The sequence below is a fragment of the Microtus oregoni genome, unplaced genomic scaffold (assembly GCF_018167655.1).
Source record: "Microtus oregoni isolate MIOR12 unplaced genomic scaffold, Mior012 000025F_ref0000491, whole genome shotgun sequence".
NCBI classification, from domain to species: Eukaryota; Metazoa; Chordata; class Mammalia; order Rodentia; family Cricetidae; genus Microtus; species Microtus oregoni.
Genome location: NW_024543084.1, coordinates 20,496,064 through 20,639,889, shown reverse-complemented (window position 1 = coordinate 20,639,889; position 143,826 = coordinate 20,496,064). Strand labels below are relative to the sequence as shown.

The window sequence follows — 143,826 nt, the reverse complement described above, 5'->3', positions numbered from 1 at the left end:
TCATAAGTCAGCATGGGTCCCAGACTCCCTGGAGAGGTCTTAATAACAATGGCATCTCCGGGGTGCCTACCTTTCACCTTCTCCTTTCTCCTGCTGCCCTCAAATTCACCAAGTCTCCTACCCAGTCTCCTCTCACATTCTGTCTCTACCCAAGTCCACCTTTTCCCAACTGATTCTTCACGCCCTCTGAGCTCTGCCCATTCAAGCCTGTATGTTCCTCTTTCACTCTCTAGCCATAGAAGACCATGCCTGCTTGGGCTTCTGACATACAGTGTGTTCTTGGCATTGTTGTTTAAATTTCATGGGTCTTAGTTTCTCTAAAAGATGGAAAGATTTAATGTCACAGTAGGTGTTAAAATACTAAGCACAAAGTAGGTGCTCAATTAGTACTACATCTTCCCTAAGGGCTAAGACGTTGAGAGATTTTCTGACCTTTGCTTTCTCTCTTCAGCCTTCAAAAGAACCAGCCGATGGCACCTGAAGTCCCAGAATTTGTCAGGCAGAGACAGGTCAACCAGAGCTATACCCTACCACAAAAAAAAAAAAGGAAGGAAGGAAGGAAGGAAAGAAAGAAAGAAAGAAAGAAAGAAAGAAAGAAAGACACATAAGCAAAAAATCCTCCTACAGGGATTTATCCAAACAGAATTCCCACAGGAGGGGAGAGTGTCTTAGATCTCCTATCAGATGCAGCGGTCTTAGCTGAGAGGTGCCTAAACTACCCCCAGGGAGAGGGAAGATTGTTCAGTTGCTAGGAGAACTCTGCTTTTCTAGAGGGCTAACCTTTGGTTTGAAACCCATGTCAGGTGGTTCCCAACCACCTGTAATTCAAGCTCCTGGGAATCTGATGCTCTCTTTTGGCCTCCACAGGCACCTGTATGCATGTACACAAACATACACGCATAAATAAATAAAAATATATCTTTTAGGGGCTGGAGAGATGGCTCAGAGGTTAAGAGCACTGGCTGCTCTTCCAGAGGTCCTGAGTTCAATTCCCAGCAACCACATGATGGCTGACAACCATCTGTAATGAGATCTGGTGCCCTCTTCTGGCATGGAGGTGTACATGCAGGAGGCACATTGTATATGTAATAAATAAATCTTTATAAAAATATATATATATCTTTTAAAAATCACCTGTGCATTTGCATTTTGTTACACATTCACACATACAATGCAGGCATTCATAAGATCCCTATTCCCCACTTCCTATACTAAGACATAAACAACAGCTGTGAGCTTCATTGCCAGTAGAAGTGTTGAGTGATTAAAAACTGGAGAAACACTGAGATGGATCACATACAAGCCAAAGCCTCTAGATTCACAGCTTGGCTTCAGTCTCCGTCGGGGACATCCCTGCTTAGGCACCCTCTCTGTCACTGTACTCCTTCATGGCCTACAATCACCTGGATCCAGGTCCCTCCTTACTCTTTTAACTTTCTTTTCAATCCAAGCCAATCTCATTTAACTCATTTCAGCCCATCTCAGCCTCCTGTTATGATTTATGGCGTGGGTGACCCTGTCAGGTCCCATGGCGGGTGGGAGACAGAAAGATATGCCATGCAGAGAGAGCTTGGGTATGAAAAGTTTATTTTGTGGGTATTGGGAGGGTATAGAAGGGTAGGAGGTATGGGGGAGGAGAGAGAGAGAGAGAGAGAAAGAAAGAGGGGCAGAGAGAGAGAGAGAGAGAGAGAAGAGAAGAGGAAGGAAGGAGGAGGCAGAGGCTGCCTCTTGAGAAGAAGCAAGGAAGAGAGAATGCAGATCAGCTTGCCTCTGCAGAGCAGGGAGAGTGGGAGTTGGCAGAATCTGTCTCTTAAAGGGACAGGTTACCCAGGCGATAGTGCAGGCCAGCACAGTTATAACACTAACTCCATCTCAAGTCCATCTGTTCAAGTTTATTTCCACCTAATCACTGTAGTTGGATGTTCTTTTGAGACCACCGGCTGCCAAATAATGACACAGAAACTTCTTATTAATTATTAAATCTTGGCCTTTAGCTTAGGCTAGAAGTGTGCATGAGCTAATAAGACAAGCAGTGTTTTAATTGATATAGTTTCTGTGTGGTTACTTTGGGTCTGCGAGGCTGGGAAACGAACAAGTGGCTTCTGCCTGTAGGGGAATATGGTACAGTAATGGTGTTGGGATATCCGGACTGATGGGAAGCCAGGATATACTTAGAGCGCAATAGGACAGCTGGGGGCTGGGGGTAGAGCCACAATAGGACGGCTCTGGGGCTGGAGCTGGGAGGGGAGCCAGGCTACCTGAGGCTGGGGTGCAGTGGGGGTTGGTGTCCCTGCAAGATATAGGGATCCTGCTCCCCTCCTGGAGAGCCGCTACAGCTGAATTCTGCTCTGTTCCCAACGTCCTAGCGGAGCTATCTGCTTCTTCTCCAGCCCAAGATGTTTCTTTTGCTAACACTCTGCTAGGGGAAGCCCCTGCAGAGATGTAACAATCTCCTCTGAAGGGGTGGAGAGGCTTATATAGGGCTTCCTAGGGGTGGAGTTTTCCCAGGGAGAAGGGGGATTGGTTAGTTTTTGCCTGCTCAGGAATTGATCAGTTTAGCTGGTCAGGTGCAGAGATGACTCTGACCTCATGGTCAAATTGTGTGTCTTTTACTGGTTCTTTTTAGCTTTTAGACTCTAATCTCAGGATCAGGGCACATTTCTTCCACTGATTCTGATTCTAGGGGCAAAGTGTGTTTCTTTGACGCTAGTTTCGGAGCCAGGGCACACGTCTTTAGTCATGAGTTCAGGGATAAAGATGTTTCTTTCCTGACCCAGGTCTCAAATACAGGGTGTGTTTCTTTCACTGGCTCTGGGTTCAGAGACAGGGTGCTCAGTGATTGTTGGTTTTCTGCTCCAGTTGTCCCTTTTACCCTACACTGCCAACATTTATGTATATGTGAATAGGTGGATATGAATGGATGTATGAATCTATATATGCCCATGTGTTTGCATATGTGGCTGTTTCTGTGTACACATGTGTATGTGAATGTGCACTTTTATGTGTATGCAAGTATATACACAAGCTTTTGAAGGTACATATGTGAATAGGCCCATGCACAAAACATGTGTGTATGTGGGGGGGTTTGCATATATACGTATATGTGTGATTATATATACATGTGTGTATGAGTATTTGTGCATATATGTATATGCTTGCCTATATGCATGTTACTGTGTGAATTTATTCTTGTGTATATGTACCCAATTATGTGTACATACATTTGTGGTTTTTGCACATGTGTAGGTGAATGTATACACATGTACACAAATATATATTCATATCTTTGTGTGTGATCTGTGTGTGCATATGTATGTTTATGTCTGTACAAGGTGTTGTGTGTATGTTTCAGGTTTGTGTGTGGACATGCATAAGTGTGTCCAAACATGTGCAGATCCATACATGTTTATGTACGTATCTGCTTACATGTGTGTGTTCATGTGTATTTGTATGTTCTCTGTGTATATGTGCTGGGTATGTGCTCATGTCTATTTACATTTAGTATGTCCCCATGTGTATGTAGGTGAGCATGTATTCACAAATGTGTGCACATGCCAATTTGCACACACCCACAAGTGTGTGAGCCTATATGTGTGCTTATGCATTTGCATTTGTAAGCACACATGAATTTATCTGTGTGCCTATGTGTATGTGTGTATTTATATATGTGTCTATGTGACTTTACCTGTGTGCACATGTGTTATTCTATCTGTGTGCATGTGCATGTGTGATGTGGGACTCCCCTCTGTATGCTGTGAATATCATTGGTTAATGAATAAAGCTACATTGGGCCTATTGCAGCCGTAAGGCAAGGCAGGAATTCCAAGCAGATAGAGAAGAGAGTAGATGGAGCCAGAGAGAAGCCATGTAGCCGCAGCAGGAGATAGATGCTGAACTCTGGACAGAACCTTACCAGTAGCCCACAACCGTGTGGCAATACACAGATTAATAGAAATGGATTAATTTAAGATCTAAGAGCTAGTTAGCAACACGCTTAAGCGATTGGTCAAACAGTATTGCCAATAATATAGTTTCTGTGTAATTATTTCGGATCTGTGTGGCCGGAAACGAAAGAGCAGCCTCCACCAACACCTGTGTGTGCAAACATGTGTCCCCATGTGTACACATGTGAGTATGTGCATGTGTATATGTGAGCTGCACAAATACTGGCAGGAGTGTTTTCAGTTCTTCCCATAGTATGGCATATGCCACCTAAGAATTCAGGTCTGGAATCTTCACTGCTCCATCGAGGAATTGTATTGGGGCAAATCACTGGCTAGGGAGAGTTTGATTTTTTAAGCGGAATGAAGGGAGAGTGACAGCAAAGGACAGAAAAGATGGGGTCATTCCTCCCCAAGGAGGCCTCCTGGAGAGCAGAGGGAAACAGCCCAGTCCTGGAACCTTGCAGGGCATAGTCTGCCTCCAGCCGCCCGAGTCACCTGCTCTGTCCCTGTCTTGTTGGCCACGCGCACGCACGCACCTTGTTCCCCATCCCGTCCCTCTTCCCCCTTTTCTTGCCATTCTCTCCACTCTGTGCTCTCCCTCTCTCCCTCCCTCACTCTACCTGCGGGTAGGCCTACCTCTGCACCTCTGCCCTGGACCCTTCCTCCTTGCTGTCTCTGTGTTCTCTCGTGTTTCGTGTCTTCTGCTCCTGCCTGTGTCTGTCTGTTTATGGCAGGAGTTGTTCCATGTTGCCCACTTCCCTGGGAAGTATTCTGAGCAGAGAATACTTCAACCCCCTCCCCGCTCCACCTCGCCACCTCCTCCCCTTCAGCATTCCCCTGCCAGGGAACCAGTCTGAGAAGTCCCTAGAGGCTGCTGCCCTACGCATGAAGTGTACTGAACCCTGGAGCTAAAGCTTCACCCCTGGCCAGGTGACCAGCACACACAGCGCTGGGAGAGACTAGGAGGGGCTGCCCGCTGCCATCCGCAGTCAGTGCAATGAGAAGGAAGAAGCATGGTGTTGCCCAGACCTGAGGAAGGAGACGTGGGAGCAGGAAACTATGAGAAGAAGCATAGTGCTCACCCCAAAAGCCACGGCAGAGCATACAGAGATTGTGAGTCCCGCTGTGGCTTTCAGAGCGATTCCGCTCTACTCTCTCTAATGCCTTCCCTGGACAGTGGGAGGTGAGGACACAGGAAAGAAGACCTGTACCCTGAGGTAGAGAAGAAAGTCAAGCTGAGGACTTTCCCCAGGCTAGGGCAGAGTTTAGCGTGGTGAATTTCAGAGTCCTTAGTCAAGGCTCCCGTCCAGTCCAGCCAGGTACAAGGCCGTTCCAGGCAAAGCAAGCTTCTGGCTGAGGGCCAGAGCTGCATTCCCTCTGCCCCACCCACCGCCAGCCTCTCATGCCAGCCAGGTTCCAACAAGAAACTTTATTCCCCAGGACAAGGACAAGGATGGGGCCAGGACAGGGAAATGACCCTTTGTGCTTCCCCCTCCAGAGGCGTTTGGGCCTAGCCTCCCTGTTGTCTTCCTGAGCCCAGGCCACTCCGCACATGGCACCACACCACTGCTCTGGAGAAGCCTCCACGGCAACTGAGTTCTGGGTTCCCCCGCCAGCCTGTGCCTTCCTCAGAACTCTAGGATATCTGAAAATAGAAAAGGAGAAGACAAAGATATGGTCTGTGAAGAGAAGTTGGGAGGGGGTGGGGTGAGCAAGGCCCAAGTCTGTGGACAGAGGCTGGAGGGACCCATTCAATTTGACCTCCAGGCTCTTCCCCACCTGCTCTGCACCCCCTGAGTGTGCAGAAACGGCCTCCAGTTACCCACCTACACTTCTAGTCAACGTATTAGGAGACTGAGAGTGTGCAAGCATGCATGCACACACACACACACACACACACACACACACACACACACACACACGAGGAGTTAGCCCAGACACATTGCAGAGCTAAGCCCAGAATTTCTAGTCCCCAGAACTTTTCCTGCAGGCTCTCAGAATGGAGTCTGTTTGAGGCCTTGATTTCTGCTCCACCTGTCCTGGGGACCAAATTCAGGGCCCACTCCCGACCCTGGAGAGCCTTTTATCTCAGAGCCAGAGATCAGCCTGTGCCTGGTAACCCTGAGCCATGGCTCCTTCCCAGGGGCTCTCTCACTCCTCCCTCTGCTCTCAAGATGACCTCTACCCAGGGTGATCTTCCTTCCCCTTTTCCAAGCCCTCTCTTCCCACGCAACGCTGGGTCCCAGCTCCAGCCTCCCTAACTGCAATGCCTGAACCTCAAAATACCCTAGGTCCCTACCCTGGGCAGATGGGTGGGGTTACTCTGTGGTAACCCCTCAGCACAAGCGTCTATCTTAGGAAGGCCGTGGGTTACATGAAACTAGAGTCTAATTTTCTAATCTTCAGAACCCACGGACCATCACTTCCTCTGCCCCACAGCCCGTTAGAGACAGGCAGGCTGCCACCAAGTTCCTTTCAAGAGGCCATAAGTCGGGTGTGGTGGTACAAGTCTTTAACCCCAGTACAAGAGAGGCAGAAGGACCTCTGTGAGTTCAAGGCCAGCCTAGTCTACAAAGCAAATTCTGGTACAGCCAGGGCTAAACAGAGAAACCACTCTCAAAAAACAAACAAATAAAAAAGACCTTGACGGACTCTAACCAGAACTCCGGCTCCTCCTGTCCTTGGGGAAACTCACACCCAGGCAGGCACACAAGAATTTAAATGAGAATCAAGCTGGTACTGGTGGCCTTGACACGCCCCCACACACACCCTGCACTCAGCTACTCGCTGAGTTTCTGTACTTTTATAAGTAACAGGCTCTGTATTAGACTCATGCCTCCTGCATTCAGATCCTTTCTCGAGGTCTAATTTGATTTTTAAGAATGGTGGAGAATTTAAAAATTAATGTAATAACTGGCTGCCTAACGCTTACTCTGTGCAGAGTACCTGGGATAGGAAAGACCAGGACAAATGCCCTCTTGCCCCAGGGGAGATGGGCACAGACAACTGACTAGACCATAGCAATGGCACAAGAAGCAAAAACGAAACAAAAACATATACACCAAGGGCACCTACCTCAACCCTAATGCTGTTTCCTGAGAGACTAGCACATACATAGGCCCAGAGGCAGGGGGACCTATGAGAAGCAGAGGGTAACTGCAACAATGGGAAAGCAGACACACCTGTGTACTTGAAGCTGACCTCACCCTGGGGCAAACTGGATATTCTCACAGGTATGCTGTAGGGTGGGATGACCATACTTGCATTGTCTTGGGGTGGGGCTGGCCATGAAACCAGACAGACTGAATGAGGGCCAGCTGTGCCATATTATGTCAGCTTGAACATGGAGGCACAACTGAACTTGACGTCCTGGCCACACTCCGTTAACAATGCCAAAGCCATGCTGAGGAATACCACATCCAGACAGACGGCTCCCCTCCCCGAGCTCCGTCTTTTCCTATGGCCAACTTCACATGCATACTCCCTGGAGCCAACCAAAACCTGAGTACATCAGCTCCAAGGGGAGTTCTGTGAGTCTTTCTAGAAAAGTCTCAAACCTGAGAATGGCTGGAGGAGCCCCCCCAGCTTACAGCTGGGGTGTCATGTGAAGTTGGTCTTGCCTAGCACAGTGCCTCCAATCTTGTAGACGGCCCCAACTCAGCACAACTTCTTATATAGCATCTTTAATTTTTTTATATGGCACCCTAAAAATAGCTGCCTGAAGAAGGCACGATTTTCATTTCCAGCTTGCTTTCCAGTTTGGGACACTGTCAAGCAACCTGACTGAGGTCACAAGGGTGTCCAAAGACTAAAGTAAGCTCTGAAAGTGGGAACCAAGCAGTGGAATACAGCATGAGCCATTGTGGGGCGCTGCCCGGCCAGGGCTGGCTGCAAGGAGCAGGGAGAAGTGGGGATGGAACTGAGCTGGCCTTGAGATGGACTGCAAGGGACACATTCTGTATCTGTCTAATGGGTCTGGGGTACCAAGAAAACAGCCACACAGTCCAGAGTAAGCAAGTTCGACTCTGCAGAGGGTACACAGCCTTATCTAACCGACTCTGCAGAGACTGCGCAGCCTCATCTAACCAAGCGGAGACCACCTGTTATGTGGTTTGGGCTGGGTTTTCATTCCCAGTACAAAGGGTGGAGAATATGTGACTGGCTAATCTAAAGTGCCACCGTTAATAATCAGAAAGCAACTGTGAGCATCTAGTACACATTTTTTTTTTTAATTTCAGAAAGTGCTGGCCCTGGGGCTGTAGAGAAAGCTTCGTGGTTAAGAGCACCGGTGCACTTTGATAGGACCCAGATTTGACTTCCAGAACCCACATAGTGAGGCACAACCACCTCCAATTCTAAGGAATCCGACGCCCTCTTTTGGCCTCACACACACACTCACTAACAAACAAAAATTCAAATCGAGAAAAGAAATGCTGACCTTGAAGGAATTTGAGTTTCTGCCTAGCAGCTTCTTTACATTTTTTTAAAATGAAATTTGTCTTGTTTAACCCTTGGATAGAAAAGATACTGTGTTTCTTTTACATTTCCCACGGGGACAGCCTGGATTTGCGATGCAGAGAGAGGGAGGAATCAAGAATGAACTCTATGCTGCTGCATAGACAGTCAGGGTGCCCTGTACCCAGGCTTAGGAAATGCAGAAAGCAAACCACGTGACAGGATCCTTCCGCAGTAAAGGTCTCCAGAGTCGCTAAGGGCAGGACTGCGCAAAATCCCCTGCACAGAACATTGCTCAGGAGTGACCACCAGGTGGCAGCATAGGCCACCTTTTTTAGGTATGCTCGCTCAAGGCAAGCTGGAGAAGGTCTTTGGGCGGTCTGTCTGCTCCGACCACAGAGGAACTAGGATGGGACCTCCACCAACCCCCCTCGGGAGGCACAGGGTCCAAAGGACCCGGTGGAGAAGGCAGGCGACTTAGGGGCTCCTTACTGCCTAGCCACAGTAGGTGTTCTACTCTGTGAAGCTCCTTAGGGAATTTACGTGTTCATCTCCAAGAGCTGTGGCCTCGAAACAGATTTTGAGGCAAAGTTTTTGTTTTAAACAAAGTAGCCAATACCCCAACTCGAGCCACAGTGTAAAGCTGAGACCAGATTTACGCTGATCTACTATTGTTGGAACGGAATCCTCTTGAGAAGCTTGAAAACCCCTCACCTGCCATTGAGACCTCTCACGGGTAGCTCGGGCCCACTCACTCCATCACCACGGGGTCATCTGTGTACAGCCTTAATGTTACCGTGGGAAACCCCACCAGCAGCAGCAGCTTCCTCGGGAAGGCTTCCCCCAATGCCTCTGAGGAAAGTGGCACCCCTTCCCACATTGTCTGTCACTCACACCTTGGCCCTCCAACAGATGCCAAGCACTTGGAGCAAGCAGATCCCGAGCGTGTCTAGGGTGAGGGATTATGCTTGCCTGCCTGGTAGCAACATGCCAGGCCTCCCCCACGAGGAAGGTAGCAGGGCGCTCACAGAGACCTGAGCAAACGGAATGTACGCTTTCTGTGCAGGGATCGCTGTCAGTGCTGATGTGGTGGCTGAGGACTGTTAAACTCATCACAGATCAGATGCAGGAAACTGCCCTGACTGTCACTGAGCAGTTACTAGCCACAGGACACAGTTCCAGGGCCTGGGATCAGCAGTGAGGAAGACGTGGGGGTGGGGGCCAAATTCCAGACAACACGCATCCAGGAACAAGGCTTTAGCGGCCAGAAAGACGTCCCTTTTTCAGTGGAGGACCCTTTCTCTTCACAGGAGCCGCAGCGAGGCAGAGCTCTGTGCTCTCACAGGGGGACACAGGCACATGAAGTGCTCCGCTGCCAGGCACCCTGCCTGTACCCCTGCAGCTGTGCCAGGCTGCTAGCAGATGGAGAGGAGAAGCTAGAGGCCAGGGATTAGCACCAAGACCAGTCCACACACTCAGAAAAGGCCTTGCAGCAACATTACCCAAAACAAGAGTGAGAAAGACTAGGGCTGGTGAGGTGGATCGGCCGGTAGAGGTGTTTGCTGCCAAGCCTGACACTTGAGTTCAATCCTCCAGACCCACATAGTGGAGGGAGAAAAGCTACTCCTGCAAACTGTTCTCTCTCTCTCTCTCTCTCTCTCTCTCTCACACACACACACACACACACACACACACACACGGGTGGGGGTAAATTATTTTGAAAAAAAAAACAAGGAATTGGGTTTTCAAGCTATGTCCTTCAAAGCTAGGGATCTGCAGGGGTGTCCTGGGGGCAGCAGGAGGGGACAAGGCAGGTGACAATCATACACATGACTGGGAGCCTGGAGCTCCCCAGTGGGACCAGCGAAAGTGGACAGCTGGTAGAGCAGGAAGCCACAGAGACTGGAGTTTAGAACCAAAAAAGGGTGGAGTTGTGCTGAGCTGGGGTCCGGAGGCCAGAAATGGAGCTTCAAGGTCATGTTTGTCTATCAGAGGTCAGAGTCACTCGTGCAGAGGCCCCATCATTTAGTTGGTGTTTGCTGGGCACCCACTATGTGTGGGCACAGCACTAGGACCCCTGATTGTGAGCAAAGCAAAGCTCCTGCCCACCCTTAAGGTAAACACAGCCCGCATAGTTGAATAAAGGACTGCCCGTAGGTGGGCTGGTTCCTAGGGGGTGGTCAGGGAGGGCCTCCCTGTGGAGGTGACATTTGAGCCTGTCTGACTGAACTTGGGCCAGCTGCTCAGCTCCTACCCCAGAGCTTGCAGATCCACTCTGGAAAGAGAGGCTGCCAGAGGGCAGGAAGTCTGGCCCCCTGTAACAGTATCCCCAGGAAGCAGGAAGCCTGGACGGCGCTTTCAGCAACCCTATTCATCAGGGCCCAGCTCTAACCCCAGGCAGTACCCGAGGCTCCGCCTGGGGAGGGGAGGGGGGGTAGAAAGAGGGAGGGAGGGGGAGGGCAGCAGGGAGAGAGACCTGGATTCCCTTGCAGACAATAAATGCTTCCAGGTTCCCGGGAGCATTCCTCGGGTCACAACCACATCTGATCTCAATTACCCCCGGTGTAGGGTTGCCGGGTGGGGGCAGGGGTGGAAAGGAGGCAGTTCCTCCATAATCAGAATCTCTAGGCCCAGCCAGCCAAGGAGCTTCAGGGCAGGTCCCCAACATCTCAATAGGCAGGAGGAAGGATGTACCCAGAAAGGACGTCCAGGTACAAAGGCGCGAGTGGAGGTCAGGGCCTTACTTCACAACCTTTTGGCTGTGATTCACTTGACCTCTCTGGGCCTCAGACTCTCCGGGCCTCACAGCGGAAGGTATTCAGGCAGTTGCGGTGTGCAGCGGGCTCACACTCACGGGGCTAGTGTTAATTCGATCCACTACAACCTGCAACGACAAAGGTGCCTGTCCAGGGCACACATACCAAGAGAGAAGGTCCCTAGGGTTGTCAAACTTTTCAGCTAGCAAGACTTTGTGGTAGGCGACTTAAAGCCAGCATTGTCTTCCCCAGGCCTCAGTTTCCCCATCCACCACAGTGCTCACAAGCAAAATCCTGCCCAGACGACGGTCTTTTAGGCTCCAGTGTGAGAAGCCTCTTTTGCACTAAGAGACCTCAATAGATCTGTGTTACTGCTAGTTTCTCTCCGACTGCTAAAATTCCACTTAGCGAGTGGGCTGAGGAACAAGTGGGCTGGAGGAAGCTTGCAACCGGCCGCTGGAGTTAAGGGCATCTCAGGGGAAATTAAGGGAGACTTCAGACAGGGATTCGAACCTAGACCCCCGGGTTTCGGGGCAGAAAGTAAGCCAGGGTCAGCGGGATGCAGGTCGCAGCGGGCACAGCTTTCACCCCTTCTGTGTGCGGCCGGGAACTCCCCTCTGGCCTCGGCCAGGGAACAATGCACCGCTTCCTGCCAGCCCCGCGGCCGCCGGGAAACGCGCAGGCCCCGGGTCCCCCGCGCTGGTACACGAGGTCGCGTCCTTGGAGACCGCGCGGAGGAGGCTCCACTGACCGCCAGGCAGCGCGCAGGAGTGACCCCCCTCCCCCGCTGCTACGCTGCGCCTGTCACGTGAGCTTGCCGCACCCGCCCTAAGCCTGGCGCGGGAAGAGGTCTGCTGTGCAGCACCCGAAGCCCCGGCTGCTGCTTCAGCAAACACAGTTCGGGCCTCTGCAGCAAGCCCAGGCCCTTTGCACTGGGAACCGAGGCTAGTGAGGAAGAAAGTAAGCCGCTGTGCAATAATCTCCAGCACCTACATAGTGTTATCTAGGTGCCTGGGCCTCTGGAACTTGTGTTGGAAAACAGAGACAGGCAGCTCCTAGAAGTTCACCAAACGTGTTCCCCTCTGACCTCTACACAACTGCGTGGTCACACACCACTGCACCATAAAAACATATACAATACACTCAGAATGAATGATGCCTCACATTAAATTATGTTATATTTTATAGAACCCAATAAGGAGGGGATTGGCATGGAGATGGGGCTGTCTTAGATACAGAGGTTGTTAACAATTTACCTTCGAGGTGACATGTGGCTATGAAGAACAGAGCATGAATCACTAATAAACAGATGCATCTCAAAAGTAGATACAACATGCCAACATATCCAGACACTGTGCCATTGTATGTATGCATACAGCCACATACATGTAAGCACTACACATGTACATGTGTGCCAACTCTGACTACAGCAGCCAGGACCATGCCTGCTCCTTGGGTGACCTGCGAAGGTTCATCTGTGTCATAGATGTTGAATATGTGTTTGTCCATGACAGACATCTCGGGACATCATTCTACATGAATTTGCACATCTTGTAATCTTCCTGTGAAATGTATGTGCATATATTATGGATCATAAGCGCTTTAAAAACATAATCGACACACATTTCTGTGTTGAGCATAGATGAGCTTTCTGCCTGTTTTTCACACATTCTCAAAGCTGTTTGGTCCACCCATGTGCACATATCACATGCCCATGACTTTTACTGGGTTCTGGCTGTGTAGTGAACTGGGAACTTAGGATGCATCTGCATCGTAGGTGCAACATGGAGCCTGGCGGTGCAACACTGAGCTGCCTAAAGTCGGACCGCTGGGTTTGCCTGCTTCACTGTTACCTAGGCAGTCCAGGGCTTCTGTCTCCCCCCCGTGACATGTAATGAGCACACGGTACAGCACCAGACATCTATGTGTTCAACGCGTAACTGAGAGATTCTAGCTTGGAGTGGTGGAGTGGCACACCTACCCTGCTGGCTGATGTTGATTTGATGCTGTCTAGAATTACCATGGAGACCAGTCTCTGGGCTTGTCTGTGAGGAGCTGGTGGATGGGGTTAACTGAGGTGGGTTAGTTGGGAAGGACTGTGGAAAAGCAGCAACGGCATCACTCCCTGCTTCCTGACTGGAGACCACGCCTGTTGACCATGGTTGACTGTTCCTCCAAACTGTGAGATAAAATAATATAAAACAATACCAAGAAAAAGAAGAGGAAAGGGGTATTTTTACATTTATCTGTATATATGATGGGGAGCATGCAATGTGTCCATGGGGATCAGAGGCCAGCCCATGGGCTCTGCTCTATCTACCTATCTATCTATCTATCTATCTATCTCTCTATCTATCTACCTACCATGCTGGTTCCAGGGATCAGATCCGAGTCAACATGGAGCCACCTCACTGGTCGCAACCCTTCTGCTAAGTTACTTCTATCAAGTGTCTTAGTCAGAAACAGTGAAAGTAAAAAATACACCAGTGCTCCACAACCAGTCAGTGGTGATCCCAAATCTGCGTCACAGGACAGGGCAGGCTTCTGAAGTACTCCAGGTACTGATGCACAGTTCATGATCCTGGTGACCCAGTAGGAGAACACACACTCACACCACCACACTCATACATGCACACATTCTCTCTCTCTCTCTCTCTCTCTCTCTCTCTCTCTCTCTCTCTCTCACACACACACACACACACACACACACACACACTCCAGGAAGTCTATGCTCACAGCTTTGACATGCACCACAGAGCTCTCAGGTGCCTTTTATATAAACTCATCCAGCAGCTATAGCTTCCACCTCCAGGCACCCCACTGGAGCAGAGGTATTTGACCCATGTTTCACTGCATTTAAAGCCCAGCACATTGCACTGTGAACACACACCTAATATAACCTATGTACACAAGGCTCATATATGTACTATATCTGATATCCAGACAACATGAATATTGTGCACAAGTTTGTGACCCCCTCCGCATGGGCCAAATGGAGGATTAGCTACACACAGTTCACCAGAAAACGTCTGTGTCACTTAAAGCTATCTCACACCTGCGTTCCATGTGCCCCACATAAAGTGTGCATACACAGGCCCTCCACTGTGCCATCGTGGACACAGTCCTAGCAATCTATAAACCAAGGGCTGACAACACACATAGCCGGCACGGGTGATTTGTGTGCCAGTTTCCCTGTCCTTATTGATGTTCAGACCGGTTCTTCTGGGTGGGTCTGGCATGGAAATGGGGCTCAGCAAAGCAGACCCCCATTGCAGGAGAAAGAAGGTGGCCACTGGCTTCACGCCTGATGACCAGGAAATTATAGTCGACACAAAACCAAAGCAGCGTCTTCTCAGTCCAGGTAATCAGGCCTCTCCCAGATTCGGCCTGACAGTTTAAATGTTCTAATTCCGCTGCCAGGACGGACTCCCCCCTCCAGTCTCAGCCTGGCCCTGGCCTGCTGATGTAATTAGACCCACGTTTTCATTACACTGAGATTAGGCAGGTCCCCTCCGGCTGGCCAGAGGACGCCCACAGCTGCAGGGGAACCATCCTTTGCATGCATGCATTTACCTGATTATGGAGTTTACTTTATAGCAATTGCCCCAGAGCCCTGAGGCCTCCTCTGCCCCACTGCAGCCCCCCAGGCCCTAGAGGCCTCAACCAAACCTGGACTAGTGGATTCTGCTTGACATACTGATACTATAGCACCAATCCTGCAGGCTCTGTGCAGACATGGTCTCCTTTATAAAATGCACTTAAAGAATTCCGGGAGGGAAAAAAAGCATGTCAGGAATCTCGGGGTACACAGGGGGTCTCTAAAGGGGATCCTCCTCCCAAAGCTGTGTTTCAGTTATTCATTCAAGAAACACATACTCAGTTCCTGCATTGAAATATCGTTGCTAGATGAGGGAATCTGTCCCTTGCACACCAGCTGCGTGTCAGGAGAGACTACACACGGGACCACTGCCCTTTGGGAGACCCATCTGAAGGGGAGACTTCCGGGCTTTCACGGCCCTTGCTATGTGTTAGGGTAGAGCAATTCAACCTACAGGGTCACATAGAGTTAGGAGGGATGGGGTGGGGAGGTCCACTCCAGATGGAAGACAACCATTGTAGCAGTCTGCAGAAAAAAGACCCCATGTGTAGGAGGAACAGTAAGATGATTGAAGATAGAGTTAGGGGTGCCAGGACAAAGTGACACCTAAGACAGGGCCCAGGCCCTGGCAGTGCTTTATCCTGAGGTCACTGGAGCCACCGGAGAGTCTTGAACAAGCAAAGGACTCACCCACTGTGTGCCAGGCCTGGGTCCAAACACCCTGCTAGAGTGACTCAGCTGTCCCTCACATCAGCCCCACAAGCCCATCTTCTCCACAGTGTTGACACTCAGAAGCCTCAGTGGTCTTCATACATCTGTTAAAACTGACCCAGCGTGAGGGGGCTGTTTGAATATTTTCTCTCGCGACCTGGTGCACGTGTTTGTGTTTAGTGTGAGCTTGCTCAGAGAGGGTTTGGGAGCTGGTCTATTTGACTGAAAACTAGGATCTCAGGTAGCACAGGCTGGCCCTGAACTTGCTGTGTAGCCAGGAATGACCTTGGACCTCTGGTTTTCTCCTTCCACCTCCCAAGTGCTGGAGATTACGGATGTGAGCCACTGTGCCCAGTTTTATTAGTGCTGGGAATCAAACCCAGGGCCTCATATGTGCTGTGTAAGCACTCTCCCAAGTGAGCCATTCCCAGGCCTCTCCTAGACTACCTGATAAAGGATTCAAAGCTTCTCTGATTAGGGAGGCATTGTAAATGGGCAATCCTAGTCTAGAGCTGAGGAGCCATCACAGGGGACACGGGAACAGAGACAGCAGTTTTTCCTTTCAATATTCTGATATGGACTCTGGGCCTGGTCCAGGGGTGCAGCTCCTCTGCCCAGTGCCTGCTCTGTGCCCCACCTCACAGCGGAAGCACACAGGGGTCAGAACATGCTACAATCTACTTGGTCAACGTCCTACAGCAAAGGGCAGAAGCACTGAGGTAGGCAGTGTGATGTCACTGGGACTCTTCTGGGGGACCAAGATAGAGGCATTAACTACACCAAATGGGGAGGGAAAATGGACCTCCTTAAACACAGGTCAGGGTCAGAAGCCCACTCTCCTCAGGCTCCCTCCGGTCTATTCATCCAGAGCTTCCGGTGAGGCCCTCTTTACTCCCCTCACTCCGTGCCTACAGCTTCTCCTCCCCAGAGATGCAGGGCCCTATCTTCGGAGGACAGTGTCATAAGAGCACCCAGTTCTGAAGCCAGCTAAACTAGGGTTTGGATCCCAGATACGACACTGCCCAGCTGTGTGGCCCATGACAGGTCCTCCCTTTCTGGGCCTCAGTTCGCCCTTCTGAAAGCAGAGCTAATGGGCCAGTGTGAGCGACAGGTAAGGCCTCTACCTGGGGCAGCTGGTCTGCTGTGGGCACTGCTTGGAGTACTATTGACACCCAGTAAGGTCCTCGGTCATTCCTTTCCCTGACACAGAGTGCCCAACTTAAAACAAGCCCAGCCCTCCAGCCTGCTACCCATACTGCAAGATGCAGCCAGTGCCATCTGCTATCTGACTTCCTTGGGATCCCTGGCTGCAGCTGCACTGGGCATTTATGCCCCTGTTTCAGGGCTTCCTTCGTCCACACACTGTCTCTCATGCCACTCCTGACGTTCACCCCTCTCCATGCCCAAGTCCACATGCTTAGGTTCCACAACTCACTACTGAGTGGGCCACTTATTCCTAGCAAGTGCTTTATTGAATGTCTACTCTGTGCTCAGGTCGGGACCACGTACCGTCACAGCTAATCAGATGACAACCGCAAGGAAGAACTGCTACCTGCATCTTACTGAGGAAGAGATGGGCTCAGAGAAGTTGCTGGCCTGTGGTAGACCGCTAGCTGTACTGGACAGAGTCCTTCCTTGTCAGGCTGTCACAGGGTTAGTTGTAAAGGTACTCACATATACCACAGTTCAAGGGGTGGGGGGAGAGTGCAGCGCAGTAGCACAGTTCAAGATGGGGGTGTGTGCAGAGTTCAAGGTGGGGGAGTGTGCAGCGGGTGGGGGGGGAGGGAGGAGGGTGCAGCGCAGCACAGTTCAAGGTGGGGAGGAGGGAGGAGGTGCAGCGCAGCACAGTTCAAGGTGGGGGAAGGGAGGAGGTGCAGCGCAGCACAGTTCAAGGTGGGGGAAGGGAGGAGGTGCAGCGCAGCACAGTTCAAGGTGGGGGGGAGGGAGGAGGTGCAGGGCAGCACAGTTCAAGGTGGGGGGGAGGGTGCAGTGGGTGGGAGGGAGGGAGGAGGTGCAGCGCAGTACAGTTCAAGGTGGGGGGAGGGTGCAGCGCAGCACAGTTCAAGGTGAGGGGGAGTGTGAAGCGGGTGGGGGGGAGGGAGGAGGGTGCAGGGCAGTACAGTTCAAGGTGGGGAGGAGGGTGCAGCGCAGTACAGTTCAAGGTGGGGGGAGGGAGGAGGTGCAGCACAGTTCAAGGTGGGGGGAGGGTGCAGCGCAGCACAGTTCAAGATGGGGGGAGGGAGGAGGTGCAGCTCAGTACAGTTCAAGGTGGGGGGAGGGTGCGGTCCCTCTGCGCTGGAGTTGGAGTGCGTGTGTCTCAGAAGTTGACAAAGCTGCTCAGACCTGAAGGTGGAGAGACACCATCACCCTAATCCGAGTGCTGAGTGGTGGGGACCTTGAGCTCTCCTAGCCCCACCCTTCGGACAAGAGAGCAGTCAGCCATGGTTCTGGCCTCTTTATATGCCCCAGCGGGTTCCTTCGTGATCATGTCGCCGATGAATACAGGACAGCTTGAATGTCCACATGGCTCTTTTTGGGTCTCAGACTCTTCCTCCATCACAAAAGGACTGAAGAAATCCAGAAAGAGTCGCTGAGAACAACTATGAGACAGCTTCCAAACTCTGCCTATGCCTTAGGCTGGCTTTTTCCATTTGCTGATTGCTTTCAGAAGCACAGCATAAGCTGCCCACAGAAATGATGCTATAATAACAACAGCACCGTGGGCTCTTATCTGGTCAGAGCCACCATGTAGCAGGAATGTACCGGGCAACCCATCAGCTAGTTAGGACACTAAAACACGTGTTGTTAAAGAGCCTCCACCGAGTCACCTCTAGCATCGCGCCTCGAGCCCAGGTGCGGAGGTCAAGTGCTCCACTGTCCATTTTGGGCCCAGGCAGAGAATCTCCACTCTGAGCATGCCTGTGCCTCAGGTCACTTGGAGAACTTCGTGCAGACTGGGAGTCCTGTACCAGCGTAAGGCTAGCTACAAGCCTCCCTCCACCCTCCTGCTCCTCGAAACCCCTTCCCCTAAGCCTGAGCAATCAAGACTGCTGCCTTGCGGGCTAGAGCTAGTGCCCGCCTCCTCTCAGCCCCTCCCCTCGGCTGCAAATCCCAGCTCATTTGCATGTGGATCGCGCCTGCCACCATGGGTGCTGGGGTCAATTGAAACTCAAGAAAAGAGAAGAAATTTATGCAAAACTGTTGATTGCATTTGTATGTAATGAAATCATCCAATATTCATCTGACTATAGAATCTAATCTGAGAAGAGAACTGAAGGACATGAGTGTCACTGCAAAAGCGTAATGAGCCACTGTAGTGATTAAAAAAGCTCTTGAGCCTTCTGAAAAATCCAGGCAGAAATAGCGTCTAATCAACTCTGAATATAGGAGGCGAGATTGGGCTGGCGCGCTGCGCACGGCCCGCCCCGGTGCTGGGGGTGCGTGGTAAACCCTGGCGGTCGTGGTCTGTGGGTGCCAAGCGCCGGCCACAATCAGCTGAGGCCTCGGTGCACAAAGCAACCGACTCTCGCCACGCAGAAAGAACCCAATCACAGCTGTTGCGAAGAGCAGCTTGAGCTGCACCCACGGCACAGAGGCCCCCTCCTGAGTCTTTGCTCCAGCGGGAAGGGCTGGAGAATCTGGGTCTGCTACACCTGGCTGCCCCTTGGTCCAGCCATCCCCGAGCAGGGGAGAGCGGTGTCTCTCAGAAGCCCGGACTCATCCCACTGAGACGCCACCTCAGATGTTCCCTGACAAAAATCTCTTTATTTTCCAGCTCCAGGCTTTGTCTTCCTGTCCTTGTTATTGTCTTATGACTACTTAGTGAATGTCGGTCTCCTCCATCAGACCGTGAGGTCAGCAACCTTGTTCACCTCTGGAACCTGTGGAAGCCGCCTCCGAAGATCCTCACCAAGCACGGACAAGACGCTGAAGAGTCTGCTGAATGGATAAGCTGATCCCATTCAGCAGCCAAATGTGTTAAATCCGTTTGTTCATTTATTGATCCTTGACGAATGGACAGTGTGCATGAGGCTTAGTTCCTGGCACAGTGCAGGCTGGGCAGGTTAAAAAGGTTCCTGCCCTCTCAGCGCTCAAAGTCGGAGCAGAAGGGTTAAAGACTACACACAATCAGATCAGTCATGGGGGTTGGGGAGCAGTAGAACAGAGCTGTCAATGGGCACTGAGGTGTAGATGAGGCACCGGGGTTCCCAGGTTCGGAGCCTCCTTACAATGAACTGTAAAGGAGACACACGGATGACAGGAGCGGAAATGGAGGGGATGGGGATCAGAGGGGAGACTCGGAGGGAGTTGTCGCTGGACCTTTCCTCCCCGGTGGTCTGACTCCAAGGAGGCAAGAAAGGAGAGCAGTGAAGCAGGTCCTCAGATATGAGTCATTCACGTAGGACCCGCCTCTTCCGATCAGGCGACCTGGGCTTTCCAGGGTCTGCTCTGGGCTGATGGTGCTCAGGGAACTTCCGGCTCCCAGTCGACCCCGCGCGCCTTTGTGTGCCCATCTCTGGAATTTTCTCCTTTATTCTCTATCTTCCTGCCCCACTAACTCTTCTAGGGGAATCACTGATGGTTACTCCAAGCAGACGTGGTCGCTTAAGTCTGCCGCTTTCTGGGCAGAAGGAAGAGAATGTGCAGTCTCTGTATGGCGGGGAGGGCAGAGCAAGGGGGGGGGGGAACCCAGCTGGAAGGAGGAGAGCCCAGTTTACCTGTCCTTCCTGCTCAGTCCCTGGGGCCAAATTTCTTATTCTCGGGGAGTCGTAGAATCTCTGCCAGGGAGGACATGGTTTGCATTTTGAAGAATTGGTCAAATAGAGAAAGACCAACTAGGAGTGCTTAGGTTCTGCTGGAATGGAGATGGGCCCAGTCACTGGAGACTTTGAAGAGGGCCACCCCACCTCAAAGGCTATCCGAGGAGGGTTGACCAGATGGTAAGGGAGTGGAAGGAAAGAAAGCAGGTCAGGGGCAGGGCCACTGCAGCCACCCACAGTTCAGTATTGCATCCCCGTGGGAAGCTGCCCTTTTTCTCACACTAACGTATGCCCAAGACACCAAGTTGCTTGTTATAAGTTGGAATCTATTGGTTCTGAGAATCCAAGAGAAATTATGATGAAACTACCTTTTTTTTTATTAACCCCAAGCAGGGAACCCCAATTTTTTATTAACCCCAAGCAGGGAACCCCAAATCAAAGGGTCTTTGTGAGTCACTTGCATATTTCAAGCCTTAAATTCACTAAAAACAGGGAGTCTAAGGATGACTTTGGGAACATTCCGTTTCCCATCCCCTGTGATTTTAATGCCTGATGAAGACATAAGGGACATCTCTGAACTCAGGGCCTTAAAAGTCCCCATGTGGCATCTGACAGACTGAGGATGAGACTACCAGGGTGTGGGGACAGGGAGCAGTCTCAAAATGTGGGCTCACGTCTCAGTTCTGCCACTCACTTTTGCTTTTGATGGGCAACTCACCCATGTGTACATACACACACACACACACACACACACACACACGCACGTGCGCACACACACACACACACGCACGTGCGCACACACACACACACCTATGCCTCACCATCACCTTCGGTACACCAGGGGAGGTCCTAGAAGTGGTGAGAGGTAAGTGCTCAGTTCCCAAACCTACCCTCACACAAGTCCCATGAGTTACTGTCAGCTATGGCTTTATATGAGGCAGCCAGCCAGCCTTTCTGTCTCACCTGGCTAGCTTTTGGCCAGCATGCTCCGGCTGAGGTGGGGGAGGGGAGGGGAGGGGAGGCAGAACTCATTTCTTCTCCCCCCACTTCCACAGATGCCTCAGTCAGCAGCTGTGATTCTCTGGGAGCTGGTAGAGTCTGGAGGTTGAAGACCGCAGATCTTTGGTTGTGTGGTTTGGTTTGGTTTGGCTTTTTTCAAGACAAGGTTTCTCTGTGTAGCCCTGGCTGTCCTGGAACTCACTCTATAGACCAGGCTGTCCTTGAACTCATAGAGATTTGCCTGCTTCTGCCTCTAAGTGCTGGGATTAAAGGCGTGTGTCACCACCAGCTGACAAGACTGAAGGTCTTAAGAAACATTTCAAGTGTGTGTGTACATGTGTGAATGCATGCACAGCACAGCACATGCAGTGCACAGCATAGCACATGCAGAGATCAGTTCTCTCCTTCCACCATATGGATTCAGGGGGTAGAACTCAGTCTCCAGGCCTGGTGGTACATGCTTTTACTCACTAAGCTCTTTCAATATGCCCCAAAGCTGTAGGTCTTGTTAGCAATATTGCTACAACCAACAAGCTAAAATACAATGGTACAGTACCCTGGACATTGTGTCCAGTACTTTCTCATTCCAACATCGTTACAGCAGCTGCCTCTGACCCCACTCCCATTCTAGAAACGCTGTTTGGGACTTTAGGAGTCTACACCCCCACCTCCCCACCCCCAGCTGATTGTGTGTTGGACCTGAGATATGATGAGAGCTTTGCTGGTAATGTCACAGGAGGAAGAGGCTGCCTTAGGGGGAGACACAGGGGGAAAGTTCTTAAAGCCCTCAGAGCTGCAAAGGGGAGACCACCGGGAATCATGGGAATGAGGATTTCCTGTATGTGGAGCCATTTAGGTTGGACCTAAAGGAGAGTGAGGTGAACTCTCTCTCTCTCTCTCTCTCTCTCTCTCTCCTTTCCTCCCTCCTTTTTCTTTTCTGAGAAAAAAATTTCGAAGTCTAGCTTGACAGAAAGAGCGATGGCTCAGCACATGACTGTTGCCAAGCCTGACACCCTGAGCTCACTGCCCAAGACCCACGTGGGGGGAGGAGAGAATGAACCTGCAGAGCTTCCACACATGCACAAGACATGTGCACACATGCACACAATAAACAAATGAACAAATAAACAAAACATTAAAGAAGATAGATGGGACAAAAATAAAACTGGAACTGATGCTGCCTGGACTACAGAGGGGGTCTATCTCAAAACAAACAAAATTCCTTGGGACCAGGCATGGTGGCATACACCTCTTATCACACCACTCAGGAAGCAAAGGTAGACAGATCTCTGTGAGTTCAAGGTCAACATGTCTACATAGTGAGTCCCAGGGTAGCCAGGATTACACAGAAAAACCCTGTCTCGAAAAATAAGTGAGACCCTGACTCAAAAATAAGACAAGAAAAAAAAATAAGACAAGAAAAGCCAGAACTGCAGCTGAGGAGAGACATGGCTCATCCATTAAGAGTACTGGGTGCTCTGCCTGGAGACCTAGGTTCGATTCCCAGCACCTACAAGGAGGCTTTTGCCCTCTGTAAATCTAGTCCAAGGGGATCTGATGCCCTCTGCTGGCCTCCATGGACACTGCTCATACATGATACACCAGCATATATGCAGCCAAAATGCCCACTAAACAATAAATAGATAAACAAATAAGTAAAGTAACACGAGAAAACAAAGCCCAGGATATATAGTAACAACCATTCCTGTTTTTGCAGCATGTATATGCACACACAAATGTTGACAGAGGTTTCTGTCCCACCCTGTCCTTCAGTGGTTCAGTCCCAAAGGAATCACACAGAGGTCTACATTAGTTATAAGCTGATTGGCCTAGTATCTCAGGATTCTTATTAATTAATTCTTACATCTTAAATTGGTCCATTATTCTTGTCTATGTTAGCCACGTGGCCAACATAGACAAGAATTATGGGCTAATATAAGTTTAAAGAATTAGTTAATAAGAAGAGCCTGAGGTACTGGGCCAATCGGTTTAGTTCTTTGGGACTGAATGACTGTAGGACCGGGCAGGACAGAAACCTCAGACAACACACAACTATGTACACATGAATATGCGATGTCAGGGTGCCACTACCTCAGTGAAATCACCATTATAATTTAGTAAGTATCCTTCACAACCCACTCTCCTTTTAAATTTTCTAATGTAAAAAAAAAATCAGGAGGAGTTGCTATGTGAGACTGGTTTGTGTGTGATGCTGTGTTTATGACAAGGGCTTGCTTTCTCTACTGCCTCTCCTGCTTAGAAGCTCCACTGTAGCTAAAACCCACCACCCTGGCTACCTACAAATACACCATATTTATTCATTCCTACAAAGGGTAATCACTACCGACCTTCTGGGTAGAGGGAGGACCACAGAAAAACTGGGGGACTTGAACCCCAGACCAGGAACATTCCTGTGGTACATTGGGCCGGTGGGAGTGTGGGGACAGGCCCTCAATAATCCCTCTTGTTTGCTCTCCCTGGGGACGCCTCTGCTGCTCTTTGTATTCATTGTCTCTTTAATGACCTGCTGAAGTCAAGTACCCATTGTTCTCTGGACAGGGGCAGCTTCCCAGGCTTTCCTTCCCTGCCTTCCTTTGGCAGGCAGCCTTATCTAGTCCTGCAGCCTGCTAGCCCCAGCTGAGGCAGCTTCCTCCACCCACATCCCTCCTGAGGTGGCTGCTGCACAAGGTCCCAAGGCCTCCACCCACCCTCTCCCCCACTTTTCTATTTAAGAAGCTGACTCCTCCTCTCTGTCTTCGGGCTTCTGTCACCTCTCGCTCTATCTCCACGTGTCTCCGTCTGTGGCTATGTAAGTGCCTCCCATGGTAACACACGGTGTCTCTGTCTCAATGTCACACTCTGCACGTCCTCCATCTTGCTGCCTGTCTCTACCTGGAAACATCTGAGCTGGCATGTGTGCAAGCCTGTGCCTGCACATCTCCATGACTGCCTCTGCCCCCTTCCTGTGTGCAGCACTCCTTTCTATCCCCGCTCCTGACTCACCTCCCTCACCCCCCCTCCTCCTGTTCCTCGCTTGCCCCAGCTAAACCTCCTGATTGACTATTATCCTGTTCCCAACCCCAGCCTCACTACTGCTGCGCATTCACCCACGGGGTCCCTGACACACCACATGGGTCAGCCCGCCTCCATCTGCGCCTTTTCTCCCTAGTTACAGCTCCAGCGCCCCTTGGATGTCAGCCTCAGAGACATTAGCACCAGGAGTGGGTGTGAGGTCCTATAGTGCCCAGACTCTGAGATTCGGGCATCTGCAGAGTTAAAAATAGACAAACAAATGGGAACCAGCAAAAGTTAAAAAGAAATAAATAAAGGCCAGAGAGATGGCTCAGCAGGCAAAGGCACCCACAGCCTGGTGGGTTCAGTCCCCAGATCCCACAAAGCAGAGGAGAGATGGACTCCTGAAAGTTGTCCTCCAACCTTCACATGTGTGCCATGCATGCACACATAAAACAATGCAATTTAACATAAATAATAAGAAAGCATCAACTTAGTGCACAATAGAATGCTTACTATCAAAAACAAGAAAAGGAGAAGAATCAGGAATATGCAACCATCATTAATTAAATTTTTAAACTAAATTTAGACCAAGTCCATGAATGTAATTTTATGGGATTGTTTGCTGGATTGCCTTTATTTTACTTATTTTACCTTAGTCAGGATCCCTGACACCCACAAAAAAGCAGTGATCTTTACTAATAGTAGAAAGTGCAAACTGGACCAGGTCCTAGAAGCTCTTGTTGGCCACTCAGCACCTCACAGGACCATTTCCAGTTGCACTGGTCTCTCAATTAACTGGGGGGGGGGGGGGGGGGCGGTGCCTAGCTAAGAGTCAGGCACCAGACTGCCTGGGGTCCTTGTGCCCTGTATCCTCGGCCCTGTGCATTGTGCTGGAATGAGCTTCTAGCCTCGTTCACATACTAACCTAGCCTCCAGGTTGCCAGGTTATCTGCCACTCTTATCTGGAAGGAAGGAGAGGTGGGGAGCTATTTTCATTAAGACCAGAGCCTGGAAAGAAGACATCCGTGACCAGCACTGCCCGTGGGCAATCAGGGAGCCCCACAACAGAGAATGAGTCAGTTTGGAGAGGTGCTAGTATACTGGAAAACTTAGACAGGGGCTTGGGATCCCACCCAGGATGCCTTGAAATGCAGAGGTCAAGAGGCAGGCACAGGATTAGGGCAAAAATATCTCTAGCACATTGTACCCCAAGCCTAGGAACTAGTACTCTTGTCAGGGACGAGGGCACTCCCAGGGGGAGCAAAGTGAAGCCTGCCAATGGGCATTGCAGCGACAGTGGCCAGACACTGGAGCCGGCCCAGGGAGCACTGTGGTAGATGGCAGCATTGGGATCCACACAGTGGTTCACCACACAGTGCCTTTCAGAGTAGCTTAGAAACCCTTGTGGCAGGCTTAGCCAAGGAGACCAAAGGCCTTGGATGAACAAGTTCAAAGGCTTATTAGAGACTAGGTGATTGAAGGAAATGGGACTTATTTGTCTCCAAGGCCTAGCAGATTCTTGGAAGCAGACAGATGTTTCCTCCAGACCTGCTCTGCACCAAACACAGTACTGGGCAGCTATGCAAACCCTAAAAGAAACACAGGGATTTCTTGTAAGACACTTGGATGAGGCTTCCTCAGGGTTAGGCACAACTGCCTCACAGGTGGAGCCAAGAGCTCAGAGTCCCTGTGGAGGCCTGCTTGGGACTTCTGACAGACCTTGCCCTGGTAAGAACCTCCCAAGGATGTGCCCTGAATGGAGAATCACTTTGAAGAGAGAAGCGACAGGAGGTGACTTACTGGATAGAGAATAGAGGGTGTTAAAAATGGTTCGAAATGGAGGGTTTGGCACCTGGGTGAGGGTGGTGCCTGTCGTTAGGTGAGGATACATAGAAGGTGGGGTCTGCTGAGTGTGAGGTATAAGATGCTAAAGAGGCAGCTCCAAGTCCGGAAAGCAGAGGAACAAGATGAATGAATGGACGCACTGTGCTGGAAGGAATGTGGGCCAAAGAGGGTCACGAGGTCTAGGTAAGGCTTGCCCGTTAGCTGGGGCAGGTATTAAGGTAGCTAGGCAGAGAAAATGAGCAGCTGAAGGCCAGGCTGACAAGGTCACGTGAGCAGCGGTTGTACCAGAGTGGTTGTGAGAGTCCCACCCTAGAGAGATCCACAGCCAGAAGCCAATAGGCACAAGGCAGAAGATTGTAGAACTTGCTGGGTGGTGGGGTGGGGACATTAAAAGGGTCTGGGGAAATTTGGGCCCTTTCCTCGGTTTGATTTTACTTAACAGCACAGGAGGACCTAAGTGGCCCAGAGACAATGGCCATGACTTTTTGCTCAGTCAGTCAGCGCTCACCTTTTTCGGAGCAGAAGACTTAACACTCAGTGTTAATATTACAGAGCAAACGGGTTCTCTGAACACATCAGGGTTACCAACCAAAGCAAAATAATTGTAAAGAGTCTTGTAAATACCGGAGTATAACTTATAAATGGAAGAAATGGAAGAATACTTTTTTAGTTTGTTTTTTGAGACAGGATTTCTCTGTGTAACAGCCCTAGCTGTCCTGGAACTAGCTCTTGTAGACCAGGCTGGCCTAGAACTCACAAGTGCCTCTGCTTCCCAAGTGCTGGGATTAGAGGTGTGTACCACTACTGCCCTGCAGAAGAATATTCTTTATTCTTGAAAATGAAAAATTCTGACACATGATGTAATATGGATATTAAGGACCCTAACCCAAGTGAAGTAAACCAGTCACAGACAGGTTCTGTGTCAGTCTCTGTAGGAGGAGCCCAGAGAGCTCCAACTCAGAAAAGGGACAGTAGTGGCCCCAGGGGCTGGGAAGGGGGACCGGGAGTGTTTATTTGGTGGGTGTAGGGTTTTGGTTTTTTGAGGTGAGGAGTCCCAGAGATCAGTTAGAAAATAATGCAAAATATACTCAACACCACTGTGCACTTAGAAATAGCTGAGAGGCTAACACTGTGAGCTTCTCGTCACAATTCAAGAGAAAGGGGAAGGTGCGAGTTTCAGGATGGCTCAGGATAAGGAAAGAGCGGCGCTAAAAGGAAGCTCATTGCAAACTGGGACTCTGAAATGCTTTCTAAACATGGAAAAACAGAGAGTGAGAACACCACAAAGTACAGCAAAAGAAAGAAACCAACCAAAGCACATACTCCACGGGGGTGACCCAAAACATGAAGTGATCTTGGCCTGGACGCCAGCTCAGCCTCAGCACCAGACAGAGCAGCTGCATGGAGACCAAGAAATGCTGTTAACAAGGCCGACAGACCACTCTGGTCTAAGACTCACTAAAAGGCCAAAAATTCAGACTCCAGAAATAAACACCATTTCTTCTTCTCTTTTCACCAAGATAGTTTCTCTGTGTAGTCTGCTCTGCAGACCAGGCTGGTCTCAAACTCAGAGAGATCCGCCTGCCTTTGCCTCCTGAGTGATGGGATTAAAGGCGTGTGCCACCACACTCAGCTTAAAAAACACCATTTCTAAACTCCATTTCCTGCGTGTAAATCAATGTTGTCTTCAATGTGGAGTCTGCTCCTAAGCTGTGCACCATGGAAGCTAAGCTCCAATAGAGCAGAGAGAGCATTAGATGGGGCTTCAGGAGCATTAGCCTTCATGGCAAGTCTCTTTCCTAAGAGCAGAGCAGGGCTTCATGGCTCGCAGAGGGTAAAGATGCAACACAGATACACTCTGCAAAACAAATGGCTCCCTGCGAGCCTGGCACCTGCTGCCGCCACTACTACTATACTGCTATTGACTGTGTGGTTGTCATCTTGCTCGCCCCAGGTTCTCCAAATGTTCTAGAGAAGATGCCAACATATGGGGTGTAGATTTGAGATCCTACCATTTTCTTGGGTGTTGCCTACAGATGCTATCTTAGATGGTCTTTCATCAGGGTTGACTAGCTGCTTTATTCAGCAAGGTGCTTCTTCCCATCAGTCTATGCCAATGGTAGCACCACACACATTGGGAATAATTGTCCATGAGGCACATGGATTAAAGACCTGCTTCGGAGTTTTATCTGGGACTGACACTTCACTCCAGCCCTTGCTGGGCTGTATGACTGTGGGCGGTCTCTCTCTCTCTCTCTCTCTCTCTCTCTCTCTCTCTCTCTCTCTCACGCACACACACACACACACACACACACACACACACACACAACAGCAGAGCCTACATCAACAAGGGTCAGTGGAGTGATGCAGGCTAAGGTCTATCATGTTGCCTAGTTCACAGTGGACATTCAACAAACATATCAGTAGCTACAAGATGAGGAGCAAAATGTACCAGATCATCTGAGGATATGGGTCCTTTTTTAAAACAAAAGTTTAATACTTCTTTACTGTGTGCATCAAGGCATACATAGGGAGGTCAGAGGACAAGCTGAGGGAGTCCGTTCTCTGCTTCCACTGTGTAGGTCCCTAGGATCAAACTCAGGGCTTTTACTTGCTGAGTCATTGCACCCACTCTTTCTAAAAGAAGGGACTGTAGACCAGGCTGGCCTGAAATTCAAGGTGATCTTCTTGTCTCAGCCTCTCAAGAGTCAGGTTACACTCATAAGCCTTCAAATCTGGTGAATAGTGATCTTTAATCAACAAAAAGGAAAAAAAAACTTTAAGTAAAAACCTCCAATGTACTGGATAATTAAAAAAATATATCATGGGTTAATAGCCAAATAAATAACAGTAGTGCAGGGGGGAAGGGGCTGTCGGTATGCCCACACTGACAGATGCCTGCGGCAGTTTTAGGGTTAAGAAAAGTGAACTGCAGAAAATGAACACAACAGCTCTTTTCACACTTCCCTTCAAGTGGAGCTAAGACCGGAGAGTTGTGAGGAATTATTTTTAAAATTTCTGTATGTGGTGGTGGTGGGTGCACGCAGACAAGTGTGCACACGCACAAGGCAGAACAGGGTGTCCAGAGTCACCCCATCTCTTGTCTGATTCTCCCGGGACAGGTTGTCTCACTATTTTGACTTTAGTGGGGCTGGAGTGAGAGCCTGGAGCCACCTATCTCTCTGGGGTCCACCTGCCTGTCCACCCAATGCACAGACTTCCATAACTGGCTTTTTCTGTGGGTGCTGAGGAGTCAGAGCAAAGCTCTCTTACCGCCAAACCATCTCCCCAGTCCTGAGAAATGCCATTTTCAAATTTTTATGCTTCTTTTATGAGATCTGCACACTTGTGTGCACACACATACACCAAATGGGAGATTTTTTTAAAAAAAATATTTGTTTATTATGTATACAGTATTCTTCCTGCAGGCCTCATTACAGATGGTTGTGAGCCACCATGTGGTTGCTGGGAATTGAACTCAGGACCTTTGGAAGAGCAGGCAATGCTCTTAACCGCTGAGCCATCTCTTCAGCCCCCAAATGGGAGATTTTTAAGCAGATTAAAACCAAGCCTTTCATGGGACTTTGGGAGTCACCAAACTGAACATAGAAGGTGGTTAATTCTGCTAGCATGAGAATTTCCATGCCCAGTTGGCTCTTGAGGTAGACTGTCACAGGAGAAGGGGACAAGTTACCAGCTCCTATATGCTGGTATCTCAGCATACCCAATCAGGTCCTTGCCACCAACACATCCCTAACACACAGGACAGCAGAGCTTCTTTGATAAATGTCAACTGAAATAGAGCAATCAGCTGAAAACCATTTGCTGAGCTGTCTCACCGCCCTGGGCTCAGGCTTTCCTTTATTCATTTATCATGATATATGGCTTTGGCCAACATACACACAGGAGAGAAATTGTTGACATGTGGAACCCAAGTACTGAAAATCTTTCATCCCCCCCTACCCCCGTCTGTTCACCAAATAAGTTTTGTTTATTTAAAGACTACAGAGGATTTGGCTGTTAAGAACCAAATGCCTTTGGAGTGGAGTTACAACATAATTTATCATTTCCTCTGTTTATTAAAAAATCCTGCATCTTTGAGCAGCACATTTGCAGTGAGAACTCTGCCATTCACGGAGCTAGAGCTCTGCAAGCTGCAGCCTCTGCATGGCCTGACCTGCTCCCCTGGCTAACTTCCCACTCATCTCTGGCTTTGAGTAGGGAGGCCAGGTAGGAGGCCACGTTAGCTCCTTCCATCCTTGGCCCAATCCTAACCTTAAATTCTCACCGGCTGTTTCACAGCAGGTCCCACCAATGTGGGCAGAGGCAGCAGCAGGAAGCTCATTACTAGCACAGGCTGCTATGATTTTTGCTGCAGGTCTCGAGCAGTGGGTCCCGAAAGCTGCCAGCCCTGGGGAGGGCCCAGCCATGCTGCGGAGGGCTGGTCCCACTGAGCCCAGCCATGTGAGCAGGCAGTGGGTAGGAGGCACGGACACACTATACAGAATAGAATTGGATATTTATTAGTTGAGTTATGGAATGGGAAGGAAAAAGGGGAGAAGGCGGGGGAAGAGAGGAGAGAGAAAGGGAAGACAGAAAAGAGGACAGAGAGAGGGGGAAGAAGAAGAGGGCAGAGAGACAGAGAAGGGGGGAGCAGAGAAGTGGGGAGAGAGGCAGAAGCAAAGCTGCCTCTCCTAGAGGAAGATGGAAAAGACAGCAAGCTCAGGCTGGAAGCTGAAGATCAGCCTGCCTCAGCGGATGGGGGAGGGAGTGGGTGAGGCTTGTCTCCCAAAGTGACAAACAATCATAACACAGGCCAGTCTGGCCAGGTCACAATCACCTAGAACTGAAACAAACCTTCCAGCTCAGCACAGCTGCACCCAGCAAACTGCTGGTGCCCACTAGACCCTTACAAGACGGCCGGTGGCAGTGGAGTCACACTTGGCAGCATCTTGCCCCATCCTCCTCACCTGGACCCTTCATAGCATGCTTTCAAAGACAGTAAACCACAACATCCTGGCTCACTACCCAGATCACAGAAGGGGCTGGGAGCCCAACTTGTGACTATCATCAGGAATGGGGCTTTTTCTGGGCTGAGTGCAGAACCTATCTACAGTAGTCACATCTCAGAACTGAGTCAGTACAAGACACCTGGTTGGTATGTGGGGAAAGCTGCACACGTGTTACAGGAGCGTTCATGACGAGCATATGAGGACAGCAGGAAAATGGTAAGGTTTTACCTGACATCACTGGTGGGAATAGACTTTGGAATCAGAGAAGAAACTTTTTATCCGTGCTTTGTTGCTTGCTAGCTGTGTGACACTGCTTGAGAAACTTTACAACTTGTGGAATGAGGCTGATAATGAAAATGAAAAAGCTCCTTAGCCAAATGTAGAGGCCCGTGTCTTTAATCCAAGCACTTGGGAGGCAAAGGCAGGAGGATATCTGTGAGTTGGGAATAAAAAGGAGAGGAGGGGAAGGGAGGGAGGAAAGGGAGGAGAGGGGAGGGGAGAGGAGAGAAAAGGAAAAAAGCCCCACTACTTCCTACGCCACTGTCTGGGGGGATTCCTTACCTTAACATAGGCATGTTTGCTTCTCTATCTGTAAGTGTAGGTGGTACATATATGTTTCATTTCCTTGGAAGAATGCTTTAAAATAGCTTAGCTCATGGTGGCCTTATTATAACTGAATAAATAAAAACTGATTGTAGGCGGGGAAAAAGAGACTAACTTGACTCTCAAAGCCATGCTAAGGGGAGCTAGTTAGCAGAAAAGTCATCTGGTGCCAAGCCTGAGAGTCTGAGTTCTAGTCTTAGGTCCCACAAGGTGAAAGGAGAACTGACTCATGGGAGTTGTCTGACCTCTACATGAGCACTATGGCATGTGCCTTTATGTGTGCACATGTGTGCACGTATGCATGTGTATGTGTACAGAAACACAAAAAAGAGGTGGGTCACAGCAAAGCACCTGTCTATCAGGAAGACAGGCCCCGGCCAAATGGAGCTCATTACCAAAGAAATGTTGACAGAGGGAGTGGAATGACAGAAAGCAAAGCATTAGGTGGGCAGCTACCAATTTACTCAACATAAATACACGGACAACTTCAAGCGTTATTCTGTGTCATTCTCTTCAGTAAATTTGTCATTACAGATGGTTTATATGTGAGGAGCCCGTGAGCTCAAAATGGGGTCGAGAGCAGGGGCAGGGAGACTGCCCAAGGGTGGGACCGATGCTACACTGAACTCAGTCCTCGTGGAGCGGCAGTGGGACGACAACCCAGAGGCAAACACACTGCTCTTTCCTCTGTGGCTGTTATTTTCCCAATTTATTTAGTTTTGCTCATTAGCAGTCAGAGTGAGGCCCACATAGTCCAAAGGAGTTGGAAATGAGGGCAGGGTCTGATTCCTGTCTGGAAGGAAATGGTCCTGTGGTGACCTCAGAGCCAAGGTCATTGCCACACCAGATTCTAAGGAAACAAGAGATTCGGTGAGTCTGAGCCCCCGTGGTGGAACAGCAGTGACAGCCTCCTATGGATGAGCAGGAGAGTGGCAGACATCAGCTTGTCACCTAAGGGGTGACCAGATTCATCCAAGGAGTTCTTTGGTCTTTGCTGCCAGGTGCCTGTCCAGCTCTGCGACTGTGTCGTCGGCCATCTGGCTGATCTGCGAGAACAAAAGCAAAGTCTGGTGACTGAAACATGCAAACTTCACTGAGAAATAATGATGGACACAAAGTTCCTATGAACTGAGTGCCACCCGGGCACTAAGAAATGTGTTCTCAACAACAGTCAGGCAAGGGAGATGAGACTATTCCCTTTTCAGATAAAAACAAGGCACACCATTTATTCAGGGTGCACAGTCAGAAAGCCGTAATATCAAACTTTAATACATAGTAACCTGATTCTAAGCCAACATTTAGAACTGTTATACAATACAGAAAAGTCAGCCAAGCTGTGGCCTAATAAACCCCTAGGGCAGTGGTTCTGACACTTCCCAGCGCTGCTCCTCATGTGACTGTGACCCCCAACCATAAAGTTATTTCGTTGCTAAGTCGTAACTGTAACTTTGCTATGGTAGGAGTTGTGATGTAAGTATCTGCTATGTGACCCCGTGAGAGAGTTGCTGAAGTCCCTGTGTACCACAGCCCAAAGGTTGAGAACCTCTGCTCTAGAATGCCTTACACTTCAGCTACTCCATTTCAGAAAGTCTTAGATGAACTGATAGAAAGAATGTAAGACCCAGAGCTAGAAAATCCAATAGACACAAAAATGCAAATTACAAGCTACACCTTCAGCTGTCATTGTTAACAAAACTTGCTGCTCTAGCTGCTAATTACAACATTCAGAAACTGCATGCCACAGTGAATGAATGAGCTCCCATATCACAGGTAGAATTCAAATTGATACAAATGCTCATACTATGTAACCCCCAAATATCTCAACTGGGAAAATACCCAGCAAACATGACCCGAACATAAAATTCTTCTCTTATTCTAATTATTTATGTATGGGTGCTCTGGCTATGTGTACGTTTGTGCACCATGTGTGTAACTGGTGCCTGAGAGGCCAGAAGAGCGTGTAAAATCCTCTAAACTGGAGTTACAGACGGCTGTGGCCCACCATGTGAGAGCTGGGAATCTAACCTGGGTCCTCTGCAAGAACACTCAATACTCTTAACCACATAGCCATTTCTTTAGCCCCAAGTTGTTGTTTTTTAAGTTTTTATTTTATTTATATGAATGTCTGTCTACATGTATGTGCCTGATACCTGGGTGTCAGATTCCCTGAAACTAGAGTAGGAACCGCCATGAACATGAACCACCATGTGGGAGCTAGGAACCAGACCTGGGGAGGACAATGAGTGCTCTTCATCAATGGACAACTTTTCAGCTCCTAGCCTCCAAGTTCTTAAGTTCTAGGTATAAAGATGTCTATATGGGCTTAAACATTTTTTTTATAATTTATGTGTATATGTGTGTGCCTGCATGAGTTTATGTGCACTGCATCGTAGGTGATAAAGCTGGTCAGATTGTTAGGAACTGGAGTTACAGGGGTGACGAGCTGCCTGAAGTGGGTGATGGGAACTGAACCTGGGTCCTCTGTAAGAGCAGAAAGCACTCTGAATTGTGGGACGAACTCTCCAGGGCCCCCTCCATGCCAACTTAATTTTGAATAATGAAAACAAGTAGAAAATCTAAAGTTTCAGTATGGGGGAGCAAATGAACACATACAGGCATCACAATGGTTGTGTCAAATTCTAGGAAGAGAAAACACATTTGATTAAGACCCTAGCATGGGTTACATTTGTAATAATAAAAAGCATGTTTTTTTGTTTTGTTTTTTGTTTTTTTTTTGTTTGTTTGTTTTGGATTTTCGAGACAGGGTTTCTCTGTGGTTTTGGAGCCTGTCCTGGAACTAGCTCTTGTAGACCAGGCTGGCCTCAAACTCACAGAGATCCACCTGCCTCTGCCTCCCGAGTGCTGGGATTAAAGGCGTGCGCTACCACCGCCTGGCTAAAAAGCATGTTTGAATAATGCTTCAAGATATTCTTACATCTTGGAGACATGTTCATGCTATCTTTCAATTAAAAAAATAATTCAATATAGAAACTTCATATATATATATATATTCAACATATATATATATATATATATGAACTAATCTATAAAACATCTAAACAAAAATTACAGACTTTAAAAAACTAAGCTGGGCATGGTGGCACACGCCTTTAATCTCATCACTTGGGAGCCAGAGGCAGGTGGATCTCTGTGAGTTCAACACCAGCCTGGTCTATCTACAAAGAGAGTTCCAGGACAGCCAGGGATATACAGAGAAATCCTGTCTCAAAACAAAACAAGCAAACAAAAACACCACTACCAAGAAACTAAGACACTTGCCATTTTATTAACTTTTATTAAACATTTTTCATATCTTCCTTCCCCTACCCACCAAACTTCATGTTCTTTCTCTCTCCCTTTACCACTCTCTCAAAAAGGAAAAAACAAAAAATCAAAACAAACTAAAAAAAGACAGAGAAGAATAAAAAGAAAACCAATAAGACAAAAAACAAAAAGAAAAAGTGCACCCCTCCACTCCAATTTAGTGCTGCCTGGCCAATCACTCCTGGACATGGGGCATCCCCTACAGTGTGGCTGATATACCCAGTGATACTCCATTGGAGAAAACAATTTTCCCTTTTCCAGAAGTATCAACTGCTTCTTGGTTGGGGGGGGGGGGGGGAAGCTCTGTGCTCACTCCCTCTTCTTGGCACTGGACTGTGTGGTTTGGCCCTGTGCAGGTCTCATGCATGCTGTCAGTCTCTGTGACTCACATGCCTGCTGTGCTCCTTGGAGTTACTCACCACCTCTGTCTCTTAGTCTTTCTGCCCTCCTCGTCTGATAAAGACAACCCTCCAAGGACTGAGCGCCCCACTCTCTGCACTAACCAGTGTGGCTCTCTGCAGTAACTATCATCTACTGCAAGACACTTCTTAGATGGGGGCTGAGCAATGCTCTGTTCTGTGGGTATTGCAAGCAAATATGTCAGTAGGCGCAATTTTACTGCTAGGATCCTTTAGCAGAATAGTAACAGTAGGTTTCACCCTAGGCCCATGGCCTACCTAGTCTTAGCAGAATAGTAACAGTAGGTTTCACCCTAGGCCCATGGCCTACCTAGTCTTAGCAGAATAGTAACAGTAGGTTTCACCCAGGCCCATGGTCTATCTAGTCTCAGTTTCTCGGCCACTTTATCAGTGTCACGGATGGGTTTTCAGCACATGAAATGGGTCTTGAATCAAAAGCAAACAAAAACAAAACAAGGGGAATAGTTTAGTTACTCCTACAGTGTGGTCACTACGGCATGAGTAATTCTTGCAGGCAGCCTCTGCTGTAGGTCACAGGGTTTGTAGTTGGATGAAAGTGATAATTTTTCTCTTCAGGGACAATCCAAGTACTTTCCTGCACCATGAAGACTAGTGGCAGGGGTGAAGCTTCTAGCTGGGCACCACCTCAATTTACACGTTTGATGACATAAGTTGTCTTCAGCAATAGGGCCCTACCATCAGGGTATACAGAGTAATCAACAGTCTGAACAATAACCTGTGAATTTTTTTGGGGGGGTGGGGATGGGGGACTGGTCTATGCAACCTTTTTGGCCAATGACTCAACAAGATGTAACCCACTCCTGACTGGCATAAAATGTCTTTTACTTGGTGGCATATGATGTCTAGTTGGAGCACTGTCTCCCTCATTATACGGTGATTTCATTTAAATTTCTTTCATATATATATTTCATATATATCATGCCAAAAATCTTAACATTCTTTTAGTGATGGGAAGATAAAAGGTTATTTAGGTTTGTACTGGTCATATCCCACCTAAGACGCGTATCAAGTTGTCAGGAAGTATTTATTAACAGAAAAATTATTAAAGGTCTTTGAATTTTTCTGTAACAAGTATGCATGCCTTCCTAAGAATAAAAAGATGATTTAGTAGGTCTAAATGGGGTTGAGATGAAGGCAGGCAGCACTGGCAGGAAGCTCTGAGGGCGAGCAGTGTGCAGATCTGTGTGCTCAGCAGCATGGCAGCTGCTGGACATCTTTATTCACCGACCACAGGCCTTAGCCAGGAATTAGGAACTAAATACATGGCTTGAAAGAGCAGGAACTAAACAGGGCTTGCAGCAATTGGTCCCAGGCAGGAAAGCTCTCACCATAGCAAAAACTACACATTTTTTAAGCTGGAAAAGCACAACTCCTGGGACAGCTGGATATTCTAGAAGAATGGCAGTTGCTCCCTCTTCTGTAGTCAGTCACAAATGTCTGAGATGCTTCTGGTCCCTGGAGCTGCCCTTCATAGGCCAGGAGTAGTGGTCAGCAAACACCACACAGCCAAGGGTGAAGGTTATCAGGGTAGAAGGATTGAGAAATGGAGGGGAATACCCAGGCTCACAATCTGATAACACGGGAGAATATGAGCCAGGGGCATTTCATCTCTAAGTCTCTTTCCTCACCCATCAAGATGCTAGAGAGGTGCTGGTCCCTTCCTCGGCTAACAGTTAAGTAAAAACAGGGCTATACAAGCTTGCCATAAGCATATTATTTTATGCAAATGCTGGCTATGTTACTGTGGCTTTTATCACCACTTTCTGACTTCAAGCTAATCCATCAACAAAAGTATTTACTAGCGTTCTAGCAGCTGGTGAGTATAAAAGGTCCCGGCACAGGTCACCTACAGGCTCACCATTTTCATCTTTATCAGGCTCTAGAACACTGATGATTAATGGTACCACCACCAGCAGCAGCAACTCCTGCTGCTGAGTACTCACCACATACAGACACTGGTTAACGATCCACATGGCACATGAAATGCTGCTGACTCCTTTAGCATGTTTTCACCTAGCAGCTACACAGGAGTTTCTACTGTATAAAATCTTTCTGTTTCTGTTAACTCATTATTGAAATTCGACCATCCCACAGAACCCCTATAAAGTGGACAGTTATTGTACCCATTCTACAGAAAACTAAACCAAGGTAATCTTGGGCAAGATTTCTCAGCCCAGTCTGCTCTGCCCACTAACTTACTAACTTCTTATGTGATGTGGTCTCCTGGCTGAGAGTCCTACTCCACAGCACCTGGCCTATTCCTCCCTCACCCTAGCCATGTTGTGCTAGGGTCACTGAGAGGGTTAATTCCATTTCCTTTACAATCACAAGGCCAGGCACCACAGAGCACAGAGTGAAGGTTATCAAGGACCATCAACATTGTTCACATTTAAGCACATGTGTCTTCTGATCCTCCGATCACTCTTGTGAGATGGGCACGGACCATTCCACTTCACAGATGAGCAAAGAGACTCACAGGCGGGTGAAGCCTGTGCTCACTTTCACAGCTGTGTGGGAATGCCTGACTCCAAAGCAAGAAGCATTTCCACTCTCACACCGCACCTTATAAAATTATACACTATCACCAACAACACCAGGACCTCTGCCACCACTGTGTTTCCTGGTTACCAGTTAAAGAGCATGGAAGACTTGAAGGATGCAGCATGGGGTGACAGGAGCACGCCTGCACACAAGTCATCCTTCATGAAGACCAACTCAGCCAGTGTAGCCCCCAGCCTGCCGCCTGCCTGAAGGAGCCCTCCCCTCCCTGAGCTCCACTCATTCCAGAGAGAGCTGCTTCTCAGAGAAAGACGGCAGTGAAAGGATCTTGGCCAGAGCCACTGGCAGCTTCTGCCAAACGCTTTAATGTTCAGCACGCCCATTTCTGGCAAACTAAAATGAAGGTACCACAGCAGGCTGGCAGATGTCAGGAGTCCTGAGCAGGAACATCCCTAGTCCTGCATCAGAGCTGGCCTGGGTTAGGGCTGAGGGAGTCCGAGATCAGATGCAATGACTGAGACAGAACCTATAGCTCAATCATTTCAATTTTACACACCAAAGATGAAAGAAATATTGTTATAAAAATATTTCAAAAGATTCTGACCACCAAAGAATTTTGAAAATGATTTTATAAGAAAAGGTTAATTCCATACAATTAAAAGGCTGTTCACAATCCTATCACTGAAATAACTTCTGATATTTTGATAACTACAAGCTACCCATCTTTGTATGCCTGTGTATCTTCAAAACTTCTTTATTAGACTTACTCATTTTATGTGTGCATGGTTTTCTGTTGTTCGTTTTTTTTTTTTTTTTCAGACAAGGTTTCTTTATGTAATAGCTTCAGTTGTCCTGGAAATCACTATGTAGATCAGGCTTGCCCAAACTCATTGTCCCAAGTACTGGGATTAAAGGCAGGCACCACCACTGCTCAGCATGTGTATGTGTTTATATGCATGTATGTATGTACACCACATATATGCTTGGTGCCCACAGAGGTCAGGACCCCTGGAACTGGAGTTACAGATGGTTGGGAGCCACCATATGAGTGCTAGGAAATGAATCTGGGTCCTCTGTAAGAGCAATCAGTATCTTAACCACTGAGCCATCTCTCTAGCTACAGCTTGTCTTTATAAAAATGTAACTGTAATACTGCTGTATAGTACACTATTTTAAAAAATAATACATTTACCAGTGTAGTGGCACACACCTTTAATCCCAGAACTTGGGAAGCAGAAGCAGGTGGATCTGAGTTCTTGGTCTACAGAGTGAGTTCCAGAACAGTCAGGGCTACAGAGAAACCCCGTTTCTTTTAAAAAAAAGTAAATTAATTCTAAAAAAATTTTCATGTCAATGAAATCTTTTCATAACTCCAATATAGATTCCAATAACTGGAATTCCAATGGACACAAACAATGACTTTCAGGAACTTGGTTCCTAGTTTTCTATCATTAGACATAACACACCAGTGACACATACAGCCCCGTAGATCAAGGCTGACAATTTCTCTTAGATATGTTCCTAAGTTATAAATCAGAAATAAATGGTTGGGGCATCTGTCGTACTGTCCTTTAGGAAGGCTATAAAGATTTATAAGAACAAACAAACTATGAAAGAGGATATAAAGCTAATGGTTTTTCTAGTTATGATCTCTCATGGCGGTCAATAAATGCATAAAAACAAATTCAACAGTAAAAATGTAAAATACAACATAAAGGTGTGGATGGCCTTAGAAAAAAACAAAACGAAAACAACTGCAGGTGTTTTGTCTGTATGTTTGTGCACACGTGTGTGCTCGGTACCCAGGGAGGCCAGAAGTAAAAGCAAAACTAATAGCAGAAACTCCTTTGGTGCCATCCAAATAGAGACGGGAACACACTGCAGAATGCACAGGGCCGCCTCCATTGCTTCCCCACCCAAACTTCAACCACACAACTGTAAGGGAAGGTAACAAGAGGGTAAGAATAACACGGAAATGATATCTCTTCAGCCAGACCCTGACACTGGAGAGACGGCGGTACAGTGCACAACCTCAGGAGCCCACGGAGACACTGGTCACTGTACAATTCACTGTATTGCCAGTGAATGTCTCCATTCTGTCCCACGGTAATCAGACATCAGTTCAGTATCAAAGAACAAAGAATTTCAGTTAGAAAGAATAATAGAGTAGGAAGCAGTGGAAAGTAGGTAGAATCTGAAAAGGGTGGGAAGCCAGTGGTTGAGGGAAGACTTCTGTCAAGTTCTCTGTCAAGTGTGGTTGAACAAGAGCACTGATTCTCTGCTTGTTCTTCCTCTTCAAGAAGCAAGGTCTCTGCACTGAATGAGGAGTCTGATAGCTTGACAAGTTCACAGCCAGGATGCAGCACAAGGGCCAATGTCCACTGCAGAGATGGAATCCCCTAGGATACCGAGGAGGATCAGGCTCTGAGCCCTGGTCGGTGCTCAGAGGACAGCTTGATCAGTGACTGTCCCTCTGAGCCAACACAGGAGGGCAGGAAGAAAGCGAGAGGAGATATTGGGGATTAAAATGCGAGGCATCCTAATGGTACCTTCTGGCATCATAGGAGCCCTTTCGAGGGAGAAATTTACCAAACTCTTGTTACAGAAAAAACAGACCCCAAGGGTCAAGTAATTTCTCCAAGGTCACAGAACATTTGCTGCAGAATGACTTTTCCCTTTGGATTGCAAGCTTCTGGTTCTTCCCAGGATGCTGTTGTAGAATTAGCAGAGAAACACTTTAAAATACATGTTTCAAAGCTGGAGAGGTGACTTAGTAGTTAAGAGCACTTACTGCTCTTTCAGAGGATTCAAGCTCAATTCCCAACACCCACATAAGTTGCTTTAGCTACCTGTAACTCCACTCCAGGGAATCTGTATCTTCTGGATTTTGTGGGCACTTGCACTCACTTGTATATCCCCCACAAAAACACACACATATACATAATATAAAAAAATCTTTTAAAAACACCATTTCTAGAAAATACACTAAATCAGAAGATGTAGGAACGATGCCCAGGAACCAAAATTCCCCTAGGTGATTGCTGGCTGACCTACAGCCAGAACGCTAACTGCTGGTTCAAAATGAGGGCAGTGATTCACTCCACACCTCCCCCAGGCCCCTAACAGCGCTCCTGCTCTGCTTGCGTCTTCTTTATGCCCCAGTCATACCCCATCTTTTTCCAGCTTTCCTAAAATGATGCTTTCATTGTGAACACAGCAGCTCTGAGGCCTATCAAACACTTTGTATGGCATTGCTCATTTCCTTTCCTAAGTCCTGATAAATTCCCCATCTTGCCTCTGATATTGCCTCTTGCAGTATTCTCGACCTGGCTACCATGGTTACTTTTCCTAGGCACACATGTGATCTCATTGTTTGAAAAATGAGACCTTTCAAGAAAGTTACTGGATAAGAGCTGCCTGGGAAGCACTAAAAAATTCCCGGCACCACTCCAGATTCACCAACTTAGTATCTGGGAGCAGGCCTCAGATACTTGCCTGGGGGTGGAGACAAGTGCACATGTATGTGCTCAAGTGTAAAAACCATGTTTTCATCAGTCACCTTTTACTACTGCACTCCAGGGCACAAAGAGAACACAGCAACTCACTCCTCCACACTCAGAAAGCTAGACAGCAAGGCAGGCATCCCTAGGTCTGGATCCCTTCTCTACCACTATCAGCAACAGCTTGAACAAGTTCCCAAACTTCCCCAACCAGGTCTCCTCACTCTCCTCTTACAATCCTGCTGCTGTTTCAGCGGTGGGGACTGAATGCAAGGCCTTGTAGATGCTAGGCACTTGGCTGTTCTTCCAGCCTCTAACTCGGTTTTGTAGTGATGGGGGAAATGAAGTAAAGTGTCCAGCACAGAGCTTAGCACACATCCTAGGATCAACAGCCTCTTCTCCTCTCCTGTGCATCCTTCTGGGGTCTACAAAGCTAGACTTAGAACAGGGACTTAGTGTTGATCGTGTAAATGAAATGACCAGAGGCATTCTGTTTTGTTGTCCCTGCCTCAGATAGGAGTACACAGATTCCCTGGGTCAGACACAGAAACACTACATCTATTGGCAACAGTACCTGTTTCTCTACGAGCCTGATGGTGTCCTCCGAGGCTTTGTCCTTTGATTTCTTCAGCTTATTCATTGCATTAGTGCGAACCTTCCGTAAATTTTCTTTGGCCTTGTTGGTACTCTGTTTGGCCAGTTTTACCAGCATTTCTCTGTGTTCTCTGGTTACTCTGAAAAAAAGTACACACACACAAAAATTGAACAAAACTATTTTTTCTGTAAGATGCTGACCACCAGTTAAGAATTTAACACCATTCTGTTCACTAGCTCAACAGCTTTGATCTGTTAGCTGACAATCTTCACACTCCTGACAGATGCCAATGCACATGCTTAGTTCCCATTGAGTTATCTGGTAAATCCAAGTAAGAGACATTACGGAACCAGAGTCAACACTCAGCCGAGCTACTTACAAGATGCAGACATGTCTTCTCAAAACCTCAGCTGTCTACCAGGAACCCAACAGGTGGGACGGATTAAATGAGCATTTACCATTGACCCTGACACATTTGAAATGTTCAATAAAAGGAACCAATTAGCCACAATTAGCTTTCCCTTCCTCTAAAATGTTCTTTTCCATTCCACAGCAATGCAAATGAGGGACACTAAAGAAATAATGCTATTGCTAAACTTCTACATCACTCAACTTTCAGCTCCTGATTATTATAACACTCAGGAATCACCTCAAAACTAACCTTCACCATCCTGATTACTATGACTAAATAGTTAAGAATCACCTCAAACCCAAGATAGAGCATGAGTCTCCTGAAACACATAACAAACATAGCACCAGTTGACTCAAGAAACACCTTTGAAAGTATTCAGCAACCTATCAGGGCTTGGTGAATGCTATCAGTCTGGTTTTGTTTTGCTTGCATGTGCTTGCATGCGTGGTTCTGGCTGCTACTGCATCCTGAGTCCACCTGCCACTGCGTCCTGAGTGCTGGGATTAAAGGCGTGCACCATTCAGATAAATGTCGGTTTTTATTGTCAGCATCTTCATCATCACAACGAGCGTGAACCATTAAGAAAGGCATTTTACCACACACAGTCATTACTATTTTACATTTAATCATCATAACAACCTAGCAACACAGCCCAGCATTAATGTCCTGCCTTCCTTTCTCCATCTTGTAAACACTGAGTGCTAAGAACGGAGATAATGAATTTGGATGAAGCTATTGCTCTTCATCCCGCTCCTACAGAATTTAGCTAAAGAGAAAGGCAAGAAGACATTCATCAGAGTGTGAGAAGTGCTGTCGTGATCAAAGTAAAAAAGAAAGGGGGGCACAGAGGAGCAGCTCAACAGACCTGTCCCAGAGAAATGACATCTAAATAAATGTGTCAGGTCACTAGGTCAACTCACCACTGCTCTGGGTGTCTTGCTCATAAGCACAAGCAGGAATGCATGTTCCAACCCTAAAATTACACTACACAACTTGCATGATTTAAGAAAATGTGTGTAAAAATGTTGGGCATCAGCTCAGGGCAGAAGCTTCCAGGTCACATTTGTTTCTCTGTACAAGCTGAGATAGAGTGTCCATCAGCCCAAGATGATTATAAAGAAGAGTACCTAATATGTAGTTTGAGAAATACATGTCTATTGTTATCATCCATGGTGAAGTGTTCTAAACCATAGAGATAGGAGACTGCTTGTCACTGCAGCATAATTTACACTATCCTAACTAGATCTGAAGATTAAGTTCAAGTTTCTAGTGCTGGCAGGGCAAACAGGATTTCCAAGAAAAAGCATGTGTAAAAGCTTTGAGGTGTTTCATTTGAGGAACCAGAAGAGCAGATAACAATAAAAGGAGTAACAAGAGATGAAGGCTTGAAAGCTATATCCTGGATGGTCTTACTAGATCATGAACCTGTCCTAGTGAGGTTACTATTGCTGTGATGAAACACCACAAACAAAAGTAACTTGGGAGGAAAGGGCTTATTTGGCTTATACTTCATCATCACTATTCATCACTGAAGGAAGTCAGGACAGGAACTCAAACCATAGGAACCTGTAGGCAGGAGCTAATAAAGACACTATGGAGGGTGCTGCTTACTGGCTTCCTCAGCCTGCCTTCTTATGAAACCCAGGACCACAAGTTCAAGGATAGAGCTATCCCCAATGGACTGGGCCCTCCTCTATCAATGTCCCAGGCTTGCCTATAGTCTGATCTTCCGGAGGCATTTTTTTCAATTGAGGCTCTCTCCTCTCTGATGATTCTGTGTCAAGTCAAATAACACTAGCCACCACAAACCCCATTTTTATAGGTGAAGAAAATCAGGTCCAACCAAATGTGGTATCTTTGTTGCTATTTGGAGATCTCTGAGACAGGGTCTCACTATGTCACACACAATCTCCCGAGTGCTACGATTACAGACATATGCTGCCAGGCCCAGCCTAAATTTGGAATATTATTTGAAGTCAAACCCAGAATGGCTTGTCTCAAAAGTCATTGACTGATTTTATAACAAACTCCTCTGCCCCTGAGATCAACAATCCTGGATGAGCTAAGCAAGCACAGTCCCAAGTTCGAGGCACAGTAGTAGTGATTCAATGGCAGAACCCTCCCAAGTTCTGGGTACATGCTCAGTGTGCTGGCGAGGGAGGACACATGGTAAATATTTCGTGGCATCTACATATTGTTTTCTTCCATGACCAAAAGAATTTAAATAAAGGCAGTCTCTAAAGACAAAGCAGACAGTCAAATTATGTGATCACTAAGCACCTCCAAACCCCTCCTCAAATTAAGAGTCCCATTTTTCCTAAGCAAAAAACTGAGTCTCAGTGATGTTAAGTGACCGGCCCACAGGTTTGAGTGACAAGACTGGGATTCAAACCTAGATCTTTCTGGCCTGTATCCTTGTAATCTATTTCAAATAAATCATGAACTTTTGCTTCCAGGCAGAAAGCTTTCAAAGTCGTAATACGAAGCTTGGGACTGAAAAGGACAAAACCACCATGTCAGGAGTTTAGGGATTTGGATCTGATCTTGTTACTTTTATTCACTGAATGAAAATCATGCTGACATGTTTAGGTCCCTTTTTTGTTTTGCCAAAGCATATGTCAGTATAAAGAAGGAACAGGAAAATTAAAACTTGATCCACTGATTCAAAAAACCTAATCCTGCTGAAATACTAGGAGGAGCAGAAAAGAAACGAAGCTAAGGCTGGAAGAAACCTTTTAAACCTCTCCAAAAAGACCTTCTTAAAGTACTTCAATCTTGTGTTTCATACAGAATTTGCAATAGGTATCCCACTGTTGAAAAACCTTTAATAAAGAAAGTTAACCAGCTTCTCACTGCTTTGTTTATATTTCAAATGGAAAAACACACACATTTTATAGAAGCATAAATTGGGACTCGAAAAGCCTCAAGAATAAAAGGTTATATAAAAAATGAAATCATTACATGTAAGGTAGCCTTAATACAATGTATTATTTTACAAAAATGTTATTACCACAAACAGCAGTTTCTAAGTGTAACAGTGTATAACTATTACTGACATTTTCAAAAAAAAAACATGCTTTAGGATTGACAGTCACAGCCAATTGTCAAAAAACATATTAGGAAAAGAAGAGGGAAATGCAGTAAGAATGGGGAAAGGTGAGAAAAGCTGGATATTGGGCACAGGAAGGGTCAACAGGAAGAAGGGCAGCTGCACTGGTGGATACTGAGTTGTACTGCACAGTAAATACAAGAGCAAACACCTAGGGCAACAGTACCCTGAAGACAGTCATCCATGAGAAAGCTACTTCATCAAAGAGGACAAAAAATGACATCACAGAGACTGGTTCAGAGAAGCAGATACTACAGAGAGAAAGTACTGAGAGAGACGGCAGCATAAAGTAGCCTCAAATACATGAGAGTGTTTATGGATGTCTTAATCAAACACATTTAATTGCTTCCTCATGAAGCAACAAGAGCACATCTGTTTTAGAAAAGAAACATACCACATTATATTATGGAAATATCTTAATCCCTTTCCAGTCCAGTGATTAATACATCAGATCATCTGCAGCTCACAGTCATGAGGCTCTGGGAGTGAACTCAAGGTTGTGTTCCAGGCGCCTGACTGTCCGCTCTACACTGTGCCCATTTGCTTCTCAAGCAACGGCTGAGCCCCTTCTGCTGCATGCCACCAGATCCTGTGCTAGCTGACACACACTACAGAGAAGCATGCCTAGTCATTCCCCAGACACTGAAAAAAGGTATTATGACTAGAGTGGAGAGAGCAGGAGGTAAGGACACCCAAAGTGAGGAGGTTGGCAGGGCTGACAGGTGCAAAACCACACAGTGTCATACTAAGTCATATGCAATGAACTGTTAGCCAGCCTTCAAGAGGAATGTAATTCTGATACATGCATACATTGATAAACCCAAGTGAAATAAAATCAGCTCAGACAGACACACACTGCATGACTCCATCTCTATAAGATTCCTAAAGTAGTCAGAGGCTGAAAGCAGAATGGTTTCCAGGGATCTCGTGTGTGTGTGTGTAACTTTTTGATATACACAGTTTCAGCTTTATAAGATGAAAAGCATTGACACAAACTGACAATTTTTAATGTGTATTTTATCAATTTGTTTGTTTTTTGATTTTGTTTTTTGAGACAGGGTTTCTTTGTACAGCCCTGGCTGTCCTGGAACTTGTTCTGTAGACCATGCTGGCCTCGAACTCAGAGATCCACCAGTCTCCATTCCTCTGGGATTAAAGGTGTGTGCCACCACCACTGCTTGACTCATAATTATTTTTAAGGGAGGAATTCTAGCAAATTATTTTACAAACAATGTGAAACACCACAAAAGAGCTCAAAAGCTAAAGGAGATCTGACTGGGCCTGTATTTTGTATAGACAGCAATGTGCACACCATATCTAAGCAGAGGGAGACTATGCGGAAACCCCTGGGCAGAGAGAGGGAAGCTGGAGACCCACCCCGTAGCAGCTTCTTGGCTGGGTGATGAAGACAGCAGTCTTTTCCACTAGGGTCAAACAGCCCTCCCAGCATGATGCAGGAGTTTTGGCTGAGCTGGCAGGGTCATACTTTGTTTGTACAAATTCCGCCAAGCAGGTCTTCCAGTAACATCCTGGATGGGGGCCTTCCTGCAGAATTCCTTGAGCATGTTCCCATGAACAATAAGCAGAGGGCATGCCCTGCTGGTAACCAACACACAGAAAAACCCACTGGCTGAAATGATATTTCTCATTGTTTCTACCAAACAGGACATATGTATAATGCTATACACCAGCCAGGGAAATCCCTGCTAAGTTGGGTCATTACAGCAAAACCCATTATGATGTCTTTGGTTACTTAAAAGGTGGCATTAAACATAGAAAAATGATTCGAGACCAGCCTGGTCTACAAGAGCTAGTTCCAGGACAGGCTCCAAAACCACAGAGAAACCCTGTCTAGAAAAACAAAAACAAACAAACAAACAAACAAAAAAAAAAACCACATACACACAGAAAAATGAGCTCATCCTAGAGCTCTGCCACTTGTTGGCTCTAGAACTCTGCATGTAGACTCAACCTTTCCAAACTTGGTTCTTCATGTTCAGCGTGAGTGTGGCTACTACTAAGAGGAAGATGCGAGGATGGAATGAAATGATGGGTGGCAAGGCCCAGGCACACTGCCAGCACATATGCACTGCAGGAGTGCTACACAGGGTGGCTACACTAATTATTCCAACCACAGAATCTCCAAGACCTAGGAACAATAGGATGTGAGTGGTGAGGGAAAAAACACTTGAAAAGGATTTGGTTCCTTGAAGCTTTTGTTCACAGAATTAACGGAAAGCAGTGAAGGTAGGTAGAAGGACAGAGGCCAAGCCTGGTGGCATAGCCTATAATCTTGATTACTTGGGAGGTTAACAGGAGAGGGCTGCCATGTTTAAGATCTTCCTGTACTATACAGAGTAAGTTTAAGGCTTGTCTGGGCAACTTTGTGAGAGCCTGCCTCAAAGCAAAAACTAAGGGCTCAATGGAAGGAAGTCCTAGGTTCAGGACTCAAGTATACCAAGAAAGAAAATGAACAGAGAGGGCAGCAGCAGGCAACGGGCCATAGAGGCCAGGATTTCTCTCCAATAGCAAGGGGCAGAAAGCAAAGAAGGCGGTTGCATTCCACGGAACAGCACATCAAAACACATCTCTGATAATTCCAGAGAGAAAGCTTGCCACCCGTCACTGGGCAGCTAGGAGCCTCCCCCACAGTCAGCAGTAGACACATGCCCTGCTTCATTGTTTGCTGGAAGGAGCTGCTCAATGCTTTGGGGCTATGAGACCTGAAGGAAATGTTTTTGTTTAGCAGCCCAGCCGGATTTCCTGTTTCTAAGTATCCCTCCATTAACCTATCTTACATACATTAATGTCTTATAAAGACAACAGACTAAAGAGAATCATACATTTGAGAAGGCTTTCTACCACCTATGCTAATTTTTAGTCTTCCTAGGAACACAACTGGCTACATGCGTTCAAAGGACTGTACACTGACTGAAGTCCAGGTAAGCATAACAGAAAGAAAAAGGATGAGTCCTAACTCCAGCCGCCTGCTGCACGGTCTCCATTACATCACCCATTTCCTTCTCACTCAGCTAGAAGGACCAGAACCCAATCCCTGGACTAAGTGGACAGAACCCTTGCTGAGACTCCCACAAACATGAATGAGTACAGGTTTAGTGGACAAGTGACAGCTGACCTCTAACCTCTGCTCTGCCACCAGTAGTCAGAGTGACCATGGACACTGGCTTTTGCTCTCTGAACTGCAGCTGTCATCTGGAGAAATACTTGAGGAAGGTCTGAAGACACTGGTGGGATTTGAGGACCAGATCTTCCCTGTCTGTCAAACATGTCTAATTGTACTTGAGAGAATTAAATAAGTCAGTAACTGTGACGGTACACAGTGATGGTTCATAAACATTATTGCTACTACTTTCTCATCTATTGAACACAGAACTAGGAGTGGGTTAGGTTAAAAATGTCGCCTCTTGGTCCATTAAGATGGCTCAGCTGGTAAATGCACTTACTACCAAGGCTGACAACCTAAGTATGATTCCTAGAACCACATGACAGCAGGAGAGAACCAACTCCTCCACACATGTGCTATAGCACATACACCACAAGCAATGAAAAGTAAATGTCCTTAAAATACTGTCTTCCACAAAGAACAAATGGTAGACGCTGGTTAAGGAAAAGAATATGTAGGTACTAAACTATTTTAAGTTGTCAATAACACAGAAAATAAATAATGGAGGTCTACGGTATAAATCAGTAGTAAGCACTTGTCAAGCACGTGCAAAGTTCGTTTCCACACCCAGCACTAAAAAGGGGAAAGAAACTAAAAGGGGCCATCATCTACTGAGGAAGATAGCACATCAGCTATAAGCTTAGGCTCTAGGGAAAAGTGACCTTCACTTACTGACTGTGCGATACTAGGCACAGAGAACCAAAGAATGTCCTTGCTCTATGACAAAACAGGGATGATAACCTAGGACCCCAAAGGATTATATGAACATATTAGATGATACACAATAGCAGCAGGAAGAGCAGGGTGCATATAGCAGATGCTCATACTCATTTATACCGCAAACACTGGTCCTATATTACATACTTACTACATGCTAAGCCCTGTTCCTGGGGCTAAGGATATATAGATGAATAAAATAGACAAAGTTTTCCCTCTGTCTTCCCAAAGCACTCACATTCTAGCAAAGGGAAAACAGACAATAAATAAATGTACAAGATCGCATAAGTGTATGAAGAAAATAAAGCAAGACGAAGATATATGGAGGACCTTGTTATCCATGGTATAGTGATATGCTGCTCAACTGTATCTACCTTATCATCTGATGCTAACATCTTTTCTGCTTCAGAAATAATAACAGCTTCGGAGCTCCTTCCGAGTGCCAGGCTCTAAGCTGATGCATGCTGTTGTGCATTAACTTGGTGAATGTCACAACACTCCAGTGGCCTTAGTGTTATTACCTAGGTTTTATAGATTATAAAGCAGAGACTCAGACAAATGAAGCAGCAGCCTGCTAGACCTGGAATCTGAGGCCAATGTGGCCTCGGTCCTGAATTTCAGACCTTCTGCTAAAGCCTCATTGTTGGTTAGTCAAATCCAGCAGCTGGACTTACAAGTGCACTCTACACTATGATATGCTTACATATGTAACAAGAAGAGACGGTTTGCTGACTTTGCCTGAACAATAAATGGTACTACAAGAAATGGTAGCTAGAGGACAATGGCACAAGGGCAGGAGGAGAACCAGCCATTGCTAAAGTACAGCTTGAAGATTACCAGCAATCTATATACATGTGGGCTGTGTAATGCAATGGCTTTACCAATACTTCCTGGAATGTGCCAATCATGCACACTACCCCATAACAAGATCTATAAAGCAAGGCCAGAACCAAATGGAACAATAGATAATACAGTTAGAACATGGGCTCCGGAACCAGATGGGTTCAAGTCTGAAAAGCGGCTCTTCCACTTACTAATCTGTGACCTTGGGCAAGTTATTTAAACTTCCCAAGCCCAGTTTCCTCGTTTATACTACAGTCACTTCAAAAGGATATTTCTAGGTAGCTGAAAAAAAATGAGACAACTATGAAAAGATATGTGCAAAAAAAATAAAGCAGCCTGCGGTACTAAAGACATTTCATCCTATTTCCATAAACTAAGGACAAATGTTCCTCAGTTTATGATGGGGACATGTCCTGATGAGCTGATTATAAAATAACAATAACCTAATGAAGCCACTACTTCACACACCTCGTCCTCCAGGCCATCAGGCAGCGGGCAGGGGCTCACTATCCCCACAGGAGCACTGTAAAGCTGCTGTCCACTTCTCATTTATTACATTCTTTCCCTTTCCCCTGCTGTCAGATCTACACTGCAGTCGAGCAGTCCCAGTGACTCCTGCCCTCTTCTCCCCTTCATCCTTCACAGGATCCTCCCAATCATTCTTCACAAGAGTAAATGCTGTGATTATTCCATCTTGTACACAAAGAATGTGGGGCTAAGAGAGTTGGTATATCTTGCCCAAAGATGCAGCATGTTTTTATTGGTTTTTTTAGGGTTGAAATCCAGCTCTGTCATAGCTTTCTCTATACAAAGCAATTTCCCTCCCAACTCAACTCAACTGGGGACCATCCTAATCAATCTATTATTGTGGAAAAATTTCCTGGAGAAATTGTGTATCCATGTATGGGGAAATGTTGAGGTCAGCTGAGGGAATGATAGCTGAGACTTCTTGTGATCTTTGGAGTTCTCTGGTCTGATTCTATAAGAAATTCTCTTCTGATTACTTCAGAATTTTGGTCTGGGGGAAGAAGACCATCCCTAAGACATCAGCTCCACCATCCAATATGTACAGAAGAAGAGAGATGGTAAACATGGAACAATGAGCCTTGGTAGAAACAGGTCACTGGCTGAGGAATGTCAAGGATAGCCAGGATCTCTGTCTTTACCAGAAACATAAAGTCAGTCTATACCAGACTGTAATTCATATTCAAAGAATAAACCAAGTGCTTATTAACAATCAAACTACAGTGCTCCAGAACAACTTAAATTCTATGATAATTACAGCATAATGACTCAACTCCTCCCATTCCTTAAAAGTGGAGCAGAAAAAAAAAGTCATGACCATGTGGCTGGGAGACAGGTTAGTTTTGAAGAGGAAAGAAAGTAATAAGGACTAGAAGAGAATCCACGAACAACAACAACAACAAAAAAGTAGCCTTGATTTTACTACCAAATAAGTAGGATTTTTAAAAAGGCTGTGTCTAAGAATTATTTAGCAAGGAGAATTAATTCAAACACTGCAAGACAAAGAATTTAAAAGGCCTGTGACAGATCTCAAGGAAGAAGTCACAGATTTAATATCTGATTACTCTTTAAAAATCATTGACACTTAATCTCATTTTATAGATAAGGAGGCCAAATTCAAAAAGTTAAACATTTACCTGGGGTCTCCACTGTGGGAGGTACTCATACCAGTATAACTACCCTCCCTAGACTGGCTTTGAGGGGTACAGATTTCCACAGCTTCCAGTTCCCAAACTGTCAACCCTCCAGGACATTCAGCTGAGATCATTCCCAAACAGACTTCCTGGTTATTCCCAGGCAATAACCAACCATTTCTGGCACAGGACTGACTAACACAGGCCTCCTCTAGGGGCAACCAGACTAGAAAAATTTTGAGAAGAGGAAAGACATAGAGCAGTCAAAGATGCAGCCAGATGCAAGGAAGCAGGATGAGAATGCCTCACTGATAAAAGGTACAAAGCCACATGGCTAAACACAGACAAGAATTATGGGTTAATTTAAGTTGTAAGAGCTAGTTAATAAGCCTGAGCTAATAGGCCAAACAGTTTCATTATTAATATGAGCCTCTGTGTGTTTCTTTGGGACTGAATGGCTGTGGGTCTGGGTGGGAGACAGAAACTCCATCTAGAAATTGTGCCCACCATGGAGCAAGAATGTCCACATAAAGCCTGAGAAAGCTTAATTTAAAAAAAAAAAAAAAGGATTCCAGAGAGACAAGAACAGAGTCAAGCACAGCTTCCTGGTAACTATCTTTTTTTCCCGGTAGGCTTTGTTTGCTAGAGCCAAGCAGAGGCATGGCTCCTTTTAAGAGAGGCTTCCTGACCCAGCTTTAGCTGCAAAAACCTCACAGCTCTTTTAAGAGGTTCTGCCATCAAACACTTAAATGGTGTTTATGAGCGGTCAGTGTCAGCAGCATGCTTCTTGGTGGTGGCAGAGTTGTGGCAATGAACATGGCTCCTACCAGTACCTCCACCATGAAGCTAGACTATCAGAAAACTAAGGAATAGGGTGGAGTCAGCTACCAAAGCCGTATCTTTAATCCTAGCCATGCGGTTTAGCAGATTTAAGACTCATGCGCTCAAAAAAAAAAAAAGAGAGAGATATACAGTAAAGACAGACTGAGATGGAAAACAAAAACAAAAACCTCTAAACAGTTTACAGTGTGTTTAAAAATATAGACTTGGGAGAAAAAAGAAAAAGGGCAGTTAAAGTCTTAAAAAAAAGAAAAAGAAAAAGAGGGCCAAGCAGTGGTGACGCACACCTTTAATCCCAGCACTCGAGAGGCAGAGACAAGCAATCTCTGTGAGTTCAAGGCCTGGTCTACAGGTTCCAGGTTCCAAAGCAACAGAGAAACCCTATCTCAAAAAACCAAAAGTGAAAAATAAAAATAAAAGAAATAGAATAAGGAAAAAAAAACACATAAAGATGGAAAATATACAAAGAGTCTAGATACCTTACATTACTGTGCTGTCTGAATTGTTTGACTGCTGAGGAAGGAGCAACAGTTGCTGCTGGATTAATCCAATCTATTGAATTAATATTTTGAAAATGCCTTGACTTCAAAATTTAAGTCAAAAGACTTCAAAATTTAAGTCAAAAGACTTCAAAATTTAAGTAAAAAGGTATGTTACTTTGGAGAAGAGGTTTTGCTTTTGTTTCCACAGGAAATGAGAGGCTGTGGATTCATTCCTGGTTAAGAAAAATAAGGCACTAGCCAGCCATCAGGCAAGCTTCCTGCAGGTAGGTTGTTCCAACACATGGCCCCCTCATCGATCTGACCCTTATAAATTACAAGGCCCATTCCACCACCCATCTCCTGCGACCTCAAGGAACTCTGAACCACAGGCTGCAACAGTACCCAGCAGACCAAGAGTAAGTGATCAGCTAGCCAGCTGAACACCCCACTCTCTAGGCAAAACCCTGGGCCCCTCCCCCACCTGCGACATGTTCTCTACCCAGCCAGAGTGCAGGTAGGCTGCTTCAACACCCCCCCAATCAATCTGACTCTATAAGCTATAAAGACCACTCTGTCCCCAAACCCACCCATCCCCTGCTACCTTAGAGGAACTCTGAACCATAGGCTGCAACTGCACACAGAGGGATAAGAAGCTGCAACTGCACACAGTGGACCAAGAGATCAGCAGCTCCCTGAGACACAGACAGTGACTGCAAGGATTGGACCAAGAGGCAAAGACAGTGCCAGCACCCATTGGAGGAAGAGATGGACAGGCACCAATAAAAAAATTCGTTCAACAACCTAAAAAGCAACATGGTAATGTCAGAACCAAGTGATCATACAACAGGAAGACCTGATCATCCTAATCCAGAAAAAGCAGAGAAAGATGATCTTAAATATAACTTTATGGAGATGATAGAGACACTTAAAGAGGAAATAAAAAAACTCCCTTAAAGAAATGGAGGAGACTGGCTGCTCTGAAAAGCCATCTTTGCATTGTTTCTGGGTCCTGCTCCACATTCGCCGCCCCCCCCCACCCATCCTCATCCTCCTCCTCCGACTCCAGCAGCTTTCTCGCCAGAGTCATCGAATTCAATTCCTTTCTCACTCGCGCATCGGACCACCAGCGTGCACCCCCAACCCCATGTCAGATGCTGCCATGGACACCAGCTCTGAGATCACCACCAAGGACGTGGAGGAGAGAAGGAAGTTGTGGAGAAGGCAGACAATGAAAGAGACACACCTGCCAAAGAGAAAGTGGGAAGCAGGAGGCCAACAATGAGGTAGATGAAGAGGAGGACGCTGAGGCTCCTACAGGCAAAGGGTAGCTGAAGAGGATGAGGAAGATGATACTGACAGCAAGAAGCAGACAACTGCTGAAGATGACTGGACAGCAAAAAAGCTGAACTAAGGCCTCCGTGACCTGTTCACCCTCCACTTCCCGTCGTCTCAGAATTTAAACATGGTCACCTTCAGTAGAGGAGCAGGCCCCGCTCGCCCACAGTGGGCAATGCCACCCCCAGATGACATGAGCTCTTCATCAACCCACCAAAAACCACACCATGGATTTGCAACAGGGGAGGAAAAAACCCAAAACTTCCAAGGCCCTGCTTTTTTTCCTTAAAAATACTTTAAAAGAAATTTTATTTTTTATTTACATTTTATATTTTTGTACATATTGTTAGGGGTCAGCCATTTCTAATGATAATGGGTGACCAGACCAGCCTTCAGAGTGTTCTCTGTCCTACTTCTGACCTTACTTGTGGTGGTACCATGTTCATTATAATCTCAAAGGAGAAAAAAAAAAAAACCTTGTAAAAAAAACACCAAAAACAACAACAGAAAAACCCAACCTTATTCCAATAACTTCTTTTGTGTATGTACCTGGCTCTACTGTAAGTAGTTGCTTTGTATGAGATGGTTAAAAAGACCAAAGATAAGAGGTTTCTTCTTTTTCTTCCTTGTTTTGTCTATGAAGTTGCTGTTTGTTTATCTTTCGGCCTCTTTGATGTATGTGTAAAACAATGTCCAACAATAAACCATAATTTTATTTTGCTGAGTTGTTCTTAAAAAAAGAAAAAAGAAATGGATGAAAAGACAAATAAAAAATTTGAAGAAATCAATAAATCTCTTAAAGAAACTCAAGAAAACCAAGAAAAAGCAAATGAGTAAAGGAAACAGATCAAGATTTGAAAACTAAAATAGAGGCAATAAAGAAAACAAAAACAGGGAATTCAGGAAATCTGGGTAAAATAACAGGAACTATGATGTATGCATAACCAACAGAATACAAGAGATGGAAGAGAGAATTTCAGACATTGAAGATACTATAGAGGAAACAGATTCATCAATCAAAGATAACGTTAAATCCAACAAATTTTTAACACAAAATATTCAGGAAATCTGGGATACCATGAAAAGACCAAACCTAAGAATAATAGGGGTAGAAGGGGGTCAGAAGAACTCCAGCTGAAAGGCACAGAAAATATATTCAACAAAATCATAGAAGAAAACTTTCCCAACCTAAAGAAGGATGTAGCTATGAAGGTACAAGAAGCTTATAGAACACCAAACAGATTGAACAAAAAAAAAAAGATCCCCTTGCTATGTAATAATCAAAACACAAAATATAAAGAAAGAAAGACTACTAAGAGCTGTGAAGAAAAAAGGCCAAGTAACATATAAAGGCAGACCTATCAGAATTATACCTGACTTCTCAATGAAAACCAAGAAAGCCAGAAGGTCCTGGACAGACATGCTGTAGACACTAAGAGACCATGGATACAAGCCCAGACTACTATACCCAGCAAAGCTTTTAATCACCATCAGTGGAGAAAACAAGATATTCCATGACAAAATGGGATTCAAATAATACCTGTCCACAAATCCAGCATTGCAGAAAGTACTAGAAGGAAAACTCCAACCCAAGAAAGCTAACTGCACCCCCCACACAAATAACTGCAGGGAATAGAAAACTTTGCATCAGCAAACTCCCAAGAAGGAAAAACACACAAACACTACCACCAAAAAATAACAGGAATTAACAACCACTGGTCATTAATATCTCTTAATATCAATGGATTCAATTCACCTATAAAAAAAAACACAGGCTAACAGAACAGATGTGAAAGCAGGATCCATCCTTCTGCTGTATACAAGAAACCACCTCAACCTCAAAAACAGACATCTTCTCAGAGTAAAGAGTTGGTTAAAGATTGGTGGAGCACACCTTTAATCCCAGCACTTGGGAGGCAGAGGCAGGCGGATCTCTGTGAGTTCGAGACCAGCCTGCAAGAGCTAGTTCCAGGACAGGCTCCAAGGCTACAGAGAAACCCTGTCTCGAAAAACTAAAAAAAAAAAAAAGATTTTCCAATCCCAAAATGGACCCAAGAAACAAGCAGGTATAGCTATTCTAATATCTAACAAAACAAACCTCAAACTAAAATCAATCAGAAGAAATGGACACTTCATACTCATCACAGGAAAAAATCATCAAGATGAAGTCTCAATTATGAACATTTATGCCCTAAATACAAGAGCATCCACATATGTAAAAGAAACATTACTAAACCCCACACACTAATAGTAGGAGACTTCAACACCCCACTCTCACCAATGGACAGGTCAATCAGACAGAAACTTAACAGAGATAAGAGAACTAAGAGATGTTATGATTCAAATGGACTTTTCAGACATCTACAAAACATACCATCCATACACAAAAGAATATACCTTCTTTTCAGCACCTCATGGAATCTTATCTAAAATTGACCACATTCTTGGTAACAAAGCAAACGTCAACAGATTTTAAAAAAATGGAATAACACCCTGTATCTTATTGGATCACCATGTTTAAACTTAGAATTCAACAACAAGATTAACCACAGAAAGCCTACAAACTCATGGGAATTGAATCACTCTTGAGTCAAGGAAGAAATAAAGAAAGATATTGAAGACTTCCTAGAATTAAATGGAAATGAAAGCCCAACATACCCAATCCTATGGTACACTATGAAAGCAGTGCTAAGAGGAAAGTTCATAGCACTAAGTGCCCACATAAAGAAAATGGAGAAAGCTCACATCAGTGACTTAACAGCACACCTGAAAGCTCTAGAAGAAAAAGAAGTAAACTCACCCAGGAGGAAAAGAGGACAGGAAATAATCAAATTGAGGGCCGAAATCAATAAAACTGAAACAAAAAAAAAACAATACAAAGAATCAATAAAACAAAGAGTTGATTCTTTGAGAAATATCAACAAGACAGACAAACTAATCAAAAGGCAGCGAGAAAACATCCAAATTAACAAAATCAGAAATTAAAAGGGGGATATAACAACAGACACTGAGGAAATCCAGAGACTCATTAGATCATACTACAAAAACTTATACTCCACAATATTGGTAAATGTAAAAGAAATTGATAATTTTCTTGATAGGTACCACAAGCCAAAATTAAATCAAGACCAGGTAAACAATTTAAATAGACCTATAACCTACAAAGAAATAGAAGCTGTCATCAAAAGCCTCCAAACCAAAAAAAGCCCAGTGCCGGATAGTTTTAGCACAGAATTCTACCAGAACTTCAAAGAAGAGCTAATATCTATACTCCTCAAATTGTTCCACCTAATAGAAATAGAAGGAACATTGCCAAACTCTTTCTGTGAGGCTACAGTTACCCTGATACCAAAATCACATAAAGACTCAACCAAGAAAGAGAATTACAGACCAATCTCCCTCATGAACATTGATGCAAAAATACTCAATAAAATATTGACAAATCGAATATAAGAACACATAAAAAAATTTATCATGAGCAAGTCAGCTTCATCCTAGACATGCAGGATGGTTCAACATATGAAAATCTATTGATTGCCAGGCAGTGGTGGCGCACGCCTTTAATCCCAGCACTCGGGAGGCAGAGGCAGGTGGATCTCTGTGAGTTCGAGACCAGCCTGGTCTACAAGAGCTAGTTCCAGGACAGGCTCCAAAGCCACAGAGAAACCCTGTCTTGAAAAACAGAAAGAAAGAAAGAAAGAAAGAAAGAAAGAAAGAAAGGAAGGAAAGAAAGAAAATCTATTGATGTAATTCACTACATAAATAAACTGAAAGAAAAAACCATACGATCATCTCATTAGATGCTGAAAAGGCATTCAACAAAAATCTGACATTCCTTCATGATAAAGATCTTGGAAAGATCAGGGATACAAGGTTCATATCTAAACATAATAAAAGCAATATACAGCAAGTCGACAGTCAACATCAAATTAAATGGAGAGAAACTCAAAGTGATTACACTAAAATCATGAACAAGACAAGACTGCCCACTCTCTCCATATCTATTCAACATAGTTCTTGAAGTTCTAGCAAGAGCAGTAAGACAACAAAAGAAGATCAACCGGATACAAATTGGGTAGGAAGAAGTCAAACTTTCACTATTCTCAGATGATATGACACTATACATAAGTAACCCCAAAAATTCTAACAGGGAACTCCTACAGCTGATAAACACCTTCAATAATGTGGCAGGATACAAGAGCAACTCAAAAAAATCAGTAGCCCTCCTATATACAGATGATAAAGAAGCTGAGAAAGAAATCAGAGAACCATCACCATTCACAATAGCCACAAATAACATAAAATATTTTGGGGTAACACTAACCAAACAAGTGAAAGACCTGTACGAAAAGAACTTCAGTATTTAAAAAAAAAAAGAAAGAAAGTGAAGATATCAGAAAATAGAAGGATCTCCCATGCTCTTAGATCAACATAATAATTATGGCAATCCTACCAAGAGCAATCTACAGATTCAATGCAATGCCCATCAAAATCCCAACAATTCTTCACAGACCTCAAAAGAACAACAAAAAAACCAGGATAGCCAAAACAATCCTGTACAATAAAAGAACTTCTGGAGTCATCATCATCCCTGACATCAAGCTGTTTTATAGAGCTACAGTAATGAAAACAGCTTGGTATTTGCATAAAAACAGATAGGATGACCAGTGGAATCAAATCAAAGACCCGGATACTAATCCATACACCTATGAACACCTGATATTTAAGAAAGAAGCTAAAATTATACAATGGAAAAAAAGATAGCATCTTCAACAAATGGTGCTGGTTACAGATTCAATGCAATGCCCATCAAAATCCTAGCAAAATTCTTCAAAGACCTGGAAAGAATGGTACTCAACTTCATATGGAAAAGCAAAAAACCCAGGATAGACAAAACAATCCTGTAGAATAAAAGAACTTCTGGAGGCATCACAATCCCTGACTCCAAATTCTTCTCCAGAGCTACAGTACTGAAAACAGCCTAAGAATAGACAGGAGGACCAATGGAACCGAATAGAAGACCCGGATATCAATCCACACATCTTCGAACACCTGATCTTTGATAAAGAAGCAAAAAATGTCAAATGCAAAAAAGAAAGTATATTTAACAAGTGGTGCTGGCATAGCTGGATATCAACATGTAGAAGAGTGAAAATAGACCCATATCTATCACCATGCACAAAACTCAAGTCCAAATGGATCAAAGACCTCAACATAAAGCCATCTACACAGAACCTTATAGAAGAGAAAGTGGGAAGTACACTTGAACATTGGCACAGGGAACCACTTCCTAAATAGAACCCCAGCAGCACAGACACTGAGAGAAACAATTACTAAATGGGACCTCCTGAAACTGAAAAGCTTCTGTAAATCAAAGGACACGGTCAACAAGACAAAACGACAGCCTACAGAATGGGTAAAGATCTTCACTAATCCCACATCAGACAGAGGGCTGATCTCTAAAATATATAATGAACTCAAGAAATTGGGCACCAGGGCTGGAGAGATGGCTCAGAGGTTAAGAGCACTAATTGTTCTTCCAGAGGTCCTGAGTTCAATTCCCAGCAACCACATGGTGGCTCACAACCATCTGTAATAAAATCTGATGCCCTCTTCTGGCCTGCAGGCGCACATGCAGACAGAATACTGTAAACAAAAATAAATAAATAAATCTTAAAAAAAAAAAAAAAGAAATTGGGCACCAAAAGAACACATAATCCAATAAAAAAAAAATGAAGTACAGACCTAAACAGAGAACTCTTTTTTTTTTAAGTAAGACAATACTTTTCTTTTTTTAATATTTATTTATTATATATACAATATTCTGTCTGTGTGTATGCCTAAAGGCCAGAACAGGGCACCAGACCTCATTACAGATGGTTGTGAGCCACCATGTGGTTGCTGGGAATTGAACTCAGGACCTTTGGAAGAGCAGGCAATGCTCTTAACCACTGAGCCATCTCTCCAGCCCAAAACAGAGAACTCTTAACAGAGGAATCTAAAATGGCTGAAAGACACTTAAGGAAATGTTCACCATCCTTAGTCATCAGGGAAATGCAAATCAAAACAACTCTGAGATTCCACATTACATCTGAAAGAATGGCCAAGATCAAAAACACTAATGACAATTTATGCTGGAGAGGCTGTAGGGAAAAGGGAACACTTCTGCATTGCTGGTGGGAATGCAAGCTGGTACCGCCCCATTGGATGCCAGTGTGGCCATTTCTCAGAAAATTAGGAAACAACCTTACTCAAGTCCCAGTAATACCACTTTTGGGTATATATCCAAAGGATGCTCAATCGTGCCACAAGGACATGTGCTCAACTATGTTCATATCAGCCTTGTTTGTCATAGCCAGAACCTGGAAACAACCTAAATGCCCGAAGAATGGATAAGAAAAATGTGGTACATTTACACAATGGAGTACTACACAACAGAAAAAAATAATGACAGCTTGATTTTTGCAGGAAAATGGATGGAGCTAGAAAACATTATTTTGAGTGAGGTAACCCAGACACAGAAAGACAATTACCACATGTACTCACTCATAGCTGGTTTTTAAACATAAAGCAAAGAAGGCCAGCCTACAAACCACAATCCCAGAGAACTCAGACAACAATGCAGACACTAAGAGAGAGTTACATAGATCTAATCTGCACGGGAAGTAGAAAGTAGAAAAAGACAAGATCTCCTGAGTAAATTAGGAGCCTCTATTGTCATACAGCCAAAAAGAAGAGCTGGATCCTAATTCAGTACACATGGGGGCAGGGTTAATCTAAGCACTGTGCTCCCCTGCTTCCCCGGTGCATCAGGCACTCGAAAGCACTCGAAAGCTCCCGGCAGAGTGGTGTCCAGTGCATTACCCTTCCTCATTCCTTACCATTCACTGCTTACAGAAGGAACAGTGTACGTTATTTCTTTAAAGAAATCATATTCGTTATTATCTCTCTTAATCACATGAAATCTCTGCCTATCATTGTGTACTTTTCACCTACTTTACAAATAATCAACTGTAAACACAGCAATCTGCTAGAGTCATATGGAAGTTATTGCCAAAAACTAATGAAAACTTTGGTACTTTTACTTTAAAATCAACTTTTATCCCCTCACATGACACAGCTTCCATAATAAAGAACAGACCATTCATTTTTTATCTGGAAAACTACCAAACACATAATTCAGTAAGGGGCCTTATGACCCTACCACCTTGTCAAGGAGAAGAAAGTCTATAAAAAATGAGGTTTGCAGGAGCAGAGGGTTTTGGTCTGTCAACTTTCTCTTGGATTACATCCATTAGCCAAGATAAAATAATGTAAAAAACCGATGTAACAAATCCTACATCTTTGAAAATACAAGTTAAACACACTGATACTTCAAACTTATGTTCGACACACCAAGGGCAACTGTTAACTCCAGTGGGGTTGCAGAGATGCGTGTTATGTCAATCTGACCTTTCAAATAAAAATGTGAAAAGTGTTTGGGCTGCTTTGAAAAGAACCCAAGCCAAGAGTATACATTAGCAACACAAGTTCGTAGCATTGCAGAATTTGAGGACCATCGAGGGACCTACAGACCCGAGCATAGCCCTTTCATCTGGTCCGTGAGAAAGACAGAGCTCAGAAAAATGAAGTCACCTACAAGACTACAGACAGAAGTTTAACAACCAGAGGATGAAGATGCTGCCAACAATCTATTTCTCTTGTAATATTTAAAAGTAATTTTTAAAGGTTTCTTTTATATTTATCTGCACATGTGTGTGTATGTCTCTGTGGTCATATGCCAAATATGTGTGGGTACTCAATGTGGCGAGAAGAAGGTGTCGACAGTTGTAAGATGCTAAGAAGCTGCTAGGAACTGAACTTGAAATCTCTGGAAGAACAGAGCACTCCCAACTGTCGAGCTATCTCTCCAGCCCCTCCACTTGTAAATCTTGCTTCTGATATTCATAATTACTTTCAGTACTTTCCAGAATTATTCATTGGAATAGAGAGTAACAGAAAAACTCACAATTCTCAAATCTTGTCTGCCAATACAGGTCATATGATCATGGCAATCTCTATTTCTTGAAGCTTTAAGGCTTTTTGTCTATAAACTGTGTTGTGGGTCACAGTGGAGGTGATGCAAACAAAAAGCCTGACAAATGGTCTATGAGCAAGCATAAGGTCTCTGTGCCCTCAGCAGAGACTGGAACACACACATGCTGAGAAGACACTTCCCAAGCAAACAGGCACAAAACCCAAGATTTTACGGCTGTTAAACACAAGTTATACTAGCCAGTTCACAAGATTTTAGAGCAGAGTGTTAATTCCATTTTATATAGTATCAAGAACATATGGCCATATGGTAGGAAAAAGTATAGTCAAGGAAGCTGTCAGTTCCCCCAGGGTTATGGCTGTTCTCACAGCTGAGCGTGGTGGTACACAATCTGTACTCACAGCACTCTCAAGGCGGAGGCAGGATGGTCTCACATACCTGGCCACCTAGCAAGACGTCATTGTGACTCTTTGTAGCCAAGGAAACCTGGGTGGCACTAGATTACCTCTTGGAGACTAAACTTTCCTAATTGGAAAAATTACTTTAAAAGGATCAAATAACAAATGAAGCAATTTCTACAAAGAAATACAGGATGACAGGTGACACAAAAGGAACCCTAGTCATTCTATTTCCCTTTTGCTATTTGGACGATGTCACAGCTTTAATCATTTAAATATCCCTTCCTTCTTGAATCTTGCTTGCTTCTCTAGAGCCCCCAAATTTCTTTCTTAAAAATAATTTTTAAAAAAATTATGTGTGTGAGGGCATGTCTACATGAGTTCATGTGCACCACACATGTGCAAGTGCTCAGAGTCTGAGTGATGTGGATGGGAATGGCCCTCATTCAGTGCATAACACTCGGTCCCTGGTTGCTGGGATCGTGGAAGGATTTAGAGGTATGGCCTTGTTAGAGGAAGTGTGGGGTTGGCTTTGAAGTTTCAAAAAAGAATCTTGTCACTCCCACTGTACACTCTGTTTTCTGTTTGTGAGGTCTCAGCTGCTTCTCCAGCGTCATGCCTGCTTGCCTGCCACCATGCTCCTGCCACAATGGTGATAGAGTCTATCTCTCTGGAACTACCAGCCCCAAATAAACTCTCCCATGCATAGGCTGCCCTGGTCAAGGCGTTTTATCACACCAATAGTAACTAAGACAATACCAAAGGGCATATGAAATCTCTTAGAACTGGAGATACAGTTGTAAGCTGCCAGGAACTGAAGCCTGACCCTCTGCAAGAGCAGCGAGTGCTCTTACTCACGGAGCCATCTCAGCAGCCCTCTTCCATCTCTTTGCATGCTGACTCTTCATAGATCTTACCAGACACTATGGAGTTCATTCTATCTGCTCAACTAGCAGGTGAGCTCCGAAGGAACAAGGAGCTTTGTGGTTTGGCTTACTGCTATACCCCAATAACTAGGAAAGGGCCTGGCACAACTGGTCAGTGTGAGGCACTGTAGGAACGGGGGGTTTTCTGCTGTGTAATCATGGCTCATGGCTCACGTACACTGCCATAATTTTACTGTTCTTTGTATGTCCACTTTGTCCCCAATATTCCACGTTAATCAGCAATGAGAGAGAGACTTGCAAAGTCCCTGTCAGATCAATCCTTTGCTTGCACCCATTAATGGCTTCTCAGTACCATTAGGAGAAATCCCAGTTCCTCCCATGGCCTGTGAAGTCTCCACCGTCAGTACTAACCCAACCCTTGTGCTTCAGACACACCAGCTTTTCTTTCACTCAAACATGCCACCATCTTGTCTGTTCTTTCAAGGAAGGATTTTGTTGTGTAGACCAGGCTGGCCCTGAACTTGTGATCCTCCTGACCCCACTTCCCAAGTATTATCTTTTCTTTTTAAAGCTTTCATTTATTGCTGTGGAAGCAGGAAGTGAGTCTGCTGCATATTGAGAGTTGCTGTCACAGCCCACATGTGGAGGCCAGAGAAAAACTAGGTAGAGTCAGTTCTTTCTGCCTGTATGAGGGCTTCAGGGATGGAACTCACTGCCAGGCTTCTATGGCAAGGGTTTTATCCACTAAGCCATCTCATCAGCCTTGTCTTCTCTTTTCAAATTCAAGAAGGAAGATCTATTCTTATTCACTTAAAAATCCATGAAGAAGCAAAACAAACAAACAAAAAACCCCACTACTCTGGACTTATGCCTTTAATTCTTCAATTACCAAAGAGTAATGTAAAAATAATCCAACAAGGAACACGGGGTTAGAGTTGACAAGTGTCAAGTTGCTTTCTGAGCTGAGGCCTTTGTGCTTCCTCCGGGCTGAAGACTCCCCCTCATCATCTGCTCTCAGCAGAAATGATAACTCCTTAAACGACCCTCCCATGCTAAAACTGCCCTTCCCACTATCACACCTGTCAATCACTCCCTCCTGGATACTAATAGCTTTCCTTTCCCCCTAGGATTTATTTCATTTAATCTTAATGACTTGGTGTGTTAACTTGTCCTAACTTCCCAGCCAGAAAGTGTAGGGACAAGGTGTTCGCAAGCTTACTGCTATAGCGCACACAGATATGCGATAAGCAAATCTGCATCAGCAAACTGACCTCACAGCTTAGCCAGGATGAAGGATGTGGATAATAGGTCATGCTATTGGCCCAAATGTCTCAAGGTACTAGTTTCCATCCAAAGACAACTACTCCGAGTCACTGAAAAACGTGGATTTCAGCCAAACTTACTTGGGGATAGGTACCCGAATTAGAGTCCCTTCCACTTCTGGGTTCAGATTCATTCCACTTTCTCTTATAGCCTTGATAGCTGCAGCTGTACACTGAAAACCAGATCAAAAGGTAAACAGAATTAGTAAATAATTATTACCAGATGCAAGCCCTCTGTCGATAACTGGCAACCCATCTTGGCAGAACATGGAAACATTTAGTTCTGTTACCAGTAAGATCAGGAAGTTACACTGGTGTAGAGTGCTTTGATCAAGCTGAATAGCAAGCCATGTCCACTCCTGGTACCAGTGTATTGCGGAAGGAAAAAAAGAAAGAAGAAAAAAGAAAAAGAAAACAGCTCTGCTTCTTTGAAAAGATTTCAATGGTTTGAGGCAACACAGATCAAAACCACAATAAATCCTCAAGGGAGGAGGGCTGGTCTGTGCAAAGATTGGTGTAAAGACAGATGAAAGATTTCATAAGTTAAAAATTTCAGTTGACATTTTACACTCAAAATATACCAGTGCCGGTTTGGAATGAGTAAATAAATTTAACTCATTCACATCTACACTCATACCAAACTCACGCTGTGGAAGGAGCAGTAACCCCCACTGCTGTGCACCACAGAAAAAGCAGAGTGACAGAAGAAAAGCATGGGTCTTGGAATCAGAAAAACTTCACTTTAAATACAGCTTTGGGACCACATACCCTGAGCAATAAATTTGACCATTCATAATCTGAGATGATATGGTACCTACGTATCACAAAAGCAATGAGATGATGAAAGCAACATACCTAACTCAGTGCCTGGCACAGAGTTAATATCCAGTCAAGAGCAGTTATTTTATGAACAAACCATATCCATGTATTGAAAGTGTGTAAAGTCCTCCTAACATCCTTTAGGAACTTCTCTTGCAGAATCAATCCTAAAAACAACAGGAAGTGGGTGGAAGACAATGAACTCACAAGAACAAGGCTCCTGACATGTTCCAGAGCTGATTTATGCCACTTGAACTCAAAGGCCAGTCCTGTCCTTGAGCTCCTCCAGCTTTACGTTTGAAAGGCATGGAAGGTGGTACACACTTATGTTACTTTTCCAAGCATTTCACTGTTCCTGTTTTAGAGGAGGTGTCTAAAAACTTACCCACTCCATCTTTAAATCACCTTAATTCTACATCTGTATGACATCACGACAACAAACCAGATCATCCATACACATATGTGTAGAACCTAAGAGTGGGCAAAATATAAGTATCTATAGTAAATTTTTTTAAATGTTGCCTCAAATAATAGGCCTTTGGTGTTGGAAAGGAATCTCTGCTATAACCAAGCACCACCTGTTTATTATGAACAAGGAGCCTACAGGGTAAAGTCACATTCTTTAGAATAGACAGCATCCCTTGACAGCCCAAGAAAGATGCAATAAAAGAGACAATCTATCAAACTTCAGTTACTTTCAGGGGTAGGGAGAGGCTGAGCTGCATTTGGTCTAATGTTGTTACTTTGTCTTTATTCTTTTTACAGATCCTCAAGCTCAATGTATTCAGTAATTATTACATAAGGAAACAACTATGAACAATATATATAAAAGTGGAACTGCAGAGACAGCTCAGCAGTTAAGAGTGCTTGCTACTTTTACAGGGCACCCAAGTTTGGTTCACAGCAGCTTATAAACATCTGTAACTCCAATTCCAGGAGACCCAATACCATCTCCTGGCCCCTGTGAATAATGCATGCACACAGTACACTCATAAGCACTCATATACATAAAAATAAACAAGTTAACTGGGCAAAAATAAAGAAAATATCTCCTTGCAGAGAACAGTCACCTTTATAAAATCATTTGTAGAGTTAAGAGTAAAGGAAGAGTCCCCACTTTGAAGAGGAAGCTCTAGCTCCCACCTCCTAACCTTCTATAGCTTCTCACCACATAACCCAGAAAACACTGCTATTACACCCTTATGTCTTAGGTAGGGTTTTCATTGTTGTGAAGAGACACCATGACCACAGTAACTCTTTAAAGGAAAACAATTATTTGGGGCTGGCTTACAGTTTCAGAGGTTAGCCCATTATCGTCATGGCGAGAAGCATGAGAGCACGCAGACAGACGTGAGAAGAAGCTGAGAGTTCTACATCCTGATCCACAGGCAGCAGCAGGAGACTAGCTTGAGCATATGAGACCTTAAAGCCTGCCTCCATAGTGACACACTTCCTCCAACAAGGCCATACCTAATAGTTCCACTCCCTATACACCAAGCATCCAAACACATGAGTCTATGGGGGCCATTCCCATTCAAACCACCATACTCTACTACCACCAAGATCCTTTTCAGTCCAAGCAACCTTCCCCTGTAGATGAACGAGTACTCACTCAGACATCAAGCTAGGCAGTGTCTCACTATTTCCACATGCACAGTGGAAGCTGCAGTGCCAGTGAAGCACAAAAGCTTGCTGAATGAATACTCTTAGTAATTCCATTTAAGTCAACTGGAACATGCATCTCCTGACTTTACTTCAAAACCTTACTTTATAGTTTTTTTTATGTCTTCATATTTAGGGAAAAATGTTAACTGAGATTTCTCATAAAGCAACTTACTGAAAGTTTATCTAGGTATGTATATTTTGGTTTGCCACGGTAGGACTCAGGCCTTAGGAAACTATAGTCATTTCCCTAACAGTATGTTTAAACTATTCATAGGTCAAACAAAAAAGGCATATATGCATATACAATTTCCATTCCTTATCTTTAGCTTTTAATTCTGTCACTGGAGGGGAACACTCCCTGGTATCACAAGGCAGACTGGTTGCTTTGTTCTCCATACTAACCAACTGGCAGTGGATACTGGCATACTGTATATTGAGAAAGATCACTGACCCAACCTGGGGACTGGCAGAGAAGAGTTCCACTATCAATTAATTAGCAATGCCTGTCCTTGCCAACCCACAATAATGGACAAAAGATAGCAAAATGTCTGTATACAGGTAAACAAGGTCTTGAGAATTCAGTCAACTCTGTTAGTGCCATATCAATTACTGGCTTTCCATTTCTTTATACCTCAGTGAATCCCTAGAATACAAGGTACTGAAAACAGACCTCTCGTATCTCTAACCACCAATAGTTTCCAGCCCTCCACATAAAACCTACTCACTTGGAGGATGCAAAAGATATCAGCGAGTTAATGCAGGATGGTGAAGAGTACAAGCCTACGTGTCGAGCAGAACTATGTGCCTAACAGTGTGAAGCTAGGGAGGCATTTCCCTTTTCTGAGCCTGTTGCCTCATCTACAAATAATGGAGCCTACTGATGGTGTTACCGTTGTCATTGTTATTTGCTTTTGCTCAGATGCTGCTGCTTTCATTCACTTCTCTTCTTTCCCATCATTAACTGTAGCTTCAGGCATGTTTAGGGAAGAGGACAGCTGTGTGCATAATTTATCAAGCGGAATATACGCTAAACAAATGAAACACAGGTTTACATGTAAATCTGCACTGTGTCACAAAAGCATGACACAGAAATGTCCAGGCTTGGAAAGAAAGTCAACTGCACATGAAACAGAAAGAAATTCTATACACACAAGAAGGATTAGCTGAGCATTTTGAAGCCATGAACCTCAGTACTCTGTGGGCAGATTCTAAAGCTGGGGGAAGGAAGTATTTAGTTAGAGCTGTTGGTTTATGCACCCACCAGATGAGATGAAACTCACACTTCCTCACTGTGCCTATGCCTGCGCCCTCTACTGAGATGCTGGGTAAGCTTTTTCCAGAACCCAGGGGATGGCACACTAGAGAAATGGCAAAGATACTTTAGTTGAACTTCCTAAGAAAAAATTAAGCAGTTAATACCTCCTTCTGCCTCATAAGAGATGCTCTGGTGGCCAATCAGGTGCTACTTCTATGAATAACATTTGCCATTTAATAACAGAAGTGGTTGGCTCTGAAAAGCAATCTGCCTGATGAGGTCTTCAAGCTGTGTAATTAGGAGGCTAGTCCCTAAATTGGCCTACAGTGCCTATGGGATTAGATGAACAGGGCAGAGACGCCTCAGGGGTTCAGAGGGGGACAACAGGGAACAAGTTGACAGTTCCTTTTCATCTGTTTCTATGCTCCTCAGTAACGCCATGAATGAGTGCTTCCTTTCCACATACCTAATAACACATATCCACTAATGTAAAGACAACGTATGGAGCAATTCCATGTTATATATGACTCTTCTAATGCAAGCTTACAATCTAGTGAAAAAGTGACATCTACACTGAAATTCAAAACATGAGTGGCAAACAGCCAGCAGAAAATATTCCAAGTCACAAGAACAGTACCTACAAACACTCTGAGGGTGTAATAGTCATGATGTATTTTAAGGCCAGTCTGAGTACAATGGAGTACCAGGAAGACAATGCAACAGAACTGCAGACTGGATGCAGGCTGAGGCCAGATCACCAAAGCCTTTTTGTCCACAGTAAACATTTTGAATTTTCACTTCTTAAAGATCATTTGAATTGTGAGAATGATACAATCCAACATATACCTTGAAATGTTAAAGTTCACTGTGGCTGCAGGATGGAGAACGGAGAAGGGCAGTGGTTCAACAAATCCAAAAGTGTGCCTGCTGCATCAGTCGCAGGACCCTTCTGGCTGGAAACGATTTGTTCTACTCCTACTGTTAAACTGGTCTGTCAAATCCAATGCACAGCCCGACATGAACACAACAACTGACAGAGACCAGAGCAGGACGGTCAGGAGATGGTGGCAGGAGAGGAAGTAACTTGCCAAAGGAAAAGGCACAGAAAGGACTGGATTTCACGTTTTCTAGGTTTCTCAACTACAGTTAAAACCATAGAGCCCCAAGGTTAAACGCAATTCATCTTCCAGTCTCTAATGCCAGGCATTGCTTATATTATTCTGTCTAGTCTGAAAGAAGGTGAAGTCCTGGAGGGTCTTCTCCAAATTCTAATACAGAGGTAACAAAATGGCAGCTCTCAGGCCATATCTGGCCCATTAAAATGTTTTATTTCGGCTCAAGGTTTTTTGTTTGTTTTGTGTAGCCTAAGTTATCCTTGAACTCCTGATATCCCGCCTCCACCTCCCAAGACCTAAGATAACAAACACGAGCCAGCCCTCCTGGATGCCCATATTTTAAAAAAAGAGAAAAGTAAACCAGTCCAAAACATTTAGAGAACAAAAAGACTTTGTACAAAATTTGGGGTTACTGATGTCTCCTTGAAATAAAAACTGGAGCATTGGTTAATACTAATTCCCAGGCCTACATTCCACAGATGGGCCACATGGTTCCCAGGCATGCCGATTTGAATGAGAATCCCTCACATATTTGAATGTGTGGTCTCTAGTTGTTGGAACTGTTTGGGAGGGATTAGGTGTGGTCTTCTAGAAGGTGAGTCACTGGGGGATCAGTTTTGAGGTTTCAAAAGTTCTTACCTATGCTTTAGCTCCATGCCTACCTGCTGCCATGTTCCCCCTCCATCATGGTCATAGACTAACTCTCTAGAACTGTGAGCCTCAAGTTAAATGCTTTTTTTTATTATAAACTGCCCTGATAATAGTGTTTTGTCATGGCAATAGAAAAGTAACTAAGATAACAGGTTACCAAAGCCTTACACTGCCCCAAAGAGCCAATCACAACCTCTCCATTATTGCTTTTCAAATTACTTACTTGGTCACTATAACATTTGCATTTAACAGGTAATTACAAACTTAAGAGATGGGGCTGGAGAAATAGTGGCTGAGAGCACTGGTTGCTCTTCCATGGGACCCAGGTTCAATTCCCAGTACCTACATGGCAGCTCACAACTATATACAGTGATACAAATATATCATTGTTTTCCTGGATCTGATCTTTTCCACACCTGAATTCTATAAAATCCTGGACAATTTTTTCAGAAGTTCCAGGAGATCTGACACCATCATACAGACATACAGGCAGGCAGAACACCAATGTACATGAAATAAAGATAATCATTTTTTAAAACTTTAGAGATAAGAGACTTATCTTGTCCTATATTTTTTTTAATAAATTCCTTCCCAAACTAAGGGAACATTTCCTTCTGACCTGATCAAACCTCCACTATTCAAAAGACTGAAGACAGATACCTTTCAATAAGGCACCTTACCTCTGGAAAACTGGCCATATTCACCAGAATCAACTGTGGTGACTTCATGGAGATCTGGCCAATGTGATTTAAGGCAAGCTTCCCATCAGCAGTTACCACAGTAATATGATCAAGGGATCCTAAAGAAAAAGCAAGAAGGTTTTAGAATTCTAAAAGACTTTAGAAGCCCATATCTCTTTATCTAATTTATCTAAGTTAGATATCTTTATCTAAAATTCAGCAAACACACAGGAATCCCTTCCCAATGTGACGAGGTTGTTCACAGGAGCATTTTCAGGCAGTGGATAGAGTATGCAATGAACCACATTGGAATTCCTTACTAGAACCATTCTGGTTTGCCTGGACTTAAAGCCTTTCCTGTGACATAGGACAGATCATCACTGAACGAAGCCAGGACAGGAACTCAAGCAGGGCAGGAACTTGGAAGCAAGAGCTGATGCAGAGGTCATGGAGGGGTGCTGATTACTGGCTTAGAGAACCCAGGACCACCAGCACAGGAAAAGTACTGCCCACAATGGCTGAGCCCTCCCCCATCAATTACTAATTAAGAAAATGCCCACAGGCTTGCCTACATCCTCATCTTGGAGAGGCATTTTCTCACATGAGGTTCCCGCCTCTCGGATGATTTTAGTTGTGTGGAATTGATATAGTAAACTATCTAGCACAAAGCTGAAACTGAAAAGTACTGATCCTCCTGTCAGTAACTCTGCCACTTACCAGCTACAAGACCACTAAGGAATAAATCACTTACCCTCTCTCTCGGTTTCCAACTCAGCATAAAAATAGCTGCTGCTTACAGAATTAGTGACGACTCCAGCAGTCACTGGAGAAACAGCCAACTACACAACATACCAAAGAACAAGCACTGGAAAGTTAACTCCTCCTGCCCCTCGGTATTATTAATAATAATGCTATTATTATTACCACCACTTTAGAGATGAGAAAATGAAACTTGAGGAAGATAAATGGACCAAGATCAGAGTTATCAAGTGAAAAACGATCAAGAGCCAAGAGTCAAGCTCAAGTGTGCTCCAGTCTGATTTCAGGAAGTCCTTCCCTTCTCTACACAGTTCTGAGCACAGAATCATCAGGGCTTTTGCACCCCCAAATATCCTGATTCTGTTGTAATGTTTTAATTCACCACACAATTCTAGCACATAGCCAGTTTAGAACAAGTTCCTCTTGCCATCCTTGCCTTTGGTCCTGAGACCCCCTTCAGAAACAAGTACCATGCACACACACGCATGCACACAGACACACAGACACACACACGCACCATATATATATATATATATATATATATATATATATATATACACACACACACACACACACACACACACACACACTAAATCTTATCTTTTTCCACACCTGATTTCTGTAAATTCCTGGGCAAATTTTTTCAAGTCAAAAAGGATAAATAAACCCACAGCTCTAGATAGGAAATTCTTCAAAGTCCCTGTTTCCTATGCAAATGAAACCCTTACCACTCACAGTAAGAACCACTCGTGGATGGCTCTTTCTGAGACACAAAGAGAGTGGGGTTGTGGAGGTGGGTGAGGTATCCTTCAAATAAACTAAAGCTATTCTCGAACACAGTGTAGGATTAATGCAGTAAATACCACACTATGACCCAATGACCTGATTTGGAGTACTCAACCAGATTCAGTGTCATCATGACAGACAGGGGTTGACACCACTGGCTTTAACCTGAAAAAGTATTGGAGTATAAAAATAAAAAGTCACCATGATTCTAAAATCCAAATACCTAAATTCAAATACCAGCTCACTGCTTCCAAATTCTAAGCACCTTTTGGGCCTCCATTTCCTGATCTTTAAATAAGACAAAAACTGTACCTCAAGGGCTTTAATGAGGATTAGACTTAAAACTATATTGAAAAGCATTATAACTAAGACCCAATAATGCTGCTATTATTTTTTGGGAAGTTTTGTATTTTAATCAAACTAATATCCTTGCATGTAATTTTCCTTCTATTAGGAATATACTTCTCCTTTTTTTGAAATTATAAAAGCTATTTAATTCACGATAACTTAAAAACAAGAATAAACTTAACTAAGTATAGATGTCTACTTTAAGTATTACGAAACATCCTAGTGGTGGTGGTACACGCCTTTAATCCCAGCACTTGGAAGGCAGAGGTAGGGCAGATCTGTTAGTTAGAGGCCAGTCTGTTCTACAGAGTGAGTTCTAGGACAGTCAGAATTATACAAAGAAACCCTATCTTGAAAAACAAAAACAAACAAAAAAATTAAAAAGCAATGGTTAAAGGAATTGAAAGACTCACAAGATTGGAAATATCTACCACATTCATTGACTAGTTAACATTTTTTAACTGACCACATCACCAAAAGTGATCTACAGAATCAGCCATTGATTGACATAAATTAGTTGACTAAATCACTTTATAATTTTTTTAATGTTTTCTCATCTTTTAAAATTAACTATAATCACTGTGCAGTGGTGGCATATGCCTGTAATCACAGCAGTCAGAGAGGCAGAAGAGCAGGCGGATCTCTGAGTTTGAGGCCAGCCTGATCTACAGAGCGAGTTCCAGGACAGCCAAGGCTACAAAGCAAAACCCTGTCTCGGAAAACAAAACATGAACAAACAATAACAACAACAAAGTAACTATAATCACTTAGCAATTTTAGTTCCAGGTTTCCATACATCAATAAATCAAGCTGAAGAGAACTGGTATCTTAATAACACTGAATCGCTCAACTCATTGAATTTTAGATTCATTAATCATTTCCTCAGTAGCCCTTGAACAAATCATATCTGAAGCTGGGTCTGCTGACTCACTCTCATGACCCTAATATTCGGTAAGCTGAGTGAGCATGGCTGCTATAAAATTCTAGAATGTGATTTTTTTCCTCAATACTTTTATTTTTTTCCTTTTTTTTTTTTTTTTTAGATCCCAATTTCTGATATATATATTTAAAAAAACAGGTTTTACTATGTAGCTTTGGCTGGCCTGGAGCTCACTATGTAGTCTACTATGTGGGATAGTAGATATCCCAGTCTACTTTACTGCGATAATTCTTGCTCCTTCTCTAAAGTCTCGCTGTGGTGGTATCTAATCTCAAAAACCTGTCTGAGGGGGCTGGAGAGATGGCTCAGAGGTTAAGAGCATTGCCTGCTCTTCCAAAGTTCCTGAGTTCAATTCCCAGCAACCACATGGTGGCTCACAATCATCTGTAATGGGGTCTGGTGCCCTCTTCTGGCCTTCGAGCATACACACAGACAGAATATTGTATACATAATAAATAAATAAATATTTTTTTAAAAAAAGAACCTGAGTCCTCAGCTGTATTGCAGACCCTTCTTCTAAGCCCCGACACATTCTAAGTGTAGTCTTAAGTGACTGAATATGTCCTATAAGCAAAGCTCCAGTGCTAATGCTTTTTAATATTACTTGCTTTCATTATCTTATAAGATGATTATTGCTGCCACCATTTTACAGATGAGGAAACTGAGGTAAACAGAATGACTTGCCAACATCATAACAGCTCTTAATAACAGAACTTAAATCCAAGTCTAGGCAAGACCACCTCCAAAGCCAGGCCTCCACTGTTTTGCTGTTAGGTCATTTTTATACGCATCGGTTTACTTGTCTGCCCTTTTATCTGAGGTTCTAAATTCCTGGACATTAGGAACCAGATCTTCCCTCTCCATGTCCATATCTATTACAGTAGTTCTCACTACTACTGTGGCAAACACACAGATGAATGAAGGACAAAGGGGAAGCAGTAGGAAAGAAGAGATCAAACCTGCAACTTAGACAAGTGTTGACAGACATCTGCTGTCTCTGAGACAGACACAGGATGGAAGGCAGTGAAGAAGAAAGTGCTGCTGGTCCAGATAACAGCGAGAAATGATATAGAAGAGCCAGTCTAGCAGAGAGCATGGGCTATGTGTAGTTTGTTTTACCCAGCTTCTTCACATCCTCAAAATTTACACAGAACATTACACAATCTTAGCCCAAGGAAAAGAAGGGGAGATCCAAGGGGAGGTCTGCTGAAGATAGATCTTAGTTCCGCCTCCCTGACTGGCTGTTAAGAGCCTTTGCCACAAAGGCCCCACATGGGCAGTGTGTAGTTGTAATGGTGCCTATCCCTCAATCTTTATCAACATAATGCATCAAACCCTTCCCCTCAATCTGTCCCCAGTGGGAATCTCCCTCAAGCTCACTCCTATCCCTCATTTTCTCAGAGGTTAACAGTTAACAAATTACACTCCCACCCTCTTTCCGAGCCCATCATCTTCATAAGTTCAACAAGAGTGGAACTGGCCGGCTCATTTTAAGTATCACATTTCTCCCTGGGCTTCTCTCAAGCTGCTCTCTGGTTTCGGCTGCAGAATGTTAACAGGCAGAAAGCACAGGGGAGACAGAGCACTTTATCAGTTTCATACCTAAAATAATAAGCAAGCTTAAAATAAACAGTTGGGAAAGATTGAATGGCACGCTTTACTGTCAGCAAAGGCAGAAACACTCCAGCACAAAGGTTAACAAATGCCAGGAACTGCCTTCTAGTCTCACACCAGATCGCATCTTTGAACTCAACGTGGTTCTGATCATTTTTATAATGAACTGAGTACTTTTCAGAAACAAGTTCATGAAATGTCTTCTATTTTCCTTACAAACCTCCCCAATCAAAACATGAGTGGGAGAGGCTGAAGTTCCCAAAGACACCTTCAGAGGGGGTCTCAGACTTAACTATAGGATGATGACAACTTGCAAAAGGCCAATTTAACAGCAATTGGATTTTTCCTGCCCGCTTGCACCATTAGCTGACAGCCCACTTTCTCTATCACATCTGCAAACAGTTCTCCTAGACAGTTCTGACGTTTCCCACTTAGAAAGGCCACTTTTAGGAAGCTATTAACCTAAACGGAATCTTCCTGGTAAGCTCATGGGCAGAAAGGCCTCAGGTGGGCAAGTCTGCAAAATTTGGTTTACAGTGCTGGATAAGAACTGCCAAATAGGGCAAACTAGAAAAAGCAGACTAAGGACATAGAACTATGAGGCTAGATACCCCACATATGTTTTTTTTGTATCCACAAAAAAACTACTTTGTGAGAGTGTAATTCCACAAGCACTGATCATGACAGGCTTTGCTTACTGTTATGCTGGTTCTCTGCGGGCCAAGCACAGTGCTACTCCACGGGAGACAGTCACTTAATGGACACAAGCAGCACGATTCCAGAACCATGATACAGTTAACTCACTTACATTCTACAGCAGGAACTGGACAAGGAAACTCCTCAGTTACAGAAAAGTAACTGCTCATAAACACCAGTTAGTGGTGCCAAAGCTGGGGTGGCATGGTGACACCCCATGCTCTTTCCCACTGTAACACTCCCTGAAACACGGGTTTAACCACTAACCTGGTGCAGTCCTTATGTTGAGAGTCTTATTGAAATTATCCTGGAGAGCTTCCGTCACAGATTTCATTTCTTCATCCACCTCCTCCAAGTTGATTATATCCTCCACCAAGGCTGTGTTAATATTCACCCTGGCCTGGGGCTGTCCTTTCCCTTTAGCTAAAAAGCGAACATACAGTGAGCAGAAGAATAGAAGCATACACAGAAACAACAAGCATTGGCTTTTTCTTAAGTGCCTTTGTGTACAGGGCACTATCAAGTGCTAGAAGTTTATAAGAGCATTTCTGCCCTCCACAAACGCTCACATCTACTGAGTGTCAGCTAGCTCCCAAGTCTGTGCTAAAAGACTTAGCTACTACGAAGGCCATAGGCTTTATAATTAGACACTCGGGACTACACATGCTGCAGTGCATGTGGGCTGTATGACCTTGGGCAAGTTATTCTGTTTGTAAGTATTAGATTCTCCACTTTTAAGAGGACTAATCGGTATTATAAGGCTGTTACAGGAATAAAAGGAAGCCACTTACATAGCCAAAAGAGTACTCTACATATCCATGGGATCCAGAAATAAATTAATAGCTTAGTTTTCAGAAAAATGGAACATCAGAAAGGTAAAGTGACTTGCCTAATGTCACAGGTCAGGAAATGGTCAAGTCAAGATTTGGTCCCAGAGCTGTCTAATTTTAAGCCCATGAACTTTTCATAAGACAATCTCCACAAATCTAATGGAGAGAAAGGAAACATATTAATTCAGTTTCAAATGCATACTCCGACAAGATGAAAGAGACGATCATGAACCAGGAAAACAGCAAACCACAGACACAAGTGTGCATTGGTAGGAAAGGAACTGCTTGCAGAAAGAAGACGATCACGAACCAGGAAAAACTGTAAACTGCAGGCACAAGTGCGCAGAAAGAAGGGGTTCACAGAACGGCCACAGCAGATGATAAAACTGCAGTTCTCCTTAAAGAAGTTAGGGGTGAACAATATCTCTGGTACTGAAGAGGTGAACATGTTTACAAACCAAGGAACAGTGATCCATTTTAACAACTCCAAAGTTCAGGCGTCTCTGGCAGCAAACACCTTCACCGTTACAGGCCACGCTGAGACCAAACAAATGACAGAAATGCTTCCCAGCATTCTAAACCAGCTTGGGGCAGACAGTCTGACTAGTTTAAGGCGACTGGCTGAAGCTCTGCCCAGACAATCTGTGGTAGAAGAGCACCACTTGCTACTGAGAGGATGATAATGAAGTCCCAGATCTGGTGGAGAATGTTGATGACGCTTCTAGAAATGGGGGGAACTGAGTGAAGGCACCTTCTGAAGAAGTGCGCTACTGTTTTATATCATGGCTGCTTTTTAAAGGTCTTTTGTTTATGGATCTGATCAAATCAAGAGTGCTAATATTTTTTAGGCCCAAATCCCTTGTTCACTGCAGCTCTTTTCAGTTTTTGCTTAAACACAATTCATTCTTTGCAGTAAATTAAGCTGAATAAGCCTAGGACTAAAGTTCAGGAAAAGGTTAATAAAATTCTTTGCGTAGTAACAAACAAAAAAGAAGTTGCTAGTACCTTTTTAAAAAGCTCAAGGAGCCGGGCGATGGTGGCACACGCCTTTAATCCCAGCACTCGGAGGCAGAGGCAGGAGGATCTCTGTGAGTTCGAGACCAGCTTGGTCTACAGAGCGAGTTCCAGGACAGGCTCCAAAGCCACAGAGAAACCCTGTCTCGAAAAACCAAAAAATAAAAAAAATACAAATAAAAAAAAAATAAAAAGCTCAAGGATTAGATATACTTACTTAAAAGGGAAGATGAAAAATAGAAAGGAAACATTCTTTACATCAACATATAAGAAGTGTTCTCTAGGGGCTGGAGAGATGGCTCAGAGGTTAAGAGAGAGCACTACATGCTTTTCCAGAAGTCCTGAGTTCAATTCCCAGCAACCACATGGTGGCTCACAACTATCTATAATGAGATCTGGTGCCCTCTTCTGGCTTGCAAGCATAAAGCAGGCAGAACACTGTATACATAAATAAATCTTTAAAAAAAAATAATTCCCTCTAAAGTCAAGAAAAAAAAGGAATGCCCGTTATCACCAATCATACTTACTCAGATTAGACTAGAGTGCAGGGAAGGAGAGTACTGGGGTAATGGGATGAATGTGCAGGCATATGCCACAAAGAAAATTAATTCCATGTGAGTTTCTTCCCTGAAGTAGACTGGTGCTGCCAAGAGCAGACAATACCTCATTGTCATAAAAAAAAAAAAAGTACCTATGTTATTAAACCATCTTTTTTTTTTTTTTTTGGTTTTTCGAGACACGATTTCTCTGTGGTTTTGGAGCCTGTCCTGGAACTAGCTCTTGTAGACCAGGCTGGTCTCGAACTCACAGAGATCCGCCTGCCTCTGCCTCCCGAGTGCTGGGATTAAAGGCGTGCGCCACCACCGCCCGGCCTTATTAAACCATCTTAAATGCCATTTTCTGTAGACCTCTAAAGTCTTTGAAGATGACCTGCTTATCTAAAATATACCTTTGTTTGACCTTGAAAACTTATCTAAAGTGATATCATTTGTTGTCTAGTCTCTGCTGCTGGGAAAGTTCAGGGCTTGTCAAGTAATCTGTGAGGCTGGATCATCTCAAATAGCCACCTTGAAATTGTTCTGAACAATTCCTAATTTTGGGGATATTCTCTTTTGGGAAGTTACATCTGATCAAATGAAAAGCATTTGTTAGTTTTATAAGTTAGTTTAGATTAAATGATCATGCAGTTTGATGAACTATCATCTCTTCTAAGTAAGAGGTGTCTCTTGTTCAACTCAAATCTTTATCAATTTTGATGGTATCCATGGCTTTTCTTCTCCTGTGGAAACAAAAGCAAAACCCCTTCACCAACGTGACACATGTCCTGGTTTCCAATCTGAGGTCAGTATATCTTTAAAGTATATCAGTTGATTTAACTCTGTAGATTTTGTCTATTATCCAATGTCTCTCTGCAGCTGTTATTCCTTTCTCATCAGCATTTAGAAACTTCAAAGTTAGTAAAGCAATCTATTTCTGAGGGTATTTATTATCCCTTTCTGTTTATTTAACATATCCTTTAGATATGTTATCTTTCTATAACTGCCTGGCCTGTAGGAGTGTGTTGTGTGCCTGCAATATGCTTTATATTATAAGGAAAACAGTTTCATTTTCACAGAGACATATGCTGGGACATTGTCTGTCTTTATTTGTACAGGTGTACCACATGATGGCCATAACTTTTAGCAAACGTGTGAGTACCGAAACAATGTTTTCCAAACTCAAAGCAGCTGCCCTCTGAAAACCATAATGAGTATCAATTGTGTGGTGAACATACTTAGTTTTCCAAATTTTACAAAATGGAGCACATCTATCTACCAGATTTTATTCCTTTGAGTACCCTTTGGGTTATTTCTTGCATGTAGTGGTGTGTGGCTGTATAAGGAGCAAAAAGGACATTTCCTTATAATCTCCTTGACTTGTTGCCATGTGATACAAAAGTCTTTTTTAACCTTTGCTATTGGCATGATGTTTTTATGAAATTCTGAGGCCTCCAGAACATTTCTAATCAATAACTAACCAATTTCTACATTATCTTGTGCTACAAGAACTAGCAGACTCGTATGGCATCAGATGTGTGTTATGTATATTGGATGATTCCTATTCCTAATTGTTATCTTGTAACTGAATAAATAATAAAGTCAATTCTGTCTCATCTGGTATAAATTCAGCAGTTTCAATATGCAAAGCAACTCTTCCTACATATTGCAAATCTATAACTATGTTGAGGGGTTCTTTGAAATCCCTTAGCATGAGAATAGCATATAGTTCTGACTTTTGGACAGAATCATAAGGGTTTTGATCCACTTTACTTAAATTTTCTGATTTTAACCTGCCTTTCCTGATTTGTATCAGTAAAGAATATACGGATTCAGTTATTGGTGTGTCCCATAAAATGATGAGAAGGATCCAATTAGCTCTCTTTATAAGTCAAATTCTCTCACTTTGGGGATAGTTGCTGTTAATCTCTCCCCCCAAAAAATTACTACAAGCTCTTTGCCAATGTTCACTTTCTTTCCATTAATGATTAATACCATCACTATTAAAAGGTATAAATTATAATTTTGCTGGGTCTATTCCTAATTGATAAAGTCTCAATTTTCCTTTTAGAATTAACTCAGAGACCTTTTCCACATACACTTTTAATTTTTTACTCCAAGTATGTGGTAAAAAGATACACTCTAAGGTAATAACTTCCTTCTGCATTAAAGTTCCTGTAGGGGAATTCCTGGAAAGTAATATGACCAGAATGAAGTTAAGACTCAGATCCATACAATACACTTATTTCTCTTCCACCAAAGTCAATTCTCTCTCAGCTTCAGCTGACAATTTTCTGAACTATTAAAGTCCTTTTCACCACCTAAGGTTTTGTTTAAGTTAATCAGGTCATCAGGACCTATCCCAATAGGAAATATCTCCTAGCAATCTTTGGAAGTCATTAAGAGTTTGCAATTGATCTCTCCTAATTTGTACCTTTTGGTGTCTTAACTTTTTGTAAGCCTATTTTATAGCCTAAATAATTAATAGAATCTCCTCTTTGCATTTTTCAGGAGCAATTTGTAATCCCTAAGAAGACAAATTTTTCTTTACTTCTTTAAATATTCTTTTAACATATCTACATTTGAATCAGATAGTAAAATGTCATTGATATAATAATGGTAAAGTATAGACTAATGAAATTGCATACATATCATTTCCAATGGCTGCCCTACAAAATATTGGCACAGGATGGGGCTATTAAGCATTCCCTGTAAGAGAACCTTCCATTGTTATCTCTTAGCAGGCTGAGAATTATTATAAGTAGGTACTGTGAAGGCAAATTCTTCTCTGTCCTTTTCTTTTAAAGGTATAATAAAGAAATAACCGTTTAAATCAATAACTATAAGAGGCCATTCTTTAGGCAATAGAGAAGGCAGAGGAATGCCAGACTATAGAGAGCCCATTAACTAAATCACCTTTAATTATTTATTAACAGTTCTTAGATGTTTCCATTCTTCATTTTCCAGATTTCCTTTTAACAACAAATACAGGAGAATCCCAAGGGCTGGTTGATTCCTCAATATGCTGAGCATCTGGTTGCTCCTGTATCCGCTGTTCTAGAGCCTGCAGTTTCTCTAGTGTTAAAAGCCATTGCTTAACCCATACAGGTTTGTCTGTCAACCATTTTAAAGGTAGGGCTGTCGGTGCCTTTGAAATATTAGCAGCTGCTGTGTCCTGTTCTTGTACAACCTGAATGGTTGGTGACTGTTCTCTATAATATTTTGTAATATTTTCCCCAAAAATCATACATTAATTTTTCGTTTGTTTATAAGACTAGAGGAATGTTAATCTGAGTATTCCATTGCTGTAACAAATCACATTCCCATAGATTCATTGCTATATTAGCCACATATGGTTTTAATAATCCTATCTGTCCTTCTGGCCCTATACATTTGATCCATCTCGCACTCTGCTTTATCTGAGATGAAGCTCTGATCCCTAAAAACTGAACATTTACATCCTGAGGAGGCTAATTTGGATGCTAAGATTTGATGAAATTATTGTTATATCCACACCTGTGTCTATCAGACCTTCAATGGTAACATCACTTATTCATATTTTTAAATTTGGTTTTGTTCACTTATAGAAGTTTGCCAAAATACTCACTTTATGATTCTTCCTAAATTTTTTGTTCTCTCTTCTATAGTTGTTCTATTATACAGAGCAGTACGGTTTCTTACAACAGGCATTAGGTTCTTTAATTGCTCTGAAAAGAAGTTTCCTCTATGATGGAAGAAAACAACTGGACCGGATTTGCTATACAGGCCTGCAAGACGCTCCTCACAGAGTTTCCCTACAGCAAAGGATTACCCTGAATATTCCTCATTGATCTACATTTATTAGTCCAATCCCTGCATTTTCTGCACCTTCTGCATAATCCAGAAGGGAGGGGCATTCTGAAGGGATTATGCTTAGAAATTCAATTATTATTGGTCTAGCTTCTTAATTTGGCATCTTTCTATTTACTGCTGATGTCAATCTTTATAAGAAATATATAAAGGCTTTCTTTGGGCCCTATATAACTTTAGTAAATGACTCAATTTTTGTTCCTATTTCTCCAGTTCTGTCGCAAGCATTCAAATCTGCTGTGTGGCATAAATCCAGGGTGTGGTCATCACATACAGCTTGCCTTTCTGTAATAGCATAATCTCCTTCTCCAAGAATTTGATCTTGGGAGATTTCTTTACTCTGTTGTTCAATAATCTTAGCCTGTTCTCTGAACCAGGTACTCCATTGTACTTGTAGACCAGGCTCTAAGTCTTTAGGGATAATTAATTCTATTACAAACTAGCCACAAATTTAACATTTGCTTCACAAAAGGTGAATGCATGCCATATGACTATTGCTTCCCTGAATCTCCTTAAATCTAACATTGACAGAGGAGTCCACTTAACTGTAACAGAGCCTCTGCCATTTGGTAATTCATGTAAGGTTACTGGATATATTTAAGTTGGTTGTTTGAAAACCAGGCTGTTTCTCTCTATTCTTATAATGCAATGCTAAAATTGGTTCTTCATTAAATTCTGTCTGGATTTAAATCTGTGATCTGTTTTATTAGGTTTTTCTGGGGCCTATATCAGATTAACCAACTTTCTTAGTGATATGACAAAAATGATAAAGCTGACAACAATGTTTACAATTGGCATTACATAAATCCCATCTAAATTAGATATCCTTTCATTTAATTGTTCCATTTTCAAACTGTCCAGCATATTATTATACAGAGACCCAAATCCCTCCAGAAAAACCCTGTCTCAACAAACCAAAAAAAAAAAAAAAAAAAAAAGATTCCTGATTGTCTTATACTATCTACCTATGATATTGGGGAAGATGTGAGACTGACTGTTCCTGCGTAGAGCAGTAAAAGCCTGACTGGATTCCAAAGCAGCTACCTAGTTTGGCAGTAGTCCAAGAAGGGGGTTCAAGAAGAGCCAGCAACCCACAGCAGAGAGAGGGAGGAGGGGGCTATCTGAAAAACACACAGGATTGTTCGGAAAAAGCACGTGTGGTGGGGGCCACCTGAAGGCAGAACTAGGCAGTCTAGGGTGGGTGTGTCCTGTGGCCTCTGGAGCCCAGGAGCTCCTGGAGTTTGGGTGGCAGCTGGAAACTGTTTCAGAGAGGCTACAACAGGAAAATCCCAAACTTACTCATGGGCTTGGGGAAAAAAGAAAAGAAAGCCCATTTGGGTGGAGCTAGAGCCCCACAGGCAGCTAAAAAGTTATAGGCAAACTGCTTTTTCGTGAATCTGTACCCCAAACGTTGGGCACCAAATGTAGTACGAATAATAAAAACCCAGAGACAGATATTGCTGTTCATCTGAGATCAGAAAAGCAAAGCAGCCACGTCACTAGAGAGCTCGTACCTCTATGAAATCTTCAGATTGAAAAGTGGTGCGAAAGAATTGTCTGTATTCTGTCAATCATGTTTTAAATAAACACTGATTGGCCAGGCAGGAAGTATAGGCAGGTCAACCAGACAGGAAGTAGAGGCGGGGCAATGAGAACAGGAGAATGCTAGGAAGGAGGAAGCCCATTCCTCCCATTCCTGCACAGACCACCGAGAAGCTAGATGTAATCTGCCCAACTGTGAAAGGTACTGAGCCAAGTGGCTAGCATAGATAAGAACAATGGGTTAATATAAGTTACAAGAGTTAACAAGAAGCCTGAGCTAATGGGCCAATCAGTTTTATAACTTATGGAGATCTCTGTGTGATCTTCTTTGGGACTTGCTGGCTGTGGGGTACCGGGTGGGACAGAAAACCCAACAAGCAGGCCCCTTCATGTTATAGAAAAGAGAACAAATTCCTGTGTCATCCCGCCTTATATTCCTCTCCAGTGCTGGAATTAAAGGCCTGCACCACTGCCCAGTCTCTATGGCTAACTAGTGTGGCTGTTGGGATTAAAGGTGTGTGCTACCACTGTCTGACCTGTATGGATAACTAGTGTGGCTGTTTTGTGTTTTGATCTGCAAGCAAGCTTTATTTATTAAAATACACATGAAATATCACTACAGTATCCTATTGTAGAATGACTCCAAGGAATCTAAGAGAATGAAAACAGTCAACTCTTTGAGGAGCAACCACAAAGAAGAAGCTCCTGCTTGCAGGCCATAGTGAGCATCTAGAAGACTCTGACAGCACAGCATCAGAATCCCCAGGTTTCCTCTTCTTCCTCTATCTGGAGGAACAACTATATCCTGACTTCTATATTTTCAACTTGTTAACATGTATATTTATTAGGTAATTGTAAGGATTTCTTCACTGGAAAATTATAATTGTTTTCAATAGATAATGCTAAGGATTGGATTAGAAAACTTTAAAAATAACATACAAATCCAACATTAACAAGATAAGTCTTCTAAGGGTTAATTTTCTTTCAGCAGTGTGTTAATCTTTCTTTCAATAAAAGCAGATCTGTGTGAAAGCAGAAAAGGAAAGTCCCAGTGGAAACACTCAGCAGCACATTCTAGCACCACCAGGGACAGCAGGACTCCTGACCCACCCCAAACAGCAGGTTTGCCTCATCGTCCTCTGTCATCCATTTCCCCAACCAAGTTTCTGAAAATCTAATTACATCAATATAGCCCTAGAGAGCGCTAAACAACAAAGAGAGAGATGATCATCATGGCAGGCAGCTAACGAACAATAATCAATTTTACAACTGATTAATTAATTACTGCAGTTCTAAGTGTGTCAAGAGTAAAATAATAGTGTACATGACTTCATGGAACAGGGGACCTGACCCAGGCTCAGGCCAAGGAAGGCATCCCTGAGGAAGTGGCATTTAAGCTAAGACCTGCGGAACATCAAAATCTCATTCTTGGATGACATAAGCCATTAAGATCATCCATCTAAACCCGTGGCTCTAATGCCCTGTCACCCAAAACCCTTCTGGCTTTAATTATACCCTCAATTCAAATCTTCCTAAAGAATGAGTGTATGCTGATCCCTGCCACAAGCACTCCGGTGGGCTTGATACTTTTACCTCTAGTTTTGTATCTAAATGAAATAAAGTAGGTATTTTATGAGCCTACAAGAAATAAATGAGGTATAATGGTAACAAAACAAGCCCTAGGCTCAACAAATCTCTGAGATCTCTTAAATGCAAGAAAGGGCTGAGAGGGGAGGGAAGTCACCTACCTTTAGCTTTCTTGGTTGCAAACTGGCGAACTGGCATGGCTGGGTAGGCTAAGAATTGCCTTTGGTCATGTTGTCTTCCATGCACAGGCTTCATGGAAATTTCTGAAGCAGGTCTGGTTAAAGTAGTAAGGTAAGTGCAAAAGGCAGGGTGCAACAGGCGGAGGCACTTTATTCCCAAGGCCATGATGAAAGAGAATCCACAGAAACAGCCACTAAAAGGAATGAGACAAAAGATCTCAATAAAAGAAAACCCATAGCAACTTTCAAAACCAATTCATGCCAACTACCAAACAAGTCCTCTAACTGAGCCATCAACTCATACATTGCCTCAAAAAGAACTATTATCCTCATCTTACAGGAGGAAGAAACTGGTGTTCAGAGACTTGAGCGACCCACCCAGACTGTGGAGTTCTTTCCCGTGCATCTAAATGTCTGTTAAGCAAATGTGCAGCAGCCCAAATCTATGATGATGTTAATTAAGCCCTTATATGAGCAAAAGCACAAACCCTTGATAAAGTTTAAAGAGGAAAGGCAGAGCACTAGAAGGGACTATAAGTAAGAAAAACATTTTAATAGGCATAAAATGACTGGAAAATTTACATGGCAGCATTTAATTAAAATTTTCTTTGGTTCCTTATGCACTGATTACCAATTAGAATCCACTTTAATTTGAGTCTGAAGTATGATTGAGGTTTGAGGTCTTCCACGGTCTAGAACTAGGAAATGCCAACATCCATTGAATTAACACAAGTTATACACATTTCTGAGGTCTCTGACCATACGAAGAGGCCATTGCTTCTTCTGAGATAGAACACAGTCCTAGCCAACAAATATCACACTAAGAGCTTCTGCCAAGAATCTGGTTATTACTTAGCTAAAAATTAAGAACAATTAGTACCAAGTGTCTGGAAGCACTATCTTTGGAAATCACATCTCATTAAAAAAAAAAACAAACTGCTAAAGTGTTGATGCAGCATAACGCAATACACAAGAGCAGGCACTCTGCAGTACGAAGACATAAAACCCAATCCCAGCTCCACCGTTTACTAAATAAGAACTGCTGAGTTTTCACTAGCTCTTCTGTAAAATGGGACTGGTACTTATGTCTTCCAGTTGGGAATAATGAGGCTCGGCAGGTAAAACACTTGACATGGTGTCTACTAGGTAATAGGGAAATAAAAAAATACTTATTGATTGTTACGAATTTTCATTTCAAGAACGTCTGTGCTAGGGTCAGATATGATGAGTACACTTGTACATGTCAGAACTTTCAGTCAGATGTGGATGTAAATTTCTCTCTGGGGTAACTCATCCTTTCCCTATCAGTGAGAAAGATAGGCCTCACTTGAAAATGAAACACCGAGTACACATTAAACATCCAGCACGGTACCTGGCACACGTAACTGCTCAAGGTGTGCAACTATTATTAACTATTTTACCAGCATTACTTTTTCTAATGAAAAGAAAATGAGCAACACACAATGCCACATGTGGTGAGGCATGCCTACAATTCTTGCAGTTAGGAGTTCAAGGTCCATCCTCAGTCGAACAGCAAACTGGAGGCTAGCTCAAGCTAGATGAGAGCCTGTCTTTTAAAACATGCAAAAAAGAAATGAAATGAATAAAGGAAAGGCAAACAATTCCTTCTGATGGGATTTTTAACAAGTTCTTCTGGACAGCAGCAATCAGCGTGCCAGGTCTACATAAATGCAGGCCTGGCCTGCTTGTTTTACTCATATTAGTTCATTTCCTCCTGTCAATAGTGCCACAGATAAACATTATAGTCCACTTTGGAGACGCTGAAACTGAGGCTCAGAGAGATGAAGGCCCTGCCCACGACTGTAGAACTAATAATAGTTTAATACCACTTAAGAACCATTCACAAAAGTTTGGCTCTGAGTGACATTTCTAAAGCTCAGTTTCTACCTAATATAGCAATGCCCAACTCAAATTTATATCCAAATATGGCTGTAAAATAATGTGCAGTTTAGGTTTTTGTAATTGACAGGGTCTCAATCTGGCTACAGTGTGTATGACAGGTTTCCTGGAGTTCCTGTTGTGGGTCATAATACCAAGCCACAAAGCAACAGGAAACTAAAATGGGTTAGAAATAAACAACCTTTGACAGAAAATTCAGCATCAAGAATCAGGCCCAATACATGTGAACCGGAAGACAATTCTATAAATAAACCACATTGCTTTATGCTTGAAGCATTCGTTTCAATTGCATAGAAGTCAGGGAATTAATTTCACAGTGGAAGTTCAATAAAGCAATCGGGTGGGTCTCTAACCTTAGAAACATGAACACTCAGGTCAGTATATGAAGCATTAAAACTATAAAGAAGAAACTTCCTATGAGAGAGCTCAAGTATGTTCCAGATACATTAATGCACTCACAAGAGAATCTGTTTCCCCACTACCTGTGTGACCTTGAATAAGTCCATCTTTCTCAGCAACATCTTCTACCACATCTTTTTCACTTTAAATAACTAATACTTTTAGCTGGGTGGTTGTGGCACATGCCTTTAATCCCAGCATTCAGGAGGCAGAGGCAGGTGGGTCTCTGTAAGTTCGAGGCCAGACTGGTCTACAAAGCAAGTTCCAGGACAGCTAGGACTGTTACACAATAAAACAGCATCTAAAGAAAAAAAAGACCTAGTATTTTTTAATAATAATTTATTTTTTATGTGCATTGGTGTTTTGCCTTCATGTATGTCTCTGTTGAGGATGTCAGATCCCCTGGAACTGGAGTTACAAACAGTTGTGAGCTGCCATGTGGGTGCTGGGAATTGAACACAGGTCCTGATAGAGCAATCAGTGCTCTTGACCACTGAGCCATCTCTCCAGTCCCCCAAATAACTAATAAACTAATATTTTAATATTATGTTTTGTTTACTCTTTAAGAGTTTCACACACTTACAAACCTACATCCTGGCTTGCCCATTGTCCTAGCAACTCTTTCCAACCAGCTGTGTATTGTGCATTGATATGCAACATATATTTAATGTTTGAACACGTTGATCGTGCTGGTAAGCAGCTGGAAGATCTTGTATATGATTTTTCCCATCTTATTGTATTTGGTTATCACATACATTTTACAAAATAAACTGATCTTTCATTTCCTCATGAGTTTTTTTCTGTTCTTAAGTTTTCAAATATTTCAAATAAGGATGCTGGAGAGATGGCTTGAAGGCTAAGAACACTGGCTATTCTAACACAGGATCTGAATTCGATTCTTAGCACCCACATGGTAGCTCACAACCATCTATATAACTTCAGTTCTAGGAGATTCAACACCCTCTTCTGGCCTCCACAAGCACTAGGCACATATATACATATAAGCAAAATACCCATAGACATAATTTCTTTCTTTCTTTTCTTTTCCTTTTTTTTTTTTCTTTTTTTTAGTTTTCCAAGACAGGATTTCTTTGTGTAGCACTGACTGTCCTGGAACTGTCTCTGTAGACCAGGCTGGCCTTGAATTCACAGAGATCCACCAGACTCTGTCTCCCAAGTGCTGAGATTACACCACCCTCCATCCCCCCACCCCGCTCAATAAAACATTTTTTTAAAGTCATTAAATAAGCTCAGTATGGTCTCCCCTTATCTCTTTACCATCTGCTTTTCCTTAGATTTCACCTTAACCATCAGTCTGTCAGAGCACAGGGTCAGTGGCCACCTCTTCCAACTAGGTCCTATTTCCTGAAATCCAGTTTTCATACCCATACTCCATCACAGCACTTAGTTTTTAACAATAAAAGTAAATAATTGTGTAATTATTTGATCCTTGCCTAAGTATCTCTATATGGCTGTTGGCACTATGTGGCCTATTCTAGCAGACTAATCTATCTACTAATCTAACGTTCACTACTGCACCCTTTACTTAAGGTTGTACAGGAACACAAACATCATACAAACGTGGTAAGTATGGTAACAGACTTCCAGAAAGATTAAATCCTTGCCCAACATCAAAATGCCGGCATCAGAGTTGGAATCTACACTTTTGATGGCCGGTCCTGGGATCTACTTCTCAACACTGCCCCCATTAGCCATGGTTTTTCCAGGTCTCTGTTTGGAATAGGGTTGCTCTTTTTCAAATTCAGTATCATGTAAAGAAGGGTATTTGTAATATTTGACTCAGAACAGCACCTGACTGCCCTTGGCACAAGCCAAAGAGGAATGATAAAATTTTCCCAAGCGGACAAAAGACTTAACCTAAAGATTAGATTACCAGACTTCAATATCCCCACTCCATCCCCATCACATGTATCTTCTGGATTCACAACCAGCCATGTTCAAAAGGCATATATCACAGCTCTTCCAAAGAGTGCACTGTAGCAAATCATTTCTCCTAGCTTGGATTTCTTTCCTCAGCCATTCCCCAATGAACCAGAGGCTTCCAGCCTTTCCAACTACAAGTTCCCCAAAATTCAGAGAACTACAACAGAATGCGCACTTCCTTCCCTTACAGGGAAGACTGTGTGCTCCAGGCTGAACCCTCGCACACTATAGAAAATGTAAAGGCCAAGATTCAGGATAAGGAGGGAATTCCCCCTGATCCACAGAGGTTGATTATGCCATTAAACAGCTGGAAGATGGCCATACTTTGTCTGACTAGAACATTCAAAAGGAGACTTTCTTACACCACTCCCAAGAATAATAAGCATAGAGAAAGAAGGTCGAGTTGGCTGTGGCAAAATACTGTAAGGTGGATGGAAATGGCAAAATTAGTTAACTTCGTCAAGTGTCCTTTTGGTGAACATGGTGCTGGGGTTTTCAAGGCTAGCCACTTTGACAGACAACACTGTGGCAAGTGTCTGACTTACCAAACCAGAAGACAAGTACTCGTGTATGAGTTAATAAAAAGTCAGGAACTGAGAAAAAAAAAAGAAAGAAAAAGGAGGGAAGAAAGAGTACCCAACTCTCAGATGGCCTAGGCAAGAGTCCTGCTTCTAGCACTTTCTAAGTAAGTGTTCTCAATCTCATCAGTAAATTTGCCACAGCAGTGGAAATGTTGAAGCACCATTGAAATGACAACTGTTTGCCCACAGGCCAGCAGCAGAGTGACGATTTTTAAAATCCCAGGCGTTCGACTCAAGCCTGGGTGGCATTTAAACTTGGGAGCCGCGAAAAGATAGGGCTGAGTTTTCATTTCTACATCACTGGGAATAATTATTATCTCTGCGCGTAGGGCTGTTCGGAAGAGGCAATATTCCTGTCGGGTGACGTCCTAAATATCAGGAAGTATTTACCACATTCCCCTGCAAGGCTCTAAAGGAGGGATGAGAGACACGCGCCCCGCCCCCACCCTTGAGAGGGTAGAGGGACCAGAAGTCCCGCCCCTGGCCTTAAGGTCGAGCCGAACTCTGCTGAACCTGTCGCGGGCGGTAGCCTGGCCCCAGAGGTCCCTCCGAGGTTCTTGAAAAGGTGTCAATGGCACCTGACCCCTCCTGCGCCTCAAGACCGCTTCGAGGCCACTCACCAGCTACAGCCTGGATTATACAGAACCACGCGCGACAGAGGCGGCGCGGACGTCGTGACGTCACGGGAGGCGCGGCGGCGCAGACGTAGCGCGTCACGGGCGGCCGAGAGGCAATCGGGGTTTCAGCTGCCGTGTCCTCGCGTCCCTCGCTCGGACCCCGGCGTCGGAAGCTGCTCTCGGGGCATGAGCTGAGGGCACAGCTCCGAGACTAGCAGGTGAGTACCCGAAGCTCAACGCCAAGCTGGCGGCAGGGACGTTGGTGGAGATTGCCCTCACCTGCGGGCTTCTAGGCCCCGCCCCGGATTGTCCTGTTCCTCGCCCGGAAATAACAATCCCATTAGTGACCTTTCGGAGCCTCGAGTCGGGAAACCCTGGTTCCTGGCCTGACCCTGCTGTTAGCGTGTAGGAATAAACGACCCATTTCCCCTCCTGGCTTCTAGTGTTGATACAACTGAACTGGGAGAGATCTGGAGAGGCTTTTTATGAACTGTTACTCTAAGGAGTTGTCGCCATTGCAAACCCCCAAAGATCTGATAGTTTCATACTACCTTATTAGATGTCACTGGTTTTCAAAATTCCACGAGTGAGCTGTCACATGCATATTCTTATTTAAAATAGCTACGTGATATAGGAATAATTTCCCCCATTTTGGAAGATAACTGATGATGTTTCCTTCATTCTCTAAGAAAACAGTACCAACTCTAAGCCAGGCAGTGCACTCACTACCTGCTGGTCATAGAACCATTATCAAGGCTGGCAAGGCCCTGCGCTGTATGAGACACAAGCAAAATGTAAATAATACGTTGTATTCACATTATATGGGAAGGGGAGTGGCAGAGACAGAGGAAGTGAGGGAGATACTGTTGCATACTAAAGGCACAGTAATTGGGAAGGTCAATTTTGAATCCAGATCTCTCTAGTTCCGAGTCTTGTATTCTTCCAATTGAAACATGGCATCTTTGGCATTAAGTATCTTTTGGTGTTACTGTTGCTTTTAGACCTGAGAACTCAGAAGTTCTAGCTTTTAAATCTAACTCCACTCACTCTAAAGTAGTGCAACCCTAAGTCTCTTGACCCTTCTCACTGTTTACAGTATCTGTCTTTAATTACTTCAATCTTTTGCTTTGTTAAAAATTTAGTTCTGCTCCCCTTTTAAATATAAGCATTCTGAGGACGGGGACAGTTTCCTACAGGGCTGAGCTGAGGCACTTCTAGATATAGAAGTCACATGGCTTTTTTCTAGCAAAGAGGTCTGAAGTCTGGTAGATTTATCTACTGTATGTGCATGAGTCTTTTGCCTGCATCTATGTATGTGCACCACATGTATACAGTGACTGCAGAAGTCAGACGAAGGCATCTCATCTTCTGGAAGTGACATTAGAAATGACTGTGAGCCACCAAGTGGGTGCTGGGAACTGAAGTCCTCAGTCTTCTGCAAGAGCAATATGTACTCTTAACTGCTGAGCCATTTCTCCAGCCTCTTTTTTTTTTTTTGATTTTTCGAGACAGGGTTTCTCCGTAGCTTTTGGTTCCTGTCCTGGAACTAGCTCTGTAGACCAGGCTGGCCTCGAACTCACAGAGATCCGCCTGCCTCTGCCTCCCGAGTGCTGGGATTAAAGGCGTGCGCCACCACCGCCCGGCTCTCCAGCCTCTTAAAGTTTATATTAAAACATGAAGAAACTGGGCCAGCAAGATGGGTTAGCTGGTGCGTGAGCTTCCCATAGATGCCTGACAACCTGAGTTCCTTCCCTAGGACCCAAGCAAAAGCGGAGGGAAGGAGAGAACCAACTTTTGAAAGTTGTCTTCTGACCTCTACCTATGCTAAATGATATGTGCATGCCCACCCCCACCCCAGGATAATAGAGTAAATAATTAGAATGAGAAAACTGAGGCACCCAGAAAAATAACTTCAGTGGAACTGGAACAATTTAAGGTCGGGTCTTCTGGCACCAGGCTCTCTGTTCTTTCCATCACTGCCTCTGTCACAGCTGTCATTCTCCTGCTCTGTGAGATGGGACACTTCAAGAATTAAGACAATAATAATTATTGGTCTTGAATACTTCTTGGAATTGTGGTTCTAAAATCCTTGGGAGTATCACTTGGCAGAGCTACATTCCTTTATGAGTTACTGTCCTTACAAAGGGACTAAGGCAAAGAGTAGTTAAGTGATCTGCTGGAAGTGCAGTGAACTGTCTGTCATCTGTAATAACTAAGGAGATTGTCTCTTGTTTCTACCAAAGCAGTAAACTTTGTGATCAATAGCTAATATATATTGACTACTTACAATTGTTAAGCGCATTGTTTGGTGATTTTTTTTAATGATGTAATCTTTACAACAACCCTATAAAGTGAAAACTATTGCCTCTAATTTTACATTTGAGGAAATTGAGGCCTATAAAATTCCGAGAATTAAGTAAGTCACACAACCTGCTTTCATATTCAGCCCTAACTCCAGGACTTGTGCTCACATTTCCTGTGCCTCCTCCTCCTTTGGCAAAACTGCTCCAAGAGGAACAGGAACATAAGCTGTTCTTCCCTCTCCGTTCCCTTCAACACCATCAAGACTATCTACTTGGTACTTGCCTCTTCTCTTCTGGAGTATCATCTAGTGATAGAGCCTCAGGAAACCTCAAAACTCTCCACACAACCATAACTTTTTATTCTGCATGGCAGTTCTGGCTGCCAGAAAGGCTGTCCCAAGGGAGCTGGTCCAAGTCCTCAGTTGGGAACAGCAGGCCTTTGAGAACTGCCCAGAGTTCGCCATCCTTGGAGAAATTGCATGTGATGTCTGATGTTCACACAGGATGACTCCACTTTTCTCCCTGAGTGCTCACATTGCCTTTAGTATTTCATAGAGATTGATGGAAGCAGAAACCAAAACCCTTCCCCTGGAGAACGCGTCCATCCTTTCAGAGGGCTCTCTACAGGAAGGACACCGATTATGGATCGGCAACCTGGACCCCAAAATCACAGAGTAAGTCCAGATCACTTAGTTGGTGATGTGCAGAGGTGCAGTGCCTGCTGCAGATGTTCGGGAGAATTTTCGGAGCAGTGCTGTGCATGAGCCCTTCATTTGCTTTTAGATTTCTTTGATAGGGACATTATGCTGCCTTTAGACTGTTCCCATTTTTCATACATTTGCACTCCACAACTGTGAGGACATAACTTTGGTTTTCTTCACGTGTAAGCCTCTTCCTTTTAACTCTGCAAAGAATAGGATTCTTTTCCAACTGTTTGACTATGTACCCAGTGGTTAAGAGGAATTGTTCTAGATCAACCTGAGGCATATTTTGTCTCCCAGAATGGAGGAACAAGAAGTAGTTTGGGGATCTTTGCAAATAGGCATTTGGGCCCCCTTTGACTGACTGCTGTAAGCAACCACAGAAAGCAAGAGTGGGAAGGGATCTTAGAGATCACCCTCACCCCTTTGGTGTTCACTCATTCATTTAATGAATGGAGTGCCTGTTGTATGCACAGCACTGTGCTGAGCAGCTTAAACAAAATCTAAAAGAAGCCATGTGTGAAATAAGACTCCAGAGCTGTTTTCACCAAGAAGGGAAAAGAGGCACTCAAAGCCTTTTGAAAACCTCCACTCTTCTTTTGGCAATCCCTATGTGAGCTCCCTGGGTTGAGATCACTTGGGGACCTCTGATAACATCCCTCTTTCCCTACAATAAAGGTGATGAGGGTCTAAGAGGCAGAATTACTTTGCCCAAGATCACATTACTAATTGAATACAATAGTCCTGACTCCCAGTCTTTCCATCAGAGCCATTATAGTAAAAAGGAATATCTTGGCAGGAACTAATAGGTTTTTCTTTCCATCACTTGTTTTGCTGGTTGGGTAAGTAGGCTGACTTGAAGCAAGCATGAAGTAAATCAGCAGTCCTGGAATGACTCCGAGAGTGGGACTAAACAGAGTACGGAGAGAGGGAACCCGCTGATTGAGTCTGGGGTGAGGTGTGTTTAAGGAGGGGAGTAGGAAAGAGGGAGAGATGTGATTTTATATTACAACACCAAGGCTAGCTCCTAAACCTATGAAAACTCAGATCATATAGGTGCAAATATTATTGTGTCCATATAAGTTACAGAGATATTAAAGATACGTCACGTTCTTGTGGTCATGGGAACCCTGGAATGTGGGTTGTATTTAACATCCTCTCTTATGACATTGGGGACGGATGTGTGAATCAGCACAAGTTCTCAGTTAATATCTTTAATTAATTAATTAAATGTTCATTAATTAATGTTCATCTAAATCTTTCCGTCATCTAAAACCCAGGCTCTGAGGGGTGCCCTCCAGAGTGGTTACCATTCCTACCTCTCCGTGTCTGAATGGAAATCTAAAGTGTGGAAACAGTGCTGATTGTGTTGGCTGTAGTTCCAGGTGATGAGGTTCTGGTGCTGATTGTGTTCTACTGTCCATCAGAGGGTTCACAAGGGCACCTGCCTCTGGGTCAGTGGCATAGTAAGTGTGTGAATGTAGTCCTGAGTTACATCTTTAAGAGGAACACTGGATTAAGACCTTCCCACTGATACTTCAGTCAAAGGTGAACATTAGAAGCCAAGTGTAGGTCAGGCCTTGATGGCTAGAAATGTTGTGTTCTACCTGTAGTATCCACATTTCTGTATTGCCAAACCATTTTCTCTGTTTCCTTCTATGACTTCCTTACCTTGATGATTTGTCTTAAACAAACTGATTTGTTATATAATTTATTTTTAAAAACATAGCTGTCCATCAAAGCTTATGGTTCACACAAAAGCTTAGAGTTGCTTTGCTAAATTTCATGGATCTCATGGAAACATTATTTCCTTTAAGTTGCTCAAATGCATGGACTTTTAGGTTCTGCTGCTCAAAGGGTAGAAAACAGTGAACCTAGCTAAATAATTAATGTATATTCACTCCCTGGCTTTGAAGGAATATGAACACGTGGTACTTGTGTTGTCAGTTGAATCCAAATCTCTAACCTTCTAACGACTCACAAGGGAGTTTGCAGGATGTCTTCCGGTTTTCCTAATTAAGCTTTCCCAACCAAAGGCTGCTGCCACTTCCTGGTGTTTCCTCTACACCAGACCCTTAATGCTCTTCTCTGTGCCTGTATCCCAGCTTCTTAACACTTCTTTCCTAATCCCTTCCAGAAGATGATTTGAATGTCTCTCCTTAAATGGTCTCTTACTTCTTTTTAGGAAACACAGCATGTATACTGGCAGGAATAGTTACAGGTTATCTTATACAGTGGCAGGGTTACTTTTTCGTTCTTACTATTTTATACATGCAGTGTTTAGCTGCACTTGCGTCTGATGCCTAGTGCCTGCAGAGACCAGAGGAGCATGATACTCCTGGAGGAACTGCAGTTACAGATGTTTGTGAGCCACCATGCGGATGCTGGACCTCTGGAAGAGCATCCCATGTTTTTAACCACTGGGCCATCTTTCCAGCCCCAGTGGTAGTTTTTTTAAAAGCTGTTTGCATAATGCATTCTGTCATGGCCACCCACTGGCCATGGAGTAGTTTGAGTAAACTTAAAAGCCAAGAGGTGAATGTGTCCTTCAGATGCTGACTTTCCCTGACTGGGTAAACCAGAATTCACTGGGAGTAGATGCATGAGCCTGTGACAGCAGGAAGTCTGCCTTGTCTCTCTCAGCCCGCTTCATACTCTTCCTTCATGGTCTATGACGTGAGTGAATGGCATTTATTGTTTGCTTACTTAAATCTGAGACAATAAAGCATTTAGTAAGATATATGGCACAGCACAAGAAGATTCTCGTCAGAGTAATGTTTATAAACATAGAGAAAATTTTCTCTAAAAACTTTATATACTAAAAAAAAAAAAAAATCCTAAGGGTCATTTCATTGGCTCTCTGCTTCCTAAGTCCCCTGAATACACACCCATTACAACCTGTCCCTACTGAATACACGTCCATTACGGCCTGTCCTACTCTCTACTCTCATTCACTACATCATCAAACGTCACCTTTCTCTTCGCATGGTGTTCACTCACACTGAAGTTGCATTCGGATCCCCTGTATCAAGCTCTCCTACTCTTCCCTTTGTGTGTGTACACGTGCAGGCACACATGCGTGCTCTTTATGAAAATGTGCACTGCTCACAGTTGTGTATGCGTTGTTCTCCTATAACCAGCATTGAGGACCTGGAAGGCACTTTTATTCATCTAGAGGTCCCAATGCCTAATTGGTCCTTGGCACATAGTAGGTATTTGTTTAACATTTGCATAGGTGATCGCTTCTGTGCCACAAGGCAGGATGGCTATTTTAATGACTCACTAGAAGAAGAAAGCGCTGATTGGGTGACAGAAGAATGTGTGGGATGCCTATACTTATTTCTCTCCTGAAGGCAGCAGGGTGTACATTTCATTAAGGGAAGCAAGCCCCTGATGAGGGCTTAACTCCGTACTCCAGCAACAGATAAAAGTACTTGCAGATGTGAAAGCAAGAGACTTCAGGCTTTTTTCACTATCAGAGCCTGCAGTCCCCATCTCCAGGAAGCAAAATAGTAAACATTTCAGTCCTTTTGTTTCAGTGTTCCGATAATTTCAAGAAATTATCAAACAAGAAAAGAAATCCTAGCGAAGTTGAAAGACACAGACCTCAGCAGATGTTCCTGGAATCTTAAGGTCACACTTCTCAGGCAGCACGTGTTTGTTAGCTTTACAATGTATAATCTGTTGGCATTTTCTTCTGAGTAAATTAAAATCCATTTCCTAGGAAATGCCAATTGCGTTACCTTCCTGCTATTTAGAAAAGATAGCTATGCCATAGTAGCCTTCAGTTTTGTTTTGTTTTAAATGGGTTTGACCCACCATTGGCATTGGCATGGTGTGAAGGTTTGAATGGGTGTAGTAAGAGCAGGTGTGGCTATGAATTAAAGCCTTTGGAGAAGACTCAGCCTTGTTGTAGCCTGTTCAAATAATCAAGAACAAAGGTTTATACTAAAGGTGTCTCCCAGTTCCCCCCAGGGAGTCCTGCATTCTCACTGGGTGATTAAGGTCTCCTAATGGGAGATCATAATGAAGTACAGGGTTGTGGTTGTTTTCTTTTTCAAAAACCAGTCCAAGGACCAGATTATTGTCCTCAGTGGGGCTTGGTAGCCTTTCATCCTATCCCAGTACTAGACCTGTATTGTATCTTTCTACAGTGGTGACAGACTCCTGATTAACTGTAATGGATTGGCTTATTGATACACAATAGTGTCCGATTTAGTGCAGTATTTTCTGTCTTTGCTTCCCAAAGGAGATCTTGCTCAAGAATCAAATCTTGGTGACTTTCTCCTAGCAAACAGCATAAATATAAATGTGCCCAAAAGGACTTTACTGACTCCCTGTGGGGTAGAATTCCGAGTAGTAACAGATTTAGCATGTGGGCTGATACCTTTTTAGTATCAAGGGGACAGCATTGTTTAGAGAAAGCCTTGACTCTATTTGAATAGCTTAGAAGGTGCCAGGAGGAAGGCCAGAGGAAAAGGAAATGGGAGAGCTGTTGGTTTGTCTCAACCTTATATTGGATGACAGGAAATCAGAATGGAGGTCGGCCACGGCAACCTGCTAAGGTTTGAACATCTGTTTGAACAACTCAAAAGTCTTATAGGAACCAAGTGAGTTGTAAGAACAGGGAATACAAGAAAGGGGTAAGCAGGACGGCGAGTGATAGTTTGGTAAACCTCTGCCAGGAATAAATTCCTTCCTTGACTCTGTTTTTTATTTGACCATACCCCAGAGTAGGTAGATACCGTGTTACGGAAACTGAGGTTTGCTGATTCAGAGAGCTGGCCAGTGTCTCCTGCATGGTGAGACCAGCCTCAGTCATATTTGGCTTCCACATTGTCCTCATTTCCAGTCACATCTAAAACCTTGTGGAAGTGCCACTAACTGTGTTTGAGTCCTAGCAGAATCACTACAGTATCTATTAAGAGAGGTGCTTTATAGGGCTGGGTTTTGTTTGTGTGAATTTGGATGGTTTTTCAACTTTGTTTATTTTTAATACAGGCTAGATTTAAGTTATGTGTGTGTTGTGTTTGCATGTGTATTTCTGATGAAGTTACAGATACTCACAAATGCTATTTCATTGCCAAAAAATTTAAAAATAAATAAGTCGATGCTATTTTTGAGCTTTTTTCCAAAAGAGAAACAAACGGTGCTTGTGGACAGACGGCTGTTTTGTTGGGTGTGGTTTTCTTCATTTGGCATTTTGTGTTGGACAGACGCATAGGCATGACAATTCTAGTTCCCAAGTGGATGCAAACAATTTTGTTTCCCAAATAAAATAATGTAGCAGTTTGCAGGAAAGCAAGGGCAGTGACCAGAGAATTTTTTTTGCCTGAGATGAACTGTCTCCCTCTTTTATCTACATTTGAGGCTGAGCAGCCAGCAGCATTCCAGAAGTGGACTCATGGGCTCTTCTGTCTCCACAGATACCACCTCCTCAAGCTCCTCCAGAAGTTTGGCAAGGTGAAGCAATTTGACTTCCTCTTCCACAAGTCGGGGGCTTTGGAGGGCCAGCCCCGAGGGTACTGTTTTGTTAACTTTGAAACTAAGCAGGTAATTGAGCTCTCTCTCCCTCTCTCAGTCTGCATTCTGTCATAATCATATTTATATCTCTTGACCACCAGACCTCATGGGCAGGAGTCTTGTCTGGTTATTCTCTGTGCCTCACAGTGAATTCAAGTAGTACGACTTGCACAAGCTTCCTCCCTCTGGGCTCAAGCTGTAAGGTGACTGGCCAATAGCACACATTGATCTGCAGTGATCTGTATCTAAACCTTGTACTCGTTTGATTGTTTGCTTGGTTTGGTTTTTCTTTTTCTGCTTTTTTCTAAAAGATCTATTTATTTGTCACACAGTTCTATTGCCTGCGTGTGTGCCGGCATCTCATTACTGACAGCTGGGAGCTGCCATGTGGGTGCTGGGAACTGAACTCAGGACCTCTGGAAGAGCAGCCAGTGATCCTAACTGCTGAGCCATTTATTCCAGCTCTGATTTGCTCTTTCAAGACAGGGTTTCTCTGTATAGTTCTGCCTGTCCTGGAACTCACTTTGTAGACCATGCTGGCCTTGAACTCATCAATATCCACCTGCCTCTGCCTCCTGAGTGCTAGGATTAAAGGCGTGCGCCACCACTGCCTGGCTATGAAATTAGTACATTTTACATGTAACTAAGAGTGCAATTAAAAAGTAATCATCAGATGCTGGGTGTGATGGTGCACACCTGAAAGGCAGGCACAAGTGGGTGTCTCTTAAGTTTGAAGCCAGCCTGGTCTATATAGTAAGTTCCAGCCCAGTCATGGCTGTATACGGAGACTCTGTCTTAGAACAAAGTCATAATTTCTGGTGATTACATAGTATTATATGGATTTATGCTTCATGATCCCCAGTTATTAGTTTATGAGTCACCACCAGTTACTGGCTAGGTAAATATTATGGTGTGGGTGTCTTTATAGCTGTAACTATGTACATTCACTGCATTTAGGGAAATACGATGAATGGCATCATCAAAAGGCATGGTGATGCGCACCTTTAGTCCCAGCACTTAGGAGCAGGCACAGGCAGGTGAATCTCTGATTTGGAGGCCAGTCTGGTCTATAGAGTGAGTTCCAGGACAGCTAAGGCTACGCAGAGAAGTTCTGTCTCAAAAAAAAAAAAAAAAAAAAAGGCTTAATTTTTCTTAACGTACTTGCCACAACTGGGCCTAGTTGTACATGCCTGTAATTCTAGCAGTTGGGAGACTGAAGTGAGAAGATTGAGAGCTGACAGGCTGCTACATAGTAAGAAAAAAAAAAAAAACACAGTTGCCAGAATGCCTACCAGTGTGATGCACGGGAGAGCTAAGACTGCACAAGAGCATCATCTGTCCTCTCCAGTGCTGAGTATTTATGTCCTCTAAGTTTTGAAGGTATTGAAGGCAACAAATGATACATTGTTAGTCTAATTGTCCACTCCCTTTTATAAGCAATTAACAGATGCTCATATGATAACCATTGTTAAATGCTTTTCCTTAATGATAGAGTGATGAGGATTCTTGCATACTATTAAAATCAGAAGTCATATTAGGGACTCGTGTTCATATTAAAGCCCTGGACTAGTAGTCACAAAGCACACTTTATATTCCTGTGGCTTCTATTATTAACTTTGAGCATGTCTCTTTTGGCCTCAATTTTCATCTAAAAATATGGGGTAAACAAAAAGGTTCTCTTACAAAGTTGGGAGGCTGTGAGCATATGTAAGTATACGTAGGACAGTAAGATTGGCATTTAGTATTATATTTGTAAACGTCGAAACAAAGTACAGAGATGGCAATTGTCCTTTAGAATACTTAACTCTTATTAGCCTCTACTGCTGCTGATACTTCAGAACTGATAAGGTACTGCGGATACTGTAAGCCACCAAGTGAAACAAAAGAACATGTTTCTTGTCTAGCACTCTGTATGCTATAGTGGAGCATTGCTATGGCCAGTGAATAGCCAATGCCTGTTACAGAGTGGGGAGCGAATAACACGATAGTGTGCTGCTGAGTGCTGGAGACTTCCTAGAGATGCCAGCTTGGCATGCTCACATATGTGCACCCTGCTGTTGGGGTCTTCCTTAAGGGCCTCTTCACCCCTACTAGGGGTGGGTTGAATGCCTGATGGATACCCAAGGGGCAGAGAAGTTTGATCAGGATGGAGAAGTGGCCAGGTTTGCTGGAAGTGACCTAGAGTGACTTTATGACTTTCTGCAGCTTTGAGAATTCATTTTAACTTTGTTACAGCTGTATCTGATCAGGAAAGGGTCAGGGGAGTTTGTGCTCTGGAAACTAGGTGTATGGATTGTCTCCCACAGGGACCTTGCTCAGTTTCTTGGGACTGGCCCCTGCTTTCTCCACACTGATTTCTTTCATACCCATATCTGTGAGGCTGTAGTCCAGGATATGGCTCCAGAGCTCCCGAAAGGAGCACAGGTCCTTGATGTAGTGTTGAAAAATATTATTTTCAGGCATGTGACTTTAATTTACAGTGCGTTTGTTTAATGTGAAGCTGTGTTACTGTGCCTGTTTAAAACGCCTGGTGGTCCTAATAAAGAGATGAACTGCCAGTCGCAAAGCAGGAGCAAGGACAGGCCGGGGCTGGCAGGCAGAGGGTACAAATAGTAGAAGGAGAGTCAAGAGCGAAGAGGGGCAACAAGAGAACAAGGGGAGGAGGACACCAGGGGCCAAACACCCAGCTACACAGTAAGCCATAGAGAAAGGAGCCAAGAAAAGTATACAGAAATAGAGAAAAATAAAAACTCAGAGGCAAAAGGTAGTTGGGTTAATTTGGGTTAAAAGCTGGCAAGAAACAAGCCAAGCTAAGACTGGGCACTCATAAATAAGAATAAGCCTCTGTGTGTGATTTATTTGGAAGCTGGATGGTTGGCTCCCAAAAAGCCAAAAGAATAAAATGTCACAACAACCTTTTGGTGCCCAACATGGGGCGCCAATTGTTGTCCTCTTTTGTAATTGTCTGCCTTTACACTATAGCTATCCTAGTTAGCAACTGCAGTTCTGCTGCCAGCAGCAGCAGCAGCAGCAGCAGCGAGGCCACAAGAGCTGCAGCCTGAAGAAATTCTGTTCCCTCAGGCACTGACTCTTTCAGAGCTACTAAGAGAACTTATCTAAATCTCTGCCCTGCTAAGGAACTCCAGATTCAAAGGTTGAGGTAGAATCCTGCTTCCCAGAGAGCTGAAGAGCAAGCATCTCAGCTAGCTCTCCTCCTGGCGTCTCCCAAGAGTCCTCACCCCTTTCCTGGCCCCTTCTTATAAACCCTTCTCCACCCGGCTCCTCCCTACTACTTCCTGTCATCTAGTTGCTGACGCAGCCTCCGGACCACAGGTGAATTTTATTTAATCAAACACATCTTTGCATCATTAAACAAATGTTCCAGTGCATAAACAAAAGTAACATAACTTTAAAATTAATTTCTACAGCAATGTAGTCTGTTGTAAAGCATGTGTGTAGAAAGATTGACCTGCTGGGCAGTGCTGTCAGCTAACACTCGAAGGTTCCTGCTCTGTGTGCCCTACTCATGCTGTCTGAGTACTCACACCACCCCTGTGGAACAAGTAGTGACCGTATCTTACAGCTGACAAATGCCAACACATGACAGAGGATTTGGACCATTGTTTCAATTTTTAAAAATTCGTATGCTGTTGTTGTTTTGCCACTAAAAATTTTAAGCCATTTGCTAAGTACCGAAAGCAATTTGGTTAGAAACCCAGCCACTACAACTTATCAAAGCCTGGTGAGAATACAGATAACTAAAGATAATAGGCATTTGAGTTTCTGACTATTGTTCCTATCTTGGACAGGAAGCAGAACAAGCCATCCAGTGTCTTAATGGCAAGCTGGCACTGTCAAAGAAGCTGGTGGTACGATGGGCCCACGCTCAAGTCAAGGTAGGTCTAAGGGAGACAGACAGCATCCTGCCACATCCTAACCAAGTCTCTGAAGAACAGCTCCCGCCTCTCCATTCACATCAGAAACATCGTCTGGAGCAGCTATGCTTTGCTCTCCTGCTATGGTGTCTTGTACGATTTTCTTTGGAAAACCTCAGGAAGGGAGCAGATTCCTTCATTGTCTGCACATGGCCACAGATCCCGATTTTTGATTGATTTTTGCATGTGGCTGATATGTACACTCAAACCTGTTTTTTTTTAATGGGGATTGTTCTGTGGACAGGAAGAAAATTATTTATTTTTTTAAATTAGTTGCTGTGGACATTAATAGCCTCTTCCCAGCTTCACCTCTCTAAGGAGAGTTTGAATATGTTTATTGCTCTAAATGCTTGAGAAATGGGTAGTTTCTCTCTGTGCTTAAAGCATGGCAGTCTCCCTGCTGCAGAGGTCTGGAGAGTTACTGTAGTGTGGGTTTGTGGGACTCTGCAGGGTGTCTCTAGGCCTTGAGAAATGGCACACTTCCCTGACCATCTTAGAGTTTGTCTCTTGGGGGAAAAGTTCTAGAAAAGCTGTGTCCACTTTTTTCTTTTTTAAAAGGCGGGTACTCTCTTCCAGCTGGCACAGAGGTCGTGGTGAAGTATGTGGACTAGAGCAGTCCCAAGACAACTCCACTGCAGTAGATCTGGACGGACCTGCCAGCAGACAGATTCGCAGCTGTCAGAGCTGCAGCCTCTGCTCTTAGCTAGATGAACGTGAGGCATGCTGCCCTTCCCAGCACTCTTCCCATAAGGACTCAGTAAACCAACATTTGAATGGAAATTCTCTGCTGAAAAGCAGATCCTAAATCTGTGAGGCCTGCAAGCATCTCGGGTCATGATGGGGCACACTTGGTATCTAAGACAGAATTACCAGTGCTTTTACTCAGAATAAAATCAAGTCTTATCTGCCAAACTGGCTGGTGTGTTCGTATCCTGCATTTCATTGAAAAGGCAAGCAGGAAAAATCACTCTTCACCCTGCCTCTCATGTGAGAGCTCTACCTCATGGCTCCTTTTTGGCCAGAGGCTCCTGATTGCTTACTTTTCACAACAAGGATGTAATTATCTGACATCAAATTAAACTCCTCTACTATGGAATGTTTTCTGTATCCGCCACTGAACACTGTTACTACTTCTCCACTCAGGCCTATTAAGAGTTGAATATTGAGGGCTGGAGAGATGGCTCAGTGGTTAAGAGCATTGCCTGCTCTTCCAAAGGTCCTGAGTTCAATTCCCAGCAACCACATGGTGGCTCACAACCATCTGTAATGAGGTCTGGTGCCCTCTTCTGGCCTGCAGACATACACACAGACAGAACATTGTATACATAATAAATAAATAAATAAATAAATATTTTTTTTAAGAAAAGAGTTGAATATTATGCTTAATACTTTACAAAATCTGCCAGAATTTTAAAGTGTTTTGAATAAAACAAATATTGTAAGAGGCAGTATATTGGCAGTTTCAGAGTGTAGGAGGGTAGGCCTGCTTTGCATTTGTGCCGTCTGTGAATTTAAACAGTGAAGTCCTAGCTGGGAACTTCTTCCTCTCCCAGTAAAGAGGACAAAAGCTTTTTCTCAACTTCTTTTCCTAAACTGCTTTTAGGCCAACTCTATGAGGATTTTTGCATTAAAATTAAATATAAAACAAGCCTAAGATTGTCTGGAACTATGCTGAGATAAACTGAGTAGGGTTGGTATGTTATAACCATGCACTAGAGTCTGGAATGCTTTCTGCCCAGGTGAAGTCATTTACCCTTTTTCTCATTTTCAGAGATATGATCATAACAAGAATGATAAGATCCTTCCCATCAGCCTTGAGCCATCCTCAAGCACTGAACCCACTCAGTCTAACCTCAGGTAAGATGACATCTGTAGGACTGTCACTCAGCAAGTCAACCATTTCCTTCTTCCATACTGTCACTTACAGCCTAATGGCTCTTATTCTAGAACAGAATTGCTGGTGTGTTGTGTTGGGAGATGTGTTCGGTACATATTCCCTCTTTTCCCACCCCCTCCCCATGATTATGTGCCACCACTTATAGGATTCATTCCCTCATAAAAGAACAGGTTTAATTGTCATGTACCACGCCTTGAACATGGTGTTGGGGTTACAGAGATACCTCAGACACAACGCTTACCCTGAAAACACTCATTCTTACCAGACCTCAGTCTCTGGCTTTTCTATCATATACTAATTCCTCCCTGTCTATGGTTTCCCTTATGCTCGCAGCATTTAATTCTATGTATCCTTACAGCAACTTTAGTAGTTTTGTCCCGGTTTGTATGAATTGTCAGTTGCTTCTTTGGAGTTAATTCAAAACAGAGACACTAAGAGTTGAGTAGAAAAAGGGAAATTAAGTGGGTGGTTGAGCAGAAGCAGTGTGTGTATGTGTGTGTGTGGTGGTGGTGGTGGTGGTGGTTGGGGGTTTTGTTGTTTTTGTTTTGTTTTGTTTTTCTTTTGCGCTGTAGCTTAGGGGAAAATTTTAACAATAACAGTAACAATACCCAAGATCTATTGAGCTTCTGTAAGCAGGAGCTTATAAGTACTTTATTATATCCTTTATTTAGCATATATCCTTTAATGCCATAAAAAGCACTTTACATATGAGAAAACTAAAGCTTAGAAAAGCAAAATATCATGACTGAGACCATGCTGGTAGTGACAGAATTAGAATTACTACTTCAAAATGGTCCCAGGTTAACACTGTGAAGATATGTCCTAAAACCTGTTGAGGAGAAAGGAAGAAGGTATCTGAAGCAATACCCAGGGATCAGAAATCAACAGTTACCCTCCATCTATTGTAAGAGTATACAATCCGTGATACCTGTTTGGACAAAACACTGGACTGGAAGGAAACGTGCCCTCCTTATATGTGATATACCCTGAGCCATACAGTCTTAAAAGCATCTCACTAAACTGTAAGAGGAGGAGATGGACTTGAATTGAAATTAATTACATAGAAAATAAACATGATTTCTTTACTGTCATTGAGAATGCATACTCCTATGCCATCTACCCCTAAATTATGATCTCCATGGAAATGTTTATAGTTCTGCTGTACTGATCTTTGAATTTATGCTTGGTGGTCTCCATGTTACAGTGAACATGGCTTTAACGTCTCAGCCTCTGCACTTGCAGCTTGTTTACCAGCCTGGTGTAGTAACACATTAGGATTTTATTGCAATATATGGCTAATTCTACTGATGCAAAGACCACGTTATTAGTGGGTTCACGTGATGTTTGAACAACTGCATGCAGAGAAATTTACCTCACACATTTGTTCTCTTCTTGTTGACTTAGCTTTTTAATTTGTACCCCTGAAAATGTGTGAGAATGTTCAACCACTGTATGCCGTTTGAGGGTCTCTAGAAGACCGTGTGGACACACTTTACAAATTTTTCTTACTAGCTGTAGACCGTTGACAGAATCAAGAATGAAAATGGGGAACCTATGAGGCAGCACGTTACTGAGTGCTTTGCACTTTACCCCAGTCAGAACTGAACACCTCACAGCTCGTCAGTGCCCCTCACTTCATCTTTGCACTTTACCCCAGTCAGAACTGAACACCTCACAGCTCGTCAGTGCCCCTCACTTCATCTTTGCACTTTACCCCAGTGATTTCAGTGACCCCGGTCAGAACTGAACACCTCACAGCTTGTACAGTATCCCTCACTTCATCTTCTCTTGTCTGTAGAGTTGTGCAGCTCCCTCTTTGGTGGAGAGGAAAAAGCAAAGGCTTATAGGTGGAGTCCTAGCCCCGCAGTTTGTTAGCCTTGTTACTCCTGGGCACGTTTATGTCCCTCTGAATTCATCCCATAAAGTCCTGAGTGTAACCTTTCTTGGGTTTCTATAAAGATTAGAAGCAGTAAAGTCCAGAGCATGGTGGGTATCTGGCTCGCTGTAACATGTTTGTTAATATAAAGAAACTCGGGGCTGTAGACGTGGCTCAGAGGATAAGAGCACTGACTGTACTTTCCAGAAGACCTGGGTTCAATTCCCAGCACCAACATGGTGGCTCACAGCCATCTGTAACTCCAGTTCTATGGAATTTTCTAGACTTTGGGGGCGCCAGACAAAACACAGAGAGAGAGACAGAGACAGAGACACAGAGACAGACACAGAGACAAAAAGATTGGATAATATTCCTAGAATTTTTCTTTCTGCTACTACTCGGTGGTGGAAAGGTATAGTAATTAGTGTGTTAGTTAGTGACATGGGGTTCTGAGTCAGTTTGTATACAAATCTCAACTCTCACTCATTAGCCATGTAGCATCAGCAAAATAAGAACTATAACCTACCTTCTCACATCATTGTTGATCCTATCTTTGTCTACTTTCTGACAAGTACTGAGATGCCACCTGGTGTCTGTGTCTGAGGACTAAGTGTAAAAGGCCATGTGAAGTATGCAAAACTATGCCTAGGCTTATATTATTTTTAAAAAAATTGGTTTTCAGGCTTTATTGTTTTTTGTAATCGGAGATTTATCTCCTGCCTGCCAGTTCAGAGGCTTAATTCAATATTACTTATAACTGCTTGGCTGGTAACTTAGATTTATTATTAATTAGCTCTTACATTTAAATTAACCCATATCGTTTAATCTGTGCTTTGCCACATGGTTCATGGCTTGTTAACCTCATTTTCTACACGTCTTCCTTCCTCGGTGGCTGGCTAGTGTCTCCCAGACTCCACCCTTCTGCTTGGATTTCCTGCTTGTATCTATCCTGCCTTGCATTAGGCTAAAGCAATTATTTATCAGCCAGTGAGAGCAACACATATTCACAGTGTACATAAAGACATTCCACAGCACTTTTTCTTGGTTCATGTTCATAGTTTAATGTTGTATGACTTCCTAATACACATCAATATAAGGAGAAGATGAGAGGATTTTCTGAATGTACCCAAGTGTATTCTGATCTCTCTTCCTTTTTCCAGTGTCACTGCAAAGATAAAAGCCATTGAAGCGAAGCTGAAAATGATGGCAGAGAATCCTGATGCAGAGTACCCTGCAGCACCTGTTTATTCGTACTTTAAACCACCAGACAAGAAAAGGACTACTCCTTACTGCAGAACAGCCTGGAAGTCTCGGAGATGATGGCGACTTTCCAGAGCAGCAAAAGCAAATGGGCTCCACATTTGAAGTCCTCCTCCATTGTACTTGTAGATGTGAATGATACTGCCAACAGCACAGTCACATGTTAGAGCTGCTCACATAGCGTGTTCGGTATTCATATGGATGTGTCTTCCCTGAACTGTGTGGAACTGAGCATCATCCAGAATAAATAGGAATGTGTCCAAACTGATTTGAACACTGAGATGCTCCAATTGGCTGCTTTGTTTGGATTTGTAATTCCAGAAACACAGTGTGCCAGAGAGAAAAATAAGCATACAAAGTTGTTACTTAAATCAGGAAACTAATTGATTAATATCCACCAAAAACTTTTGGCATTTTTATGTATAAAGGTCTGTTCAACATAAACAAAAAATGAGGGTGAGGGTGGGAAGTGAGAGGCATTTTCAGTCATTTTCAGAACTGTTTGAGAACTTACTGTGGAAATCCTTCAGTTGGACTAAAAAGAGAATTCTTGGCAAAAAAAAGGCAGCTGATCCCTTGAGTGAATGTTACAGTAATCTATTTAAGAATTATGCTTATTATTTCCAAATCTCAATTAGGAAAATGTGGTGTATGTCTTAAAATTGTTTATGTCAACACAATATAGAGTCAAATTTAGCATTTTATACCACAACAGTATTTGGAAATCCAGCTTTTATTCTTTGGCAATCATGGTTTTAAATCTGAATCACCTTGCCTTCTATAATACCGAATGTTATTACTAGCCTGGATTTTAATACACTCACTACATGAGACTGTTTTATATCATGAGGTTGTCCCAGTAAGAATCATGTCATAACCAATCTAAGTAGAAAAGAAACATTTCTTTGAAAACCTAAAGTTTACTATATTGGTCACTCTTCAACATTACTATCTAATAGTCCGGTGGGGTTGTGGAAAGCGGCTGAGTGACCTTGTGCAGCTAAGGAGGGCAGGTCAGTGAGCATTAGGAGGTAGAGCAGCCAGTGCTCGGGCACCAAGACCATAACAACCACATGTGTTCTGTCATTTTGGAAGACTGCATGGCTTTAAAATGAGCCTTATTCTGACAGCATGCTTCTCCTCAGATATCTTTGTCTCTTTGGACATCCTGAATCTGGTAGTATAGAAACATACATAAATGGACAGCCTTGGGTGCGTGTTTCTTCAGCTCGGTGGTGGTGTTTTGGTGCCAGACCTGACAGACCGTTTCATTACCTGCACCATTCTTCACTGGGCAAATCACTGTCACTCACCGCAGGTGCCACCAGGATGACTTGGATTGTAGAAACTCAAGTCTCCCTGAGGTTAAGACACTTGACTTGACCTCGAAGGTTTCAGAGTCCACAGAACTGCTTCAGAGGAATTCTTACCACTTTTCCCAAGGCCAGTCTTTTTAGCTATCTTTAGATATTGAATATTTCCTGAACTTATTAGTTGTGTGTATCTATGATGCAAGAAACTCTCCTTCCACTTAGGAGCTCATTCAGGGAAGTGGGAACTCTGGCTCCCATTTGTCCGGCTGCTCGTTAGAGTGTAGAATTCACCATAGCATCCGTAAGTTCTCAAAGGGTTGTGGTGGAGTAGAACTTGATGCTAGTAGCCTTCTATTTTTAATAGGAACCTAGAACATACTTAGGATTATCTAGAGTTGTTTCTTTAGAAACTAGAACTATTTATTTGTATTTAAGCAATGTCTATAATTTGTACCAATTCTTACCCCTCTGTGTGAATAAACGCAAGACGGTATCCATGTGGTTGTATCATCCTTTGTCTGTGTACTGGGTCACAGCTCTCTGGTAGACTGTATCCACTCACATTGGCCAGCAGATCCAGGTGATGTGCTACTTTCAAATGCCTTCTCTCCAGAAGGTTCCACGGGCCCAGTCGCTTCATCCTTTTGCCTGTCTAGCTCTGCCGTTAGAGATGAAGAAGGGGACTAGGTGGTCTCAGGACACAGGTGATTGGAAGGAAAAAGGTTGGAGTCCCTGCGTGTATACTCCTCTCTCTAAGTAGAAGTTTTAAAAGAATGAATGTATAAATTGTAAATATGCTGAAAGGGGTCTAATGAGAGGCTTCTAATACAAGTGTTAACCTGAGTACTATGAAGAGGTTATCTGGGCCAGGTGGTGGTGGTGGTGTTGAGGCACACACCTTTAATCCCAGCACTCAGAAGGTAGAGGCAGCCAGAGCTTTGAGTTTGATGCCAGCCTGGTCTACAGAGTGAGTTCCAAGACAGCTGGTGCTAGAGAAACCCTGACTTGGGGAGGAGGGGAGAGGTTGTCTGAAATTATTCTCTGGTTTGCTATTTTGTCAAAACCATCTTATTTGTAGTTTTGATGTGTTTGATGGAAATACCAAGGTGGGTGGTGTGAAGCGTGGCCCCTCAGCTCCTGTCTCAGATACACAGATCACCCTGACCTATTGGCTCTCTGTTCTTAGGGGAAGGATCCTCTGAGGAGAGGCTTCTCAGAGCAGCTTGTAAATAGATAAAACCAAGAAGTCTACAACTCTGTCTCTGTTTGTAAAGATGAGCAGCTAACTTCCAAATCTGGACATTCACCTCTGGTTTTTATACTAATGTCTAAAAGAGCAAGATATTCTTGCCTTGTAAATTAAGACTTAAACATTCCTGTGTGCAATCATTGTGTTCCTGAAATAATTGAGCACAGCAAATTTATCTTTGATTCCTTCTTCTTCTTCTTCTTCTTCTTCTTCTTCTTCTTCTTCTTCTTCTTCTTCTTCTTCTTCTTCCTCTTCTTCCTCCTCCTCCTCCTCCTCCTCCTCCTCCTCCTATTTGGTCCATCTTCCAAACATCTTGAACCTGACTACTACTCACCCAGCCCCCCTGTTCTTGGTCAAGTCATAGCTATTGCAATGCCTCGCTAATCATCTCCTGCTTCTAAAGTTACTCCCATAGAGAGGATTTGTACTAAAGGTATTAAACACAGGAATTTGCATGCGCTAGATAAGTGTTCTCTTTTTGAGCTACATACCCAGCCCTTTTAGTGTTTTTTTCATTTTGAAAAGGGGTCTCACTCTGTAACCCAGGCAGTCCTTGAACTTATGTCTCAGGCCTTAAGCAGCTGAGCTAACTGATCTTGATACCGGACCCAAGAAGCCTCTGTTAAAATTTCTTTTGAAATTTCATTCTTACGCTATATACAGTAGCATGTATCTGTAGTTTCAACTGCTTGAAAGTCAGGAAGTCCAGAAAGCCATTGATAGCATGTGCCCCATTGATGTTTAAGACTTAAAAAAAAAAAAGTCACTTTCAATGGCTTTCCATCACATCTAGAATAAAATCCAAAGATCCATATGGTCCAAAATGACTTGTGCTTATCTACCTGTCTACTTGGTCTCTTCTTCCGTCATCACTGCACTCAGCCATGTGACCTCTCTGTTCCTTTGGGTGCAAGGGAGCAGCTCCCTGAGAGGTTATTGGCACCTTCTGTTGCCTGTGATGCTCATGGGCCCTTCTGGTTGTTTCTCGGCTCATGTGTAAGTGATTAAGAAGCTGTCCTTGGCCTCCCATTAAAATTAATCCCTGCCACTTTCCAGTTCTTGCTTTTTTATTTTCTAAATAGAACTTACCACTACCCAGCATTCTATATAATTTGATGTCCGTCTCTTTATTTAAATATAATGTTGACTGCAAGAAAGAACTTTGTCACTGTTGTGTCACCAGACTTTTAAGACAGTACCTGTCGTGCAACACACTCAATGAATTTGCTGATCAAGATACCGGGATCCTGTTTGTTTGAGAAGAGACTTGTAAGACCATCCCACCTCATTCCTTTGTTGTCCAGGTGGAAAGCAGGGAACCCCAGAGAGATGATGTAGCTTAGGCAGGATCACACATTTAATAGATGTGGTCAAGGGTTCATGTGGTGAAGCTGAGCCCCCACTGAAAAGTATTAAGAGTTTAGACAGTGGAGCCAAGTATGGTGGTGCACACCTTTGATCCCAGCGCTTAGGCTGTGACTTCAAGCCCAGCCTGGTACATAATGAGGTCCAGGCCAGCCAGAGCTACATAATGAGACTCTGTCCCAATGAGAAGAGGAAGATGAAGAAGGAAGAAGGGGAAGAGGCCAATAGATGCATGTACACTTGCTTACTCCTAATGCCTCATCTTCTATATCTAGCATGTAAACCCTGTCAATAAGGCCACCACTAGATGCAATCCCTTGACCTCTGGTTGACCTTCAGAACTGTGAGTTGAAATTAACATATTTAGCTATAAAGTACCCTACCTCATGCCCTTTGTTATAGTAAGGCATGCATAGCACAATAGAAGAGCTTTAGGCAGAATCCACAAAGGTCGGGCCTACAAACATCTACCCAGGTAGGCACTGCTTCAGCAACAGAATGACACGTGCTCCCTCTCTTTGTGCAGCCGTGAATGCGACGCTTGAGGGAAAAAGTCAAAAGACTCTTGTGGCGCATGAAAATCAAATTTCAGGGTCCCACGAAGTTTTAGTTAGGACACAGATGTCTTCATGAATCCACGTAATACAGGAAATACAGAAAGCAAATGGTACAACAATATGCAATTGGTATCACTGTTTTCTCTTCCCCCCTCTATTATCTGTATGGATGTTTTGCCTGCATGTGTGTGTACCATGTGCATGCAAGCCCTCAGAAGCCAGAAGAGGGTTCCAGTCCCCTGGAACTGGAGTTAGAGACAGCTGTAAGCAGCCATGTGGATACTGGGAACCATGGTGCTGGCCTTTTGGGAGAGCAGCCATCTCTCCAGCCTCCTATTACTAGTTTCTTACTTGCCTCTGGAATAGGGAATTGTCTGTGTCCATCCTGGTATCTCTATACTGCAAAAGATTGTAACCTCATAGTCCGAGTGAGGAAACCAAGTTGTATGAGCACTGGCATTAGATGTGCCTGAGTTAATTTTCCAGTCCCAGTGAGAACTCTTCCAGCTCACGTGACAAAATCAATGTTCCAACCACCTTGTGGTATGAATTTTATTGGCTCATGTAATTGAAAAGCCCAAGTGTTGATAACATTTAGAAGTCTGCTCGGGCAATGGTGGCGCACACCTTTAATCCCAGCACTCGGGAGGCAGAGGCAGGTGGATCTCTGTGAGTTCGAGATCAGCCTGGTCTACAGAGCTAGTTCCAGGACAGGCTCCAAAGCCACAGAGAAACCCTGTCTCGAAGAAAAAAAAAAAACATTTAGAAGTCTGTCTCTGGACTCTGTTTCCTCTTGGTTGGATCCATTCTCAGGCAAACTCTCCCTACTGGTCTCTGGAGAGGAGAGAGATTTGAATCTTGGATTTAAAAATAAGTCAGACCTATGAGAATCTATCCCAGGTTATACAGTCTTTCCTACCCCCTGCAGTCCAACTTTTACTAGGACTGTTGATTATACACAATGACACGGTTTTTCTGTGTCCTGTGACTTTCCTAAGGCAGAAATGACATTAAAGTGGTAGTAGCCTTTTTCTCTCTAAAACCTCCACTATTTGAAATGCTCTTCCTACCCTCCTCCCAGGCAAGGAAACACATTCCACAGTCCTGGACTGCCGTGTGAGGGAGAGTAAGGATGATAAAGTCTAATTCCAGTGCCTCATCACATACAAAGGCAAGAGCAGAAGAGAGACCTAATACAGGGAGAGAGGCAAGATTTCTTAGCCAACACCTGTGCTAACCCAAGGATTTAAGAAGAGCGTTGGCAGGGGTAGGAGGTGGGATGGAGGGAACAAGTAATACCTGAGAGCCCTTGGCGTTTAATTGCTGTGGAAGGAAGTTCTGTCCAAGCACCTACATGTCTAGAAGAAAGTTTTGTAGTCTGCTCCAAAGTGCTGTCCCCCAAGCCACGAGAGACTCTATATTAAAAACTAGAGAACCAGTTCCAGCCGCGACTCTGACTGCACTGCTGCACAAGATTCCGACTGATTAAGTAGTGCTCACCCACCCCACCCCTGTCTAACAGATCTTTCTATAAATTCTTAAATGGTGACCCAAAGCAGTTACTACCTTTATGCCTTTGAAACACAAGTCCTATCTCAGCATTTATCACCATGCAATCTGCTTTGTCATCTAGGAATGATCACCATTAAAAGGAAAATGAACGTTCCTCCCAGAAAGCAGACGAGACCACTTCTTATATCTCAGCAATTCCCAAGACTTCCATGTCTGTCTCTATACTGACATCTCAGAAGTAGCTTCCCAACTCTAGCCTCCTGAACTACTTCCTGAACACACCCCTGTCCCCATACCTGACCAAACTGAGCTTATTAAACATCCTTGCCTGTCCTCCAGCCTGTAGAGAAAATCCTTAGAAATTAGAAACCTCAGAGTTAGCTTTGCCATTTTCCACTATATAGTAAAATTATATATGATGCCACTAGACTTATAAAAATATATGTATAAATATTTAATATATGAATCTAAAGAATCATAATATACAAGTATACAATGTATGATTCTGCACAAGTATTCAACATACGTAATTCTATCATCTAATGTTGTACATAACTTTAATATGTAAAGCCAGTTTACAAATGGACATGTTGTATGTATGTAGTAATACATATTAGACACAATAAACCCATCCTCTTTGTTCCCACAGCTGCCTCATCACCCCCCCCCCTTGCAGTAGCTCAGTACCCCATCCTCAAATCTGTCCCCACATCAACTGCCTGCCATCTCTACAACCCCAGTTTGACCGTCATCTACATGCTTAAAGGTCCTCGGTAGCTACTCACAGTTTATATTTTGAAGCTGATATTCCTTAACATGTTATGCAGGTCTCAATCCCAGGCGAGTGATGTTTACATTTGAAATGATGGAGCAGAACAGGTTGACTGAGAGAGTATGGTGGGAGAAGAATTCTCTAGGAGGTGCCCGGTAGTCCTGGAGGACTCCACTGACCTAGTGTCTTTGTACCTATGCATTCTGAGTGATAATAATGGCTCTGGGTGCGGAAGTACTTACCAGACAGGTTTATTATTATTGTTGTTATTATTACTATTGTATTTATTTACTCTGTGTATTTATATGTTGCATATGTGTATTTGTGGGGGTACATGTGAGACGTGGCACATGTGTGGCAATCAGTGGACAGCATGAAGGTTTTCATTTTCTCCTTCCACCATGTGAATGTCAGGCATCAGGCATGGCAACAAGTCCCTTAACCCACTGAGTCATCTCTGCAGCCCAGAATCAAGTTCTTAACTTGAAGATGCATCATGAATTCCTGGAATATTCCAACACTCCTAAGTGGGTTTTCTGTTAGTCCTGTTTTACCATGAAGAAACTCAGGTTTATGGAGTTTGTCATTGCTGTAGAGCCCACAACTAGTGTGTAACAGAACTATGCATTATCTCAAACTTCCAGAACCCTCCACTCCATGCTATGCACATCTGCAGAGACAGTGGAGCTGCCCATTCATAGACCCAGACTTCCTGTTTTGTCACCCCACCCTTTAGCTGCCATCAGGCACCTCTTCTAAACACAGCCTGGTACACACTGTTTGGGCCCAGTCTTCACCCTGCTCCACCCCTGCCTCAGCCCTTGCCTGCCTCACACCAACGTATCCTTCAGTACCTCCCATAGTGCTCCACTGGTGCTTCCCTGGGGGCCTTGCTAAGCACCCCGCTCCTTGCTCCCAAGGCATCCCTTGTAACACTTATCACATCACACTGCGGCCTAACTTATCTCTCTCAGTAAGACTATGGGTCCTTTGTGGCAGAGACCAGATCAGCTTTGTCTGTCTCTTCTGGTCCTAGCTGGAATCTAGGATGGAGTAAAAGCTTCATAACTATCTGTCAACCTGAATTTGCTCAGTGTATGTCCAAACTGGGAGGCTGAGGTAGCTATACCTATAGACATTGCAATATACTTTGAGATATAAAGAACCTACACCTATCATTTCATGTCATCTTCTGAAGCTGATGATAATGTTCCCACAGATGAGGAAACTGATGTTCAGTTTTCTCACGTTAGCGCAGCCAAGAAGTGTTCAGGCTCGGATTTGACCTCATGTCTCTCTGAGTCCAAAGTTCTCTCCCTCACTTCCCAGATCACATCTGATCCAAACAACTTACACATTTTACCAAGGGCACTGTAACTGAGAGAGATAAGGTGCCGGCTGAGGGTCATCCTGTTTGTACCCCGTTCTGTGCTCCTTTCTTCCGCAGGACACGGCCAGCAAGGTGACAAGGTGAGAAGAGGGTCCTGGACAGGACCAGCGTATGCTGCCTCTGTCTCTTCCCATTTACTCTCTCCCTGTGTGTCACAACCTGAATGTTTAAATTTTGTATTTAGTATTTACTCTGAAATGGCTTTCATCTGATTTCCCCCTTGCTCACCAATTTAGCTGTCAGAGTAAATAAATGTGAGGCTGGGTCTCCAGTCTCTCCAGCTCACATTACCTTCCTAGAATTACTCCCGGCGGGGTGGAACCACTGCTGGGGGCCTCCCACAGAATTATCCGGTTACTAATGAAACCCCTTTTCAAGCCCAAACCTTCAAGGACAACAGAGTCTCAGGTGGGGGGAGGATGGCAAATCCACCTCAGAGGACCAGATGACCATATCCTGTTAGAGACCAATGGGAGCTGAAATGATGACATTAAAGATGCCTGGTACTTACGTAGCTCTAGAATGGAGCCCACATTTGTAAAAGTATTAATTAGTATTTAATGTGCGGTTAGTTTTCACTTCATCCCTGAGGGGTGAGAATGGTTAGCCCCGGTGCAAGTTGGAAAACTGGAGTTCTGAGAGGAAAGTGACCTGCCCACAGTCTCCTGCAAGAGGAAAATGAGTATCTGTCTGAGCAGACTAAATGACTTGCTCTAAGTTTGTCAGTCTGGCTTCATTCTGCTGCAGGACTCTGGGCTTGTGGGAAGGAAGATTTCTTGTCTGAAGAGATTTCATTTTTGTCTTTGAAGTTGGATATGCTCTGGGCTAGAATAATGGGTCTGCTGCTCTTTGGGTGAGTTATTCAGGAGAGCTTTTAAGTGTTTGAATTATGCCCTGCCTAGCCCAGAAAGAATCTGAAGTAGGATCCAGTAGAAGAAACACTACCAAATCTGGTGGGTCCATGCCACGGTGGCCCCTAAGATTCAAGGGATGGTTACTGTGTGACAGACATTCCGAGTCACCGGCATCTGTTTCACAGTGTGGTGGGGCTGTGCTTAGGCGATGGACTCTGTTAACAGCCCCACCTAGCAGGGGAGGAAACTGAGGCTGAGGGAGTGAATGAAGTTACTTGCTAACCCAAATAGTAAGGGGCATTGTGGAGGCTGGCACTGAGGTATCAGCCCTCAGCCTTCTGACTTGGGTACTGAGTTTCCTCTTCTCTCTTGTTCTAGTTTTGATTTTTCTGGGGATCTGGTCAGAATCCAGGTGTGGAGCTGCGTGCAGAGAGCAGTTTCTGCTCAGAGTGCCAAGACTCAAATCTAGATTCCAGTCAACATGGGCACTGTATTATTTTCATAGAGTCACCAGAGGATTGAAGAGGATGGTGCACTCAGAACAGAGCTAAGTCACACAAATGGTGATTGTGCCTTTGTTGTAGTCATTGCTGTCACTCTGGGAGCACGCACTTCTCACTCCTCATAGCAGGGGCAACCCCTGTTTGCTGTCGCTAGACCTTTGCTGCTGTTTCTCTACCCAGGACTGGTCTTATGTCTCCCAAACTATGTAAATCTCAATTGCCATTTTGTTTCAGTTGATCTTGCCTTGCCTAAGAAACTGTGGAGGATCAACACAGCCTTCAAGCCTTGTCTTTTTGGGTTTCTATGCATGCCCCCTACTGGGTGTTGCCCTCTGGACTCTCCAGGCCCCGGAGAGGAGAGGAGAGGAGAGGAGAGGAGAGGAGAGGAGAGGAGAGGAGAGGAGAGGAGAGGAGAGGAGAGGAGAGGAGGAAGGAGAAGGAGAAGGAGAGGAGAGGGAAAGGAGAGGAGAGTAGAAGGAGAGAAGAGAGAGGAGAGGAGAAGGAGAGAAGGGAGAGGAGAGGAGAGATACAAAGACAGTAGTACTGCTGTTTTTCTGTTTTTGCTAATGAGCCAGAAGTCATATCCATATTTTTGACAAAATATGGAAAGTGTGTGTGTGTGTGTGTGTGTGTGTGTGTGTGGACATGCTCACCATGAGTGGTCATAGTCATGGGTATAGCATAGAAATCAAGGTCATAAGCTCTGTAGGTGAATCTGGTTTCGAGTTCTTGGCTCAGGCAGTTAATAGCCATGTGGCATTATGATGGTCATGAGTTCTTCAAACCTCAATTTAAAATGGGTAAAATGGGTGCCATAGGGAATGCTGCCTCACACAGAAAATGAGAGCATTTTAATGCCTATTCCAGATTAAAGTATCCAAGAATAGAAGTGTGTACGTGTACATATGTGTGCATGTACACACCTTACCTACTTCCAAAGTGTAATCTGTTTTCCTTAGTGTAAAAGAGTGGTTCAGAACCCTTCTCTCTAAATGCCTGTACCTGAGAGCAAGAAATCACTGGAATGCAAGGGCTGATGCCATTAGCTAGGGCTGATGCCAATAGCTAGGGCTGTTTCTGCTGGAAGGGACTGATAGGCGTCTCTGATGCTTCAGAGATGGGTTCTTAGTGTGTGGTGGTGTATAGAAAAGGTTCTCAATGTGTGTTTCGGGCTATGCCTTCTTGTGCAGATGGAGACTGACAGCTGGGAATGATGTTCTTCGCAAAAGTGTACGTTGCTTTCCCTTAAGCCTGGTGCCTGGTTTCCCTGGGTCACCACCTGTAAAAATGCAGAGCATAGTAGGAAATGTCAGATAACAGACAAGAGGTTACATGGGATCTGGAGCTCTGTGGGAGCCGGGACTCTCCTGAATATGACTGTGTGTACAAGTATAAGCGTGATTGTGGGACACTGTTTACATCTGTAAATGAGGACAATTACGGAGATGGTGGTCTCTGTGATGGGTGGGTTGCTGTGCTATGCAGGCTGGGTCTAAATCTGAGTGTGCACGTTTTAAAAGAAGAGAATACATATTTACACACTTCTTTTGCACAGTTTGTGTGTGAAGAAGGAGACTGAGGTTTATAGCAGTCATTTGTGTTTATCAGTGTAAGGATCTTTGAGTTTGAGGGCTCTGTGTTTGGGGGGCTGTGCCTCCTATCTACATGTCTAGGTCTCTGCCTTTCCCTAACTTTCAATATTGCTAGAGCACCATAGAAGGTAGAAAGTGTAGCGAAGCGAAGTGAAGGTGGATGTCCCCAGCAATTCCTTAGGGGAACTACCCTCCCACTGCCACCAACACACTCTGTTCTGACCTCCGTTCTAGTCAGTCCTTAGGAGCTAGTATAGGCTCTGGTTGTTCTGGAGCAGAGATTATCTTTGCAGGAGAGTGAGGAGTGTGGAGATGTCCGGAATCTGAGGGATTGGTGTTAGCAGGTAACCATTTGCAGCCACATGTACACAAATGTGCCGGGCTCGGCACGGTATCAACAGAGTGTGGCTTCACATGGAATCCAGCTCTGCAGATGGGCTGACCACGGATTCCTCTCGCACTTACGAACCGGCTGTGCGAGGGCAGTGGGTGCCCTTGAGGGAGAGGCGGTAGTAGGAGCTGTGAGGATGTAAGCCCGCCAGTGTCTTTGTATGTTAGCATGTTCCCAGAGTCTCTCTGTAGCGCTGAGTTTCAGCGTGTCTCTCTGTGTGTATGTCTCTGAGTCTCTGCCTCCTTGTGAGTGTCTCGCTCTTCTTAGCGGGGAGGGGATTGGTCACGCATGACTCATCTTGAACGGAGCGGGGCTCCAGCGGCAGGGCGGTCGTCGCCGCAGCTGGAAGGGGAGGAGGACGAAGAGGAGGAGGAGGAAGAGGAGGAGGAGGAAGAGGAGGAGGAGGCAGCAGCGGCAGCCGCAAAGGCAGCTGCAGGGACCTCTCCAAGTTTGTCGGGACCTTCTTCGGAGGAGGCAGTGGCGCCGGCAGCCAGGGAGGCCGGGACTGCGTTCAGGCCGGGGGCGGGGGCTGAGGCTGGGCCCCGGGCTGCGGGGCCCGAGCCTCTGCTCTCCAGCTCTCTCAGCAGCCTCTGCCCCCAGGGCGCCCGAGGCCCCCCTCCGCGCCGCTCGCGGTGCTGTGCGCCCGCAGAGCCCTCCGCTTCCGTGCCGATGTACTGGAAGCATGAGAGCGCCGCCCCGGCACTGCCCGAGGGCTGCCGCTTGCCGGCGGAGGGCGGCCCCGCCACTGACCAGGTGAGCTAACTGGAGAGTGGGTGAGCCTCTACGGTCTCGAGGCCAGCGGGAACCAGATTCAGATCCGCCGGGCCCAGTGGCGGGCAGTAGCAGGGAGGAGGGGTGCTGGGTGAGCCCGAGGAGTGTGTGCCTGCGAGTGTGAGAGCGCGCGAGCGGGTGCGGGGGGGGGGGGGGGTCGCGGAAAGCGGGAACACATTATGCAAATGTTGGAGGAATTTCTCAAAAAGCGATTTAGCAAAGACATAGGCGAATCAAGAGGAGGCGAGGCCAGTATTGTCCGTCTGAATAGGCGCTGATAGCGCCGATGCGCCAGGGGTTGTGCCGGCGCAACGCTGAGAATCCCGACGCCCGGCCGGTCCCGGGCGCTCCGAGAGTCTGGAGGGTTCTCTTTCATCCTCCAGGAGGCCTCTCTTTTCTCTTTTTTGGCCTCATTTCATTTGCCGATCTCGCCCTCTTTGGCTCCAGGCTTCCCTTGGACTGGCCCTTCCAAAGGCGTTTGAATCGGTGTCAATATCCCCGCTTCAATTTCGCGGCGCGCGTCGGGCGGGAGGGCGGATGCTCCCAGTGCTCTGGGTTTTATTTTTCTCAACCACCACCACCACCACTACCACCACCACCCCCATCTCCTTTTTATTTTCTTTCTTTCTCTCTTTTCTCCTTTTTGCATTTTGTGCCTAGAGTAGGAGAAGGGAGGGGTGAAGGGAGAAAAAAATTCGATTTTTAATTACTACCATTAAAAAATCAAATTTGCAATTCTTTGGGCGGCCTGATGGATCTCACTGATTGACAGTTGGAATTGACACTCTGGCTACCTCTTATCTTGGGCATTCACGACAATTTCTAATTGCAGGTAGTTTGTGTGTGTGCGTGTGTTTTTTTCCCCCCTCAGAGGCTTGGATTGCAAAGGAACTAAGCGATTACTTCAAGAGCCACGGGTTAAGTGCAGGGAGAGGGGGAGAGAGAGGGAAAAAACCCAATCCAAATTCAAATTGCTTCATTAGAGAGACACCGCTTTTGTGGGGAAGGGCTTTAAATGCCCACTACAAAGTTAGGACTCATTGTTCGCCGCCGGTTTATATAACAGGCGCGGGGAGGCGCTGGGCTCTGACAGCTCCGAGCCAGTTCATCAGCCGCCGTCGCCTGCATTCCCTCCCCCTCCCCCAGGTGATGGCCCAGCCAGGGTCCGGCTGCAAAGCGACCACCCGCTGTCTTGAAGGGACCGCGCCGCCTGCCATGGTGAGTCCTTTCGGCTCTGCTTTCGGCCCCGAGTTCCCCCAAGAACACAGGCCAGGGCATCTCTGGCTCAGTCTTCTGGCTATCAACCTCTACCCCTGCGCTGGAGAATTGCCGATAGGAGCCGCCTCTCTTTGAACCTTGCTTTTTCTGGCCTGGAATGTGGTCTTTGGCTACTTTCTGCACCCAGGATACACTGTGTTAAAAGTTGGGGGCCGCCCCTTCTTCTCCAATAGGTCCTTTCATTCTTGTCCTCCAGCCTAGGGCGAGACATCCCTGGCACATTTCTTTGCCAGTTGGTGCGCAAGGGAACCAGATTTGTCTTTACGGCAACTCTGGGTGTCCGACTTAGTGCGCTTCGCTTCCTCTTTCCCATTTTAGGCTCAGTCAGACACCGAGGCCCTGGCAGGCGCTCTCGACAAGGACGAAGGTCGAGCCTCCCCATGTACGCCCAGCACACCGTCTGTCTGCTCGCCACCTTCTGCCGCCTCTTCCGTACCGTCTGCAGGCAAGAATATCTGCTCCAGTTGCGGTCTCGAGATTCTGGACCGGTATCTGCTCAAGGTGAGTCAGGATAGGTGTTGCCTGCACGTCGGCGAGCGTGAACTGCAGCAAAATCCTGGGGACCGCAGGGAAGCAACGCCCTTGCCAGGTCCATTTTATTTGGCGTCCTAGTTCAGCAGCTGATGGATTGAGCAGCTTTGGTCAAGTGTGGGAGGTCTCCTTTTGCCCTGCGTTTCAACTAGAAAATAGAGTGTATTTCAATTTCCTTGAGCCTCCGTATTATAGAAGAAAACTAGGCAAGCCATACGCCCCTTCTGAGCTTCAGTGTCTCTCTCTGTAAATGAGGCTGGGGAGGCTGGGGGCGGGAGTGAAAGAGGCCCGCGCTGAGCCGACCCCCCTCCACCTCCGCCCCCTCCCCAGGTCAACAACCTCATCTGGCACGTGCGGTGCCTCGAGTGCTCCGTGTGTCGCACATCGCTGAGGCAGCAGAATAGCTGCTACATCAAGAACAAGGAAATCTACTGCAAGATGGACTACTTCAGGTAGGCTGCGGCGGTTGGGCCAGGAAGTGCTGGTGCACGCAGGTCTAGCACAGGCGTATCTAGGCTACTAGTGTGGCCTGTGTTCTCCCATTCCTGAGCACTGCCGTCCCGAGCGCAAAACGTGGCTGGGGCACTGGCCTAGCCCTCCTGCTCTGCACGTCTGCTTAAACAGAAGGCTCCAGATAAAGAACCGGTACTAGCACGAATTCGGGTGGACGATCTGCCTCGGGTTCCTGCAGTCTGACGGACCCCGGTCGTGGTTCTGGCTCGGTCTGTGGTCTTTTCAGAGTCTCGGGTTCCAGTTGTGATTTATCGAGCTTTGACGTCCGTGGTTCTGGCCGGGATGGGTCCGGCTCTTAGCCACCACCCGTCTGCATCTCTAGCTTTAGTTACAACTTGAAAGCAAGTTGTGCCGTGGCCTGTCCTGGGAGGGATCCTAAGTTAGGCTCGGGACTCTTGTTTTAGCTTTGCTTGGCTCTCGGTTTGGGGCTCATATCTGCTCCAGCCCCAAGCTCCAATGCCACATCTCCAACGCTAGCCCAGCTCCTTGGCACTTAATCTTAGGCACCAACCTCGATATCTGCCTCTGCCTCAACTTATGCGGTGATCGCTTTTTGAATCTGGGTCATGACTAGGTCCCAGACTCCTGTTCCCCCCACTGCTCGGCCATCGTTTCTGTCCAGGCTTCAGCCCTGCCTAGGTTTAGGTTCTAGCTCTGGGCCCCCAGACCCGCTCTCGCTTTCAGAGCGCGGCGTTACATTCTACCTGGCTACACTCTGTGCTGCTGCGGTACCGAAAGCATGTTCCCTAGCGGCTTATGATCCATCGTTGCTGGTTGCGTGGTCTCGCAGGGCCTTGACCTTTCAAACTCTTGCAGGCCCCTAGTTTGTAGGCACACAGCAGGCGCCTGCTGACCGGGCCACGGGTCGAGGTCAAGGCAGTGCCCAGGGGCACGACGAAGGATTTGCCAGATCTAGGCAGGAAGTAGAGAATCTGCTGGAGAATGATGTGGAATTGGTTCTTCGGAGCAATGCCTTCTTTCAAATGTTTTCCGGAAGTGGATAAAGCTGCCCTATGATATACATTCCCCTACACACAGACACAGACACACACACAGACACACACACACAGACACACACACACACACAGACACACACCCTTCTCTTTCAAGAGAAGTCCTGCCTGATTCAATCTTCCAGGGAGGACCTCGGTTCCAGAAAGCTTATAAGTCAGGGAATGTGGTGGGTGGCCACCCTCAGACTCTTTGAACCTCCAGGGACCTGGAAAGAAGTCCTTGAACCTAGGGGGAAGTTAGCAGCATGTGGGACTGCAGTTCTCCAAGAAACCAGGAGAAGCAGCCTTTTCCTTCATGTTGTGGGTGGGGGTGCTCTGCCTGCCTGCCCTTCAGGGAGTCTATACGGTCTGGAATCTGCAGTGGTGCTGAAGACATGTCATTGAGCAGGGTCAGGGCATATGGACAGTGGGTATGTTCCGTTATAGAAAAACGTGTGCCTTGCTATTCGCAAGTGAGCCATGACAGCATAGGTCCTGCGCGTGACTATGGAAACTTTGTGCGTGCCCGGCCGGCCCCCGTGGTTTGCAAGGTGCTCAGGACAGGGGGCACATCTGGATGGGGATGTGGGAGGGCAAGCTGGGGTAAGAGGATTGGGACTTCATTTTCCCCCAGGGGTAAAGGTGGGTGTGAAGACAGAGCTTTCAGCCGAACACTGCTGTGCATGTATGCCTTGTGTGGTGTGGAACAAAAGGATGAGCTCCTCTGTCTGATGTTTTATTGATTTAGTTTGGACAGAAAATGTATATTACAGCTGTTTTTTAGTCACTTTCTGCTCTAGGCCTAACTCCTATTAGGGAGAGGGGAGAAAACTGTTTGGGATCCCTTTGAACAAGTCAGCTACCAGGGAGCTCAAGAACCCACCAAGCCAGTGTCTAGGCCTTGCATTATAGAATAATGGCTGGGCAGGTGCCTTCTTCTGGCTGTTCTGATGACAAGGGCCGGGATAATCTTACCAACCTTATCCTGTGTCGGAATTCCTTCCCATTTTCTACATGCTGACTTGAGACTCCTTGGGTGTCATGCTCTCCAAAAGCTTGAAGGACTCGCCAAAACTAGGCTCTTGATCCCATCATTTATAGCCCCCACCAATCCCTGTTCCACTGAACTAGGGTGGTGGATGGCATGCACAGCCAACCTGAGCAGAGGCAGGAGATAGAGCTCTGTGAGGCTAATTATGACCTTGGGCAAGCCACAGCCTCTCTGCTCTGTTCCTTTCCTAAGATGGTCTCCTGAACCAAGGAGGCCACCAAGAGGGAGCAGTCTCCATAAAGGCTCATGAATGGCAGTGAATATGAATGTTTCAGTTATAGCCATTATGGCCATTGGCAGGCTGGGTGCCAGTCTTGAACCTGTGTTGGCATTTCCCCAGCCTGTCCAGCTGGGCCATTTCTGGGAAGAGGTTCTAACTGATATCCCTTTTCCAATGACAGGCAATCTCAAAACAAAACCAGATCCTAAGTTAAGAAAATAGCGTGAATAAAGCTCACTTTGCCCAAAAGCGAGGGTAGAGCTGGGAATTTTCAGATCCCTTCTCTCCCTGCCAGTCTCCATACAGGCGCAAGTCATCTCTGGCAGCCTCACCAGTAATAATAAATAATAAAACCCACGACAGGGAGAGAGAAGGCTGTAGAGCACCAGGCAAGAACTATTGTCTGCCTGAGCAGCAACAGAGACTCTTCCCAGAGGGTTGAATAATGGTGTGTGGGAGGCAGAATTCCCGCTCAAGAACTGGGGCTAAGAGAAGGCCAGACATGCTCCTCCAGGCCTCTGCTTCCTGAACCAGGGTCAAGGGTCTGATGGGGTGTGGACTGAAGTATTCTGCCAAAGGGAGGCAAGAGCTTCCAACAGGGCAGAGGAGACCGGTGAGGAAGAGCATGCCCAGGGTCCCAAGGAGTGGACACTTTGGGCTCCCAAGAGTGTCTAGCCTCTGACCTTGTCCCCACAAAAGGGTTTTATCCCAGATTCTATCTCCTCTCTTCCCCTTCCCTAACATTAGTAGATTTTTCTTCAGGCTCCATTGGCAGAGTGGGGTGTTGATGGCTCAGAAATTAGACAGAGGTCGGGGGGGGGGGGAAAACTCCAAGTTCAGCAGGGAGGGAAGTTGCAAAGCATGGGGGGAATTGGCGAGTCGGCTGCTGCTTTGGACTTATTTCACTTGTGGGGGGAAGTTGGTTTCCCCCATGATGTGCCCTTGGCCAGGTTTCTGGAGATTTTGGCCTCAGTTTTTCTTCTCCAGAGAACTCACCAGCCATTGTGAGTTCAACTTGATTCTCCACCTCCCTGCTACTTTTGGCAAGATGTGGCTGAAATGTAAAATCACCAACAAGGAAGTGAGGAAGTGGGGTTTGCTTTAATTTCTGTACTTTTTTAGTGGGGGGCTTGAAACTACCCCCAATGCATGTGTTTCCCCCCCCCCACACACACACATGAACTGAAGAAGATTTTGGTGTATGTGTGTGTGGAGGGGGTCTCATATTCCTTTTGTGGAGCATTCATTTTTCCATTACCATCAACAAACACACCCCAGAGCAGCTCAGTGTGCCTACCTGCAGCTGTTGCCCCATGGTCTGCTTGCCCTCGGAGCGCTTGTGGTCTCCTAGAACATTGTGCCCATTAGAGGCAAAGAAGACCAGTGTGCTAGGAGAAAAGCCCAGGGTTGCCCAATGATTGGGAGCACACAGTGAGGCTACCTAACCTCTTATCTGTATTCTGTATCTCATTTAATCACGTGATCCACCCAGTATGATACATTATGAGAGGGGAAACTAAAGCTCTGAGGAATAAGATAGGCTCACTAATAAGTGGTAATGCTCAGATTAAACACCATAGCCACCTGGCTCTAAAACTTCTACCTCTAAGTGTCCCTATGCCTCTTCTACAGTCAAGATACAGCTGCCACTTTCTGCAATTGTAAGGCACATAGTCACGGCAAAGACCTCTCTCTGCTATCGCCCTGATTCTCATCAATTTTCCCGATTCACATAAAGAGCACCCACTATATGCTTGTATGGCCCCAGGGGCAGAACAGAAGTAATCTTTTCAGAAGTTGGTAACTAGCAACTTTCCTGAGACCAAGGACCCTGGCCCTTATCCCTTTTCTCTTTGACAATGGGAAACAGAGAGTTATAGGGATGCGGCTGAGAGCCTTAGCGATCCAGGGCTAACTGAAGTTCCTATTCTCTGCTTGGCTTACAACTCTTGGTTGGGGGTGGGGGGTGGGGGGAGGCAGTCTTCTCTGGCTTTCCACCTTGACTCCAAGCTCTGTCTCTGGACTTCAGCCCCTTTCCTCAAAGCTAGGGTCCCAGGGGAGGCTAAGAGCCTGGACTCCAGCCCCTCACCACGTGCAGAGAGGCCCAGCAGCAACCAGCTGTTGGGGGACAGATGTTGGGGGGGGGATGGAGAGAGCTGGGAAAGAAGGAGCCTAGGGCCAGGACCTCCAGTCAGGCTTAGGCTGCTGTTTAACCTTTTAATTGCTGGTTCTACAACCCTTTTCTTTTTAAGGGTTTTGATAGAAAGGACAGGAGGGGAGGGAAGAAGGGCTTCACTTTCAATCCTCCCTGTTCACCTCAAGAAATCTATGGCTTTCTGTCTTGAACGTCTAAAACTCAAAATAAGTGAACTCCAGTTTCTTTCCGTCTTAAATGTAAGAGACCCCACCCTGAGCTTCGTTTCCCCATGTAGAAGCAGTTTAGTAGGTGGGGAAAGGAATTCCAAAGGGCTTGGGTTTTTTTTTAGAGGCTCCTTCACCCAACAAATATGAGCATCTTCAATGTGTCCAGGGGAAGTAGGTCTAGAAAACTGGAAAATGAGTCTGACCTGGTCAAGGGTGCAGTTCCGCCTACAAAACCGGCTAACCGGATTTCTGCTTTCCGCTGTGGGGAGAGGGCTTGTTGGTACTCCTCTGTCCGGCACCTCTCCATCCTCAAAGCTCGTCAGGTCCTTTCCGTCTCCGCGTCCCCGCGCTGGAACCCTGGTGGAGAAGCGCAAAAAATTCAGATCTCACACCGTGAGCGGGGGTGTCAGTAGAATCATCCCCCAAACCCTTAGGCAACCCCTCCACAGCTCCCAAGCATCCCTTTCTTGAAGTTTCGTTGTCTTTGCCGCCGACGCTGATTTTCGCTGCTTCCGGAATAGACCGGCTGGATTCTCTCTCGAAGCCTGTCGGGCAGAAATTTGTAGGTTTGTCAGACTTGGATCGTAGCTTCCCGTCGCTCTTTCTTGGGGAGACTTTGTATCTCGGGACACAATGCATCTAAACACAGCCACCATTTCTCCATGCATCTAATTGGAGGAGGATGGTTTGGTTGACTGGGCCAATTTGTGGCGCTTCAGTTTAGGGCTGAAGACAGCATTTGAAGTTATGTGCAGAGGGTGTGAATGTTGCTGGCGAGTGGATTACTGGCGGCACTTACCCTGGAGCGAGGGGATGGGGGTACTATGACCTATCTCGGTAGGCACCAAAGCCGGTGAGTCCCTGGGAGACTGGGACCAGGATCCCATGGAGTCAAGTGTGGGGATCGCGTGTGCTGGGTGCAGAGGACCACAGCCAAAGGCTGCTGCTCGGATTGCCAGCCCTTCCCTACTCTGCCTTTCCTCCATCTCCCATTGGCACTTCTCAGAATTTACTTCAGGACTGGGCCAACATTAGACCAAGGTCAATACTGTCCCTCTCTGGGATGCCAGGTGTCCTTATTTCCATTCCTGCTGCTCCTAAGTCCTTCAGCACCGCGAGAGGACCTCAGCTGCCACCATGAACTCTGTGTTGTGCGGAATAAGTCAACTGCGGTTTTCGAATCTCTGACTCCAGGGGTGATAATAAGTTTTGGAGTCTGTAGTTCACTGGTTCCAGCAAAGATGATGGGGTGCACTGAGCTGGGAGGGGTGTGCTTAACAGGAAGCAAAAGCTCTGGGAAAGGCTGGTTGTTCCATCATCCCAAAGTACAAACAATAAAGCCTGCCTCCCATGGGTGGCCAGAAAGCGGTTTCATTGGGGCTACCACCAGCAGAACTGGGGGTGGGATATTGACAGAGTCTCCATTTTCTGAGGGATTAGGAATAGAGACTACAAACTGTTCTAGACACCCCCACAAAGAAGCCATGATTTCTGAGGTCACGAAAAGCATCTACTTGGGTGGGGTAGGTGTTTGATTAGGCAAAGGGCTGAAGCTCAGCCTGAGCAAACCTAGAGGCGTGGGCAGAGTCTCTGGACTCCTTTTGTACCAGAGATTAATGTTGTGGAGTTTGTGAGAGAGTCCGAGGTGATGAATACGCTGCATTCCAGCATTTCCAACAGCCAATAACTTGAATTTGTCAAAACAGGCAATACCACGGTGTGACTGGAGTGAATTGTGCTGGGCTGTTTATCCACACACAGCAGTGTGAGTGTGCTTTCCAGAGGAAAGGTGCTGGCCTTGGAGACAGAAACACAAATCCTTTGGGTATTCTTAACCCATCTCCAAGAATGCCAAGGACAGAAGGGGCAAGCCAAAGATCCAGACACTTAAAGAACAGCGTGATCAGTGCTGGTGGTGTGAGCAACTGGTGGTAGGCTCTGGGGGAAGGAATAACCTGCAAAGGCCTGGGGCTGGGAAAATGTTGGGGGTGGAGAGAACAAGAAAGGACTGAAAATGAGCTTCAACTGTGGCTTGTTCAGGGTGGGAGATACTGAAGATTAGGAAAGAGGTGGCCCGAGGAGGATGTGGTCTGTTGGGTTTTGTAAATCCAAAGCATCTTGGACTAGACCCCAAGGATAGCATGGAGCCACCAGAGACTTTAAAAGCAGGTCAGGGGACAAGATTCTGTGTTCATGCTAAAATGTTAGCTGCCGACTTCATTGTGGATGATACATTGACACCAATCCTGGAAAGTAGTAGCGGAGTGCAGATGGGGCAGAGAGAGGAGCCTGATGGGGACCAGGCCAGGAAAGACAGCAGTGGGGAGGGGTGAGAATGTAAGGGTCTGATATCCACGCTGGAGGGCTGGGTGATTGCTGGTCCTGCTTCCTGGATAAGAGTGTGCACCGGAGGAGACAGGCTTAAGCAGGTGAGGTAGCACTTCAAGGGACTCCCAGCCTGGGATCCAGGCTGTAGCAGCCTAAAAGCCCCCATGAAAATAGCAGAGAAAGGAGGGGAAGTGACAAACAGACATGCAGAATGAAAAGAAGACATAAGGGACAAGGGAACATTTGATCTAGACTTTTTTTTTTCCAATTAGTATTAGGATGTCATGGGCTCCAGAGTTCAGGACTGCTTGGGTTGACTGCAAGGCACTAAGCTCATAGTAGCAGTCATTGCTATGGTCATCTTCATAGCTCAGATCAAGGAAAATAAGAAGTAAAAGCAATTCAATGATCTGTGGGGTCTCAGAGTCAGTGAGGGCATGCAGATGTATCCTGAGGAAAGCTTCCTCTTGGAGTCAGGCCTGCTAGGGTCCCTGTCCTTGTGTGGTGTGTGACTCAGCCTGTCCTAGGTCCTAGATTCCTGATCTCTTCTTCTGCAAAATGAGAACTGAGACTAAACTCTGTGAAGCATTAGAATCTTGCAAGGCAGGCAATGCTCAAAACTTTCCCTGTTTTGTACTGTAGGGTTTTCCTAACACACATAGAATATCATAATGAACACATATACAAATGTTAAGTGATTGTTGAGAATATTTGAGAGATTCAGTAAAGCAAGAAGAAAATAAAAATCTCACTCTCAATCACTTCTTGATGGGACTTGGATGCACGGGAGTAAAGGATTCAAGTGTAGGGTAATTGCCACGTGAACCCAGGGCAGTGAGTGCCCTGAGCGATAGAGTGGGAGACTTTCTGAACTTTGTCCCCCTTTATCCCACAGCCGATTTGGAACCAAGTGCGCCCGATGTGGCAGACAAATCTATGCCAGTGACTGGGTGCGGCGGGCGCGCGGCAATGCCTACCACCTGGCCTGCTTCGCCTGCTTCTCCTGCAAGCGTCAGCTGTCCACCGGGGAGGAATTCGGCCTGGTTGAGGAGAAGGTGCTTTGCCGCATCCATTACGACACCATGATCGAGAACCTCAAGAGGGCCGCGGAGAATGGTACCCAACCCGTCCTACCCAGCACCTACTCCCAGCCTTTTCCCACCATCCCTAGCACCTAGGTATGGTCCGCACAGTTGTACCTGCTGAGCGGTCCTTGAAATATCTGAAAGTGGATTGGGGGGCGGGCGCGGGGAGGTTACACGTGGAGCATGCGCTCTGGCTCCATTTGTGTGGTCTCTACTGGTCCTTGCACGCAGCAGCCTACAAGCGCATTGGCCTGTGGAGCATCCTACCCCACCTGCCAGCTATCTGGGCAGTCCTTTCCACGTCCTTATGGGTCACAGGAAGCCAGAGGCTAAGGGTGGCTCATCCTGGATCAGGGGTTCTGAATATAAAGGTTTCGAAGACAGGGCTCCACCATACAATGCCAACAGCTGAGGTTTTCCTTTTTCTCTAAGGGATTTTTCCTGCCCTACATTTGTGCAAGATATCTAGATGATGGTCTAGAATGTTCCTTGAATCTCCTCTGGCTCTGACATTATGACCTTTCTAAGACAGCTATCTCAGGATTAGGGTGAAAATCTTCCAGCATGCCAGGGGGGTTGGGGTGATGTATAAGGGGAGGTGGGGGACCCTAGTGGATCTGTGGGCAGAGGCAGCATAGTTCTGCTCTCAAATGTGGCTGGCTGTGTAAGTCCTTACAACACTTTTAGGAGCTTTGTGCTATCCGTAGCTAGGAAAGAAGCAGAGGTTATTTACGTCTAGAAGGTCTGCTGGAGCCCTAAAGCCCAGTGTTTTAACTATCATAACATAGCACACTACACTATGATACTTCATCCCTATGCTCCAGAACCCCTTCAAGAGCCAGGAGACTCCTGAGATGTGCTTGTCTCTGTTTCATTTTTCCCATCTAAAAAAATAGGCACAGTAGCCCTTAAGCTGACTGATTTTCTTGGGATATTAATATTGCACAGCTCCTCTCAAGGAGCATGGACCTCCCTACCTCAATGTCTGGGTACCAGTGGAGGGCTAGTCAGGGACCAGCAGTTCCTGGCCATGGCCTCACCCAAGGTCATCACTTTCCCCTGCTGGGATCAGTAGCTAAATGGGGAGCAACTGAACTTGGGGCACATTGAAGTTTCCTGTAGTGCTGGACAAGTCGGCAGTGGAGCTGGGTGGGAAACTCAGGAGTCAGAGCTTCCTCTACACCATGGTTAATCAGTAAACCACAGGCTCCTTTCACTCCTGGACCACCCAGGGCCACCCTTAGTCATGGTCTGCAGATGACATCCTATGCAGGACAGCTTGAACATGGGGCTTCTGGTCACCCACCATCAGCATTAGCCATCGCTTTTAAACAAAACAACACCCACATTCATTACAGAAAAATGAGGAGAAAAATGAGGAGAAAGTTAAGAAAACTTCGAGATGTCGTTACTCCCTGTTTACATTCCCAGTTTGTTCTTTGTACATATAGTTTTTCCCTTCTGCATAGTTCTTTCCCCCATTAAAGTGTTACAACAAATTGTGAGCAGAGGTTATCCCTGAGTGGCAGAGTCACTGGTAACTTTCCCCTTCTCAGTGCTTGCCAGAGTTTTGGGCTTTTGATAAGAACAGTGTATTATTTTTGTATTCAGAAAAATGAAGTATTAAAATGAGAATATATCTGCTGGTTTATAATCATAGCTGCAAACGTTCTATAAAATAGACAGTACCTAAGATATGTTCTAGTTAGTAAACCATACTTTGGAGAAGGTAAAATGTAATTCTTTTAAATACTTCAAAAGTTGCTGGGCGTGGTGGCAGACACTCCCAGCACTCTGGAGGCAGAGGCAGGTGGATCTACATGAGTTAGTGACCAGCCTGGTCTAAAGAGAGAGTTCCAGGACAGCCAGGGCTACACAGAGAAACTCTGCCTCCAAACACCAATAATAATAATAAATAAATGAAATAAAGAAAGAAAAGAAAAGAAAAAGGCACTGAAATACCGAAAGTAAAAAGTCCCCACAGTGAAACTCTTGGAGGTAGGCCACTGGAACTACTGGAACCTTCCCACGTCTTCCCTTCCCATTGTTTCTGTGAAATTGGGATTGTAGCTTCTGCAACTGCATGCTTTTGTTTTTATCTCCACCTTGGTTTCCCTCCAGCTTACCTAGGAGGGACGATAGGGTCAGACAGGCGCCAGATCTGAGATAGAGAATCTGGGGTTCCCACCCAGAAGCTTTCTTCTTTCTGAGCCTTAGTTTCCTCTCTTTAAAAAAAAAAAAGGCTATAGTATTGGGAAGAGCTCTAGGCTGGGGACTATGACCTTGGGATCCCAGCTCCCAGCCACCTCGCTCCTGACCCTTCCAGGGACAAGCTCCCCCCCACCCGGTCCTTTCCAGGCTGCCACTAGAAGAGATGGGGACGCGTGGTCAGCCGCTTCTGTCGCCCCCCAGGGAACGGTCTCACGTTGGAGGGGGCAGTGCCCTCGGAACAGGACAGTCAGCCCAAGCCGGCCAAGCGCGCGCGGACGTCTTTCACCGCAGAGCAATTGCAGGTAAGCAACCCCGACCCTTCCGCTAGCCCGGAGACGAGTGGGCGGGGCCTCTGAGTGGGCGTGGCTGTGTGGGACTGGTGACTCCACCGCCTCTTGCGGGGACCCGCGGGAGGCCGCGCGGGCAGAACTGCCTGGGGCGTGGCCTCGGGCCCCGAGACTCTGATTGGGCGGAAGTCTCAGGGCCCTCGTGTGCTCCGCAGGTTATGCAGGCTCAGTTCGCGCAGGACAACAACCCCGACGCGCAGACGCTGCAGAAGCTGGCGGACATGACGGGCCTCAGCCGCAGGGTCATCCAGGTGGGGCTCCAGGGTCTCGGCCTTCAGGTCTGGGGCGGGCCTCGGGGCGAGCGCTGGAGCTCGTAGCGGAGGGTCGCGGGTGCACGTGGCCGACCCTCTCCAGTGTGGCCTAGGTCCCCTGGCGGCACGGCTGACCCTTTTCCGCGATTGCTGAGACTGCGGAGGCTGTCGTTCCAGGTGTGGTTTCAGAACTGCCGAGCGCGTCATAAAAAGCATACACCGCAGCACCCGGTGCCGCCCTCAGGGGCGCCCCCATCCCGCCTCCCCTCCGCCCTGTCCGACGACATCCACTACTCTCCGTTCAGCAGCCCCGAAAGGGCGCGAATGGTCACCCTGCACGGCTACATCGAGAGTAAGTGATAGCAATTCTGGGGCCGCCGGGCCTGTGGGGAAGGGGACGCTGAGAAGTGCTCCCCGGTTTGTTGGCGGGGTGGGGGGTATCTGAAGACTAGTGGATAAAGATGGGGGGCGTGTCAATTTCCCCGCTCTTCTTTAGTGGGTCCGGCCCTTGGTAGAGGAAGCAAATAGCAAAACTTCAAGCAGCCACTGTGTATGTGCGTGGGATGGGGCAGGACAGCCTATAGGAAAGATGCCAGGTGGGAGTGTGTGGGGATGCTGGAGCCAGAGGAGCATTGCCTCTAAGCAAGCTGAGCTCCGAAGGATGGGCTAGACTTAGGGGAACTCAAAGTGGGCAAACCCTGGCTCAAAGGGCATCCTGGCATGGGCGCATTTGGGGAGCAGAGGCCAGGATGGCATGATCACCCAGGGCTGTGAGGCCTTTGGACAAGTCGCAGACTCTCCTCCAACCCTTCCGTTTCCTCATCTGTGAACTAGAATAGCGATACTGCCTGTCAAGGATATTGAGAATTTAGTGACATGGGCATCCATCAAATGTGTACTCTGAGTGCCTCCTGTGTTCTTAGCACTGAGATAGAAGAGTCAGTAAGTAGGTCAGAATTGCACTGCTCCTGGGACTCACATTCCAGTGACGAGGGACAAATATCTCCATCCCAGTCTGTCCCTCTCTTCCTCCTCCCTCCTTCCTGGAGTCCATGTGGGCAGGATAGCAAGTGGTCCCAATAGGGACAGTAAGGGTAGGATGTGGGTGGGCGGTGAGCACTAGAGGGTGGGTGGGTCATGGCGAAACGATCTTGAAGCTGGAACCTGAATGAGTGAAGGTATGGACTGGATTTCTGAGAGCCAAGCAGTCACTGAGAGCCAAGTGAATCTGCTACTGAGCAGGTGCTTATTACAGAGTCTCTTTCCCTTTGGGGTCATTTCCTCAAGCTGGGTATGACCAAAAAAAAAAAAAAAGTCATACACACGCATACTCTCAAGCAATCATCTGTGAACTCCAACTAAAGGGGAAAAGACAAACTCTTACTTAGAGAGCACCTGCCTTGTGCCCGAGGCAATACCTTCCGAGGCTCTGAACATCATTGGTCATTATTCCATTACACAGACTAGGAAACCAAAGGGGCTACTGTTAAGTTCCAGGAACTCGAATGACTGAGTGTGGACTGTGGCATTGTAACTGCCTGGGATCGAGCTACGAAGCTCCTTCCTAGCTTGGGGACACTGGGCAAATTTCTTAGCTTCCTGGATTGCTAGACAGTTTCCTCATTCGTTAGAACTGGGGCAGTGAGGGTAGCCCCCCTCAAAGCAGTACTGTGGGCAACACTGAGATAACTGACTTAACGGCCCCATTTAGCACGTACAGGCTAAGCATCAGCTGCTTTGGGATGCAAGGGGCAGAGCCCTCTATGCTGTGCCAGGCTGCCAGCTGGCACTGTCTCTAGACAGTTCCATTTCTGAACCTTCTCACCAGGAGGGACACTTTCTCCCTTTTGTTTCTAAACAATGACTTAATGTCCAGCCTGAATAACACCTATTAAACACTTGCTGAAGGTGCCAAAGACTAGGGACTCTCTTGGCAGCCAGCTAACACTTGGTGTAGAGCGGTAATGGGTCTAGGTGACTTCTGTCGGGAGTGGATCAGGACTCTGTTCATGTATTCTGCTGATCAAGCCTAGATTTGTCTTTGATTCTAGAGGAGTCAGGACATGTGCACCTCTGCTGAGTGACCAAAGGACAACCTAGCCGTTTGCTTTGCCGTGAACTGAAGACAAGAAGTCTTGGGTTTTCTAAAATGTTAAAGCTGTGAACTTAGAGGGTTTAGAAGTGGACCCAAGCCCTTCCATTGACAGTCAACTAATTTCAGTGCTTTGAATCTAATTTAAATAATTAAAAAAAAACATTGCAACCAGATTCCAGAAAATGTACAGACACAGTTATTTGAGTAATTTGAAGCTGTTCAGAAATGTCTTTTAAGAATTAAATAGGATTGCCTTACCCTGCAGAGGAGAGAATGGTGTCTCAGGCACAGCAACTTGGCCCAACTGACTTATCGCTTGCAAGTGTCTGTTTAGGCATCATTGTGAGCAGGCAGGGCAGTCTGCAGAAGAGACAGGCAAATGAATGCTTAGCTATAGTGGTAAGCAGGCCGAAATGTGTGAGAGATTTGGAACAGAACCAATAATAAACTTTTCTCAACAGTTTTAGATGTTGGAATAGGGTACGGAAGTTCATTCAACCAACATTTAAAGAGTACCTCACAGGCATTGGGGAGATCACTCAGCAGTTAATGGTACTGGCTGCTCTTTAGGAGGATGAGGGTACCAGCTGGAGAGATGGCTCAGAATTTGATCACTGGCTGATCTTCCAGAGGACCCTAGTTTAGTTTCCCAGCACCCACAGGGCAACTCACAACTGTCTGGACCTCCAAGATCTGACACCCTTGCACAGACATACGTACAGGCAAAACACCAATGCAGATAAAATAAAAATAAAATTTTTAAAAAGAGGATAAGGGTTTGATTTCCAAAACTCACACAGCCGCTCAGTACTGTCTGTAACTCCAGTTCCCCCATGGGCACAAGCTCATGCAAGTAGTGCACAGACATACATGCAGGCCAGGCACCCATATGCATAAGCTGAAATAAGAAGAGTGCCTTGTGAATTCTATGCTCCATCCTAGGTACCTGAAAGCCAGTAAGGTCAGGTGTGCATGGGGAATGTCATAGAGCTTGCATTCTAGTTGATGAAGAGACAGTATTAAAAGAACAATGAAATTATATGTAAGTTGGGTGACTAGGGCTAGTCAAGAAAAAAATGAAGTGCAGTCAAGAAAAAAAAAAAAAAGAAAGACGGGCCTGTTTGTTGGGCTGCAGTTATAAGCAGAGCAGTGAGGACAGGATCTCCTAGGAGACAGTTCATAACCTGCCCTTGTTGATGTTCTGGAAATCAGAATGTGTGGGTGAGGATCTGAATAGATGGGTACATCCTCTTTGCAGGAGGGCCTCAGGACATTCGTATAGGAATGTTGACATTCCAGTGAGCTGGGCTGTAGCACAGGATAGAGTCCTACACATACATAGCATTGCAGCCGACTCATTTGGGACTGTTCCCAGAGCCCCCAGGTGGCAAGCCACAAAGCTAGAGCCCTGGGTTAATGATCAGGCGTCAGCTTTCTGAGCACACAACAGGTGGGGATCCTGTGTGGTGCCTGGGGAAGGGGCTCCAAGGCATCCTCTCGTCCACAGGTCAGGTACAGTGCGGGCAGGTGCACTGTCGACTGCCTTACACCGCGCCCCCTGTCCACCTCAAAGCCGATATGGATGGGCCGCTCTCCAACCGGGGTGAGAAGGTAAATGGAGCCTGGCTGTTTCTGGTGGGTCAGAGCCTTCCTGCTGGGAATGGGTTTCTGGCAGTATTCCCTGTGACTGAATGGGTACCATGTCGTGCTGTGGCAGATCACTCAGGCCCCCAGTGTGTCCCCAAGGCAGTCATCAGAGCAGCTTGTTGTGTGTTTCATGTGCTTGACTTCTCTGAAGTTGTCCTTGTAGCCCTGTCCCACCCACTGGCAGCGAAACCATCTTACTTACCTACTCTGAATTTACTCATGCTTGGAGGTTCTGGAGAGGGTTTCTGTCCTACACCGTTCCACTTCCTGTTTCGTATCCCTTTTTTTCTATTCACTTCTGTGTGTTGGCAGTACCTAGTTGTCTAGGGCCGGTGGAAGCTCATTCCCCCTGGGAATGACAGGTGAAAGTAGCTAGGTCTACTTTAGATGTAACCAGCAGTGGGTAGGAACGTCGTCTCTAATAGTGAGTCCTTAAGGCCGTTATCCCCAAGAAGCTCCTTATTTCAGCGCTCCCAGGAAGAGAAGCCCACATGTGACCCAGGGTCCACTGGCAGGGCCTTCTCTGTAGTAGCGAAGCTTTGGTCACTCCAGGATTAATACTGAATTTAGTAAAGGGTACATAGATGTCGCTCAATCTCGTGGCTTGGTTTAATCTTGTCCACAGGTGAAAGTAGCTAGGTCTACTTTAGATGTAACCAGCAGTGGGTAGGAACATCGTCTCTAATAGTTAGTCCTCAAGGCCGTTATCCCCAAGCAGCTCCTTATTTCAGACGTGGAGAGCCTGGATGAGGGGAAAGTGGTGAGAAACAAAGCCCTAAGGATGCTAGGTGGGGACCTTGGACTTTAGCAGGCATCTGGGTGATGGTGGTCCTCAGTGGAACTGGGTAGGGTGATCACGGGGGAAGCAGGAAGCTCTTGGTGTGCCTGGGAATCCCAGAGGCGGCTTGGGAAGGTGCTGATCCTCAAACCAGGGGGAATGAGCGCTGGAGGCCAGCATGAGTGGTGCTTGGGGAAGAGAACAATCCTGAGGAAAGGTCTTCCTCACTGCTTTCTGAAACCTGCTGTGCACAGGGCTTCCTAGGAGGTGGGCGCCATGGGGCAGGGGTTGGAGGGTGGGGGTCCAGATGGCCCAGCAGGATGGTATAGTAGCATTGCATGAGACTGTGGTGAGCATGCTCCAGGAGGATGAGAACTGCTGACTGTGGAGCCTAGCACTCTGTACCTTTATAAAGTTAGCACTTTATAACCTTGAGGTTAGCACTTTATACTGGCTGACATCTCCCAGCTGCCTTTGGTGTGGGCATGGCCTTCTCTTTTTCTTTCTTTTTGGTGTTTTGTTTTTGTTTTTTGAGACAGAGTTTCTTTGTGTAGCCTTGGTTGTTCTGGCGCTCACTCCATAGACCAGGCTGGCCTTGAACTAATTCACAGAGACCCGCTTGACTCTGCCTCCTGAGTGCTGACTTGAAGCTGAACTCGACACTGGGACTGCACAGGGAGAGCACATAACCTCTGCCCTCAAAGGCTCTGTGGTATAGATAGGTTTTGGGCAGTTACATTGTAGGGTGATGGAGCAGACAGAATGGGGGACAAACATGACCCCAGAAGATTCAGAAGAGGGAGTGACAAGCTCAAGGGGAGAGGCAGGGAAGAGAAGGGCATCCATGTCAAAAGAGCAGCTGGTCCAAAGGCATGGAGAAGACAGAGCTAGAAGGACCGCTGATGCTCAGTGTGGTTGAGGCCCAGGAAGGTAGGGGAACTGGTAGAGGCCCAGTCCCTGGAGTCAAGGGTTTGAGTCAGGAGCTGCAGCAGTGCACAGGGTTGAGCTCAGAGGAAAGCCTTTGTTTCTCATATGCTGAGCTGAGCTGTGGTTGTGTCTGGTTCAGTTTGAAAGATGAGCCAGGCTGGGTGATGGCAGCTTGGCTCTAGGTTCTTGGCCTCTGGGTTTGTTTGTTGAGCCAGAATCCCTCACTCTGGGCTGTGTCCCCAGTTTTGTAGCCAGAAGCTCTGTGGTACAGTGTGTGTCCTTCCTTCATGACCTATTACCCTCTTGCTGTCAGGCCTGCTTGACAGCTCCTGAGCACCTCTGCTAGCCACAGCTGCTCATGCATGTGCGTGCAGTCTGCCGGCTACACATGTAGGGCGGGACAGACGACAATTTTAGCTTTCTCCCAAGTCCTTCTGGGAAACCTCTGAGGATACCAGAGTCTCCTTGGTGCTGGTTCACTTGTTCACACTAGTGCTGGCAGCCAGGCAGTGTGGCGCACACCTTTAATCCCAGCACTTGGGAGGCAGAGGCAGGTGGATGTATGTGAGCTCAAGACCAACGTGGTCTACAGAGAGAGTTCCAGGATAGCCAGGGCTGCAAAGAGAAACCTTGTCTTGAAAAATAAAAGCCAAAAAAGAAAGAAAAAAAAGAAGGACTAATGCTGTCCTGGCCAGCCCTAATCATTGGAGCACCGTGGAGCTTCCTATGTCCACGACAACATCATTTGGCCCCACATACCTGTTAAGTTCCGAGAACTACATTTCTTCCTGGTCATATACCCTGATCCCATAGCTCTAGCATGTAGAATGGTCTTAGAAGTCAGGGTTGGTTGGCCTCCATCAGGTGGAAGGAATGCAACCTGCAGAGAAAGGTCTGACCAGAGTTATTTCCTAATAGGAGCTCAAAGCCAGGGGTCTGAAGTTTAGGCCCAGAGGAATGCTTTGTCCGGGGCTGGGTGAAGCAGAGTATGACCTTCTGAAGTCAGGTGACCCAGAGTCCCAGATCAGCCACCTCCTCCCCAGAAGACCTTGAAGTACAATTAGCCTCTTGTGACTTGAGTTTCTGCCTCTGCTAAATGGGGCTCTAATCGTTTCTGCCATCCTACAATGCTGTAGAAATGGGAGGCAGTGTGTATGAAGAGCCCACACAGGTGCCTGGTGCACAGAAGGTACTCAGCAGCTCTTGCTTATCAACATCTTCTCAGTGCTCCCCTACATGTGGGAGATATGGATGCCTGAAACTGTGACATGATAAGGCTCAATTCATAATTGGGCAAGTCAGAGATTAATAAAATGGCAAATAATAGAACAGTCACAATATGCTGTGTATCTGTGCTGCTTTGTTCCTGGGGTCCAGAGAAGAGCACACAGTGGCTCTCCGCTGCTGCTCTTGTTCAAGAGACTTTGCCATCCCTACTTACACATGAGGAAACGGGCTAGGAGAAGGGAAGTGAGCTGCCCAAGGTCTCACAGGAAGTAAATTGAGGGATGGGGTTTAAGCTTAGGTCTTAGCTCTGGAACCCCACCATTGTTCTCCAGGCCTTGAGGTCCCCTGTGCTGCTTGGTGGGAAACGCACCAGCTCAGCCACGTGTGTTGCCCTTCTCTTGCAGGTCATCCTTTTTCAGTATTAACGCTACCGGCACTTGCGCATCTGTCCATGGGCACCGCACAGCTGCCCCTCAGCCGCTGAGATCAGCATCCAGCTGTGGCCAGGGATCCACCTCTGCATACACTCTCACCCACTGCCATCCTACCCTCTGCCAGTGGTCACCCCAGCCCAGGCCCGGTCTTTCCCTCCCCTGCCAAGAACCAGAACCCACCAGGAGCAGCAGAGACCCTCTCTGAGAAGGCAGGTTCCCAGAAATGTGGCATCAGCATGAAAACAAGCAGCCTGCCCTTCCTCATCAAACAGGAATCATCGCTAACGTCAACTGATCACAGCAGCAATGGCAAACTGAGTCGCGAGTCACCAACAGTCTCCTACTTCACAGGTTTTCTTTACCCCACATTGGCCTTTATTTACTACTTTCTTAGAACCATCTCTGAATTCTGAATAGCCAACAACCCCCAACGTTATATACTCTGTTGCTTTTGTCTGGAAAACTCTACAGTGTTTGTGGGATGTCCCCAAAGAAAAGCTATGTTCTAATTTTATCATTTCCATCTGTCTGGTTATGTCAAGTTAACTCAGAAAAAGAAGAGATCCTGACCAACCCTGAGAGGCCCAGTAGGGCGGAGATGGAGGCCTGCCCAGATGAAGAGGCAGAGGGGCAGGCAGGGGTAGATGCCAGAGAACACCCCCCATTGGCATGGAGGAGTGGGACTGGGTACACTGGACTTGGTGGGGTGCTAACCGTTTCAGCTACCCAGCAGGAGTCAAGGCAAGGATGTGTACCATCTGCATAGTGACACTGCTGAATGTTTGGGTGGGCTGGCATCAGGGACCCTTGTAGACCACTTCTCAGTCCTGAGAGGAGGGCCTGAGCCAGTCTTCTCTGGGGGTGGGGTGGGGTGGGAACAGAATCCAGTGAAATGGTGGTCCAAATATTAGTTCTGATTCATGCTGGAGTGAAGAGAGGTGCCCATGGCCTCAGTGAGTAGCCAAGCCCAGGATTTCAGCCGGCACCTCTGCAATTTCCCCAGCAACTCTGAGCAGAGCCAGCTCCACCCATGCTCCACCCATTCCTGAGAGCAGAGGCCAATTCCAACTAAAGGCCTCAGGGTACACAGGGCCCCTTCTGTTTTCAGGGGGTGCCCATTTGTCCCACACTTATCCTGTGATTACAGAAGCACTTGGTGGGCTGATGCACTTCTCACATGAGGCTGCTAGCGGCTTGTTTTCGCCGGAGTCCTCCTCCTTGCTTTGAGAAGGAGACTCCAGGACAGGGAAGGCAAGTTCCTAGAATGAATGCAGTTGCTGTCCTTACTTCACCCATGACAGACATCGCTAATCTATCACAGCACTCTATCTCATGGAGTCTGGATAAGGTTGCAGAATCCCCATGCTTGAAATTAGCACTTGATGAGAAGCACTGTGCTATTTGCTGTAGGACCTGGAGGAGGGTTAGGCATGGGTGCCGCCCCGGAAGGGAACTTTCATCATTTCCCTTCCAAAATTGTCAGCTGACTGAGGACAAAGAGAAAGCACCTCCCAGAATGCTGTGAGCGTGGTTCAGTTCGGAACTCAGGCAGTAGCCTGAGCCAGGCACTGACTCAAGCAGGAGGAACCTGGCCTGATCTGGCTTTGGGGAACCCAGATCTTTCCTCTGATTTTGCTCCTAATGATCAAAACCCCAATTGCAACCATGTGGGAAGTGGCCAGCTGAACCCAGGTCACTGGTCCCCACTCTGCCTTGAGCCTTCCCCCGGGGTCTAATTTTTGTGTGGATCACGTGGCAGTAGCATGTTGCAGTTCAGATGTCTCCACTACCCTGTTCAGAACAGCCTGGGAATGTACAGGCCGACAAGGCTATTTATTTAAATACACACAGAAAAGGGGGGAACACACAAACGGAAAAAATAGTAAGCACTTTTTTTGTAAACCAATGTCTGTTTTGTTACATACCTTTCATGTCGTGCTTTGTAAATGTCTTATTTGTGTAATAAATAAAGTTAATGCAAGTAGAAGTGCTGGCACTTAAATCCAGAATATGATGGGATTCCATTTCTTTCTTGCTCTTCGGTTAAGGACTTAGGTCTGAGCTGCCGGATGGCGCCATAGCCCAGGCAGTGGAATGTGCTGAGGGACGGTGACTGGTTTCTTCTCTAACATTGTGTCATCCCGTGGATTGACTGCTTTGTGGGAAGCCAGGCTGGTTG

The 143,826-nt window shown here is 45.2% G+C and overlaps 3 protein-coding genes across 8 annotated transcripts; 2 read left to right on the top strand and 1 right to left on the bottom strand.

The window, feature by feature from the left end:
• Positions 1 to 31,842: 31,842 nt before the first annotated feature.
• Positions 31,843 to 91,727, bottom strand: Mrrf (mitochondrial ribosome recycling factor). Of its 2 annotated transcripts, XM_041674560.1 has the most exons (8): positions 91,608 to 91,727; positions 86,126 to 86,337; positions 76,874 to 77,029; positions 71,464 to 71,582; positions 65,360 to 65,451; positions 57,437 to 57,490; positions 42,036 to 42,195; positions 31,843 to 32,744 (listed from the first exon to the last, which is right to left on the bottom strand). In XM_041674560.1, exons 2-8 carry the CDS (start codon positions 86,307 to 86,309, stop codon positions 32,667 to 32,669), a joined length of 843 nt encoding a protein of 280 aa, XP_041530494.1. In that variant the 5' UTR covers positions 86,310 to 86,337; positions 91,608 to 91,727; the 3' UTR covers positions 31,843 to 32,666. The 2 variants fall into 2 exon arrangements, with proteins under 2 accessions (XP_041530494.1, XP_041530495.1); XM_041674561.1 differs by lacking the exon at positions 57,437 to 57,490 and having other exon boundaries at positions 31,850 to 32,744; positions 91,608 to 91,721.
• Rbm18 (RNA binding motif protein 18) lies at positions 91,687 to 110,905 on the top strand. 2 transcript variants are annotated; one of them, XM_041674562.1, is made up of 6 exons: positions 91,687 to 91,822; positions 94,453 to 94,581; positions 100,035 to 100,161; positions 103,941 to 104,027; positions 105,838 to 105,923; positions 109,000 to 110,905. In XM_041674562.1, the coding sequence occupies exons 2-6, from the start codon at positions 94,469 to 94,471 to the stop codon at positions 109,157 to 109,159; spliced, it is 573 nt and encodes a 190-aa protein (XP_041530496.1). In that variant the 5' UTR covers positions 91,687 to 91,822; positions 94,453 to 94,468; the 3' UTR covers positions 109,160 to 110,905. The 2 variants fall into 2 exon arrangements, with proteins under 2 accessions (XP_041530496.1, XP_041530497.1); XM_041674563.1 differs by having other exon boundaries at positions 91,698 to 91,822; positions 94,463 to 94,581.
• A 9,872-nt stretch (positions 110,906 to 120,777) lies between these two features.
• Lhx6 (LIM homeobox 6) lies at positions 120,778 to 142,490 on the top strand. 4 transcript variants are annotated; one of them, XM_041674656.1, is made up of 10 exons: positions 120,778 to 121,350; positions 122,515 to 122,586; positions 122,965 to 123,147; positions 123,508 to 123,629; positions 131,541 to 131,761; positions 134,143 to 134,243; positions 134,444 to 134,539; positions 134,717 to 134,891; positions 138,142 to 138,245; positions 141,618 to 142,490. In XM_041674656.1, exons 1-10 carry the CDS (start codon positions 120,886 to 120,888, stop codon positions 141,636 to 141,638), a joined length of 1,560 nt encoding a protein of 519 aa, XP_041530590.1. In that variant the 5' UTR covers positions 120,778 to 120,885; the 3' UTR covers positions 141,639 to 142,490. The 4 variants fall into 4 exon arrangements, with proteins under 4 accessions (XP_041530590.1, XP_041530591.1, XP_041530592.1 ...); XM_041674658.1 differs by having other exon boundaries at positions 121,214 to 121,350; positions 122,435 to 122,586; XM_041674657.1 differs by lacking the exon at positions 138,142 to 138,245 and having other exon boundaries at positions 120,780 to 121,350.
• The last annotated feature ends 1,336 nt before the right edge of the window (positions 142,491 to 143,826 follow it).

What these genes read in the sequence shown, in the direction of transcription:
- Mrrf (XM_041674560.1), bottom strand. Translation starts at nt 86,309, where the DNA reads ATGGCCTTGGGAATAAAGTGCCTCCGCCTGTTGCACCCTGCCTTTTGC. An exon ending in CAACATAAGGACTGCACCAG is followed by an intron (nt 71,583 to 76,873) that starts GTTAGTGGTTAA and finishes CTTTTTCTTTAG; the next exon opens with GATCCCTTGATCATATTACT. An exon ending in ATTCGGGTACCTATCCCCAA is followed by an intron (nt 57,491 to 65,359) that starts GTAAGTTTGGCT and finishes TTTTTGTTTCAG; the next exon opens with TTTTATTGATTTCGGCCCTC.
- Rbm18 (XM_041674562.1), top strand. Translation starts at nt 94,469, where the DNA reads ATGGAAGCAGAAACCAAAACCCTTCCCCTGGAGAACGCGTCCATCCTT. An exon ending in CTGGACCCCAAAATCACAGA is followed by an intron (nt 94,582 to 100,034) that starts GTAAGTCCAGAT and finishes CTGTCTCCACAG; the next exon opens with ATACCACCTCCTCAAGCTCC. An exon ending in CCCACTCAGTCTAACCTCAG is followed by an intron (nt 105,924 to 108,999) that starts GTAAGATGACAT and finishes TCCTTTTTCCAG; the next exon opens with TGTCACTGCAAAGATAAAAG.
- Lhx6 (XM_041674656.1), top strand. Translation starts at nt 120,886, where the DNA reads ATGACTCATCTTGAACGGAGCGGGGCTCCAGCGGCAGGGCGGTCGTCG. An exon ending in CAAGAGGGCCGCGGAGAATG is followed by an intron (nt 131,762 to 134,142) that starts GTACCCAACCCG and finishes GTCGCCCCCCAG; the next exon opens with GGAACGGTCTCACGTTGGAG. An exon ending in CCTGCACGGCTACATCGAGA is followed by an intron (nt 134,892 to 138,141) that starts GTAAGTGATAGC and finishes TCTCGTCCACAG; the next exon opens with GTCAGGTACAGTGCGGGCAG.